Source organism: Corvus cornix, chromosome 3 (assembly GCF_000738735.6).
Source record: "Corvus cornix cornix isolate S_Up_H32 chromosome 3, ASM73873v5, whole genome shotgun sequence".
Classification (NCBI taxonomy): Eukaryota; Metazoa; Chordata; class Aves; order Passeriformes; family Corvidae; genus Corvus; species Corvus cornix.
The window spans coordinates 96,275,404-96,408,688 of record NC_047056.1 but is presented as its reverse complement, the minus strand read 5'-3'; the positions used below and the strand labels follow the sequence as shown (position 1 = coordinate 96,408,688).

The 133,285-nt window shown below is 37.3% G+C and overlaps 1 protein-coding gene and 2 long non-coding RNA genes across 4 annotated transcripts; all 3 read left to right on the top strand.

The window, feature by feature from the left end:
- The first annotated feature begins 12,374 nt into the window (after window positions 1–12,374).
- On the top strand, window positions 12,375–100,067 carry PXDN (peroxidasin). Of its 2 annotated transcripts, XM_039568807.1 has the most exons (23): window positions 12,375–12,715; window positions 41,928–41,999; window positions 43,672–43,743; window positions 50,219–50,290; window positions 57,715–57,786; window positions 58,361–58,432; window positions 58,908–59,077; window positions 60,407–60,524; window positions 62,588–62,757; window positions 63,675–63,947; window positions 65,195–65,311; window positions 66,566–66,724; window positions 69,733–69,845; window positions 70,808–70,964; window positions 74,429–74,537; window positions 74,977–75,134; window positions 79,571–81,074; window positions 81,906–82,040; window positions 84,349–84,557; window positions 92,722–92,842; window positions 95,334–95,466; window positions 96,366–96,479; window positions 97,125–100,067. In XM_039568807.1, exons 1-23 carry the CDS (start codon window positions 12,495–12,497, stop codon window positions 97,245–97,247), a joined length of 4,464 nt encoding a protein of 1,487 aa, XP_039424741.1. In that variant the 5' UTR covers window positions 12,375–12,494; the 3' UTR covers window positions 97,248–100,067. The 2 variants fall into 2 exon arrangements, with proteins under 2 accessions (XP_039424741.1, XP_039424742.1); XM_039568808.1 differs by lacking the exon at window positions 50,219–50,290.
- A 1,678-nt stretch (window positions 100,068–101,745) lies between these two features.
- LOC109143731 lies at window positions 101,746–108,127 on the top strand. The gene is made up of 3 exons (XR_002044066.3): window positions 101,746–101,791; window positions 103,380–103,734; window positions 106,521–108,127. It is a non-coding gene; the product is annotated as an uncharacterized LOC109143731 (long non-coding RNA).
- A 5,997-nt stretch (window positions 108,128–114,124) lies between these two features.
- Window positions 114,125–116,433, top strand: LOC109143732. Its single transcript, XR_002044067.3, has 3 exons — window positions 114,125–115,183; window positions 115,297–115,391; window positions 115,494–116,433. It is a non-coding gene; the product is annotated as an uncharacterized LOC109143732 (long non-coding RNA).
- Window positions 116,434–133,285: the final 16,852 nt, after the last annotated feature.

Below are 133,285 nucleotides of genomic sequence, written 5' to 3'. Positions count from 1 at the left end.
TCCTCTTAATTGCATTCCTTAGAGATCATCCTAAATGACCAAGACAGGAGCACCAATACAAACTCCAGACTGTCTCTCTGCCCCTAGCAAAGGCTGGTGTACTGCTGGGGGAATGGCAAATGTAGGGAGGGGCAAGGACACTTTGCACAGCAAAGTGCAGAACAGAAAGGCAGGAAAAGCCGTGCAGTCAACTACAGAGATCTCTGCAAGAAAGAGGAAGATAATCCGTGTGTATACACAGTGTTATACAAATGTTTTTGTAGGTAAGATGGGGAACATTTCAGAAAATCTGATCTTCTTCAGTATCACATGTAAAAAAAAATTATTCTTAATCATTCATATATGATCTATTTTCTTTATGACACTCTGATCATGTACAGCCATAGAAGCTTTTCTTATTAGAACTTGATACCGCCTACTGCGAGACTTTTTATGGGAAAAAAAACCCCAACAAAACCACAACACAACAGCAAAGCTTAAAAAAAGAATGAGAAACTGCAAGGGGTGAACAGATGAAAAAAGTGAACATTTTGGAGGATAGCTGTGTTTCTAATCTCAGATGACCAGTGGGCTGGTATGATGCAGAGTACATAAAAGCATCATGCTCTCTACATTAGTAGTCAGACGAGCAGTGAAGTAGTTGATGCCACTCCCTGCTTCTGTCTCCTGCCAACATTAGTATTTCTTCTGAGAAATCCTTTTGCCAAAGGATATGATCAAAGGATATACTCCTCTGGTCTCGTAAGACCATTTTTCCATTGTCCTGATCAACAGGCTGTGCTCTGTGCTTGTGGACTTAATCCTTCTTGAGCCTCCTGTGCCCAGTATCCCAAGCAATGTCTTCATAAATAACACTAGATCTCTTTGTTCCTATTGCCCAGAAATACTTTGCATGTTGCTACATCCTTGTATTACATTTTGCTTTTTCATGATCATTCACTGGCAGCTCTTAAACCTGTGACCAACTGCTACATTTTGATCAAGTTTTGGAATAGATCAAAAAAATGTCTATTATCTCCAAGCAATCTCTAACCTTGCCTTTCTATTTAGTCCATCATATCATCAAGTTCTTTATGTACAATATATCAATTCTGTGCTGATCAATCTTCTCATCTTTGGTCATTTCTGGTTTTGTTATTTAAAATCAGTAATGGGATTATGTGCCTCGGTAGTACCAAAAAGACAAAAACGATGGCAGAAACTGTATGCACAAGTAACTTTGAGCTCTGTCTTGTCACTACTATATAGAGAGTTTTACTTCCTCAAAAAGCAATGGGGACGATGTGGAATGGAGCATGTGCAATAAATTATTCATTAAACACTTTTTGTGGAGAAAACCAGACCTAAGTCTAGAGCAAGAGTTTTCATTACAGACACTTTTTTCAATGGATTGAAATTGATCTCTAAGCAGAATATTTAACCTAGTAGACTTGATTTTCTTAACTACCTCTCATGAATGATTAGGAATAATTTGGGGATTCTCCAGATTCACTGACTGTACATTGAAAATCACTCCTCTTGCAAATGCCTCCAAAAAGCATGATCAGCCAAACTGTCTGGGAAAGGATCAAAACAGAAAAAAAGAAGCTGCAGAACAAGTAAACAGGGTCAGTAAGAAGCAAAAGAAACAGCACAGTCAGACCGTCAAAAATGCAGGTATATAAAATGGAGCAAATAGCAAAAAAAAGATAGGAGCACTCATGATGGGATAAAGGACAGCTCTTTCAAGAAGGAAAAGGATGCGGGGTATGGTGGAGCTAGAGGATGCCAAAGGCATGCCACGTGGATGTTTTTCAGAAGTAATTTTGTTTTTCTGATATTCACCTATTGGCACTTGCACTTACTCCTTCTTTTTGCATATGCCCTGGACTCTGCCCTGTCCAAAGGTTTTGCTACTTTTGCTACATGATTCAGGCTGCTGCTGAGAGAAGCTTTAACCTTAAATCAGCTTTAGATGTGTCCTACTTTTGTGATCTGAAAATAAGAAACTCTCAACACTGAAAAGTCAAACTGCTTCACCGAAAAAATGCCGATATTCTGTCTCCTACTGCACACCAAACGTTAGGGCTGCACACACTGACATTGAGCACATGTCTGAGGAGGAACCAACTGTGCTGTGGGGGTGACTGGTGAAGTTTCTTTCTTCAGCCCTGAAACACTCTGTATGTTGCATGACCTGGATTTGTGGGGACCTGTTATTTTGCTCAAGAAGCCACTTTCCATATGATGCTTAAAGAAAGTGAGTATCCCCCTGAAGGACAGAACCTTGAGCCAGGTTATCTTCTTTGTCAGATCTTGTAGCCTCACATGAGGGTTTCCCTTGCTTCTGGGTCTTCTGGTGATGCTTGTCCTTCTATTCCCTCACCAGTAGCTCTGTTGGCACTGAGTGGTCCCAGAGGAAGCAATACCTGCAGCAGCTTCTGGGAGAGCAGCAGCTGCAGCAAAGACCTCACTGGGGTGGCAGCAGCACTAACTGCTTCAAACTATGATTTAGAGAACACTTACAGTTTAGATCCTTTTCTGTGGTAATTTGGTATGAAAATGAGAAATAAATTTATATCCAGCCATTACTCGTAATAGGAACAATACAAGAAGCAGTATGGTTTTTTCCATTTTTGTGGTGATTATGAGCTGGCTGTGGTTATTTTTAAATGGGTTTCTTACTTCATTAATATAAGTAAATGTGTTAAATTCAATGGTATCTGAGCAGTATGCAGCTAGAAAATAATGTGGCTTATAAAGAATGAGCTATTCACTCATCCTTATAACATATGGAATTGCTTTTATTCAGTTCTTCACTGACCATGGCTTATATAATGAGAGACCGGAAGTGTGCAAGTCATTACTGGATTTACGCATTAAGGAGATGTTAACAAAATGAAAACAGATTTTCAGACAGACATCATTTTCTGTATGGACCACGTCGTCCTCGCTTGAGACATTTTTCCTAAAGAGGTTATTCTCTGTATGCATGAAACTGAAGATGTAATTTTTTTCTTGTAACATCAACATGAAAGACTAATGTGTGCACATGTGCCTATAATCTTAAATTGTGGAGTGTCCCGCTTCACAAAATCCACAATCATGCCTTAGAGCCCTGAGACTCTGCCCAGAGGGATGCCCAAGATGTGTGTGCCACATTCATATTTAAGCACATCATTGTTAACACCTCCACCAACATGTTCAGGCCTAGACAGAAGTAAGGTCTTGCTCAGATATGAGTAATATCTACTCTTTATTACTAAAATACGTATTTCAGCTCTTCTGACTACACATGACATGATACCTATTTACCTCTCATGTCTGTGTACCCAGACATATATGTAGAGTTAATCTCTGATTAAAAATGCTGATACCCCAAAAGTTTATGTTTCCTAAGAAAAGATGGAGAGCCTTTCTATGCTATACTTCTTGGACCAAGAAGGAATTTTATCTTTATTTCACTAGCACTTTCAGTAAACTACAAAAAGAAAGGTTCACAGTAAAACCTAGTTTTGCTGCTCCTCCCAGGAAAATGGCATGGCAACAGTAATAGCAGCAAATTTAACCAATTCAAGCCTATTCAGGAGAAACTTATTTCTGTCAGGTGCCAGTTTCTCTGATTCTCACCTGCTTAGTTATATGGTCCTTTAAAAAAAAATTATCTTCTGAAATTCCCTTCCAGTTATTCCACTCTTTCTCATTTGCACCATCTGTGGTTATCAGAATACATGTGAGGACAATTTCTGAAAATTACTTAAGCTGAATTTCTATCCTAGGAGGAAGGTCTGGAATATACTGTCTAGAAGAATAATTAATTCCAGGAGAGAGAAATTTCTTTTTAAGAAATTGCATTTACTGTAGGACAGCTGATGCAAAATACTTAAAACTAAGAGCAGAATGTGGTATGTCTGAAAACAGATACTGCAGTATCAGCAGAACTGCTAAGTTTTTGTAGTCATAACTTTTGTGACTGTATACTTTTAAGCCATTTTGAGCTGACTGGCATGAAAAGGGAATCTTTCAGGGTAGGTGGGTAAATAAGCAAGAAATGATAGCAATATTCATGGCAAAGGTTGCACCTATCATTGGATGTGCTGACTCAGGTGAGGCTGCTAGCACTGCAACTATCACAGGAGGTGATCTCATTTGTAGATAGGGATCATGAAAACCATCCCATGGTGCATCTTGTCCACACATGATCAGCAGCTGTCTGAACAGAGATGATCAACACCTTGGGAAATCATTGTTCTCACATGCTTTGCTTTGAAAATCCTGGATAAACCTTGATTTTTCGAACTGCAATTTGAATTCACCCACTATTTCTTAAGGAATCTGTTACACAGTTAAATACTGATTAAATACTGTTAAATAAAACAATCCATAGGTTACAGGTAAAATAAAAATGGTAAATTTAGATAAAACATAGATAAAAGGTAAAATAAAAAAGGTAAAATAAAAAGGTAACGTATATATGCTACCTATAATACTATAAACTAACATATAGCAGCATATATACTCACAGTATATACTATAATACTCATCTATTAAATGACCTGTTTTAAATGTTCCAAGTGCTCTTCCTCCAAATCTCACTGCAGTCAAGAGAAAGTATGACTAAGGAGCAGGACTACAAAATGTGAGTGTGGCAAGGTCCTGAGCTGGCTTTGAGGAGAACCTGCCTAGGTATTCTCTTCCAAAAGAAGAGCAAAAATATTTTAAACAGAAAAAGACAGGTTTTAACAAAAGTAGGAGTTTTATTTTTTAAACACCTAGAAGAGAAATAAAAGGATTTTTCAGGTTTCTCATGAGCTCCTTACAAGCATGTCCTTACTTCCAAGCTAACCAACAGCTTTCTGAGTTATGCCCCTTGGTCCTAGGAGGCTCCTCAAACCCTTTCTGAGAAGTAACTCCAGCTGTCTTGCTCCAAGTCTCTCAAACACTAACTGCTCCAGGCCCCTGCGTTCACACAAAGGAGCAACCCTTGTGCTTCTGTGCCACAGGGTTCACCTTCCTTGGTATTTTTCAATAACACAAATTTATAACAGTCAAATAAAATGAACACCATGACTCAAAAACAGAAACGGAGCTAGGAATCACTCAAACACCTGCTGACGTTCTGTTTTTTAATCTAAGTCCTAAAACCTTTGTGCATTGAAGAGAAAGGGCAGGGAAAGCTTGAAGAAGAATGAAAAAAGGAAGCTTGAAATGGAGAAATAAGGGCTGTTTCCTTTTAATTCTGGTGCCTCTGAAAAAAGTTACAAATAAATGTTAGAAGTATGTTGTTCACATTGTCTGATAAAAAAGATAAAGAGAGAAAGGAACCAAAACAGCCAGATGTGTATTTTGTGGATGAGATGAGACAAACTGATGAGTGGAGGCCAGTGGAGCATGTACAGCAAGGATCCTGGAGAATATGATAACTGTCTGTGCAACTGAAGAGAATTGTACATTACATTGATTTACATGTAAAAAGTGCCCATATCACTGCAGGTTTTAGCAGTGGATTTTTTTCTCCACTTCTTTCTTTAGGACGCCCTGTTTTGCTTACTCTTATCTAAGTCTTGCATCTGAAATGGCTGTTTTGCTTTCTTGGCAGGTCACTATAAATTCAAGGGCCAATAGGAAAAGAGCATGGCTGCAAATATGATATTTTGGTCATGATACAATAACCTGAGTTAGAAATCAAGACTCCCAATTTCACTGATATTGTAACTCGTTGGCTCCCTGCGGCAAAGAACATTGTTTTATTTTGTTCTCTTTTTAGTACTTACTTGTCCGCATTCCCGTTCACAGGGTTGTCTACTCTCTAAAATTACTTAATTCTAGCCAGAGACTCTGTAAGGAACAACAGAACATCAAAGGTGACTAAAGGAGGAAAATCAAACAGCAATTAGTAAATCCGGGGAGCAATTAGAGGACATTGGAAGTGCCCTGAGGGAGAGAACAGGACTGAGCTGGCCCACCCCAGCTGAACAGTCCTATTGACTTTGATCAGCCTGGAAAGCCTGGTTGAATTAAGGAAGGTCTCTTGATAGCCTCAACCTCAGACAATCTAGCTGAACACACCCTCTTGCCTCTTGGTGTGCTTTGGTATTTGACCTGAAAGTTTGAGAAACTATGTCTTTCTGGTATATTATTTTTAAACACAAACATCCATCTGTAAAAATACATATTCTTCTAAGTGTCCTGTAAAGTATTGCATTCCTTCTGGTTTTCTAAAGACTTTTGTTAAACTACTACTCCAATCAAACTATGGTAAATTGATTTTGCTCCAGAAAAACTGTTGCATTTCACTGGAAGCTAAGGTCACAATGAATAGAGCAGACCATTCCTGTCCCAGATTGTGTCACGTTGGTGAAGTTGCTAATGATTCACCCTTCAGGCTTGTGAGGCTTCTTGCCCAAGCTGTTCACCCAGGCTCAGCTATTGTTAACAGTGAGGTGTCATTGCCAAAGGGCAAGTCAGGTGATGAAAAAAACAGATGATGGCTGGAGGGAATGTCTGAAGACCCCTTGGCCAGCCTCCTGCTGAGATAAGGACTATTGCCAGCAATCTCTCATAGCAGTCATGGCTTTGTCTAATCAAATCTTGAGAATGTCTCAGAAAGATGATTCCCAGCATTTCCATGTAACCTGTGCCAGTGCCACACTGCCATCCTAGTAAAAAATATTTTTACACAATATCTAACCTAAATTTCTCAAACTACAATTTACAACCATTACACCTCTATCACTGCTATTATATCATCTGCCACTGCAAAAAAATCACTTGCTTTATCAATGTTTGTACTTTCTCTTCCAAGTGTCACAGGTTGCTGTTGGATCACAACCTTAACTAAACTTCACCAGATGAAATAAGCGCCGATCCCTCAGTCTATGCTTACAGGTCATGCCTTCAGGGCCCTTGGGCATCTTGGTGTTCCTCTTTCTAGCTGTTTGTCATCCCCTTTGATCTGGTAAGGCAGAACAGGATGTGTCCTTCCAGGCAGGACCTCAAGTGCACCAGCTGTGGAGGAAAATATCTTCCCTTGATCTGCCGCCTATGTTTCTCCTGATGATGCTCATTCATTTAAAATTAAGAACAGAAAACAACTACGCTGCTCTGGAGAGTTGTTCACCACTGCCTCCAGGACCTTTCCTAGGATTTGGTATGCCCATGGCTAGGGCCTGGCCCTCCTGCCAGCCAGGAACAGGGCAGCCAGCCCACAGCATCAAACACATCCCTGGGGACTGGGATGAGCCACGGCTGGGTTAGGATTTTGACCTGTGGTCAGGCCCACAGGGGGAACCGGTGTCCAGCACAGCCCTGGGATGTCTGGGCAGGGCTGTGGGGATGGAGATGGGCTGAAGCCAGGCTGGAAAAGGCAGTTTGTTTAAAAGCAGGTCTGCTTGCCCTCCTAGGATCCCTGGGCTTCCTCACAGCAGCTCCTTCTGTCCAGGGTCCAGCTCTGCTCTTCCCAGACTGTCCCAGCACCCCAAGAGCCACGCCCCTGGGCTCAAGGTACCCAGGATCAACACAGTATCCAGATGGGAAGTGGGTACATTCATCTGTTTTCAGAGAGGGCATTTGGCTTTATTTATGATTGTAAAACATGTGGCTAGTGGCTTTGAGCCTCTGAGGCCTCCAGGCACAGCTGCAGAACAAATCATAGCCTGGAATCTCTTCGGGGTGAAGTATTTCCTCAGTGTAGTCAAGGGATTAAACTAATAGCACCCAATTTCCCGCTATGCTGACATTAAGGAAAATTGCTCTGTGGGAAACCAGGAGCTCATTGGTTCAAGTACATTTTCCTTTGGGGAAGTCTCTTCAGTGGAGTTTTCTTATTTTCTTTTATCATCACAGGCAAACCCTTCCACTGTATTTTGGCTGGCCATGTTTCTCTATATTTTAAGTGGCTTGCCAAAGCAGGGCTTAATATTATTTTTTTATTCAGTATTTTTCTTAGCATATAATTTAGAAAGCCAGAAGGATAAAAACAGGTTATCCTCTTGTGCTATCTACTTTTCAAGCCTGGCTTCACTAGCCAGTGCAGGTTGGTAAGTGTTTTACCTCTACTGTGTTACCTGTGAGAGTTGTGTGGAATCAAACCAAAGAAATTATGTCTAGTAGATCCTTATAGCACAGTCAGCAATAAACCAAGCTTATGGTTTATTTTCCTAAATAAAAGATAAGGGATAGGCAAGGTCCATTTCCTGCATGTAAAAACTGTCCCTTTGAAAGGGAGAACACATTAAAACACATTGGCAGAAAGAACAGAAATATGTGGCAAATGTAAGTTATACTGGATGATTTAAGATACAGAAAGCATCTTTCCTTGAACACATTCACTAGCACCAGGTAGTCTGGTTGAAGTGAAGATTCAAAGATAATTTGGAAAACAACCTTTTCCTTTTTTTTGTCAGTCACACAGATTTATTATTATAAAGAAACTAAGTGCTTGTTCAGGTGTCTGCAAGTCACCAGGCAAAGTTGCCCAGCACAAACCAGAGCTAGGCACACTCTTGTTCGAACTTGGAGGGAATATTTTTTGTAACTGAACCAGTGACGGAATAATTTCCTCCAGAATTTCATGTTATATTCAGGAAAGAAGAATAGCAGCTTTTAAAGATATCAAGAACATCACTATCCCAGCTGAGAGGAAGGATTTATGAGTATGTGGAGACAACATCCTCAATCTTCTTTGGTGTGCCAGCAGATATCATAAACCCTCGAATGCCCATGGTCAGAGAAGTTACATTGCCTCTGACAGATCTGGCTATGAAGATGCACAAGGTGTTTCAGTAACGATGTATCTGAGTATAGTCTAAGGTTTCTTGGATAGCTGAGAAATGTATGAACAAGCATTTATGAATTTTAATAATTGCATTTATCACACTTGCTGACATGCCATCCAGCTACCCCATGACATTCCCTTTGCATATATAATAGAAATAAAGGGTAAGATTATATGCTTTCAAAACCAGTTCAAGTTCTGTTTCTGCCTTTAAAAAATTAAAGATCACATGTGTTTAATCTTTAGATCCATGTGCTGGTATATTATAATGAAAACACTTTAGATACAAGTTTCTATGGTGCTTCATTAGCGATTTTGTCAATCTGGTCCTCTTAACTGTTATTGTTATTATTGACCAAAAAGTTCTAATTAATAAACTAGGCCATGTTTCAGTGTCTGCTAAGGACAATGCAAAGCATGTTCATTGTCAGGTATCTGAAGATATGTTGAAATGTCTCAAATTCCTGATTTTATATGAAAAGATAGAATGGAGATATAAACTAAACTGAAGAGGATTTGAGTATATTTCTTATGTAAGAAATATACTTATATATTTCTTATACCTGAATTTTTAGAAAAACAAAAGTATTAACTATTTGATCTTTTAAAAAGTTTTTTTAGTACATCAGCAAAGCAAAAGCTATAAAATTAAATTACTGGTATGGAATAAAACCAGCAAGTGGCAGTATTTGACAAAAATTTGAGAGGTAGATAGGAAACTTTTAGAAGCAAATGGAGATTTATGCTATATCTAACTATAAGGTGATCACTTCTGCTAGCATTCAGAAAGAAAGATATCTCATTTCCAGCATAATTTGTTTTGTTTTGTTTTGTTAGGTCAACTCTTCAACTAGAAAAATTGGAAACAGAAGACAAATTTCCCATGGATATTTATATGCAGGGTCAACAAAAATGACCCTGCACATTTTATAAAAATTCTTCTATGAAAACTGGCTGAGAATAGAAACATATATCAAAACCATTTGGAAGTTTTATTTATCAGAAACCTTCCCTGACACCAATTTAGAATAGCATGCAGTGAATATTAAAATCATACAATCATAGAATTGTTTAGGAAAAGACCTTTAAGATCATTGAGTCCAACCATAAGCATAATACCTCGTTCTTCTGGATTCCACAGAGCATGAAAAAAGTCTAACTTAAATGACTTATGAGGCATCGATAACATATTAACCAAGAGCCTGGAAGTTGCATGTAACAAAGTAAATAGCATGAATGATATAGCACATGTTACACGTAAATTGCCTAAGGACAGTGAGAATATCTATGCACTTTTATTCTCACTATCAGAATTATGTGTGTAATAACCCACAGGCTTCTGAGACATAGCACAATAGTCTATCAAGATCCCAAATGCTAAAATCTTTTCAGAACAACTTTAATTTCCTGTAGAAAACATAATTTTAACTATGTACTTTACTTCTGGGGAAAAAAAAAAAATCATCAGAAAGCACCAAAATTACCTGAAGTAAACTGTCATCGTATTTTCCTAAATGCTACAAATATCCCAATTTGGTGATATCTCTGTATTACTGTGTTTAATTATCGAACCTCAGATGTTCTGCTGCTTCCAGTACAGGCCCTGCAGGATGACAGATTTACAGCTGCCAAGATGCTCTAATGTGAGTGGCATTTCCGCAACAAAAACTTACTTGCGCCAGCATTTGCACTGTGTAGGTCAAAAGTGCCTGAGGTTTTGTAGACCAGGAAACAAATTTCATTTTCAGATTAAGACGTGCATATATCCCAGCACTGATTACAAATGCAGAGGAGGTGATACACATAGCAGCTGCTTGCTGAATTGACATTGAGGTGATGAACTTTTTAACCTGCTAATTCTGTAAATTGTCTTCTACTTCAGACTGGTATCCTCTGCTGTAAAGCAGCTGATGTGTATGTATATGAGTTTCTGAGCAACTTAGTATGTTGAAAGAGAAGACTAAGCCAAGCGCTGCAACAGTATTTAGAAATGCATCCAATTTAGAAGTGTATCTAACTGGTAAGAGTCTTACCTTACTGGTAAGGTCTCTGACCACCCTAGAAACTCAGTAATCATACTGATGGCATGTCAGTAAGCCTCCCTTATCTCCAGACACAGATTGAGCCCACAGGTTCCCAATTAACCGCTGGGGTGGTGAAGGATCTTTTAAAGGATTCAGGACTCATTAGAACACAAACCCCACTTCAATACTTCCATTAGCTAACTACTTTTTTAAGATATAAGCAGTCATGTGTTGCGTTAGAAAAGGAGGCAGAGTGACTCATGAAAAACATAGTCAAAGATAATGAATCAGCGTATTTTTGTTCTGGGCCTGTTACTGATTTCCAGCATCACAGCACACTTACAGGTTCTGATTTTCTGGATTTGACTTAATATTAAAAAAGAAAAAGAAGTGTCCGAAAGTCATGCCCAGACTCATGGGCTAAACCCAAGTTTTCACAGTGAGATTCAGAATAACAGAGTCACAGAATGGGTGAGGTTGGAAGGGACCACAATCAGTAATCTGGCCCAACCTCCCAGCTCAGGGAGGGTCGTTCTAGAGCACATGGAACAGGATTGCATCCAGACATTCTTGAATATCTCCATGAGGGAGATTCCACAACCTCTCTGGGCAATCTGTTTAATGAATTACTATAGTTAAGTTTTAGGCAAGAATGGCATCTACATTGTTCCTTGAAGAAAAAGGGATACAGGCAATGCTGCAGAAGTGCCATGGCTTATTTCTGGGGTGGAACTGGGGGTGCTGACATCCATAATTTGTAAGAGAATATGTTGTTGTTAGACATAATAGGTTAGTTGTGATCACTGTTATTGTCACTATGGAAATGATGTGCCAATGCTCACCTGGGATAGGCAAAGGGTTGGAGAAAAGGTATGGGTCTGCTTAGGACTGACATCACATAAGAATGACAAAGTATTTGGGATAATGTTAGAAATCTCAAAGGCAATCTAGCCAGTCTTTTGTTCTCAAGCAAGATTTGTTTTGAGGAAGTGTTAAGATCATGTGAACTGTGGCTGCAACCATTATTCTTCTAAGTGACATTTTGGTGGGTCCTCTTATACCTCCTTGCCTGTGCACTCACCTACCCAAAACTGCCACCAGAAAGTCATTCAGGGCAAATCTAACAGATTGTCCTGGCTCAGCAGTCAAAGTTGCAGCACTCACAGGGGACGGTCCAAGGGTCGTGTATGTGGGTTTTTCAAACCACGGCAGAAATGGAAATTGGCTTGTAGGACTTGCTTCTTCCCATAAAGGTTTCTCTTTCCCTGATCTTTTTTTCTTCATCTTTTCTCTTTGCTTTTTGTTCCCCCTTCCTCTCCTTACCCCTTCTTTCCCCTTCTCCACTCCCCTCGTTGCCCTCCTTCTCTCCTCTCCGGAGGTGCAAGCTGCCGTCCCGCTCAGGGAGTGCCTTCACCCTTTCCCTTGCGAGCACGGGGGAGCAGCAGCCCCGGGTGCGGGCGGACCCCCCGCCCCAGCCCGTGCCCGGCACTGCCCCGCGGTGCGTGCGCAGGGCGGCGCGGAGCCCCGCGCGGGGCGGGCGCCCATCCCTCCGCCGGCCGGGGCGGGCCCACCGCCGTCCCCTCCTCCAGCCCGCGCCGGGGACGAGATCGCCCCGCCGCCGACCCGAGCGGCAACCGCGGCCGGGAGCGGAGCGGGCGCGACGCGGATCTGCAGAAGCCCCTCTCCTCTTCCTCCTCGCCCCCCCGCCCGGCAGCATGGCCCGGCACGAAGCGGTGGCCGCCCCCAGCCTCTGCCTGCTGCTGCTGCTGCTCCGCAGTGGGGGGCTCTTTCCCCCCGCCGCCGCGCAGCCGCCGCCGCCGCCGCAGCGCGGGAGCGTGTGGTGCCCCAGCCGCTGCCTCTGCTTCCGCACCACGGTGCGCTGCATGCATCTGATGCTGGAGAGCGTCCCCGCCGTGTCCCCCCAGACCACCATCCTGTGAGTACCCGGCGGGGGCTGCCGCGGCGGCCCGGGGCAGGGAGGGGGGCGGAGGGAGGGAGGAAGGGAGGGCAGAGGAGAAGGCGGAGGAGGGGATGGATACCTGGGGTGAGAGGCACTGGGGTGGGTGGTGGCGGAGCCTCAGCTCTTTGTCTGCGGTCGGGGGAGGGGGCCGGACCCGCGGCGGTGGCTCTGCCCGAGGGGCCCGGGTGTCCCTGCACTGCTCCGGGGCTGCGCTCGCTGCCCCCGGCCCCGCTGCCCGCTCGGCCCCGCGGTCCGGCCATGCCCCTGCTCCTGGCCCGCTCTGGCGGCGCGGGGTCGGGGGGGGGCGGGTCGGAGCGGTGCCCCTGGTTCTGCGGAGCTCATAGAGGTGGATGTTCTGGTTAGCTTGCGGGCGTTTTGTCCCGGCTTAGTCGTCCCTAGAAGGATTTCAGTACTTCCTTAGTATCCTGCTTAAAAGCATTTTCAGTCGGCAGGGGGATCGACAGGGACATAGGTGGCACTTTTGCTCAATTCTTAGACATGTTGGGGATATACGAGCAAACCGGGACCCAGACCCTGGGCTTTCTGAAAACTAACTCGGCTCAAATTCCTGCAGAGACTTGTGAACATTAGTTAATAACCATTTTTTTTAGTTCAGGCACAAATGTGTCAGTTGAAGTGCCCGGCAGTTCCTCTGGTCGCTGTTTTGGGTGGGATTGCATTGGTGTAAAGTTCAGTATTCACAATGACTGATGTTTAGTTCACATTGATTTGACTGAAACAGTTACCTTTCCAGCCATATTTCCCTGCAATAAAGGCAAAGTTCCAAATGAACATCACACGCTATTTTGTTTCGTGGATTACTAAGAGGAACGGATTTGTTCCATTGACCTGCTTATATGTTACTTGGGCTCAGAAAGCTCTTGGCACCAGCCCTGCCCTTTCCTTGCACACACGCAGCCGTGGAAGCTGAGCAGAGCTCGGCCCTGGGAATTTTCTGCGGGGCCTCCTGTCATAAATTGTGACTTTGTCAGATATTTTCAAAAGGCTTCTATAAAGCCTTGGTCTGTTTCAGCTTCCAAGTATTATTTAATATGAAGAGTACAGTCATTTAACATTAACTGAGTCCCTCTTTGGCAAGAAGTGAAGGCTTTTGGCAGAATGGGATTAGTCCTGCAGTACTTGTAAACCTTTTAGGGAACAGTACAGGAAGTGGGTGGTTAATGTTTCTTACATTTGAAACAAAGTACATTTACAGAACACTTTTTGCCTTGGGATTACAGGAAACGATGTAAAGCTAGTTTTGTGAATCATCTTATATGTAAAAAAAAAAAAACCTTAGAGTGTGGAGTCAAGTCTTAATGGCTTGGTTTCATCTTAAAGGTAGAAGGGTCTGCAACAGCAGAAAGTATTAGATCAAACCTCTCCAGGGTGGAGCTCCCCTTACGGTGGGTATTTATAATGTTGCAGTGAGTCAGAGGAGAATGTGTGAACAATGTAAGCATTATACTCGTCTAACTCCACTAATATATCAAATTGTCTAGTATCCCAAATCTGAATTGTCATTCCGGTACAATGTAAGCTACCATGCTGCAGAAGTAATGCAGAAGAAGTTAAAAATATGTTTTGAGCTTGACAAAGAATGACCACTTTCAAAATATGCCTGCGGATGACCAGCATTCTTCAAAACCTAATGGTGAAAGGTCTTGTAATGATGGTCACTTGTCATCTAGTAATGGGTATTATCCTTTCTGGACAACTGACTGTGGATCTATTATAAATAAAATAGGTAGTAGTTACATCTGTAAATACTCAGTTACTCTTTCTGCTACAGCTTTGCTGAATGGCTGTGAATGGAAAGGAGCTGGGTCAGAAGGTTGTCAGGCAATAGGAATCTTTGGGACAAAGAACAATGGTACAATTTATTTAGTAATCAATAGTTTGACGGTACCAGACATAAATAGCTTACCTGTTTTATATAAATTGCCTACTTTTAGCTATAGGATGTACTTTCAGGATAACTATTACATATCTGAGGTACTCACTGAATTACCAGACAGTTTATCACTCATTTTTTTAACCTGCCTGCAATGTTGAACTGTAGTTCTACACTGCAGTGTTAAGCTTCACAGAGGTAGCCCATCACCCACAGACTGGTGGGCTTTCTATACGCAAGAACAGTTTGTTTTAAGCATGAAAGTAAGCAGTTATTTCATCTCTGGTTTGACTCTCACTGTCACTCTCTTTCAAGTGGAGTCTGTATATTAAATGTATTTTCTTTAGTAGTGGTGTTGATAGATAATTAAAAATAGTAAATTAATTTCAATCGAACACCTTCCCCTTTAAGCTACAAATTTAGGAAATCCTGCAAAGTGTATTGCTGATGGGTCCATTTTTACTGGCACTGGTAAATTCCACATTCTCATCTGTTTTATTTCTTACTTACAACATAGATTGACTGTGCAACATAATTTTGTAAGAAAGCATCACCACAAGTTTTTCCTCATTTATAAGTATTTTGCTGAGTACTGGTTCTGAAAAATGCCCCATTTTGGAAGCTGAGTTGACTTTGCTCTACTTCACATATAATTTGTTGCATGAATTAAAACAGCATGGGGCCCAGACCAATGGTGCAGCCAAGTGTTTTCTCCCACATATCAAAAATGTCTACTCAGGCTCTTTTGAAAACTGTACATAACATTACTAGTTGCTTACCTTGCCAGTGCTACTTCTGGCTGTACATTTTCTCACTCTCTCTTGCTTCTCCCACTTTCTGGCACTTCCCCCTTCCCTGCTGCAGTCTGGGATCCGTGGTGTTACAGTGGGGATACTGCAACACATGTATCAGACAACGAGGCCCATGGAAAAGAAATATATATGGACTGATTCTTGATAGATGTTTCAGAGATGTTTATTTCCCCAGCCGCATGGATGGCTGAGGATCTGCCGAGGAACTGCTCAATCACAGGACCCGGGGGTCCTTGCCCGCGCGGGGGAACACAAAACAACCAGTGGGGAACGAGGCTGACCAGGGGCAGGGAAACCCTGTGCCTCCCCCCCGGGCCCCTCTCCCAGGACCCCACGGCAGGGGAAGGGACCCCAACACTTCACCCATTTATTTTTAACAAAAAGAGATTTAAAACTTAACATTGAAAACAACTGGATAAACATGAGATAACAAGAAAAGCTTCAAAACAAAACTAGCCACCCTCCCGAGTCTTTAAATGTCCAAACAGATTCTCTGGAACATCTTAAGGCTGATAGAAGGGAGACAGGACTCTCTGAGCATGCTTTGTGGGGAAACTGAGGCAGGAGAGGGTTTCTTCCATTTATACCTGTTGGAACTCTAAACAACAATAGTTAATTTCTTCCCTCCCCCTCTTCATCCCCCACTCGGCATTGGAAAGGGATTTTTGGGGAAACAATTGGCAAAGGCATGGTTTTGTGAGGGAAACCATGGGTGAAAAAACGGATTGGGACTACACTGAGGGTAAGAGGATATAGAGTAAAAGGGAAAGGTGGGATTAGGAAATGGAGACTGTAGGGACTGTTTATAATGCAGATGTTGTCTAACATGACTACGATTTTTAGCATATATACTGCCTTGTACAGAAACACCATCAGACCCAGTGACCTCTGCTGCTTGCAACCCTTTTCTACCTTGCGCAATTTTGAGCTCTACTACTTCTCCATCTCCTAAACTTGGGATGCATTTTTCAGGGTTATTCTTTTTAATAGCAGTTCTGTGAATGAATATGTCTTCCTGGTTGTCACATCTTGTTATAAAACCATAATTTTGTTTAACATTATACCATTTTACTATTCCTAAAACCTTAGCTAGGATGATTTTCCTTTTTCCGAGTGGCTGCTGTTTTCTGTCTTGCTGCATTTTTGCTCTCTCTTTTTCTTTCGGTCACTCCCATGTTGGAACTGCCAGGGTTGTCAGTGCTGCTGGGGCCATCGGGGCTGCTCGCGCCTGCGCGCTCTTCCTGGGGTCACATCTGGGGCCACGTGGGCCGGGCCGGGCCACTCAGCTCCCTGTGCTCCGTCTCCTCTGCTCTCAGCTGCGCTGCCGCTGCCTGGGGCCGTGCCCACATATTGGCCAGGACCCCGAGCGACAACCCTCCTGTGCCCTGCTCCAGCGCACATCTCGGCTAGGTGCGGCTCCGCTTCGCCACCAGCCACCGCCCACGCGCCGCTCCTCTCACGGGGCTTGCTCCACCACGCCTGGTTCCACTGCCAACACTGCAGCTTGCGTCGCTCCGCCCGTGCATGGGAACTGCCTCGCTGCTGCTCGGAGAGCGCTTGGTCCACGTGGCCGAGGCTGCACAGTCCCCGAGGCAGGCTTCCCTTCGCCAGGACACAGCTGACATTGCTAAACAGTCTCGGTAATTAAATAATTTTCACGAAAATATTCTTCCATCAGCATATATTTTGACTCAGAAATTAACTGTGTCCAAACAGTCTTCCAAAAGTCTTTGGTAAGAATCAAATCCCAAGAAACATAGAAAAAGTTCTTAAACAACCATGAAAGGAAATGTTTCAGTTCCTTTTGAGCTTGAATTAAGCTAAAATTTACAAATCATTGTTCAAGAATCTTTTCAAGTTTAAGATAAATGTCCATATGCGGCTCTGAGAGCTAAGAGTCTTTCCATGATTCCTCCATAATTTAGAGATGGAACAGCAAAACAAAAACAAGATGAGAAATCCAGAGTTTCCTCACAAATCACAGTCGCTGTCCTTAGGGATCAGTGTCTTGCCAGCATTTCCCCACCATTTGTTACAGTGTGGATACTGCAACACGCGTATCAGACAACGAGGTCCGTGGAAAAGAAATATATATATGGACCAATTCTTGATAGATGTTTCAGAGATGTTTATTTCTCCAGCCGCATGGCTGAGGCTCTGCTCAGGAACCCCTCAGTCACGGAACCCGAGGGTCCTTGGCCACACAGGGAAACACAAACCAACCAATGGGGAATGAGGCTGACCAGGGGCAGGGAAACCCCGTGCCTCCCCCCAGGGCCCCTCTCCCAGGACCCCATGGCAGGGGGAAGGGACCCAACACCATGGTTTAGATTGCTTCTGCAGGGTGGATTCTGCCAATTTTGAAAGAGCTCGTAAGCATGTGGTCTCACCCAACGTGAGATTGTTACCTGGGTAATTTGTTGGATTAGGACCAATGTCCCAGTCCTGTGCTGACTTCCCTGAAAAATGGAGACCCATGTCCAAAGTGGTTTGAAAAGCTACTTCATGCCATAAGTACAATCATGGAAATTTCATTTCATTTCTGATGAAATATAGAGTGCTTGTATTCACAGAAATTGCTGAAACGTATTTATATTAAACCATTCAAACAGTTGAGGAATTTAAAATTCTGGGTATGCCCTCTTGCTGTCTCCTCTTCCCGTAATTGTATCCTGTCTTACATTTTTTAGGGGATTTCTGTGTTATACAGCAATTTCTTGTATGTGGTGTAGGTAATTCTGACAGGAGACCTCTGAATATTGATGTAATATGTTACTATTTGTATCTAAATGCAATCCAAATCCAAACCTGTCTACAGGACTAGTTACACATATTCAGACCAATACTGAAATTTGTTCGCAGTTTTTCTTGGCAGCACCTCATTGCTCTCTTCTTTCTTTCTAGCTGTACAAACAAAATTGTATTTACTGCATTTGTGTCTAACTGTCTGAAAAAGAAACTAATGTTCAGTTAATAGCAGAAAAGGTAAAAACTGACAAAAATATTTGTCATGAAAGAAAGGGGGACTTGATTTGCACTGAGAATGACATGCAAATTATTGAGGAGAAGAATTTATTTTTAAATAAGTCATTCTGTATTTGCTATGTGTGATTATTACTTTGGGTCGCCTGGATGTCTGCTATGAATATAACACCTTTTCAACATGCAAGTATAATTTTAAGTGATCAAACCTTAATAGGACTTCTTAAATTGCAGCCATTCCAGCTGAATAGCTCTTGAAGATAGGCTCTGAAATGAAGGGAACAGTCTGTGTTGCTCGTTACTGCTTTTGTTACATAATTCTAACATATTCTCAACATTGGATAGTTTAGGGTGTGTACTTTTTTATTTACTCATTTATCAATGTATTTCAATTTCTGGTTTGTAGTGTAAATGTCAGAGGGAAAGGGGGAAGTGTTAGTCATTTGATTTTATGGTGACTTTCTAGAGAGCTGAGTAAGAAGTACTTACATTTTTTTCATCTCTCCATAAGAACTTTTGGTGGAATCTAATGTACGTTCATAATGCCAGTGAAAACCATTATTGATGCTTCCCAAGAGCATCTGTCTTAATACAATTAAAAAACCCACAACACTAAATTACACAAATCACACATCTGTTTGGAGAATATGTGAATCACTAAAGAGGTAGGGGTAATGGAAATGTAATGACATTTTGCATTTCATTGTTGATTTGTGCTAACATTATACCTCTTAGCAGAGGCATTTAGGAAAATGAAATGGCTGATATGTATGGAGACTGTCAGTGCAGGAGTCTCTGGGCTGTCATAGCAGAAATCTTACTGCACACTGCAGATCTGCAGTGATCTGAAATGATGCATTTTCAGCCAGCAAACAGCCATCCCATTTTCATCTGAAAAATAAAAGGTCCTCGTGTCTGATTAGATCTTTGAAACCCTTTTAGAAAAATTCAAGTAGATTAAAATTAAGACAAAATAAAATAAATCCACCTCATCACTGTGAAGGGCAAAGGATTGCAGTCTCAAATGTGGACAGTGAGTAAACTTGATTGCTTCATGGGTGAACATCAATTTGCATGTAGGTATTAGTCAAGAAATATGACACCAGAAGATTTAATTCAAGATGCAGAGATTTGTACATACTTAATGTTAAAAAAAGAAGTACAGATATAAGATTTCTTTGAAGGGTTTGAAAATAACTTAATACTGACACAGATATTGACAGACTCCTGGCTGGGCAGCAAACTGCATTTGATGCCAGTGATGATTTGCTTGAATGACACAGAACAGTGGGTAAAGCACAAGATTATTTCAATAAAAATAATCTTATGTCTTCCTTTATAGAAATTTTATGAACAAGTGAAGAATTCAATTGGAGATTAAAACACCTATATTTACATCTCTATACACAGGAGTTTACAGCTGTATTTGGTTTGTGAACTTCCCTTCTAATGAGTAGCAACTCTGCCAGTACAGTTCATAGTGCCTGGAGCAGAACTCAGGTCACTCAAAAAGGGACACCTTTATTTGAAAAAATAATTTCTAGCCTCAGAATACCTTCCCCAAAAGGACCTAGGTCCCAACTGGGCCTGTGCCACAGCTGCTTGCCCTCAACAGATGTTTCAGATAGTCTAGGACATCTAACCACCAGCAGGCACCTGCTTGTCAGACAACTGAATTAAGTAGCTGATTGGGCAGTTTATTAATTTATTTGTTCCTTCTCCAGCATAAATGTGTTGACTAGTCTGTTGACAGTAAAAGGAGATTAAATGTCTGTATGTAGATGTTGGTATTTGTCCAAACCAAAGTTTAAAGTATTCTTCAGATGAGAATGCTTTTGTAGAATTTTCAACAGAAAGAAACTACTTGCAAAGAGTAGTCAAAGGAGTCATAAACAATTTAAAAAAATTAACTTTCAAAATACATAAATTGTTGCTAAAAGGAGAGTATTTTCTCTCTATTAAGCCCCATCCTGTGTTCCAACAAATAGAGTGGATACTGCAAAAGATACCAATTCTCCCCAGCAAAGCAGCTGTGGAGGATGTGGAGGATGTAAAGCCTGCTAAAGCCATTCCCAGGCAGTCTGGTTGTACTGCTGATGGAATGAGCCGGGACCAAGGCATAAGTTGTTAAGGAGACATTTGCAGAGCTTGCAGAATGTGTTTGGTTGTTAGCAGGGGGCAGAAGGGCACAGCACTGATAGTGTTTGACATTTACTGGGAGACGGGAGGCAAAGCTGCTGAGGGCTGCAACAGAAGGCCCAAACGAGCCTTCGCTTCGAGTCACCGGAGTCACTGGTGGGAAGATATTTTTGTCATCTCGGCAGTATGTTAGCCCTCATCAAATTCTTTGCTGAAGAATTGGGAAACATATGCAACAAAATCATACCCATCATTTCCTGCAAGGAGCTTACTGTACACTTAACACACTGTCATTGGAGGAATACATTGTCATATATTACAGTGAATAAATACAATTTCTGGTCTTCATCTTGTTTTACTAAGATGTATTTTTGAGCAGTAAATATTTAACATTTGAGTGTTAAAATGCTAAATATGTGTTTATTTACAGAAAGATACCATTAATAAGTAAACCCAAATATCTGTTTGACCTCATATCTGTTCTTTGAGGGTGACTGAAATGGCAGCTTGTGAACAAGTAGACAGTATAGAGCAGCATATAGTAGTTTATACCTATAATAATTTGCAGATATGGATTTTTGGGGCTAAAGATATTTCCGTATTTTACATAGATCTTGATGGATCACTCCTCCACAAATTGTTTAACCTCTTTTTTCAACTAATTTGGCTGTTAAGATACACTCATAACTTTCAGTGACAAGGAGTACTGCACAAACTACATGGTAGAAATTGCTCTGTTCTCTTTGAAGCCTGAAAGTGGTTAGCTTCACTTAGTGTCGCCCATTTCTTCTATTGGAAGAGACAGTGAGTACTTGATCCCTCTCTATCATTCCAATGCCAGCCATTATTTTATGATTTTTCATCCTAAGTTTCTCCATTCCTTTCTTTTTAAGGTTGGAGTCTTCTCAGTGAATGGTTGGTATTCTTAATCTCTCATCATCTGGACTGTTGCTTCCCCACTCTGCTATGTTTTGAGGTGAGGGAATCGTAACTTTGCCCAGTATTTGTATGGACAGATCTGGTATGAGGGCTAACTGGGCATTTATAGGTCAGCATTAGGATGGTGTCTGTTTTTATTTTCTGTTACTTTCCTAATAATTCCTAACATGATATTTCCTCCTCTTAGAGTGTTGTTTTTTTGTGGTTTTTTTTTTTTTATGGACCAATCAAGGGTAGCTTAAGATCCTGTCTGCAAGTAGTAATGATCACTTCTAGGCCTGCCATTTTATTTGTAAAGTTTGGTTTTCTACATATACATTATTTTGTATTAATACATGCATTAGGTCTGCATTTTAATTGACATTCATGGACTGTTGACAGATCTTTTTGTTGTTCTTCCTAGTCAGACTTTGTTAAAATAGATGAATATCATAAGCAAAACTTTGTTCATTCTGTGGTTCATCACTCTTCCATTTAGGAATAAACAGAACAATGCAGAACTCAGCACAGCTCTCTGTGAAACTCTACTGGTGACTTTTCCCAACTATGAAAATTCTCCATTTACTACAAATATATCTTCATATGCTCATCTGGACTGTGTGGAATATTTGCTTCACAGCTGTTTCAAAAGTTTCTCTTCCAATTCCCAAAGCTTTGGGAGTTTGGACTGTTGTCAGCACAAGTTTTTTGTTTGTTCTACTGAAATGTTTTAGAAAGCTATAAGGTTTATGCAGATCAGTGGATTGCTTGGTGGTGTTGTCTACATCCCCAGTTCAAACTCTCAGTTTTAAACATTTTTCTGTCTCTCTGATTCTGTTTAACAGAGAGCTTCTGTGCCTCTGCTGTTACTCAGCTTTCCCAAACAACAACATAATTAAAAAATTATGAGTTAAATGAATTTTCAGCATTACTTTGGGGAATTTAGGGGCATGAGGGACACTGAATAAGAAATTTTTGTATAGCAGAGACAAACACAGGATTACTCATTGGAAAGAGTAGGAAATGATGCTTGGACATGAGTAAATATATTCTTTCTCTCCTAATTCCCAAAGGCAGCTGGTGGAAAAAAAATAGGGAGATGCCTATCCTTACATCATCAGGAGGGTCTGGATCTGAAACACAGGGAGAGGACTGTCTCACCTAAAACTGTGGTAAACATGTGCCTAAGAGAAAAATATGATTAATAAATATTCTAACCTCCTCTGTTTTCTGAATAGCCCCTACTTCTCTCCCAGGTGAGGACAGTGCTCATTAGGAGATGACATGGGGATGTCATTAGCCAGCAGAAAACTTTGTCATTTAGGTATTATGACAAATGTTCGGCTTGTCGCTTGTACTTATGGATTGCCTTGCAAGTAAGCTAAATTTAAATTAAAAGGTTGAAAGTCTAGCAGAAAAGAAAACTAGGAAATACAGCCAGTAAAGAACAGATCTTGGCATGAAGATAGAAGGAGATGGCAGAAAGAAACCAACATAATAGAAGAAATCGATATTACTACTATGACATGAAAAAATAGCAGACAGCTATTCAGGAAATAAGAAAAGAAGAAGAGAAATAGTGCATTATGTTTAAAATTGCATTTTTTTTTTTTTTTTTAATTATGAAATGGCCTTTACAGGAATATTTTACTGTGTGTAATGGGTAAAATGAAAATGCTAGATTAATGTTTTGAGACTCCAATTCTATTTTTAACATCTGAAAAGCAAACTAAATTTTCATCCATCTTGATTCATATTTTAGTATGGTATTTTTTCAATTATTTCTTTTTGGACTCAAATTTCTGAGACTTTCAAATCTTACTGTAGTTTGTTTACAGTATTTTGTGTTCAAATATTTTGTACACTCTAGATCTCATCTTGCAGAACTTACTCATAGCTTTGTATACAAGAGTAATCCCCAGGCTTCTGATTTTTCCTGGACATGGACATTTGCTGAGTCTCTTTCCAGCAAGCCAAAGTGTTTACATCCTTATAGGATAAGACTTCACTTGCAAAAAAGATCCATTTATAAAGGTGATATTTAAAATCTGTATCACACAATCTAAACATTTATAGTTGCTTGTCTTTCTGGTGAAGTTTATGTATGAAAAGAAGTTAGTATTTTAAATACGTGTGTGTATGTGTGTGTCTGTGTATTTATATATACACATGCTGTACATAATCTGTGTGTGTATATATATATACAGTAAAAGGGAAACAACTGAGCTAAGTTGTCTTTATCATTTGTTCCATTTGGATTTGATTAAAAAAACCCCAAACCAAAACAAAAATAACTTTAAATGCTTTCTTATTGCAAATGTGGGCAGGGTTTCAAGACAATCCATAGAGATGGTGCAATGAGAGCTGATGGAGCTGGAACGGAATGACTCAAATATTTCCTTTTCCTTCCTTTGCTTATCAGGCTGCCAAATTTGATTTCTTTTTGGTATGGCATTATTACTGCTGCTAATAAGAGTCAAGTGATTCTTTTAAACAGAAAATTGTATGTCTATTACAAATAACAAAGACTCTCAAAATTTTGAGAAAGATACATGAAGGAGAGATTAACATGGTCTCTCAGCTTCATGTCTTTTTGTTTAATCTGTATTTAAAAAGATAAGCAAAAACTAGGACATTAAAGAGTTTGTGCAGTGCCTGGCAGGGTTTCTTGAAACCATGTGAAAGTTTGTAGAATGGAAAGTGTGAAGTTTTGTGCAATGTATGTCCTCTCTTAGTTTTTGTTCTGAGTTGTTTTTAAGTTTTACTAAGCAAAGCAATGAGCAAATGTTTTTAACTCCAAATTAATTTTACTGCCTGTGACATTTTTCCCTTTTTGTTGTGATCTGTTGTTCTTACTTTCAGATTTTTTATTCTCTTTCCAATTGCCACTCCCTGTATCTTTCGGAAATATTTTCTTTCAGCATTCTTTCCCCTTAAATCACTTATTGCAACAGACTGCTCATTGCCTGGCTGGTCTAAAAAAGGAAAAATATTACTTGGTACACAGCATTACCTTAACTAATGACTGGTTTTGGTAAGTAGGATGATGACTGCTAAGTGTCAAGTTCTTCGTGTTGTGTTAGCCAGACTAGATTTTAGCATTTTATTAGCCATATTGCTGATGGTTTCCTTTGTTGGAGAAAAAATACAGCATAAATAAGTCCTTTTGTGCTTGACTTATCTCTAGGCAGTGTGAGCATCGTGACTGGGGCAGCATGAAATTCAGTGCAGACTTCTCAAAACAGTTAAATTCAAAGGCTTATAGCCTCTGTCCAAGGTCCACCAAGCAAATACTTCACTTTTCCAGGATTTTGGTTGTCTACTTTGATATAGAATTTCATTATTTAGTGTCTTGTGGTGGCTTCTAGTTAATGGAAAATTATCATGATAATCAGATTAAATCAGTCACCAATACTCAAATCTTTGAAGTGTGTCTAAATTAATGCCTTGCAATGTTTTAAGGATGAGAAGCAAGAGCTTTTTTTCCCAGACTTTCCAAAATATTTTGAAAAATATGTGGGGCAAAGTGTGTTCTGGTGCACAGATAACTCTAGTGGGCTATTCAAAACTCAAATACAAATAAATGCCATGTTACATTGTCTGCTAAGATAAAGTAAAAAGCTAGAGCAGCAGTCTGATGGTGTTACATATGTATATAAAAGTACATGGCCTATCAAAGCAGGATGCCTTTTAAGGGATATTTTGTCAATCTTTGGGGTAATAGCTAATTTGGGTTCAAGAAAAGAGTTTTGGTTTGGTGGCGTTTTGATAAACTCTCCAAGAAATTTTTACAGACATAAACTGAATGAGAAAATTCAGATCTTTGACTTTGGTAAGGTTCTAAGTCTCCAGTAAAAAGGGCCTAGGCATTTGATTTAAAGTGCCAGTAAAAGGAGATACTTATATCAGGCAAAGAGAACTGCAGAGCTGCAACAGGGCTGTAAGAGCAGTGAGAGCAATTTGATTTTGTGAGTTGGTGGGTTGCTCTGGCCAGATTCAAGGCATTAACTTCCTGATTTAGTTTTATTGCTCTGGGAAATGCTTAAGTAAATGCAATAGCACCTATGTAGGGGGTAAAATCAATTAAAATATTTGCTAGTTAGACTTTTATGTATAGCTAAAGCATATTAATTTGTAGATTGAAGACTTAATTGTCAAGTGTGTAAATAATGGCTACCAGACATTTATTAAAGGTCTGTAAATACCTTTCTTAGTATGGTAAAATCTATACTTTATTGAAACCAATTTTTAAAACTGAAGATATTATTTTTTTTCTGACTTTTCTATCAATAATCTAAATCACTTGAAATTTCTAAAATGCTGATACATGTTGAAACATTTTTCTTGAGTCAGTAAACCACAGTTCTGAAAACTTAGCCAGAAAATCCTCTTATCCTCCATTGTGATATGAGTATTTTCTTAGATGTTTTATACAATGTCAACTTCGTGTACTTTCTGGAGTAGATGTTTTCTTTTTGATATCCTCTATTTTACTGCAACAGTTTGGATACATCTTGCATGGGAATAATTGAATATAAGATTTGGAAAGAAAAGATATATGTAAAAAGAGTCTGGAATCCAGTATTCATTAGAGATTTCCAACTGAACAGTAATTAATTGGCTGAAAGCAACGTTTATTAAAAAAAAAATAGCAACAAAACAAACCAGCATTCAGTGTCAATCTTTATACTGGTTATATCTGTATAAAAGATATATATCCATCAATAGGTATAAGATAGAATTGTGTTTTGAAGAAATTTCTAGGATTGCCAAACACCTCAGATAGTACAGGGGAAATTTTCTGGTTTTGATGAAGTTGCAATGCAAACAACAATTAAAACAGTTATAAGAGGTAGGCAAGTAATTTGTGTACAGCCACCACACTCAGGTCTATTATGTAGGCCAGTTTTATAACTCCATGGCACGTGTTTATAATCCCTTATTCATCAGAGAAAGAAGTAAGAACAAGCTGGTTTAGCACTCACCATTTAACAATATCAAGTTGAATTCAAACTAGTTTTGTCCTTTCAATATTGGTAAAATTTTGAATTCCCACTGTACATAGAACACAGATTCCTTGTATGAGAGTTTTTCATTATCTTTCATTTACTTTTTTTTCCCTCCAAATATCCACAAGGATTGCTTTGTAGTAGTGCTAGAATAGAGCAACTACCTGTCTCACATGTCAGACATTGTGACAGAATTTGTATCCTGTTTGGTTGGTTGGTTCTTTAAATAACTTTTATATACTTACTGGCTTTTGCAGGCTAACCTCACTTTAAAAATATCCTTATTTCTCTGAAAGAATATTTCATTTTTCAATCTTCTGGACAGTGTAAACAAAAAATTGCTTCTAAAAGAAGCTTGTGATTAGAGTGGGATTAATTTATTTAGTTTTTTTAACTTTGAAATTTGGAGATAGTTGGACATGGTGGTAGACCCATAAAATAAATTGGTTTTGCCATCTGGACCCACATGTAAGAAATTTCTGATAGCATCAGGATTTGTAAATCTTGTTGAATGCCTTTGCAGATTTAAAATTTGGCGTGTGTTTTGTTGTGTTTTTTTCTTGATTGGTGTCTCTTTCATTATATAAATCTGTTGGTTTTAACTGCATAGTGACAAAGCTTCGGTGGGTGGGAAATAAAATGTTCATTCAGCTCAGGCTTATCTTTAGCTGTATGGTTTGGACATGGGAAGGACTTGTCCCTCCAGAGACACGAGCAAGTGTACAATCTCTCAGGAGAGATTTCGGCCACAGGACTACTGTAGTAGCACAACATCTGACACCTGAGGAAATTTTACCAGTAGAAAGTTTTGCACTTAAGTGCTAAGTGCTGGGTTTGTGGCTCGAAGTCTTCAGCCTCTTCAGTTCTTGAAGTGTCTTAAGTATTTGTGGAAATCCCAGCCATGAATTGGCATTTGTATGCCTTTGGCTCAGAAGGGTATATTTGTACTTCTGACCACTCTTACAGCAATGATAGTTTAGCTGTGGGTCCAGAGGATTCCTTTTCAGTTGAACTTAAAATTTGGTGATTAATATTTCTGGGAAATAATTTTTTCACTGTCTTTTAAGCCAAATATATGACATATATGGCAGTGGTCTTAGTCAAGTGGAATTATACTAATTTATACATTTTCAAGACATGCAGATATGTGGTTTTGAGTAGTAGAAACAGTCTAAAAATCTTTTATTCAAAGCTGAAAATTAATTGGTAGATATATCTGCTTATTGAAACTTAAGATTTTAAAAAAATTTTTGGCTGAAAATACTAGTCAATATTTTTTATCTATTGAGATTGCATATTAAATGAAAATAGTAATGTATTTAAGTAGCTGGTCTATTTAGTATATTAATGCTAGTATATACCTACTTGTTTTGTTCCAATTTTCTTTTTTAGTTTACAAAACAGAGATACCCCTTTGCAACTAAAAAAAAAACCAACTCAGAAACACCCTGTGAGTGGTACTTGGCTTTCTTTTGGCTGCTGGGTGCTAGCAGTAGTTGCTCATTCCTGCCCGTGGTCTTCATCATTTCTCAAAGTTAGCCGAAAAATAGGCAAGGGAAGAACATTTGGTTTCACTCGGAATAATTTCCCTGGTTTGGTGGCCTGTGATATCTGAGAGAAGGTGGCCTGGGCGGATGGTAGGAGGAGGAGCTGGCTCCTGAGGAAACCTGCTAACCTGCCCCTGGGACCTCACCAAACAGGACCTGCCCTCAGAGAAAACCATAAAAATAAGCTGAATCTGTGATACAGCTTGAAGGGGCAGGTTTGGACACACAGAGAACTCTAAGTGCCCCTTCTTGAGAAAAAGCCCCCTTCCACTTTCCTTCCTTTCCAGGGATGCGAGTGCCACCAGCCCCTGCTCTGTGCTTCTGTGGGCTACTCTACCCACCTGCCAAAGCAAATGTCCTACCTCAGAAATGTCTGCAATTTGAACTTACACAAATTAATTTTTAATTAATGTCCCCTCTGTTGAGTCGTGATGCTAGGTATTTATTATGTGGATACTTTAAACCATCTGATATTCCTTAAAGGCAGGTTTGTACTTAATTTAATATTTTAGAGATAATTCTGGTATTTTCATTCTACTTTGGCAAGAGTAATCAAATGTTTGAACTTTTTTTTACATACACACAAGTATGAAAGCGTTGTTCTTTATGTTTGAACTGAGGAAAGACTTCTTGAGAATCCACGTTTGCTATTACATGTTACTGGGGCAGTAAGGCTGCTCTCCATGTGGCCCAAATAGTATTTATAGCTAGTTTGTATGGGGTAATAAAAGCAAGAATGTAAGTTGAAAAGTGTTCAAAATAGGAAAATCAGATTGAATTATAACTTTTAAAATGGCATTACACTGTCTGTGAAGACTGAATAAGGGTAGAATTATCTTTGATTTTTTTAGAAATGACCTTTTTTCCATTATGAACAACATGGAAGTGTGTAAAAACATTTTTCTGTCTACAGATGTTTCATACTTTTTTCTGGTATCTTCAGTATTTTGTCAATAGGACGGAATAATTACAGAGAGATTTAAAAGAGTGCTTTCTAATAGATTGTTGGCTTAATGCTGCCAGTATTAGAACTGCTAGGAAGAGGGTGCATGACAATGCAAAATAGATGTGATCTCCTGAGGCCACTGGAACTTAAAAATACTGACAAACACACAAGACTAGTAAGATTTACTTTGAAATTCAGATGCATCCATAATTTTCAGCAATCCAGTTTTCCAAGCTGTTTTTTAAGATGGCCAATCAATTTAATTTAGGTAGAGAAAGAAGAGAAGAAATGTGCAGGGGAAGAAGTTGTAGGCTAGTATTACTTAGTTCAGTTGTACTTTTGCAATGTGAGGTAAGACATGATGGGTATTGATTGAGTCAAGTTATGGAATATAATAAAAATGTATAAAGCTTTATGTTTATTATTAATCTTTTATTATTTTCTTGATGCATTCTGTAAGGTAACTTGTTCCCAAATGAGTAGTAGCTCCAAAACTGTGTTTTGTTTATAATTTTGATACTTGTGTGAGGATGGACATGACCTAAGAAGAAAAGGGAAGCAATAATCCGTTCCCAGACATTCCCTTCCCTGAATGTCATTCGGTTGGGTACTTTAAGGTTGAATGTCTTCTAGTAGCCACTTGCTTTGCTCTTCACAGGGAGAAAACAACTTCTCCCAAGAGACAGGAACGCCCAGTTGCCTGCCATGGGGCTGTCTGCGCTCATGAGGAGGGATAAATATCCGAGGAGTCCTAAGAGCCCTTGTTCCTCTGAGTTTGCTTTGCCAGGAGCAGGAGGAGCTGGAGGCAGAGTCGGAAAGTAGCTAACTTATCTGCTCTTGCAGCCTGTCATTAACCTCAGGAAGCAGAAAATTCCATTCCAAGAGCTGCAGCTTTTTCATTGAGGTGACCTGGGACTTTCTGTGAAGTGGAAGGAAGAGCTGTTGCTTTGTCTGAAACCAGGAATCCAGCCTGCAGCCAAGTCATAGAGCACCTGAATTTTTGTTGTTACTCTTTGTGCAAGCCAATAGCATTTCCATTTTCATAGTAAAATGTCCTCAGCATTCTACAAGAACAACTATCTATATAAATTCTAACAACTCCTCTAAGTCTGTTGGAACTTATCTCTGTATTGGAAACAAGTGGGAAGTACAAAACAGTTGGAAATATATTCCAACAAAATCTCCCTTATGTAGGGGGAAGAGTGACGCATAGATTTACAATGAATAAAGGCTTTTGAGTCAAATTTAGATGTTATTTTTAGATGCAGTAATTCCTTCAATTTTTCCACATCCTTTGGCTTGATGTTGATCCTGTATTGTGGAACTTCTTTTTGAATTGAAGGAGACAAAATGAGCATTCTTTAGTAAGGTCACTGGCATTTTAGATGCTGCATGTTATTTATTGGCATAATAAATATAATACAAGCTCACATGCACTGCATCAAGGAGGCTGCTTGCCCCAAGGAAAGAAGTCCTTAAACTGCAGTGGTGGGGAAACCACACTTTTTAGTTTACCTGTCCAGTTTGTTCCTTCATTCACAGCCCTCACTCTCACCCCTGTTTTCAGCTCTAGGGTCTTTGTTGCAGAAAGTTCAACCCCGCACGGATCCTTGCCCAGCATAAGGGGTACCCAGCTGGGTGCTCCTGTGGGAGAGGTGCTGATGTGTCAGAGTTAGAAGGAAGCTTAAGGCACTCTGGTAAAACACACGTGATTATTTTGTGTTGGTTTTCAATTATGAATATACACACTATTTGCATTCATTTTCCTGACAGTAAAGAGAGAAAAAACTAATCTGCTATAGAAAAAAATCAGACTAATAACAGAGTTGTAAGTATTTTTTCCTACCCACCCCTATTTGAAGTTTTATGATTGACTTATTTATTTTTAAATCTTTCAAGAACTGCTGCAAAAAAAAATTATGCATGAACTTCAGTGTTTGGACTATTTTAAGAAAAACGGTCAGTGTTATTCCTCACTTAAAGCTGTTTGTTTCTGCTGAGCAGAAACTGAAAAACATGCTCAAGCTGAAAGTTGGAAGTAGGATGAGACTATCCCATTTTCAACAGTGAATATAGTTAACTACGAGAATGACTAGGCAAGTAATTAGGTTTTGCTTGGTCTTGAATCACAGTTTCATATATTTCTCAAAGGCATGGCTCAGCTCTGACAGCAATAATTGCCTTAAGACAGGAATTTCTCTATTATTGTGTGACTTGTCTTGTGTGAGAGGTCAGGGATGATAATGTTTCTTTCTGGCTTTCAGTTCTTTCCTCTGAGAATATCGGTATTTCATGGATATAGAGTTTAGAATTAAGCATCCCTGTGAGACAGAGAAATGCAGAAACAGTATTTATTTTACAGAATGGTACATGGGAGGAACAAAAGACTAATTTATGACTGTAGCATAAAAGCAGAATTTCTGTGGGCTTTTCACAGTAGTAATTCACAGGACTGCTAACTTTAAAAGCAAACAAAACTAGTGCATTTGTTTCAGTGGTTCACACTAAGCCATAAACTCATCAGCTTCCTATTTTGATGTCTTCTTTAGCCTACTATAGAGGAGAAACTTAATGTTTTTATTCCAAAGTCCAGTTGAAACTGGATATTCTTAAATATTAAAAAGGAAACCAAGAAACAGTTGCATCTCCAACTGTCACTAATCCTCTAAAATATTTCAGTGTATCATAGCTCTATACACAGACTGTGCCAAACATTAGCTTGATCCAAGACCTTTACTATCACGGATTTGTGTTAGGACGGCACTCAGACACAACTGTTGTGCTCTGTTTTATTGGGCACCCCAAGGTTATTTCTGCAAAAAATAATCAGTAATGAAACATGTGGCTGTGCTGTCAACAGCCTTTTCACTGTTTGGTTGTAGCAATAGATCCCCCTGAGAGGAATAAAGACAGATTTTGCCTTTTCTTGGTATTTCTCAGACTGCAGAAACAGCAATTGCATCTCTTTGAATTCTATTCATGCTGTTAAAAGGAGCAGGGTTTGGTTGTGTGGGTTTGGTTTTGTTTGGTGGTTTTTTTTTTTTTTAAGATAGCATGGGAATTAGAAACCATTATAAAATAAAATTTCTAATTTCAAAATAATTTCTGTAGTGGATGGATTTTGGAAGACTCTGAAAGTGGATGAGACAAAGAGCCACAACCATGCCAGGATAAAATTTCCATGTATAATTTTTGACAATTAAGCCTACAGACTTAAAACTTTGGACCAGCAAATCCCACTTGAGTCCTTTCAATGGCACTTTTAATGGCTGGTTGGAAAATTGGCAACAAGGGCAGCAAAGGGATCTAAAGACTTAGTAAGACAACACTGTATTGCATTTCACTGAGTTAACATTTAAATGTTTTCCTTTCAACTGTAATGGGAAAATTATTGTTAGTTAAAACAAATCCTTAGCTCTTGGAGAAGGATATATCATAAGCTCTCCATTCACCAAAGCTGTAGCTGATAAAATAGAGTTTTTAAGACATGCAAGCATAAAGTTCCTGTCAACAAATCTTACATATTTGTGCAAATCAAATATTATTTTAATTAGATAATTGATAGCTCATCTACACTTCATTTATACTTTCTGAAGCATGGTTTTATGATCAAGGTGAGTACTGCCAAATGTTCTGCATCCTGTTCTACAGATTTCAATATTTTTGTGGTCCTACCATTTACTTTTGTTACTGAATTTACAGTATACTAAGTATTATTGACTACGATACCCCCTCACCATGTAAGAATGTTTTAATTTCTCATCTCAAAATGCAGTGGCTTTTTTTATGTGCTGCATGCTAATGTGCAGATAATAAAAATATTGCAATACAAATCAGAGAAAATAACATATTATATGTAATAATAAAACTCGAGAAGAATTAATCCAGAAAATGAATTGCCAAGAAAAAGGAGAATTATATAATTTTGTTTGCAAAAGAAGCTCTAGGGCTAAATCTGAAAAGGAGGCAAAAAGAAAATAATCTTGGTTCCTCTGGTATTCTAGCAAATGTTACGCTGCTAACAGAGAGGATTACTGTAAGTAGTGCTGTAGCTGCAAGTAGGGTTTGGTTTTACTTTTTTTAAGTGGTGGCTGTGTCTTTGTTTGTTCAACAAAGTGACACATTTTTTTACAGGGCAGTAGTTAAAGCAGCATTAAAGTGCCATTGACATCATCCAGTTACTCCACTGACTTGATTATATAACCTCTTTTGTGCAATTTTCATGCTCTGCTCTGTTTGAATGTTTTTACTATGCTGATGGCTGTTTTTCATTTCCTGCTGGGATGACCTTGAATAAAAAAAGAATAAGAATAAAGTAGACATAAGCAATGTAGTCTTGCTGGCATTTGCAGATCTTTTGTTCTGTATTGAGAAACATAGCAGTTTGGTGTTCAAGGTATAGGTTATTTCTGCTGGGTAGTAATTAATCTGCAATGGTTAGAAAAAATTTTGTCTTATTTTGTTCTTTTGGATTTAGCAATGGTAAAGTTATCCAGTTATAACAATTCCTACCTTATGAACACATTGGAAAAGTGCTAAACCCGTGATGGTAATTCTCTAACTTAAATTATTGGTTTAACCTATTAAATCTAATAGATCTACAAATCTAGTATTTATCTATTAAATCACTCCTGTCTTTTTTTTTTTTTAAAGAAAAATGAGATTATCTAGTTTGCACCTTTTTTCCAGATTCAGTATATATCATACAGCTGAAGGAATTTATATTTTTCCATTTTGTCACTTCTTGTTGCCAATCAGCGTTTCATAACTAGCCTTGCAGATGAATGAGTGCACTGTGTTTCACATAAACATCTTTTCCAGACTGTTTATATCTCTTAATATCAGAAAGTTATGACAATGAGAAATCCATAATTTTAAAGTAGCTTGCTGTCCTGGGGTGACTTTATGATGTGTATCCCTTATCGCTGCTCTATGCCCAGAAATTATTTCTGCCACTGCCTCCTTTTACTTTGTCAGATTAAAGTAATGAATATCATATTACCATACACTTTACAATCACTTATAGAGGAAAAGGTTTAGCTTTAAATAGTTTTCACTGGACCTTTTAAAAGCATCTACCTTTGCAGCAGAGGTTGTACATTTGAGAACCTGTCCATTTAAAAAATACTTAAGACAGTATTGTTCTTTCAGATCTTTCCATTTTGCTGCTGTGGTGATTTTGCTTAGCTGAGGAAATATCTCTAAATTTTAAGTTCATTCATGTCCTAAATCAATGCTGAAGTACTGGTTAACCCTTGAAACAAGGTAATGAGATACTTACCTTCACTGCTAATAAAAATCAGGATTTGGTTTCATCGGTAAATGCTTTAGTATTTTGCTTTTAAATGAAGACTGATAATAAAAGTCATCAATGCCTCAACATGACATTTGAAACAGTATATTACACAACTAAGTTGATTTCATCCAAATTGCCTTTGTCTAAAACTAACAGATACACAAATATTTTCAATTTAAAGTATGAAATTAGATGCTTTCAATATGACAGGCTAATAAAAATGCAGCTCTTCTAAACTTGAGTTTAAATACATTGTTCTAGTTTGCCAGTGGTAAATCTGATGCGTTTGCTTTATTCTGCATTGACAAATACTGGCTTTGGAGACACTCATAGGGTATGGGGGTTTTAAAAATTATTTTTGTTTCACTGACTCTCCTTTTCATGTAGTGTTTCTTAGCATGAATGTGTGAATGTGATTTTTAATCTATGATACCTGGGAGCAATATGCTGGTCAATATATTTGCCTAGAACAAATATAATAAGTGTAAGTGTAACTTGGTGTTTAGGTTGTTCTGTTTGCATCTAATGTTATTAAGCAAACTAAGAGGATATTTTCATTTTTGGACTAGAAAAACTTACATGCTGGAAGATTAACAAATTGTTAAAGGGATCTTCTAAAGTTGTGAAGTCCAGGTGATATGAAATAGTAGGTCTAACCAAAAAGTACTAAGTAAGACATAGTTTCATGTTGCAGAATTGGTTGGTGTTAGTAGAACTAATGAATGCTTGGTTAGACCAGCTGTGTGTCCTCCTCAGCCTCAACAATGAAAATAATAACAAATTTATTTAATGTGAGAAGGAAATAGGATCAAAAGCCTATTTTTGCATTTATCTTTTTCAATATCAGGAGAGGTGCAAACAGAAGATGAAATTGCACATTATGCTTAAAATCTTTCTTTTGCCTTTAGAATTTTCCTGTCAAGCATTTTTTAATAATAGGGAAAAAAGTGTCCAAAGCAAACTAAGTCATCTCCCTTACTTTAGTCTAAGATTTTGGGGCTATGTTGGTGATTCAAGCAGATGAAGTTAGAAGCTCTTTCCTTATACTACATTTTGTAAATTTGATTGTTACACCCAAGCAAATGAGCCTTAAATAAAATGAGTTACATTTTGCTTTCATTTCTGTCCTGTAGCTAGGAAGATGGAAATGGATAACCAAGAATCCTTGCAGTTGTGGTACTAGCTTTTAAATCTCTTTAACTGCCTCATTTCTGTGACACGCAGAGAGTTTTTTTGTGAATACCCTGACGTTATGCTTTGCATACATACAATATCTCTCAAGATAAATGTTTTTAATTACATCATCACTTAATACAGTGTTTCTATATCCATGTTTCAATTGGCTAATTATATGTGTGTATATATATAGAGAAAGATGACTATGGAAGAAGCAGTAGCATAACATTTTAAATTTTGGTTTTAATTTCTTTATTAAAGATCTTAATATCGTGTCATGATGATTTTTTTTTCTGACACAGATTAAAATTGAAAAAATGAAAGCCATTTTTAATATACTCTCTCTAGCAATGGAGGGATCTCGGGGACATCCTCCAAGCCCTAATAAGTCACAGGGTGTGCAGTCCTCAGGCAGAGATGAGAAGTACATGGCTGGGGTGGAGTAAGCAGAGGACAAGCCCTGGTGTCTTCCCTGCTGCTACTCCTGTAGTTCTTTATAAGGAATTTTCACATTTGCCCTGCTTAGGATGACACCTTTTGTAGTAGCTGCTAACTAGTGAATGCTTATTACCCGAGATCAATAGGCTATCATAGGAGTGATGACTGAGGGTGACCAGTTTTGGTGTTGAGTATCCACAATCTGATTCAAAGGTGGCTGCCTTTTGAGGCGCGTGATTAGAGCACATGGTATGTTCTTCACAACCCTACTTTAAATCCATTTGATTTAGAACAGTTAATGATTTTTCTGAATTTGATGAAGCAATAGAATCTTTAGAAGTCAAGCATATACAAAAAGGGATCTGAAATAATGTTATTAAAATACATGAATTCTAACCTTTTATGAAAGTAACTGAAATTAAAATTCTTACCTTTCACCCTGTATGCTGCTTTGCAATAATTAGAAAAAAAAAAAATAAAGGAAAACTGCACTTCAGGCATTTGATATAAAAAGTTAGAGTTACGTTTGTGCGTGGTTTGATCTAAGTAAAAACAATCCCTTCTCTCAAAGAGATTCCTGTATTTCAAACAGAGGCATGTGAAACTTCTTGAATGTATTTTTCTTGTAAATTGCTTGATGTTTAAGGTCAATGTTGTACTGTTTGCTGTGTACTGTGTGTGACTGTCATGTTATAAATATTTATTAAGGTCTTTAGTTATTCTAAAGTGTTATTTTGTGAACTTGAAATGAATTCATATGTCCTAATATTGCCATACCCCATCAGGATTTGTTAACAGAGAAACCCTATATTTCATTACTCCACACTGTCACTGCAAGCTTTAAAGAGGGTGTCTTGCTGTGCCAGGAGGTACCAAAGGAACATTGGATCTTATGGGACAGTAATGTTTTTTAATATTTATATATTTAAAAATTTTCACTGTTTAATTAGATAAAAATATTGTTACAAGTTAATTTTCAATGCTGAATTGGAAATAGTTAAGAATGTGCAGTCTAAGGAGGGGAGACAAATGGATGCAGTTAGTTCCAATAAAGAATTTATTAAGAACAGGATTTATTTTCATCCAGACAAAAAGTATCTGCAGCACATTTCTCATTTGCTTTGTGACAGAAAAGAAAACATATACAAATGCTGTATTTACTTATCTGCCATACATCTGGGTCTTACAGATCTTCATACAACCCTCTTCAGGCTCCTATGTGCTCTTCAGGCACATAGGAAGCCTGCAAAGCATGTGTGTGCACACCCTACTTGGCACATGTCCTGACCCATGGCTGTTTGTAGGGCTGTGGGACCACGGCCATTCCAAGGCACTGGAATGTGAATCTCAAGGGCATCCAATTGCTAAATTGACCGCCTGCTCGCTGGCACGTTCTTGGCCCACGCAGCCTCGCGCTCTGCCGAACATTTCCTGGTCATGCTCCATGGATTAGCACAGAGCAGAGCTCCTGAGTGGAGCCAGGAAAATAACCCTGAGAGTATTCAGGTTACTGGCTATCATGGGCACATTTTGTTTGTGTTATTCAGGCAAGATATAATGCTTCAAAGTGATGGGCTTAGCTTCTGTGGAAGCCTGTGTGGCTGAAGTGGATTTTTCAACTTGAATTATGTTGTCTAGCTGCAATTTTAAGAAATAAATATTTTCAGTTTGAAACACATAATAAAAGAGACAATCTGACATAGGAGTTAAATGTATTAGATCTTTATTTTTAAAACCAAATGCATGACATTTAGCTTTGGATTGTTATGCAAAAGTTGTTATATACCCTAAAATCCAATGCCATCATCACAGGTGTTTGCATTTCTTTAATTGGTTCTTTTAATGCCTGAGGTGGCCACCTAAAAACAGAGGCTAGACAAGAATAAGGGAATAAAGGTAGGTATTTATTTGAAGGGCCTTCAAGGTACGCCCTGGGGAGTTAAAACGCTACACTCAAGATGGACCCTGGGTCACAAGTTCTTCACACTTTTATGAGTTTGGTCTATTTGCATATCAGGATTAATTCTCCAATTACAACCCCAGTTAATGATGTAACTATCCTAAGTTTGCCCTCCTCTTCAGAGGCCTTAGTTTACATATTTTGGGGCCTGGGACAATCTAGGTGTCCTTGGAGAGCAAACCTATAGTGGCTTGTTATGTCTAACTAGCATAAGAGGACAGTAGCTAACAGGCAACAAGAAACTTCAGAGTTACACACTAGGCAGTACAGGATTTGAAAAATATAAAAGTTAAAACCTAAGGCATCAGTTTCATTTACTGTTTAGAGGTTAGGAGGGGGGAAAAATGACAGTCAACAACTGGGTGGCCTCCCTCATTCTGCTGTTTTAACCTCCTGGGGCACTCTGGCTGGTCAGTGGGAGTCAGGCTCGCTGAACCCCAAAGCACAGCATCCAGCCAGGATATGTCAGTTTGCAAGAGCAAAATGGGGAGCAATGAAAAAGGTGAAAGAGAAATGAATGGGCAGGAAACAGGCTTTTGTGAATGAAAATCATGTGGCATGGTTGGGCCGGAACTAGTGAGAAAAAAAGGGTCAAGAAACCTCATCATGCTGATTGATCGCACATTATTTTAGTAACACCAAATGCCTTTGAAGATCTGCTCCATACTGGGCTGCTTGTGCTACCCATACTCATTTTTCATTCTTAACACAGTCCTCATTCCTGCTCTCCAAGGGGATGTTTCTGGTTGCTGTTGGGCTTTTCCTCTGAGCTCTTCTGTTCCCTGAAATCATTCAGTTATCATTAGCTGGATATAGTGTCTGTATGCTACGGGGCATGACATTTCAAGCCTGAGAAATGGTGCTTCTGATTAGTGTGGAGTGTTTTGGGGGTTTTTTTCTATGACGGTATGACAATGGTGACTGAGGTTTTTTTTCTTTTTTTTCTTCTTGTACTGAGTCTGATTTCTGCCAATTCTGTTTGATGCAATCTTTCACTTCAATAACCAGTCTTGCGTATCTTTTCCCCTAGCAGTTGAACACGTGGTTTACAGAGATTTCCTCTATTGTTTATATGAATGGCCAATACCACACCCCTTAAACTAATGTATGCAATGTAAATTCTATTTCCTTTATCCACTTGTGTATTATCTTGTTGTATAGGGAGATTATGACAGTTTGACAGAGTTTCTTCTTTAGAAATCTACTGTAGCTATGATTTAACTTTTATCTTCTTTATTTGTGAGCCACTTGACTCTTAATTTTGGGGGATTTTGTGCTGAAAATTAATGAAAATACTTTGAATGAACATTGAGAAATGCTACTTCCTTTGAAGAAGAAAATCCTCTGAAAGAATGGACCAAAATCATAATATTGCACTTAAGTACGATTAACATTGGTTTTTTTTCCTCAAATTTTAATGAAATTGTAGTAGTAACTTTAAACAAAACATATATATTCTTTATAATTTTACTTACAGATACCAAGTGTACTGTGCTCTAGAGAAAACTTGTGTGCTGTGTTTTATTGCAGCTCCTTTTTCGCATACCTTTATGTAGAATGAAAATGAATGGGTAGAATTTCAAACTTGATATATTCTTTAGGTTTAACAGCTTCAGATGAGAAGGGCAATAGTGTTAGGAGTTGAAATAAATGCCACTATATATGGCATTATATGCGGCAATAGTAAAATAATATAAATTACTTTGTTTGGTGTTCCTAATCCCCAGTTATCCTCATGAGTTACTGCAGAGTGGATTGGACACATCAAAAGGGGGTTCGTTTTGTTGCTGACCCAGCAGGCTGGCTCCTTCCTTGTGTTCATGAAAGTTAAATTTTTATTTATTGTTTTTGTGTCACTGTAGGGAATAGGCTTGCTTTTCATATGGATGAATGCATATTATTTTATATCTAGAAAAGATTTTTTTAGGAGCTAGATATTGCTACTTGTAATGGTAGTTTGAGGCTTTTGAAAAATACTCAGTTTCCAATATTCCATTCATGAATATTGAATTTTTTGCACTTTTGACTATTTTTAGCAAAACTAAAATGCTGTTTTGGAACACAATAAACTTTCAGGTAATCTAGAAAAAGCTAGAAAAGTAAAGTGGTATGTCATGTCCAAGGATTCTTACAGAGGGATCTGCTGTATCTTCTTTCAGTGCAGGATATGACATTCCATGGTTGTTTAGAATATCTTGGGACCTGAGGTTCAGTGACTCAGAGGCAGCATCTCTTTCTCATCAGGGACATACATATATGTATGACACATGAAACATGTGAGTGATGAGCAAAACATAATGCTGTTAAGGTAGAACTAAAGAAGGTGCTTTTGTGAAGAACAAGTTAGCGCTCTGAAAATTTGTGCTTCTAAATCTGGAAATCTTCAATTCGCTGAGTGTTGAGTAAGGGGTCTGTCCAGCATGTCTACAGTCAGTTTAACTAATAATATAATCTAAATATAATTAGTTTAACTAATTAATAATCTAAATAAGAGATAGCAGTTTGCATTGCTCATTTATTCCAGTCACTGATCAAGTATTTCAGTGGAGTGTAATGCAAACAGAACCACATGTCTAATCCTTTCCTTGCAATGAACAGTAGGCAACGTCCTAAACCACTTATGTAGAAAAAGTCCTTCTGAGGCCATTATTCCAGAGCTGAATAAGCCCTGATGGGTGGATTCATGAGGAATGATGTTTAAGTATGCTCTTTATAAAAAGACTTCAGACAACTATACCTCTCATTAATACAGCCTCAGCCAGTTGGGTTGTATGGCATTAGGATGCAGCTGATGTTTTGTCTGCTTTTCTGTGTTTCCTTTGACCAAATACCAAATAGCAGAGGGACTTTTGTTAGCATATTACCTATTAAAATGCAGAGCATATTTATGTTTTGATTGAGACCAGGTTTGGTTCAAAGATTGCAGTTGTGACATGTTGATATCCTACTTTTTGAAAGCAATTGGTAAGTGTGTGTTCTAAGACATGTCATCACAGTCTTTCAGATTTTACTTACTTTCCATTTGCTTCCCTTCTTTTTGCTTACCAGACACTATAATGCCCCAGTGTCCTTGGTCTGTTGCTAGAGAAGAGGACATACCTGTCCTCTATTGCCCTGCATCTTTTCCCCTGGTGCTGTAGTCCCCATCTCACCTGGGTGCTCTCCCAGGAAACCTGTCCATTTTGATTATCAGGCAGAAAATTATTTCCTGTTTTTTTGGGATTCTTTTGCATGGGTTTATTGCTGGTTCTGACCAGTTGGTTAAACCAATTTTGAGCTGCTGTAATACAATAGCCAGACATGGAGCCAGGGGAGAACAGGAGGTGGTAGAGGTGAGACTGGCACAGCCATGGTGTTTCTCCACATCCCTGCTCCATTTTCCACCTTGCTCCCTGTCCCTGCTCTCGCTGTAACACTTAGCTTGAGAAAGTTTCCTTCCTCTTGGAGAAGTTCTCATTTAGCTATAAAGCTAATGGGAAACTGAAGATGGTAGAAACATAGAAAAACTAAGAGACAGTAAAATTAAATAAGGAAATGTCTAGCTTCAGGCAGCTGGGTTTACATGTTTTAAGAGCAAGATAACATAGGGCACTTAAGCCTCCTTACTCAGAACTAAAGAATTGAGTAGCTTAAAAGTCTTGAAACCTGTCTCTTCTTTTTCCTGAGTTTTTTCTGGTCCAAATGTTTCTGTATCTGTTTATTTATAATAAGCATTTTTTTTCTATGATATTCTTTACAAACAGCTTTTAAAATACAGAGACAATTCAATTTAGTGAAATACTCAACAACCCATTACAAGTTGCTTCACTGTGGAAGAGAATATACTTCATGACCACAGGTTTAACTTAGATACAGCCTTCTGCTGACCACTGAGGCTGGATTTGGTGAATCCTCTTCTTAAACTTGTCAAACTGTTTGGATTTGTCTTGCTTTGGTCAAAAGCTGTGATTTATGGACAGAGGCTGGTCAGTCATCACAAAAGACTTGTGCTTAGTTCAGTTTTTCATATGAAAAAATACAGCTTTTTAAATAACATGATTCTTGTTCTTTTTTTTTTTTTTTATTCCACAGAGACCTAAGATTTAATAGGATTAAAGAAATCCAGCCTGGAGAGTTTAGACGGCTTAAAAACCTGAACACACTGTAAGTTCTTTTCAACCTTGAGACCCTTTCCCTTTTGACTTAATATGATTAATTTGATAATGTGTCATATTTGCTCACTTTCCACAGGTAAGTAGTTTGAGCTCTAACATTTACACAGGTGAGAGAAGTGGGAGTGAGGACCAAAATATTTGAAAGCAAACCAGGTGTATGTCTATCAAAATAAGAAAGAAAATTATTTGCATACTAGTATTGTGTTACTATACTTTAATTGAATTTAGTGAAAAATGCAGACCATTACTGTATAATTTTTTTTTGACATCATACTATATTGCTTTGATGGACTATCACACAATAAACCACGGAGTTACAAAAAAGCTGTTCAAGGGCTCAGATGTGCAAATGTGTTACAGTTATAAAATATTTGACAAACTCTAATGTTTTGAACCTTCCTATTCTAATGTGCTTACCAGGACTGGCAGGAATCAGAAGGTTTTGTTCCTACTGAGCTGCTTTTCATGGAGGTCTTTGTTATAATATACGAATGTGAAGAAAAGTCTTTCAGAAAGAGCTTTTACAACCAATAATACAATTAGTATAAGTATTATCATTTTAACTTTGTATCTCCTCTATCATATCTTCAGGTATCACTTTTAAAACAAATACATGCATGTTTCTCTTCTTTAATGTATTAGCAGGCACAAGGAGGAATTAAGATAGAAAGTTATTTTGACTTTTAAATGTACATAACTTATGATTGCAAATGTGACTGTTTCCCAGAACACAAGTAGTGTATGAACTGAAATACAGTAGTGATATCAGTGAGCTTTGGATCACTATTTGTCTGCAGGCACATCACGACAAACATACTGACACATCCTGTACTCTATATTCACACCAGAAGAAATTATAGGACTTTCCCCCCAAAAGTATATTGTCCAAATCTGTGCTACCAAGATATTCTTACAAACTGTCCCTATTTCCAGTCTCCTTTGATCATACCTCTGTTTGCAGTTCATCCCCAGTTTTGAGTTACAATTTCTGCTAGATATCCAGCTCAAGTTTTAACTGTCCAAATCACTGATCTGATATCCACAAGTCCCAAATAAAAACAGGTTGCATTAAGTTTGAGCTCCCTTCTCTTTGTAAAACTAGTCTATGATGGATGAGTGGAAATCTGTGCATACAGACAGTTGTGTTCCTGTACGATGTAAAGGACTCAATACACAAGATATTGCTAAGAAACAGCTGGGAAAAAATCACTTTAATGCACCTGCTAGTGACAAATCTTTGTCAATATAATTTTTATCAGTTTCAAACTGATCTGTAGACTTGATGTGGAAGATTTCCCCCCCGCTCCCCCCCTTCATCTACATATCAGATACCTGCAAAAAACCACATTATTCCACTTCTGGGTGGGTTTTTTTTTTTTTTTTTGTTTGGGTTTGGCTTTTTGTTTATCTTTGTTTCTGTTTTTATACTATTTTTAAAAATATTTTTTCTTATTTTTTTAAAATTCTGTCTATTTTTTTCAGGTTTTCACCTTCAGGGTAGTGGTTGAGCAACTGTAAGCATATAACCTTTTTTTTCTCTAACAGTTACTCTTGGGAGAAAAGCATTTTCTATTTATTACTATATTGCACCTGCTTTTACACTTTTTTTCCCCTAGTGTTTCTTTATGTTAAAACAAATGGTTGTTTATTTCTTTTTGTAGGCTTCTAAACAACAATCAAATCAAAAGAATTCCTAGTGGGGCATTCGAAGATCTTGAAAATCTGAAATATCTGTAAGTTAAATGAGTGTCACGTTCTTCATCACTGTGTAACACCTTCTTCAGTGGGAAGTGAGATAGTGATTACTATCTGACTCACTATATCAGGAGATAAACTGCGCTGAAAATCTGTGAAATTAATTTATGGGGTGGGGGCAACTGTGTTTCTCTAAGTATTTGCTAATAAAAGACTGATATCTGTAGGCAATAAATTTTAAAGGAATTAGTAGTTGCTGTTTATTATATGCAACTTATAATTTAAAAAGGGATATATTGATAGGTGTAGAAACCACCTTTTCAATGGTTCAGTGAAATCTTCACACAGGTTCTTTTTGTGTTTTGGAAAGTGGTTTAAAAGTTGCTAGTCCAAGGGTTGTGTCTGCAGAAGCTTGTAACATACGTAAGCTTATTAGCTATCCCTCCATTTTTCACTGAGTTCATAAGTGAAAAATTCAGTCAAACTCAAAATACCAGAGCATGTATATGATTTGCTGTTAGTTCTAGGTCTTCAGTCATCCTGTATATTTTAAGCCTAACTTTTTCCATTTTTAACAAACATACCAAGAGTATGAATTATATGAGTAAACAAAAGGCATCAAAAGTGTTATTTTTGTCTGTATAATAGACTAAAGCTGCATAGTAAGTTGTCATGGTTTCTCAGCTCTAGTTTCTGGAGTTGACCTTATGGGGTGTCATTTAAAAAAGTTCCACTCCATTCTCTTGGAGTATTGACTGATGGTTGCCTGAATGACTGTACAGAAAAAAAAGGTCACATTGAGATTTCATTCCTTGGAAACAATTCAGAAGGTGAATTTTCCATGTAGTTTCCAAGTATGCAGCCTGAAGAGCTGTAAGGAGGTGGGAGAAGGGAGAAAATCATATATATTTGTGTAGACACATTACCTGTTTTTCCAAGTTGTGCTTGATTACATTTCCTGCTCTCATTTTTATGTGTATTGTCTTTCAGTAATGAAATTGTTTAACCTATACAAAATAGGAGGGAAAAGAATATTGAACAGACTGTTGCCAATGAATGATTAAAGTCCATGATAATTGTATTTGTTACAAGATATGCTTGTATGATGGTTCTGGTAGCATAGTACATAAGGTTTTACTAAGTGAGGTTTGCTAAACTTCTTTCCATAGTCAGCAACTGTACAAAGATTTTTCTTGATTCCTATTAGTTCTTTATTTTCACATGCTTGCTTTTGCCTAGCTGTAGTAAACCTGAAACAAAGCTCAACTACTCAGTGTGTTCAGTTCAATGACAGAGAGAAAAGAAATAACTGAACTCTGATGTTTTCATATATGTGTAGTAATGGTTGTCAGTATTGTTAAGAGGAAGATCTTTTTGCTTTCCTGTTGTTCTCTGGAAAATTTAATGTTCAGTGTAGTAATTTATTCAACTGCAGAGAGCTCTTTAAAACTATTGGGTTTTTGCAGAAATAAACTTTAAGGGTTTTTTTGCCTGTTTCAATGGCTGTGATAGAAATGTTTAAATTGTACAGCCTAAAGTTACAACATTTCTGGTACTGGTCAGGTTATCAATACAGAAGGCTTAAATGTAACAAATCAATACTGTTCAGCAGTGAAAGTTTCAGCTGAGTAACTGAATGCTAACTGTATTCTGTGAAATGAAGGGGACAAACCAGAACATTTCTTTCCAATAGGATCCACTAAAGTAGAAATTAAGGGGGAGAGAGTGTACAAAGTGAGAAATACTGCTCAGAATGTACTATTATAAAGTCAAATCATATGGAAAAATTGAGGTTGAGTATCATCTGGTCCTGTGGATATTTGCAAACCTAACTTGTATTGTCATGTTTCATAGAACTAGATCATTGATCCATCCTGTTACTTGTGTTCTTATGAGAACTTGTACTGGATTGCTTGTGCTTCTGAAAATGTATAATTTGCTGACTAATTTTAAAAATCCTGTCATTTCTCAGTGGCCCTGATTTAGCAAAATGTGAGTATATATAAATGTAAAATCTATAACAATTAGTTAACATGCCTATAAAAAATTAAGTAAAAATATTTGCAATTATATATTTATATATAAAATATATAAAGTATAACACAGCATATTTGGGGTTTTTTTAAAAGCCAGTCTCTGAGAGATAGATATTAAGATCCATTCCTGTATGACTGCTGAAGATCAGCTTTTTGCTTTTTCCAATTGAAAAATTTTTTCAGCAGGGTCTAAATCAAGATTTTCAAATGCTTCTTTGTACTATTCCTTACTGAAGTTGAATTTAGAGTTTTATGAGGAATATATGTTATCAGAATTAGCTATCTGAAGAACCCATTTTGACAAAGAATAAAGATATTTTCTCAATTTTCTGTGCATTAAAAATATTAATCACTGTTAAAGTTGGTCTTTACATCATAAAAGAAAATTGTATACATACAATTTTTTGACCATTTTTTAGGATTTTTTATTATCGTGTTCTTCATGTAATTGAAATTTTGACAATTATAAAAGCAGTTTTGTGTGATTTTCCTGTGCTGTTTGTGGTAATAATTTGGTTTTGTATTAATATACTAAAGGTTTAAATAAAGAAATGTAATCATTGTTATGCTGTGAAATTAAGACGGTACTGTTTTTCCTTTTTCTTTCTTCTTCTCTGCCTTTCTGTCCATCTGTCTTTATTTCCTATCCCGTAGTCTTGGCAATAAGGCTCTTTAGTATGCTTCCCAACCTTATAATATAGATGCAGGTAAATTTGTGGAAGCTTGGTAGGATAATCCTTCCTAAGCCTAAAAGTCAACAGTTTATTCTCCAAGAGAGAAGAGTTGGGAATTGAGGGTAGACACATTATTACCATTTCAACATGTAGAATATTAGAGGATTTGGAATCAGAAGTGGAAAAAATGAAGGTAAGGTAAAAAAGAAATAATCCAGGAGGAGATAAAGAAAAATATATAATATAGATTAACTATTAAAAAAACCCTTTCTAGATAAAGAGAAAAGGTATTAGACATTTACAGAGCAGTGAGCTAGAAGATAGCATGAAGGAAGTGAAAGAAATAGAATTGGGAATGAAATTAACTGTGTCAACAACTTTGCATGTTCACTTGGTATGAAATGGATAGATGAGGAAACAGACATGAAAGTATTGCCACAAGCATACTGTAAATGGTAATTAAGACTGTATGAAATGTATCAGTTCCAGAAATGCTAACAGGAAGCATGCAAGTTTTGTTTTGTGTCTGGTGAATGAAGTAATAGTGGTAGATGATGTGGTATAGGTTGGCCAAAATGCGGAGTTTCTGACCTCACCCTTTCAGAATGAGATTGTCACATTTCCTTCTGTGCCTTCTGCTGCTCTTGCTATCTTGGTCATGTTACTTTCTCCTCTGGGCACCTCCAGTGATTCTAGATCTCTTTTCTTTGCAATTCATGTTGCTGGTTCCACTGTCTCCTTCATGTTCCTAGGTAAACTTGTCTTTGGATGTTTATTTATGTGTGAGATTTAACTCTACAATGCCTGATACTGCTGTTACTTTTTGCCTGTTTTTCCCTCCAGTTCCAAACAAATATATTTGGATCTTACTTTCCTTGAATCACATGATTTTTAATTGGTACATTAAAAAAAGAAAAAAGGAAACCCACAATAATATCCTCATAGGGAATCTAGCAGGTTTTTTAATGAAAGCTACTTTTTTTCCCTAATTTTCTGATAACTGGTTACCTATTGGTTCATTTCCTAAGTATATGACCAGTACCTCTGATCTCTAGCAGCCTTGCTTGTGTTTCTGGAAAAAATGCTCTTTATAAAAAAAAAAAAACAACACTTCTAAAAATAGGTATTAGTAACTGTCCAGAAATAATTTAATGTCTTAATAGAATATATCCGTTTTTCATCTTAATCCACTGTTTATTCATCTTCTGATATTCAGTTTTGTAAGAGAGCTTTTAGGTAAATTAAATGACAAATTATTTTTTCCCTAATTGTACTAAATTTGTTTTCTGATGATGTAACTGAGATAAATTTTGAGAATGTTGATGTTAAAATTTAGCAGTATTTACAAAGTTTTACTTGTATAACATTGTATGTGCACTGTAACATTTTAGAGCGATGAATATTTTTTGTGAGTGGTACTTATTTGTGCTTTGTATTCTGTCATGTCTCTCTCCATTAGGCAAATATTTATATTTTTTTTTCTTTTACTATCCTCAGTGAAACAGCTACACAATTAAATGGAAGTTTGGTTAACACATTTGTCATAGGCCATGTAGCCCTGAGGTTGCTGGGGTTTCTCTGTGAAGGGAGGATATGGTGGACTGAGGTTGGTTGAGTTTCCTGCAGCTGAGGGTTTTCTGGTCAGAATGGAAAAAGCTCTGGTTTAAAGCTGAATCCCAAGTAAAGGCTCACTGCAGTGGCTTGGTAAGAGCACCTAAAGGCTGCTTCCCTTCCCTGCAGTATGGTGGTAAAAGCCTGCAATACTACAGTCACTATCCCAGTCTGATTCACCTCTGATTTTCACTCTCTGCCTTCTTTTGTCTGCAGAGAGTAAATACCAGTTATATGAATGATTGTGGTAAAACTTTTTTAAAAATCGGATGAATTCAGAGTTTTTGTATAAAATTATTGAAATGCCCACAGGAGATAATTAACTGAGGGTGGTTATCAAAACTGTCTAAGCCCACTTTGGTTCTCTGGTCTGACCAGAAGTTTAGTACTCAGAAATAAGAGGGATTTCCACACTGCCAAGTGGAATTAACTGTATTAAGAAAGATAAATAACATTTCAGCTGCTCAGTCCTTGAAATTTTCTAAGTAGTGAAAAGTTAAAATTCTCACAGGAAAGCAAGATAGGAATTTAATATCAAACAGAGAGGAATATTAAGGAGACATAACATTGTAATGACTGTGATCCTCAAATGAATTAGTAAATCTGAGTCAAAACAAATATTTTAATACTCATGAAATAATTTTTTTCAAATAGAATAAAAACCAATTCCACATATAAAATGTGTAATGAATTTATACTCACTGTTTCCAAATTATTTTTAAAGTTTTTACAGTAATTTCACAACAGTATTTTTTTTCTGGTTTTTGAGTATTTTAAAAATCTCACAAATTTTTACTTCCATGTTACCTGTTCTTGGAGGAACTCTGCTTTTTATTCAGATGCATATCTACATTAATAAAGCACACGGGAGTCTGTATATTAATGTGTTGGATTCTCAGCAAGCAGTGCATTGGAAAAGTTAATTTAGACTCAAAGGAAGGATACTACTCCTTACTGTTCCCCAGAGTTGTCATTAGTTGAACATTAAATACCTACAACCTCTTTCCTTGTTGGGGTCTATTGTGAAATGCTGCCCATTGTCACATCAGTGTAAAAACTTCCACCAGCTCCAGCAGAGCCAGTATTTTTTCTGTTGCATCAAAAGGAGTTTGCAATATTTCCAGTAAGTTACTGAAAACTGCAATAATAGAAAACCCAAAACCACTACTAATAAGATGCCTGCTAATGAAGTCATTTCTGGTACAAAGTCTCTTCATCCCCTTTTCATAGAAACCCATGCCTGATTAACTGAGTTTCAAATCATTTGTCAAATAATTGTGAAAAAGTTCTTAACTGCAAACCTGTTCCTATCCTAACACAAGAAGAGTGACTGACACTGAACCCCCCAAGTATTTTCATTTGCTGCCTCCATGCAGAAACTGTAGTCATCAGCTAAACTGTGATTTTTCTCCAATACCCCTCCCTAAACCATCCTTGCTGCTAAGAGCATGATGAACATGATCACATACACTGATCCTTCCTGATTTAGTTTCTTTCTATTCAAAAGGTGTAGACAACACACGTGATCATACTGATACTCTGCGTGTTTGTTCTGTTTATATTATAGAGTATCAATGGGGACCCCTAATGTCCACCTTCTACACAGTGATAGAACAAATACACAGTGCTGCTTTATGGATGCAATACCAATACTCTAACTTGTATTTTTTGGTAAATATTCAAAAGGTGACACAGACAGAGTTACAGAAATTTCTCACTGTTTGTTCTCCAAGTCCAGAAAAAGACTCACTCTATCATAATTTGAGTATTTGTACCAGTATTCAGACATTTTAAAGAAAACAAGAGGCCAGTGGCATCCCTGCTGTGTTCTGGTAAAGGCACTTCTAATGCAATTCTGTCCCACTGAGTTGAATTTAGTTTGACTTTTGGCAAACCAATCAAGAAAACAAGGGACAAAAGTCCAGTAAGTAATACCATGAGCACTGGGAAGCCCAGGACCATCTGAGTATTAGCCTCAGGGCCTTCAAGGCCTCAGACTTTTGTCTTTCCTAGTAGACATCGGGGATGAAATTTCAAGGACAGAATATTTTTATGTTTTTAGTTTTTGATTTGTATTTTTTTTTCTAATATGTAGTTGAAAAACTGTCTTCACATGTCAACTTAATTCTTCTTTTCCACCTTCATGTAGCTCTTGTTTGTGTACTAATATTACTGATTGTTTCTTGTTTCAGCTATTTGTACAAGAATGAAATCCAGTCAATTGACAGGCAAGCATTTAAAGGACTTGCCTCTCTAGAACAACTGTAAGTGCCTTTTCTCTTCTGTGCTGTCATCTCCATGGTTCCCCTGCAGAGGAAAAGTGCACGCCTTGATCCATACATCCTACCTGCATGCTCTGCATGTCTGCACTCCCTGGGCTGGGCAGAGAGCCCCGTAATCATTTGCATGTGAAAAAACCACAATTGATCTCTGTGTCAAATTCCTCATTTCTGTGTTTATCTTTTGTTTGTGATTTGCATTCCTGATGTCCCTATACATTGTTACATAGCTTTGACAAATGAGAATTATTGTGGGAAATGTCGAAAACTAATGTGTATTGCTTAGAGATAGATTCTGCTTTCATTTCTGTAGGTTTTTATAATATCACAATTCCTTTGACTGCAGTACTTTGTTTTATGCAGTGTAACTAAAGCTGAATTAGCGTCTTGAAGTTTAACCCAGTTTTGTTATACTTTGAAACAAGAATAGATTTTTTAATAAAAACCTTGCTATTATTTATATGTGTTAATCATTTCCATATATAGATGTTTAAAAAGTAAGGAAGTTCGTCATTTACAGTGTAGATGTTTCAGTAATGTCCTCCAGAAAGGTTGATTAAAATCAAACTTCTTTTCCTGTATAATGAAGAATAATTTCTACTGAAAAAGAATGAGGAATGCAGTCCTAAGCATGACAAAACCCAGTTGTATTGATTCCATTAAGTTCAACTATATTTTGTTTTATAATCACTATAGGAGAGACATTGAAGTGCTGGCATGAGTCCAGAGAGGGGCAGTGAAGCTGGTCAAGGGGCTGGAGCACAAATCCTGTGAGGAGCAGCTGAGGGAGCTGGTGTTGTTTAGTCTAGAGAAACAGAGGCTCAGTGGAGACCTTATTGCTCTCTGCCACTACCTGAAAGGAGGTGATAGTGAGCTGGGGAGTGGTCTCTTCTCCCAGGTAACAAGTGACAGGACAAGAGGAAATGGCCTCAAGTTGCACCTGGGGAGGTTTAGATTGAATATTAGGAAAAATTTGTTTATGGAAGGGGTGGTAAAGCATTGAAACAGGCTGCCCAGGGAAGCAGTGGAGTCACTCTTGCTGGAAGTGTTCAAGAAAGGACTGGACTTTGAAGTCATGGTTTAGTGATGAACATGATAGTGGTGCTAGGTTGATGGTTGAACTTGAAAATCCTAAACCTCTTTTCTAGCCTTAACAATTGTATGATTCTATGATCAGAAAGCATTGCTCTACATTCATTGTGGTAATGTTTAGAAAAAGGAAAAAACTGTCAATGTGTAGTTGTTTCAGGTTGACTACCAAATAACAGTAGTCAACCAATGAGTTTTGTAGTGTATAAATTGGGGGCTGAATATAAATTTTTAAACTCTTGAAAGGTATCAGTGTATTACAAGTTCTCTATATGTACCATTTTCCTTGTTGCTATAAACCTCTAATGGATATTAGTAGACATAGAGTATATATGAAATAAAATGACACTTCATATGGGTACAAAATCATGCATGCTCATTTTAGAGTGCAACAGATACCTTTTGAAGGAAGAGTTTATCTATAATATAGAAGTATCAATTATAAAATATATATAAATATGTAATTATTTTCCTTAACACCTTTCTCTTCCTCTTCCTTTTACTCTAGAAATTATTACTGCACCATACTACACCAACTGGTAGGGCTTATTTGCATGCTAATAGCAATATTTAATTTCTGTGTAGAGTTTCAAGTACTGAGGCCCATTTATTGAATTACTGATGTTTCCAAAGTAATGTTCTTCCTCATGCCACAAGCCTTATATAGTGCAAGTGGCAACGTTTGTCCTTTTTTCTTTTGTTCTTTTTTCCTGTTGATCTCTGTTATGACTGAAAAACATAAATCACTTTGAAATATTAACGCCTTCTGGGTGCACTTTTCCACTATGTGGCAGTTAAGCCTCTCTGCCTATGGAGATATCACACTGTATCAGCTTAAGCTCGAACTTCTGAGACATCAACATTATTCAGTATGAAATTAAATTTCAAACTCAGGGTTTGAGTCTGATCTCTAGCTGGGAAGTATGGAAATGGAGCCTGGGACAGTCACTGCTCATTGCCTGCCCATGTGTCATGGCAGCACCTGGAGCTCCTGGGGGGTGGAGGGCAGGTACATCCCCACTGCCTGCAGCAGAGCTCACTGCTTTCTAGAGCTCTTCTTCTTCTCTCCTAAACAGAGAGCTTGCCAGGAGGGAAAATGGGAGCACATGAAGCCAGTGGCAGGCACAGAAATCAATTTAATGAAGAGTACTCTTTGAGATTTTTAGTTTGTAAGGGATTTGGCATGTATGCATCTTTAGCATAAAAATATGTTCTGATTCTACAGGGTCTGTTTAATCACACTATCTTTGGAGAAAAACTGCTGAAAAGACAAGAGTTACTCTTGGCAAACAAGTTCCCAAGTGTCCTGATTTCAGTTTTAAACGGTATTGCCTGCTAAGTCGATGTTTCTGCATTTGGGGTCTCTGTGGCCTCAAGTTATCAAACACATTTTGCTACTGGTTGTGTTAGCCAAATGCTCTTCTCAATGTTCAGCAGAGTTCTCAGAAGTAGACTACATTTCAAGGAAAGACTTGTTTCATAGCAATTTCTTCTACTCCAGTGAAGCAGAATTCAACTGATAGTTGCTTTTTTAAAACATACCTAAAAAGTAAAGCAAACACATTTCTGGTGATTGTTGTTGTTTTAAAAAAACTAAATGTAGTTAGATTTAGGAGGCCTGTTGCATGTATAAGGGACGAAAACCCCCAAGTATTTACTGAAGCTGGCAGGTTCCTCCTTAAACCTCTGCAGCAGAATTCTTAGCTGCTGATGTAGTCAAAATAGCTTTTCCTTTGGAAATTTCTGCCAAGGGAATAAGATCTTTGAATCAGATCTTGAAACCCGTTTGTGCTAGGGTAAATTCTGAAGAAAAACCGGCAGTTTTAGATACTTGAACACATTGAGCCATACATATTTTATCAGCTAACTTTTCACCTGTGGTTGACATGAAGGGACAGAGTCAGCTGATGAAAAGTAGCCGCTTAGTACCAGTTTAGACACTGTTAAATCTGCAAGACATATGTTTGGGTCTGGCAAAGGCAGCAGAAAGCTGCAGGAAACTTACATTTTTTCAGAGCAGCAGCCGGAAGGCAGGCAGAACACCCGAAAGGCAAGGAAGGCTGCCTCTGTATGCTTGGGCTTAGACAACTGCTCTGTGCCTTCTGTGTGCCTGTGCTTGACAACTGAATCCCACCTGAAATGTCGCAAATACCCTGCCTGGGAGGTCATGAGTTTGAATCCTAAGATCTAACTCTAAATGGAGTCCATTTCCAGATGTGTATTGCTTTTCTTCCAAATATCTGGCATATTTTTGAGATCTCAGCTTATGAGTTGTATGTATCAGGGACAAAAAGTGTACTCCCCAGTATTTAAGTAGTGGGATCCCCAAACACTAATGGAATTATTAAATCTGTTTACCTATTCCTAGTTATGCATTTTCTTTTAACTTTCATATTAACATACTAATTTTGCTCTTTATAAGCTGTTATTAGTTATGATGTAGCTTAAGAACATATACACATATTTAGGGGGAATTAATAGACAAAAAGCATTAACTAACATATAGTGATGCAGTTTGTTATATTAAGTTTATTTCCCTCAATTCAATTTTCAGTATTTTTGAAATGTTGCTATTTTTTGTCTTATTTTATACTACAAGTCCCTGATTTTTGCATAACTGTATGTCAGCAGTTATGCACATGTAAGACAGTGGAGTCTGTGTAAAGTTGCTGTTAAACTATCTATGAGAAGGAATAATGAAAGAGAATTAATTAATAAACAAACAAACCCAAAAGGTATGATGGGGCCTTGAGAAGTATATCCTTATTATTCTACAATAAGATCAGCTAGGGACAACAAACTGGAAACAGATACTCATCTAGCCTTATTTTAAAAGTCCTCAGAGAGTATTCCATAATCTCCTTAAGTATCCTGCTCCAACATTTTATATCATTACCACAACATACATTTAAATCTTTTTCCTTGTGGTTTAAAGCTGCTACTTCTTGTCCCTGAGCAGGGAAAGCTCTGATAAATGTGAAAAATATATGTTTGTTCATTCTCTTTCAAATAACCCAAATGGCAAACATGCTGTTTGAATATTCAGAACATAGATATTGCTCTGTTAACGGGTTAGTAAGTACTTCCCCAAAGATGTGATGATACTATTAGAAAAAGAACGGTTGGCATATATGATAAAAGTCCTCCCCCACAAAAAATACAAATCTACATAAAATACAATACTAAATTTAGTGCTGTGAAAAATGCCACTGGGACTGAATTGTACTGTAAATTTTTGTCCTACAAGATTAATAATAAGAAAGAAAATCCATACCATGCTTATTTGATAAAATCTTTATTTTCCTCTTGGTGTGTTTCATTTGGACTTGTTTCCCCTATAAGTATTTCCTTTCCTTCTGTTTAATTCTTTATAGTGAGTTTAGAATTAAAACAGAAAGACACGTTGGTATTTAAAAATCACTCTTGCATGCTTTTTCTTTCAATTTTCATTCTGAAAGTCTTTTTAATATCTAATTTATTACATGATACTACTATTTTTAGAGCGTTCTTTACTCTGAACATAAAAGATGCCTATAAAGATATGCCGGTGTGAGATTATTTCCTGAATATGATTACCTTTAAAGTGAATTTTAAATTCAAGAAATTATCATATTAATTAAAATATTAAAATATACTTTTACATAACATTAATATGCTACATAGAAGAAAATAATAGAAGTGATAAACCCAAGTGATAAAACAGGATTAAAGTGTAGGTCATAATGCCAAGAATTTTTTATTCTCTTTATTATAGACTTAGAATACAATCTGGTGTCTGCATCTATTTATTTTGAATTACACTTGGTAATTATTTTGGCCAGATATTTAACACCTTGTTCTATTCATAAATTGCATGATAAGTTGCTCAGGATTTTTTAGGTCATAATTTAAGACCTGAAAAACCCAACTAGCTTGTGTAGCCCAACTGCTATGAAGCAGTTAAGAGTATTTTTCAGCTGGATTTCATGATTTGATTTTTTGAGCTAAACAGCGTAATATCTTATGAGGTAAAGTTAACTGTTACAATGTTCTTCAGCATCTGAATTATTGTATTTGTATCTGTGATGATGTGCGCTGTAAACAAGGCAAGGTTTATAACAGAGATATTTTTAAAATTTGTTTGGAAAAACAAGATGAGTTTTCAGGCACATAAAGTATTCATTACATCTGCAATTTTAATAGTCTTGAGTACTAAACAGCCATTTTGGGCTGCTGCTTTGAGTTTAGCTATGTATACACTACTTAAACCATCTGAGAGAGGTGTTCTTTTTCTCTCTTTCTAACTTTACCTCTGATTCGTGGCCCTGAAGAAGGGGTTGTGTGCCTCAATGTGTCTGCTTTTACCAATATTATTTGTTGTTCTAAGAGGTGCCTACAAATCTTGCCTTGTCAATGCCAAAGAAGTACAAGAGATTGATATATTGGGAATATAAAGAGATGTGTTTGCAAGGTGCTCATGAAGCATAAAATTGCAAGTAGAATTAAGTATGTTGAAAAGGAAAAAATCACTGCTGCCTGCAAAAGAAGTAGCGTATGTAATTTTTTTGCAAAATGAAAGCTGCTTCAGAAATAACAAACCGTATAGTTGTGCCTGGTTTTTCCCTTTGTCCTTTTGCATTGCAGTTATCCCCACCTTGCCTTGCCCCCTCCCAAATGCTGCTGATGCTGGAAGGTGGACGAGCAGAGCCCTGGCTCTTGGCAAGCTGTGCCTACCCACCTCATGGCTGGGCCATGCCTAGTCTTTGTCCTGGCAGTCCTTCCTCACTGAGGTCTCTCTTCTCTCTGCTGGCAAATCTAATGAACCGTGCAGGAAATATCTGCCTTTGCGATCTCTCATTTTAATTTAGAAGAAATTACCCTGTATTTTCAAAGAGGAGACAAAAACTGGCAGTCACAGCATGGTGATGCAGTTCTTGATTCCTTATGCTAACAAGACCATACTCTATGCTTGATATACTCTGTGGCCATGCGTGGCATTGGCAGTAGGCAGACTTGACACTCTGATGTGCTTGATCACTCCTGCACTGATTTATTGGCTTTTTCTGTGGTCCCCATTCACTGCTCCCTGGCATCGCTCGCTGGCTCGCGCTCGGCCTGGGAGGCTGCCAGGCACGTGCCTGCCTTCCCTCTGCGCGCGCCTTCCAGGGCTCCCTGCAAGGCCGTGGCCAGAATCGCCGCTGCTTCCCTCTCTCCTCTCTGCGCAGCCGCCGTTTGGCTCAGCACAGACGAATTCCTGTGACCTTGCCCTTTTTATGATGAGGGATTGATTTTTCAGGAGATACTGAGCTCTGAGTTGTTCTCACTGTTTTCAAATGACGGGCTTTTTCGTTCTTCAGACCACAGTGATTTCTGTATATGCACATTCTCCAGAGGTTCCTGAGTTTGTCAGAGGTCAGATAGGAAACCTACGGAGTTTTGAATACATTGGATATAACCAGGATCCAAAGTCTATAAATAATTTTCACACTTCCTTGTGCCAGTGTTATGTATTACATCTTGTTTCCTCATCTGCAAGGTTAAGGAGTATCTCCACAAAATAGTCGCTGCTGGAATGATCCTGCCTTTGCAGTCCATTTTCACAACAGTTACAGATTAATAGTCTGGCTAATTGTCTTGTTACGCTAACTTTCTCAGTTTTACAGGATTAAAAGCTGTGTAAATTTATTGTTGTGTAATACTGATAGCTTACATAAGCATCAACAGAGCATCAAACAGCGCCAGTTGCTGGGAAGCCCTTTGTCTAAAGTAAAATTAGTCAAACTTGGGTTTATACTACAAATATGGTTTTGAGAGCATTCACAGCTTTAAATGCCAGTGTTCATGGACTAGAGAAGGTTACTTCTCAGCATCTTTTGAAATTTTCACTCACTGAAATGAAAACATTTTTCCACAAAAAATGTTATTCTACTGGAAACTGTAAATGTTTGCTAAATAACCTGTAACATTTTTCTTATAAAAAATAATAATTTTCTCCTTTCAATAAATTTTTTCAAGCATGCATACAATGAACAGTAGACTTGGCAAAATAGTGTTCAAAGTATTATCTCCAAAATCTCCAAAGCAATGTTTGGGTTTTTTTGCTTATATATGTACACACACACACACACGCAATGTAGTGATCTGCAAACCCTTCTTTGTTTGTCATGTCTTTTATTTCTCAGATTCAAGTGTGAGATTCAGATGGTAACAGAAAAAAGCTGCTACATCACTATGGCCATTTAGATCTGTAAACAGTATGGAAACAATAAATTCTTTAAAATATTTCACCTTCATTAAGAAAATTGTTTCAGTATTTTTCTTTTTGTTTAACATATTTTCAGGTACCTGCACTTTAATCAGATAGAAACGTTGGAACCTGAATCCTTTACTCATCTTCCAAAACTTGAAAGGCTGTAAGTTTGTTTTTCTTGGGGTAAGATTCAGAAGGCAGCTTGCTTCCTTGTTTGAATTAAATCAAGCATTTGAAACTAAAAAATAATATTTTTATCATTGCCATAGATTGTTTTTAATCCAGTTTTTTTGCTGTAACTACTACATAGTCTTTCCAAGAGCACTTTGGTGAAGCTGACCTTAGAGGCATGCAGAAGTGAGCATTGCCTGTGGTATATTTTTCTTTTGCAAAACTATTTCCCAAAGATCTGTGATTCATGTTTGGCTAAAATAAATGTTATGAATGAAGAACTAGACAATTTATTTAGTATCCTTTTTTTTAATTTCTCATTTGAATGTTTATGAACTCCCTTCCTTGTGGTTACTTACGGCTTCTTTTTCCCCACATGGACATACCCAAGTACACCCTGGAGGCCACTTAAAAATTGCAGACAATGAGTTGCTGAACAGGTTCAATTTTTTTTTCTTAAATTTTCTTTGATTACTTTCTCTTGAAAACTGTCCAGAAGAATGTAAATGAAATGAGTGCATCACAAAATCTGAATTATTACATGCATATTTCTGTGTTTTTAACAGGTTTTTGCATAACAACAGAATAGCTCATTTGATTCCTGGAACATTTAGTCACTTAGAATCTATGAAAAGACTGTAAGTAAATTGAATTATTATTGAACTAATGAAATCTTAAATAACCCAATTAGACTGTATCTCCTCTTGCAATATTTATCTTCCTTCCAAATGCCTTTTATGGTGTAATTGTTTTAAATATTAAATATATTTTTTTTCAACTGTACTCCAGTTGTTTATGTGCATAGATTGAGAACATTGTTTCATATCTATTTTCTTTAGTTACTGACTAAAGTTTATTTCCTATATTGGGATTATTTGTAATCATTGTTTTATAGACTAAATAATATATATGGATTGTTCTTTGTGTGGTAAAAATAATACACATAATTACACACCAGAATACCTATAGGCAAGTTAGCATCACCAGTATGGCATGTTGGCTATTGTCTGTGTTCACAGATAGAGGTGTTGCTCCATTTACAGAACCGTGCTGTTCCTAGCAGAGTGGTTGAGGCTTACTAACAGAGCTGTGGCTGCTCCTTGTTTTGTGCAGGCGTTTGGATTCCAACGCTCTTCACTGTGACTGTGAAATCCTGTGGCTGGCGGAGCTGCTCAAGACGTACGCGGAGTCGGGTAATGCTCAAGCAGCAGCTACCTGTGAGTATCCACGGAGGATCCAGGGGAGATCAGTGGCCACGATAACACCAGAAGAACTGAACTGTGGTGAGTTTGCCACTTCCTGATTTCTTCTTTAATGGGTTGCATGTACCTAAACTGTATATTTTTGGAGGGCTAGAATTTATTGTTCTATTTGAAAACACTGACCGCCTCTGGTTAATATTGGTTATTTCCAGAAATCTCTCTGTGTTCCTTCTCTGTTTTTGTGTGCTTCTGACAGAATTGATTGCTTTTACCCTTCAGCCTGTCTTTAAAGAAACAAATAGTAACCGTTTGAAATTTCCCCTTGAAGAATTAAAGGTGATTATCCTGAAGGAGTTTATTTTTCCCTTTTATATTTCAGTTCTGATCATAACAGGATTGTCAGCTAGAATCTATGGTGTTGCATTAATATTATTTGGTGTCCTTTATTCCCTTCTATACAAGGGAAAGAAAAGAAAGAAGCTTCACTGAATTGCTCCTGATGACACAGTTCTTGCCTTTAAAATATTTGTTGCTGTTGTAGGAATCGGGGTTGGGCCACTGAATTATTTTTTTACTCAGTAATAATTACAAGGAGTGCCCTACACAGGCACTGAAATCCTCTGTCACTGAGGATTAATGCACAAGCACCTTGGTAATCTTTATGTTTGCCTGTATTCCTTCACCCTCGGGGTGCAAAAGCTTGGCCCCACGAGCACCCCGGGTCTTGGCCCAGCACCACTTGTGTTCTGAAATCAAAATGTAGATTTCTCATCAAGCTATGGGCATTTGACTGTCCTCCTGCATAAGGAAGCCAAGGTATAAAATAAGTAAATTTTCCTTTTGGTTATGTGTTGGATATAACTCTGATCACGAGAACTATGACCACAAGCATCTACAAGGTTCTTGAGAAAGATGGTACAAAGGGAATTTGGTGCAAGAATAATGCACATGGCATCCTAGAAGCTCTTTGCATATCTAAGGAGCCTGAATATGGAAGCTGCAGGAAGTAAGCTGTACAAATTATTCTGTGAGGCAAGTTATGCACCGATACTTATCTAGAGGAAGTTATTTTAAATGGCACTTGTACTTGCTGCTTTAAAGTTTTTCCTTCATAGGCAATTTGAGTCTCTGTCCAAATAAATAAAACAGCCACTTTAGAACCTGATACAAATTTGTGCAATCTATTTCTAGTCTGCTAAAAGGTCCTAAGGAACAATGAAGGAGGTCAGAAATCCCACAGTCACTTTTGCACAGGGAAAAGTGCACTTAATCCTAAGCATATTCATATTTTAAGTCAAAACATTTGTGAAAAAATATTTTTTACAAAATGTATGGTAATATTTTTATTTACCAGTTTTTAGTAGTTTTAAAATAAGTAAGAGTTCTTTGTACATTTTATTGTTGATATAGAGAGGCCAAGAATTACATCAGAGCCTCAGGATGTGGACGTTACCTCAGGGAATACAGTGTACTTCACTTGCAGGGCTGAAGGCAATCCTAAACCAGAAATTATATGGCTTCGAAACAAGTAAGTATAAAAGAGGAAGAGAGAAACTTGATGTAAGTACATTTGCCTGTGTGTGTGTGCATTTTGGGTGCATGTCCATGTGCTGTATATGCTAATATATGAAATAGTTACAGAAAAAACATGCTATAATTAAAATAAGCATATGAAGTAATAATGGCCCATATCTTTTTTATTAGTAATTCTAAACACTTAAGAGCTGCTAACTAGAAAATAGTATTACTCTAACACTGTTTGTAAGATGTTCAGCTGCAGTATACCTGCAAAGCTGCTCACACCTGTAATACTAAATCATTTTTATGTAAGTACCAGGCAATCCACTGTGGACATGTTGCATGTACAGTCTGTGGATTACTTAGCATTTTCATATGTTTTGGGGCAGAGCAAAAGCTACTTTTTTTTAAGGACTCCAGCTGGATAGAATTAAAGTTTCAGAGAATGACGTTCTGGAGCCCTAGCTTCTCAGAGGCCACTTCCCTCCAATGTGTAGCTCTGTCCCAGGAGAAGAGAGACATCAGTTTCCAGTCTCCTCAAACTGGTACATGGAGGGCAGGCAAGTCCTTATATCGTAAGATTGTAGTGTAATTCAGGTTGGAGGATGTCTCCATTGCAGCCTTCTGCTCAAAGCAGGATTATACCAGGTTGCTTTATCCAGATAGGTCTTAAAAGCCTCTAAGGATGGAGATAGAACAAGTTGTCTGGGCAACCTGCTACATATCTTTTCCTCACCACTTAGAACATGGGGAAGGTTCTATAAAGGATGACTATCTTTCAACAGCCCAGGGCCAGCCTGCTCCAGAGTGGCTGCTCAGGCTGTGCCCAGAGCCTGGGTCCCTCCAGCAGCACTGGGCACAGCACAGCTGAACCAGCCTTGTGTCTGCACATCTCCCCCTTAAACTGGTGTGAACTTACAATGGACACATGAACTGTGAGTTTGCCATCAGCAAATCAGACTTTGGCTTAATAATGTTCTTATACAAATGGAGAACCTGACCTGGAACATAAATTCCCTTACAGTTTATATAAAGCATTTTAGTTTGTTAGTTGCTGATAAAATGGCATGGTGTAGAGTCCTGGTTCTGTATCTTCCTGCTGATGTCAGTGAGAATCCCATGTGCAGCAAAGGTACAGCATTTATGCAGTATGTCAAGAACATGAACTTGAATGGTATAATTATTTCATTAAAATTTTCTCTGGCTCATGTACTTTTTATAATACACAAAGAAAACTTATTCAGAATACACATGAGTTTTAAGAAGAAATTTGAGCTTGGGGTGAGGGATTATTGACTCTGGCTTGTTTTCTGGCGGCATGAATGAGAGCAAAGCTGTTTGCAAAGTAGTTGAATATGGCAAGATTTCAGTCAAAAGCCATAAGCCTGATGAGGAGTATGTTGAATAGATCAGTAGGCTGGGTTTTGTACATAGGAGGTGTGATCTCGTCCCTCCTCTGTGCTTTCTTCATCATGTAGTGAGGGGTGGACTGAGAAACAGTTCCTTTAATAAAACCCCTTAAGACTTAGTTAACGTCACAGAAACTCATCCATGACGTAGCCTGAAGACATGATCTTAACTTATATTTTAAACCAGTACAAATTAGAATCAGGTTCATTAGTGCTCCTAATCCAGGCAGAGGTTGGCATAAAGATGATTTTATAGCAACTAACCTCTCTCGTAGTAGAAAGTATCTTGAATGTTGAACTTGCATGACATACTTCCAGTGGAAAAAGTTTAAATCGTTTTGCCAACTAGAACAGCCTTTTAAAGATCAAGTATGTGTATTTTGTTCACTTTTTTCCCTGTAAGCTTTTCCTCATAAAATTGTTTTCACTTTTCTTTTTGAAGATGTAATGCATGCATAAGCAAAATTGTGTCATGTTTTGTTTTTCCTCTTCTTCTCTTTAGGAGAAAATTTAAACTTCTATTATTTTATAACAAAGTAAAACTCTTTTTTTCCCCCTGCAAGTTATTTTGGGTAATTTGTTTATTTTCCTGGGTTTTATTTTTTGGCAGTTTTCTGTACTTGTGATTTAAAGGTTTAACTCTAGCAGATCCTTTTCTTCTCAGTAATGAGCTCAGTATGAAAGAAGATTCCCGTCTAAACTTGCTAGATGATGGCACATTGATGATTCAGAATACTCAAGAAACAGACCAAGGCATTTACCAGTGCATGGCAAAAAACGTGGCTGGAGAAGTGAAAACTCAGGAAGTTACTCTTAGATACTTTGAGTCACCAGGTAAAGAACGTTAAGTCTGAATTTTGCATTCAGATGGAGAGTTGTTTTCATAATAAGATTGTTTAAAATTAAAATACTTGGGTGCTTGACATGTAGATTTGTTGGGCTTGAGCATCTTAAGAACTAGATCATGAAGCTTTAACATCCCTAGAACAAAAATGCAACTCAGCTGGTTAATTAATGTTTATTGTAGATCCAATTTTGGTAGTTGTATTGTAGGCTTTAGAAGGGTTAGGAAAAGAGATTGTTACATTGCAACATTTCTCAATGCAATAATGTTCTCTCTGGATACCTGAAAACCACAAGCTGCTGAACAGGCCACTCTTGGAAGCTTCGGCACACTCTGTGCAGCCATCCTTGCTCAAGAACCTTTTAGCTCTGTCTAGGCAAGGCCTCATGTTTGCAAGGACTAAATTCTCGTCCAGGACTATAATGTTTTTAAAACACAGACTTTGCTGTGAGAACATTTTGTTTTGACACACAGCCTCAGGTAAACTTAAAATGTCACTGCAAATTACTCATGTACTTGAGAAAAGTTACTTAAAATGTCACTTAATCAGTTTTGGCTGTTGTGCGCTTACAGCAATTTTTAGCCTGTTTGTTTTCTGGGTCTCAATATCCATGCCTCTGAAGAGACCTTTATAAAGATCAGTGTAGGAGAGCAAAAAGTTTGAAAATTATTTTAATGAGAGTTGAGAAAAAACATCAGTGCAATTATGAGCTTTTGTTTTTATCTACTGACGTCTGCAGTTAGATTAGACTTAAAGCAACGCAGAGTTTTCACCGAGAACATGGTGGAACATGCTGGAACACAGCTATTAAAACCCCCCTAGGTGTCCCCAGTTATAGACTATATTTGCCTAAATTAGAGCTGTGCAAGCTAAAAGCTGCATTTAGGCATTGCTGTTTTCTCACAGCCCGGCCAAGTTTTGTGATTCACCCACAAAATACCGAAGTGCTGGTTGGAGAGAGTGTTACCTTGGAGTGCAGTGCAACTGGGCATCCTCAGCCACGAATTACCTGGACCAAAGGCGACAGAACCCCTCTACCAAACGACCCTCGAGTCACAATAACTCCATCAGGAGGACTTTATATACAAAATGTCAAGCAGGAGGACAGTGGCGAGTACACCTGTTTTGCAACTAACAGCGTAGATAACATCCATGCGACTGCCTACATCATAGTCCAAGGTAAATAATGTTAGGCTAGGAGCCACATATTACTTGGTATTGTGTGGGTTTGTCTTTTCTTCTGAGTTTTAATTGTACTGTTGTAGTCCATAGGGATGTTGCTATACATTTCACACAGAGTAAGATATTATATACTATTTCCCTGAAAATTTTCATTGATTATTGTCAGAAGTTTGATTTTTTCAAATGTTCATTTCCTATGTTTTGTTTGCATGGAGGAACAAACAAGCAGTGTCAAATTTTTGAATGATTAAATATTTTCTGTAACAGGCAGCAATGCTAGAGATTAGAATTTGTGCCTGGAGAACTAGAAATGGAGTTTTGAATACAGATCTGTGCTACTTTTCTTTTGTAGATACTTCAGTGAATATGGAAGCATTTTCTGCTGAGTGTGATAGAAATTATCATTCTGCCTGCACAGGCATCAGCACAGCTTTTCTGCAAAGCAAAAGTCAAAGTATTCGAAGTTGTGATAGCAATAATTTTGGTATTACATGTCACTAGTGTGATTATAAAGTGTTTGAGAACATCTATCAAAAGTCTCCTGTATATATAAATAATATTTTTTGCAAACACTTTCATGCTGGAACTTTTATTTCCAAAATACTTTGAGTAACCTTCAAATTTTAGTTTGCTTCTGTTCTCATGATAAAGTCCTTAGTCGGCAAACTGTCAAGACTTCAAATGCCTTGTTAATGAGTTCTACAGCTGTACAAAGCAACTTGTCTGTGTGGTTCATTCATTTATTATTTACCAATTGATAGTTGTGTTTTGAGAGCTGAACAAATCACTTTTCACATTGGTATTGCACAGTGTTGCTGCAGAATCTGGACCACACTCCACTCATTGCATTCATGGAAGAAAACAAGCAGCTCAGGAAGGTTTTGATTACATTACATTTTCTTCACAATTTAGCTGGGAAGTTCTGAGCCAAAGAGAAGAAAGTATTTTTAATCCAGCGAACACTCTAGTTTGATTCTACAAGTCTTACCTTTTATTTTGGATCTGTGACAGTAGATCCCATGTCTTCACTGACATCAGGGCCAGGTTTTGAGGGAGATGTTCCTTTTGCACAAGTGGCTGCCCTAACTCTCTTCTCTTTAGGAGTCACAATATAAAAGAATTCCATTAGCATCTCTCTTCCCACCAGTATGAACTATTTCAACTTACACAGGAAATAGTATGTAATTTAGTCATGCATTTTTCAGTTGGTTTTTTTTTAAACAGCTTTATTTTCTCTTTGGTAGCTCTACCTCAGTTTACTGTCACTCCACAAGACAAAACAGTGATTGAGGGACAAACTGTTGACTTTCCTTGTGAAGCAAAAGGTTACCCCCAGCCTGTTATTGCCTGGACTAAAGGAGGTAAGTGTGTTCCATTCTTACTTTTAAACTATTAGGATAGTTTAGCAGGCATATTGGAATCACTCCTTTATTAAAAAGAACCACATGTATTTGTTTAGATTCTTCAGTCTCTGAAGGGAACGGTTCATTTTCTGCTTTAGCTGAGAAAGGCAAGGTGTCCCACAGAAGCCAGCTGCCCACACATTTTTCATTATTAAGTAAAAAAGAGTCACTAAAATATATGTGTCCATAATAGATTCCCAATAATAAATGTTTAAGAAATATGAGGCAAATTACATGTAGCAATATGTATCACTGCTGTTGTACTGCAGAAGAAATGGAGATGGCTGTCATTAACTGGAGGTCTGAAATAAGGTGGGATGTGCTCTCTTCAGAAACCAGAACAGTCCAGCCTGTAACTGGCACCAGTGTGCCAGCATCACTGTCACTTAATGCACATTGACAGACAAAACAGGGTGCACTCTGCTGACTGTTTTATCAAGTTTTGGCTCTAAAGGCATTAAGCCAAATCCAGCAGGAAGAAATACTGTAGTGGATGTTTTATCAGTAAGCAAAATTTCTGGTTGATTCAAGTGAAATAGCTCTAGCAGGCAGAACAACTCTTAGGAAATTCTAAACCATGGTACATAAAGCAGATTCTTAACAAACTGTTGATAATTTTGATGCTGATAATGTCCCTGTTTCTCCCTCTACTTAGACTACTCCAGTCAAATGAAATGTCCAGAAAGGGAGGATAGGGTACACACACTGATGTGCCTTCATTTTTCTTATATTCCATTAATTTCAGGGCCATGTGTATTTTTCTGTGGATTCTCTAGGCCTAGGCACATGAGATGAATTGTGTCTTACACACATGGAAATAATATGTAATTAACAGTAACACATGTTGGTGTTTTTATGCCTTCTCATTTGGATGCTTTAGCATGCTCCTTAAATGAAAATACTTATTTCTACTACAAACAGAGAAAATATCAGGATTATGATTGTGTGCATATGTATAATTTGTTTTCTTTTCATGTTTATCTCCTTAGAAGTGAAGGTTTCAAACTTTTTTTCTAGGTTTTTTTCTGGGTTTTTTTAATGGTCTTTTTATGGGGTTTGTTTGTTTGGTTTGGGTTTTCTTTGTTTTTTTTTTTAAGAAACTTTAATTTTTTCCAGTGTTTTATCGAAGTTAAAACTTCCTGGTTTTCCCTTTTTCTGACACAAATGGACTTTGTTGCTGTAAAGAGCAAATGATGCTGTTGTGTGTTTCAGGAGGCCAGTTGTCTGTTGACAGAAGACACTTAGTTCTATCCTCTGGAACCCTGAGGATTTCCAGGGTTGCTCTGCATGACCAGGGACAGTATGAATGCCAAGCTGTCAACATTATTGGATCTCAGCGAATCGTTGTATACCTGACTGTACAGCCTAGAGGTATGTTCTCCATGTACAGCTGCTGGGAAGAAAAAATAAAAAGAAGTATTTAAGCTTACACTAAAATGCACGGTACCATGTGTGCTTGTTTCCATGCCTTTTTAGATCCTGGGTGGTTTCCAATAAATAACATGTCTGGATACTTACCAGTATTTGTACAGGGTATCATTCCTTTAGAACAGTCTTCTGGGAAGGAGGTTTATCTGATATAGTGGTTTTTTTGGTAAGAAGTGGAGGTTTGCTTTGAGGATGACAGTATTCCTATGCTTGGGAAAATATTTTATTTTGTGAAAAGTCTAGTTCCAATAAGGCTCTATGCTGTTAGTTAAATAGTGTTATTAACATAATGTTTTATGTCCAAAGACAGAACACTTTATTTTACAGAAGCAGAATGAACTTCTCAAAGAAAAGTCATTCCTTATACTGAAAAAAACTGGCAAAAAAAAAGTCCTAAAAAACCAACCCAAAACTCATTTTTTTATGGTTTTCTTCAATTAAATCTAAGTAAGGTACTTCTAGGATAAATTATAATCATATGAACATTCATAATTTATTTAAGTACTTGGATGTTTAACTGAATTCAAGGAGATAAAACGTAATTCAAAGCATTTCTTTTTACTGACCTAATTTTAAAATGTATATTAGTGAAAAAGGCTCAAATGAGCTTAGAAGTTTGTCAGAAAAAAAATTCTATTGATTTTTTTCTTAGTTAAGAGTAGTATTAGGAGACTGATTTGTCAAAGTTAAGATGATTTTTTTTAACCTATATAAAATGTTTATTAAAATTATATAAAACAAGTATCAGTTTAAAAAAAGTTTTATAGCTTTCCAGCTGTGTTAAATTTTACTGGACCTGAGTAAAGTTTAATAAAATATTTTTTTTTGCAACTCAGGTTACAAAATTCAGTCATCAAAAGATAGTAAATACAAGATTGAAGGCTGAATATGCAGCCTTAATTTGGAGGTCTCCACAGATTATTTGCAATGCTGTTTTCAATTGTGCAAGATGAGAAATTTTTTTCTTCTGGGCTTCTAACAAAAGGACTGTTCATCTGAGGAATGTCTAGTCATTGGTCACTGTGGTTAAATCAGTGTTAATGAATACAGATGGATGGTCCAGGTCTGTTTGCTGGCATGATGCAGCTCACATCCACAGACCCAGACTCTCTTACCTCCCAGTGCTGGACAGCTGCCTCTGGATGCCTTGTTTGAACTGGTTTCTGGTCCTTGACAGCCATTTGTGTATTAGCAGTAGGGCCAGATTTGGTTTGTCTACAGTGGAGCCAAATACTTCTCTGTAAAAGCACAGCCCTCCCACTCTCCCACTCCCAGCTGAATATCAGTATCATGACATCAATAACATATCACTATATGTTCCAGCAGAAATAGAATTCTTGATGTCGTCATAATCTTGTATGTGCTTTTCATGATGATGTCTGAATGTCAGTCATTAATCTGGATTTGAAGAAAATAAGAGTTTAAAAATACATTAATTTTATTCACATTGGATTTAGGTAACAGTGCACTCTGTCCTTAGAACTGAAGGTGATTTTTTGATGTTTTAAGGGTTGAGGCTCATAGGTGTCACAAAGGTAGGAGCTCTGTTGAGACTCAGTGCCTCAGCAAGTCAGGCTAAGAGACTCAGTTGAATGAGTTGTAGAAGGTTTTTCTTTTTTCATCTAAGAAATTGCAGTTTTTGCTACTTAAAAAAATTAAAACTTAAAAAAAGTGACAGAAGTTAATGCAATATTCATTCTAATGACTTTGTACAGATTCAGCTATTAACAGATTTTTTTTCAGAGCTCTAAATTAATGGAACTTAAGTGGTTTTGACAACTAGTAGCCTATTATGTTAGAAGTTAAGAGTACTTTAAAATCACCCTGAAGCAGACATCAGGAATAAGGTCATAGAATTGTTAAGGACCTTTAAGATCATCAAGTCCTACTGTCAACGTAGCACTACTGCCATGTTCACCATTAACCCATGTCTTTAAGTGTCATATCCACACATTTTTTGAACACTTACAGGGATGGTGACTCTACCACTTCCCTGGACTTCCGTTCCAGTGCTTGACAACCCTTTCTATGCAAAAATATTTCCTTATATCTAATCTAGACCTCCTCTGGTGCAACTTAAGGGCATTTCCTCTTGTCCTGTCACTTGTTACCAGCCCTTCTCTGGACACGCTCCAGCATCTCAATGTCTTTTATGTAGTGAGGGGTCCAGAAATGGACACAGGACTTGAGGGGTGGCCTCACCAGTGCTGAGTACAGGGGGACGATCCCTGCCCTGGTCCTGCTGGCCACACTATTGCTGATACAGGCCAGGATGCCATTGGGATTCTTGGCCAGCTGGGCTCACTGCTGGCTCATGTTCAGCTGCTGTCACCAGCATCCCCAGGGCCTTTTCCAGCAGGCAGCTTTCCAGCCACTCTGCCCCCAGCTTGTAGCACTGCAGGGGGTTGTTGTGATCCCAGGACTCCTGGCTCTTGGCCTTGTTGAACCTCATACAATTGGCCTCAGCCCATCTATTCAGCCTGTCCAGCTCCCTCTGCAGAGCCTTTCTACTCACCAGCAGATCAACATTCCCACCCAACGTGGTGTTGTCTGTGAACTTGCTTAGGGTGCACTTGATCCCCTCATCCAGGTTATCGATGAAAATGTTAAACAGGGCTGGCCCCAATACAGAGCCCTGGGGAATACTGCTTGTGACAGGCCACCAGCTGGGTATAACTCCATTCACTACCATCTCTGGACCTGACCATCTAGCCAGTTTTTTATCCAGCAAAGAATATACATCCACACCATGGGAAGCTAGTTTCCTCAAGGAGAAAGGAATTTAATCTCTAAAACAAAGTTATAAGCAAATAGAAACGTGCAGATAGACTCATATAATCGATTAAGAAGCGTTCAGTAACTGATAAAAACAGAGTGCTGACCTGTTTTTTGATAGTCTTTTGCACAAGTTGTATTTCATACTTCATCAGTGTATCATTTGGCTTTTTTAGTGACTCCTGTATTTGCCAGTGTTCCCAGTGACATGACAGTGGAGGTTGGCACAAATGTTCAGATCCCATGCAGTGCTCAAGGAGAGCCAGAGCCAGTCATTACATGGAATAAGGTACTACATATTCCGTCATTACAGAAAGGCAGTGGCCTTTCCATCTCTTCATAATGAACTATTGAAAGTGCACATTGTCAATTTGTTGCTTCCTGTGGTGTCTGAAAACATTACCTGAAGTTCAATCAGTGAGTATTTAATATGGAGCGTGTATATAGATACTAAACCTGAATTTTATATAGATAAATATACATATGTAGTTATACAAATTATTATGCAGACCAGCTAAAATTCATAATGTATGCCTTAAAAGGTCTGTGTATTTAGTGACAGGTCTGTGTGAATATCCTACTAATATTCACGCTGTTAAAGATATTATAGGTATAAAACAATAAGAAATGCTGTATTGGAGCCACTTTTCACTGTTAGGTTGAGACCAACCCGGACAGACTTTGTTAACTTTCTGGTAACCTCTTTGATTTCAATTGGTGTAGTAATAGCTATATCAAACTATAGAGTATTAGCAGAGTTACCAATGAATTAATGAGTTGCTAATATTGATATTAATTTTTTCTGATTATATGCTTCTGTTCAACTAATGAATATTAGAAATGTACTTTAATGAACTTTAAATAGCTTCTAAATGCATAGCACATGAAGAACTGATACACATAGAGCTCTTGAGATCTATTTCAATTGGTTAGTTTTGAGAAAAATAGAATACTTATGTTCTCAAGAGGTGCTATCTTATTTTTGGGTCATAGATTTTATGTGGTGAAAGCCTATTAAAATACTTTGATTTATAAGAATGAGTAATTTTAGAAGTAAAGAAATAACACTGTACAATTTAGCAGTACCTGTGATTTTTCTATGTAAGCTTATCTAAATCTATCTGACTGTGAACTTGGCATACAAAATAGAAATGTAACATGTAAACTAAAAACAGAAGAGAAAAAGATGACAAAAATTCATGCATGAAAACAAGTGTGTTTTGAATAAGTGAACTTTGGGCTTTCCTGCAGGATGGAGTACAGGTAACTGAGAGTGGAAAATTTCATGTTAGTCCAGAGGGATTCCTCACCATTCGCGATGTTGGAACAGCCGATGAAGGTCGCTATGAATGTGTTGCCCGCAATACCATAGGCTACTCCTCTGTCAGTATGGTGCTTAGTGTAAATGGTAAGATACATGATTGGCAGGTATGAGTTAAGTTATTAGTTTTGTTCCAATTGCCTAATCTGTAAGATGAAAAAAAGTTGTCAAAATACTAAACTAGTTATTTTATTCATATTTTTATTTTTCTCCCATGATTGTTTCTTTCTTTTTTTTTTCCCTATATAAGATGGTAATGTCATAATAGCAATATCTCTAGGAGTTAAGCTCCAAAACCAACTATGATTTGGGCTCAAGTTAATCTTTCAACTCTCTTCTTGAGATATTATTTAGAGCTATTAGAATTTGCTAGTCAAATATCCAGTCTACTTTTTAGGGATAACTTGACAAAAAACTTTTCGGGCATCTTCAAAGGGACACTTATAGCACTTTGTTGAAAATTAGGCTGCAACTATTGCAAAACAGTTCAGGAAAGTCATACAGACCTTAAGAAGCTAAAAGAGAAAACAGAAAGAAAAGGAGAATATTTCATCTTGTCCTAATTATTTGAAAGTAATAATGGCAAATAATAGTTATCAACTATTACTATGTAATAAGTGGCAATAAAGCAGCAAAAGAGGCTAAGGAAATAACTTTGCTACGAAGATTGACCATAGTGCTTTTCTGACTTACTGACTAAAACTGTTGATTTTTCAGTTTAATTTTGATGGAAAATAAAAGAAAACTGTATGATTTCTGTCTCTCACTAGGGAATATAAGATGATATTTTTGTATCTTTGAAAAATTAGTATACAACAGTGATTCCTTCAGTATTTTGAAGACTAGTGTGAAGATTTCTTCAATATATTGGATATTGTTTCCCAGTGTTACTTGGGATGTTCTGTATTTTGTTTACTAAATTGATAAAGACATATCAGTGATTTTTCTAATGTATTGTTTGCCATGGTATCAATCACATGGTATCAATAAAACTGTGATGTTACCTGCCTTAGGTTGCTTTTAGTAGACTATTAATCTATACTTTCTTCAATGAAAAATATTTCTTTAATCTGTAAAGATTATTCAGGAGAAAAATTGAAAGGCTAGGAATCATTCAGTAATAAGTTTCCATCTACATGTATGAAGTCAGTAAAGGAAAGAAAGTCCATGCAAATCAGTCAGTCTGACTACTCTGGAGATGCATAGCAAAAAAAAGTTTTTGTTTAGGAAAGATTAGCTAGTTCTCAAGTCACTAAGAGCCCCGAAAAATGTAATCATGAGTTGAAAAAAAACCCAGTGGAAATGAGTTTCATTCACTTAGTACAGGTGTAAATTGATCATTCTCATCTGCTGAAATCAGCAAACTACAATACTTGCTGATTTGCAGTAATTAATTGTAATGTGGTTAATTTCTTCTAAACTGTAGCATAAATAAACCTAAAATTAAAACTACACTTAATTAATCTGCAGTCCATCTGAAACTGTGAATGAAATTTCTCCTTCAAACTAGTGGGATATGAGATGCTGTTTTGCTACTCCTGCTTTAAAAACTGAAGCTCTCAGAGGAACAAGGAGGACAAGTGGACAGATTATAAGTATTGGTTAATTGCTGTGTGGATAGTATTTGTAATGCCATAGCCAGAAATGCCTAAAAATTTGCATGTCAACATTTGTTTTAAACAAGGCAATGTTTTATGAATGTTTCTAAACCAAAACCCTTTCCTAAGATTGAGACCGAGTAAAGGCCAGTGTATAGAAACTGGGGACAGGTTTTGCTGTCTGTGTTGGATAATATTTTAAAGATGCTTTTCTTTAGTAATTTTCTTCTGTCCTTTTCTGTTGTTTTGTAAAAGTCATTCCCCTTCCCTGCCCAAATCAAAAAAAAGTATTGTGGGAGACTCTTACAAGGAGCTCTAACTTCTAATATTTATCAGTCTAAAAAAAGAACTGCTAGCACTAAATAGTCTAAACAACAATCAAGTACTGTATAGTTAACATCTGACCAAGGTTTATAATTCAGCCCATGTATACCATTAATCAGAAAGATAGCCCTGCAAGTAAACACCAAGTTTACATTTAATGTAGACAGCACTAAGGAAGGTAACCAGTCACCGGATTTTTGCAGACTGCAATTTTGCACTCTTCAAGTCATTCAAGGCACACAAACATTCTGCAACAACTAAAATGTAAAATTTAAACCTGTAAATGACATTTCTTCCTAAAATAAGTAGCTTATCTGATAGTGTTTCTGTATGGTTGCTATTGAAAATGAAGCTGTCAGTCAAGGACAGTTGGTAATCAGGAGAGATTAGGGACTATTGCCCTCAGGCACTGTGGAAAGGGTCAGCTCATTTTGGATGCTGGGAATATATTGCCAAAAGCCTGAGACTGTCCTCAGGGCACAGAAAGGGGCTCCATCTACAGCTATAGAGTTCCAGGGACTGTTTTATTTGACGGCATAGATGGTTACGTTTGATTAAGTGGGTCTAGACTATGAAAGTCATGTAGACACAATTTAAGCTGCCACTTAGGAAGGAATAATAAAAAGTTGCCTAGGAAAAAAAAAAGTCATGAAAAGCTTGTACACAACAGTTTTTATGTCAGATGATTTTGTACATCTGCTGATTTTATTCCAGTATATTTGCTTTGGACTTTCTCCCTACTTTACCCTTCTTCCTGTGTGACTTTTCCAATCTAAACACACTCTGGAAATTGTTAGCTGTTGCCCCCAGATCCGGTAATTCTTAATTCAGACTGAAAGAAAGGTTATTAGTCCTAGATACGTTTTACAAACATCCAGCTGCAACTGAGCACTGCATAAAAAGGCCTGTGCTTTATTGAGTTTTCAGTGCAATGCACAGTTGTTAAATAGTGTTTAAGTATGTGATTTTTAATCTAGTTTAAAAAGATAATTTTAAAGTAGGAAACAAAGAAGTGATCTAAATCTAAAAAATATTTACTGCCCTTTTAAGTTAATCTATGTGGCTTATTATACTAAGATCAGGAGAAGAACAATGGTAATTTATGTTCATTCAATTATGTAAATTATGTTCATTATGTACCACTTGCAGCATATTCCTGTAAGCCCTTTAAATTCTTACATTGAAATCAAACGAGAAATCTGCTTTGACTTCAGTGGATATAGGTCAGGCTCTTGATACCAACACCTGAAACCTCATAATACACACACCAGAAAAAAACCCTTAATGATAATAATAATTCACTTTTTTTTTATCATTTACACTTGAAATTGTAGGTCTAATTAATGGACAGCTAAACACTGTATGCACTTTATCTTGGTTTTGAGTCATAAGCTTGATGACTTTTAAGCTTAGGTTAACTTCTGTTTTAAATGAATTTTGTTCTACTTTAATGTGCCTTGCTAGAATTCCAAAATGGTTAAGAATTTTATATTTGGATGAACTAATGCTTAAAGAACAAGGGTTTACTTTGTAGAACTGAAATGATGTCGTGTCTAGACTCTATTTTATGGAAGTATCTTTTTGCGTGTGGCCATTTAGGCAATAACATGTGAATTCCTTTTTCTCCAGTTCCTAATGTCAGCCGAAATGGAGATCCTTTTGTACAAACATCAATTGTGGAAGCAATTGCAACTGTAGACAGAGCAATAAATTCAACACGTACACATCTGTTTGACAGGTATCTCCTTTTTTTTTTTTTGCATTGAGAAGTCAGAATTAATTTTGTATATACTAGAAGTACTGGGAGATTTATTAAACAAGAAACCATTTTATTACTTAAAAGACATTGTTAGTGTCTGGTTGGTTCTGAAAATACTAACAGTTTAACATGTAAGGATTCCTACTGTTTATACACTCCTGCTGAGATCTCTATTCACTGCAGCAGTTCTTCCGCTGAGATAATGTGTATTAAACTGCTACTAAATATTTAATTACTACTAAATATTTCATTTTTTATTATTTTATTGAATTTTTTTCTTCTTGGTTTGCCTTCCGTTTTGAGATGAGTAACCAAGGTATGTACTAATCACATTGCTGAACATTTACATGATTTATGTAGTATTGTTGTTTTGTAACTCCTGTGTACACTTACTATTTTTTTCCAAATTATCTATCAGTCGTCCTCGTTCTCCAAATGATTTGCTAGCCTTATTTCGATACCCAAGGGACCCATACACTGTTGAGCAAGCAAGAGCTGGGGAAATATTTGAAAGGACATTACAGCTTATTCAAGATCATGTACAAGATGGTCTAATGGTTGACCTGAATGGAACAAGTCAGTATTCTTTCCTTATTTTTCTGTTTTGACATGTATTTACCTTTTTAAGTCATTATACTTCAGGAGACATTAATTTTTTAAGGCTTGGTCCCAACTGCAGAACGATTACACTGAAATCAGTGAAGTATTTGACTTTGCAAAACTTTACCAAATTCCGTCCTTGGTTTGCACATTGTTCTGTATTATAACTCTGAGCTCTCCAAGTGGAGTGTTTTTCTCATGTTGGCATATTAGGAAAAAGTTCAGATTCAAATTCTTCTGCTGGTCAAAATCACTATAATGGAAGTGCATAACACATCCTGTTTGTTAATTCCCTGTGTGTTAATTTATTAGGACCATTGTCTCATAGCAGAACAGACTTTTCTGTTGTGTGTTAAAAATAAGCAGTGTTTTGTTTCTGTTTCTTTAAGAAAAAACATTTAATATCAGCATGCCATGGCAAGGAGGAAAGATGACATAACAAGAAGGATTTATATACCTTACAACCCAAGGTCTCTGCATGTACCACAATAGTATTCAGAGAATTATTTGATGCTTTATAAATGTGTGTCAGACTAAGCTAATTACTTTGTTTAACATTGACCTGATGTAATGAGAAATACAGTTCTTGTTGCTTTTTATAACTAGCAAAAAAAGGTGTGAGGTTTAATTTCTGCCTTTTAGGTATTGCATTCCAATCAAACCCATGAAGTCCAGCTGGAGTACATACAGCTAATGTGTGTAGATATATGCGTGGATAGGCTTTAAACATAGGACTGAAGCATTTGGAAATAATAATAGCGTTTTAGGAGAGCTTTGGAGACTTGAGACATAGCCAAGAACTACATTGACAATCTAGAGGAAATACTTTCACTCATTATATTCTTTTTGATGTTTATAATTGAGTATTTATTGTAACTTCTGAAAACTATAACTCTGACCATGAACTAGCAAGTATTTATAAGACAAAAGACGGCAAGCTTTTGTGAAGTACTGTCACATTTGCTAGTAAAAGAAGCTTGTTACTCATTATTAGAGCTGAGTAGATAATTTGTGATGAATTGTTTACCACAAATACTTACTCAAAATTCTTTGAAGGCTGATGTTTTATAAGAGCAACCCAGTTTCATTTGGTTCTCTGATTAGATGCATATGCAAGAATATTGAATATATATGCTATGAATATATAATACTAGCAATAGATAAAATATGATGGGTGAGAACTGGTTGGCTGCTTTTTGCTAGGATTCATAATACTGAAACACCTAAAGTTTCCCAAAAACTGGCATTAAACCCTATGGATACTAGTTAATAAACACAAAATCAGGCAACTTTCTGTGATACTAGAAATTATGTTTGCAACCAGAGCTTGCTTTTCAGACCTACAGAATCCAAAGAAACCTAGCTTTTAGGGAAACTTGAATAGTAAAATAAATCTGTTTTCATTTAAATTGCCCAATATTCTGATTTTTAATAGTAATTTTTGTCCTTATTTCATGTTATTTTGGAATGTAGACCCAATGAAAGGTGTTATATAGCACTTTTGCACTGGAAACAGTTGAGAAATATGACAATTTCTCAGTCAGAGACTTTTTGTCTCTTGTTTTGTAAAACCTTTGAATATCCCAAGGAAAGACTATGGGGCCACATTCTCCTCTGCCATGCCAGACTGTATAACAAGGGGAATGGCCACAAGTTGATGCTTTGAAGGTTCAGATTAGATGTTAGGAAGCAGTTTCTCACCAGAAGGCCAGTGCAGCACTCGAACAACTAATCCAGAAAGGTGGAGGAGTCTCAGGCTTTGAAGGTTTTCAAGCTCACTAGATCAGGTATACAGCTATCTAGTGCTGGAAACAGCTCCACTTCAAGCAGGAGCTTGGTCTGGATAAGAAGTCCCTTATAATCAGTATTTCTGTGACTCTATGAAACAACTTCCTTGCACTTTGAAAAAGGTAATATGTGAATTGAGCTAGCTAACTTCTAAGCACTGGAAATGCTCAGCACCCAGCCATTTAGAGAGCAGAGGCAAAGTTAGCGCCTACAATGTGAGGGGTAATTAAGGAGTAGCAACTAGCATCAGAAAGCCAAAATCTAATCCATAATGAGATATTACACCCCACTTGAAATTCTAAAGAGAGACCCTGAGCCTTTTATTTTAAATTAGTACTGAAGGTCATTCCACCCAAAAGATTCACTGTTGAGTTTTGCTCACAACTTGATTTCAGAAATGGGGGTGGCAACCAGGATAACCACAAATGTTTATTTGAATGAATAATGGTCATAAGCAAAGAACTCCATAATGAATGAAGATCATTTAAACAGTAGTGTTATTATAAAGAAGTTTTCTGGGTGTAGTTCTAGAATTAAACTGGTAGCCAGGATATTTTAATATGCTATCAATAATATCCTCAAAGAGTCTATTTTACTGCATTACCAAGTGGTGCTTACAGGTTTTGCTCTGTGGTTTGTTTTTCTTTTTCCTAGTATGAAATATTCCATCAAAAATTTTCTGTATGTCTACATAAGCATGTTAGCTTTGCCTAATGCAAGCACTAAGTCTCTGATATCTTTGCTTTGACTTGTAAACCATGTGGAGTACTCATAGCCTGAGGCTGAGAAAACAGCTTCCCTGGCTGAGCATAAGTCATGACCCAGCTGGGCAACTGTGAGCAACCCAGTTCCTTTCAAGGCAAAGATAATGCTGGGCTTTAGGTAGTTTGTTTGCAATTGCCCTGCATTGTGGAAATTGGCAGAGAGCCAGTTGTGCCTAGCACACATTTATGTGTTGAATTTAGATGAAGACTCTTGTCTTTGCAGGCACACTGGGAGCTCAGGATTAAAAGTAACATTCCCAACTGTCCGCAATGAACTGGTACCAACCTGTTGCAGAACTGCTTTCAGTTCTTATTCTTGTGTGTTTGCCATCATTCTGGGAACCCCTCAAGCCTGTGGGAACACAGTACCACTCTACACTCGCTCATTTCCTTTTTTCCTTTTGCCTTTATACTGCTTGTTTGGTTTTATCCCTGACAGCAAGCTTTCCAGGTCAAGATCCGTGATGGTGCATGATGGTTTCTAGTTAGCTAAACGTACATCTATGCTGCCAAATACTCCACCTCCTGGACCTTTTTCCTGGATCCTGGAACCTCATTCATCCACACTCTATCTGTTAGTCGTTCACGGTGTGCCTTCCGCTTTGGATCAGCAGCTCCTATTTGAAGTTTTCCCCACTTACTGTGCTTTGGTGTGATTTGTGATATGGTCTTGAACAATGTGAATTCTTTTCAACGTAAATGAAAAATTGGGTCTAGGCCCACATTCAGTCCAGGAGTACAAAGTAAAGATTTTCTGAAGGAAACCTACTCCTGGATAGAGTAGGCATGTCTTACTCAGCAACAAAAATTTCACTTTACTGACACATTTCTGTTGGTCTACACAAGTTGATATTGTAGATGTAGCCAGAATTTTTTCCCCTTGAAATTAAATCCAAATATTACTAAGTAAAAATCACTTTTACAGTGATTCCTAATAGGCAGCAAGGACAAGGCCCAGGCTGACTCTTCTGCTATTTGCAGTCAGTCACCCAACACTGTACTGGGAGGCCTTATTGTCTTCAGTCCTTCCACACACCATCATACCGCAGCAGAGATCATGCAGTTTGAGGATCTAAAAACATAATTCTAATGAGTTACAGTATATTTTTTGTACGTATTATTTTTCTATGAACTGAGAAAAAAACGCAGGAAAATGGTAAGTATGTTTTAGTCCCAGAGGTGAATGGTGTGGATTGCAGAGGAAATCTGTGCCAAATGCTACACAAACACTACTTTTCTATATAAACTTGTCCAGGGTAATGTGAATATGAATTACTCCACAACATTTGTCCTTGAGATCATTCCACGTTTGGCTCTATTGCCAGTGGTTATTTTCTTTTTTCACTGTTTTTTTTCTTTTTTCTTAAAAATTGCAACTTTCACTGTAATAAATAAAGCAAAACAAAATAGTAATGTTAGTAAATGAGCAAGTCTCAAAAGTTAAAGTCTTGATGTCCATTTCAGTGTTACGGACATTTTTAAAAATGTTTTTACTAACGTGAGGAAAATGTTCTATTTGTCTCAATATGAGGCTTTTATTTCTGAAAATATCTCTGCTTTCCTAAGTGACCAAATAAGTAATGAGCTCCTTTTGTGATCATTTGGTAAAAGTTGCATTTGAATTGGCATTTTAGAAAGTTTCCTCCTGACCTAGTGGTGGTAAAGTTGTTCAAATGACCTAATGCTCAAATATACATATATGATTATTACTTTTCTTTTCTAAAAATAGGGATGTTTAATCTGGTGGGAAGTGTAAAATAAAATGAAAAATAAAATAGCAGTTCTAATACATTTGTGATCTGTGGGGGGACCATGAGTATAAATTCTCTGATTGTTCTCTTTCTCTCTTTTCTGTTTCAGGTTATCACTATAATGACCTTGTATCCCCACAGTACTTGAATCTGATAGCCAATCTCTCAGGCTGTACAGCCCATCGACGAGTGAACAACTGCTCAGACATGTGCTTCCACCAGAAGTACAGGACACATGATGGAACATGCAACAACCTTCAGCATCCCATGTGGGGCGCTTCTCTGACAGCTTTTGAACGTCTGTTAAAGTCAGTGTATGAAAATGGATTTAATTTGCCTCGGGGAATTGAACCCAGAAGACTCTCTAATGGCTACGCACTTCCAATGCCTCGCTTGGTTTCAACTACTCTGATCGGGACAGAAACCGTAACTCCTGATGACCAGTACACTCACATGCTCATGCAGTGGGGTCAGTTTCTTGACCATGACCTTGACCTCACCGTGGCTGCGCTAAGTGAGGCCAGGTTTTCAGATGGTCAACATTGCAGTTCTGTTTGTACAAATGATCCTCCATGCTTTTCAATCATGATACCACCAAATGATCCCAGAGTTCGAAATGGTGCACGCTGCATGTTTTTCGTACGCTCCAGTCCAGTTTGTGGAAGCGGCATGACATCTCTCCTGATGAATTCTGTGTACCCACGAGAACAGATCAACCAGCTGACTTCATACATCGATGCCTCCAATGTGTACGGCAGTTCGGACCATGAAGCACTAGAAATCAGAGATTTGGCGAGTCAAAGGGGTCTTCTGAGGCAGGGCATTGTACAGAGATCTGGCAAGCCCCTTCTTCCATTTGCCACTGGCCCACCAACAGAATGTATGAGAGATGAAAATGAGAGCCCAATACCCTGCTTTTTAGCTGGTGATCAGCGCTCTAACGAGCAGCTGGGTCTTACCAGCATCCACACACTGTGGTTTAGAGAACACAACAGAATTGCCACAGAGCTACTGAAACTCAATCCACACTGGGACGGTGACACAATATATCATGAAACACGCAAAATTGTTGGTGCAGAAATGCAACACATAACATTTAGCCACTGGCTCCCTAAGATCTTTGGAGAGGTAGGCATGAAGATGCTTGGCGAATATAAGGGTTATGATCCCAGTGTTAATTCTGGCATAACTAATGAGTTTGCAACTGCCGCTTTTAGGTTTGGTCACACACTCATTAATCCTTTTCTGTATCGACTGGATGAAAACTTTGAACCTATTCCACAAGGCCATCTACCTCTTCATAAGGCATTCTTCTCTCCATTTCGGATTGTAAATGAAGGAGGCATTGATCCGCTTCTAAGGGGATTTTTTGGTGTTGCTGGTAAGATGCGTGTCCCGTCACAATTACTCAATACAGAATTAACAGAAAGACTCTTCTCCATGGCACGTACTGTGGCTTTAGATCTGGCAGCTATGAATATTCAGAGAGGCAGAGATCATGGAATTCCTCCCTACCATGATTTTAGAGTTTACTGTAATCTTTCTTCAGCTCAGACTTTTGAAGATCTGAAAAATGAAATTAAGAATCCTGATATCAGGGAGAAACTTAGCAGGTGAGCCTGAGGTGAAGAAAAAGTCAATTATCTAAATGTGCATGCAAAAACCACAGCTAAATGTCTTATCTAGAAAAGGATACTTGCTAAGAAAGACTTAAAGGGATATTTTAGGAAACTTCCATCAGTAACACAAAATAGATGTTAACAATTTCCATGTGCAGATAATTTCTCTACTTCTACATCTCTGTGAACAGTAAGTTAATATATACTGTATATGTTAATGAAATTATTAATTTGAAATGCCTAGTTTTGTAAATGCTGTTAAATATGAGTGCTGTTTCAGTGTAAGGTCATATTAAATGCCAACTTCATGCAAATATTTAGATGTTCAGTTCCATTAATTCTGTACAGTGAAACAAACGTCAATATCGTCCACTGTACTTTCATGTGGACATCCTTAACTACCAGTAATCAGTTCTTCTTTAGAGATTCAGTGTTTGAAATTAGGTCTACATCTACCTGCCATCCCTAGCTTATCTGCCCAAAATCAAGGACAGAGAATTAGTCACAGCAACAGTAATGGAAAAAGTGTGTACAGAGGGACAGGAAAGAAAAGCTATAAAAAGGAAACAATTCCAAGAAATCAGAAGAAAGCTTCTAGGAGAAAAAAACTTGCAGGGTAGACATGCAGATCCACATGGTGTATACAACCTGCATTGCAGGATTTCTTGTGTATACACCCACAGCTTGTTCACAAAAGATGTAGCGCTGTCACTGCATTTTCTCCTGGGAGGTATTTGTATCTCTTGCTCTTAGCTGCACCATGTACTGATTATTTTGTAAGTATAAAATATTTGTTATTCAGTGTTTGTGTTTTTCAATTTATAGGTTGTATGGCTCCCCACTGAACATAGACCTATTTCCTGCTCTAATGGTGGAAGACTTAGTTCCAGGGAGTCGACTGGGGCCAACTTTGATGTGTCTGTTAAGCACACAGTTCAGGCGTATTCGGGATGGAGACAGGTACATTAAAATAGCATGGAAATCAAAATGAATTTTAAATTAAGGATGCTTAATCACAGTTGCAATGTCATGTTTTCAAAAAGACCTCCATTTTATGTTCAATACACATTTAAAACATTGTTAGAAGCCATGATTCTTTATTATATGGTGAATGTCATACTGACCCCCAAAAACATAACAGCCAACACTTGCTGAGTTTCCTTCTGCCAGATATTCAAGTCACTTACCTTTTTGAAAAGTGCATGATACTTCTCTTGTTGTTATTTAATTATTTTATTGGCAAAGAAATTGTCGTTGTTACTTAAGCATAGGTTGGAATAGTATCACTCGGTATATTTAGCCCCTATGCATGCTACAACACAATCCATGTGTGCACCAAAAAAGTGTTAAAAGCAAACAGGTTAATCCAAAGAACACAATTTGATAATTGTTTTTAAATTATTTTATATGCACATTGTAAGCAATTTCTCATTTTCAGTTTTTAGAGTACCTGAAAGAAGACAATAATCATTTCTCTTGTCACAGCAGCCAGATCTCCTTTGCACACTTTCAGCGCACTTGTTCAGCATCTGAAAATCAAGGTTTCCCTCATTTTAACATAATTTGTGGCCTAGAATCCTGTTCTTTTTATGGCATGAGAGTACAAAGACTTAGGCTGATTAATTTCATCCTAATGAAAGAAAAACAGAGGAAGAATTAGGAAATTAGATTTGATTCACTTTATTTAATGTTATTTTCTTGAATTAAGTTATATAAAGGTTTTTTTATTTTTGTAGTCAATAACCCAAACCTTTTTGTATGCTTTTTGAAAGAACCCCCAAACTTTTTTACATAAAATATGTTTAAAAATTAATCTGTGAAGCATACAACTCTAGTGCCTGAAGGCAGAGAGAGTAAAAGGAGAAGAAATATATGCAGTATGAGCCCCAACTTACTGGTGACAAGTACCTATTTGTGTCACAACAATCTATACTGCTCTTTGTTTGTATCTGTTTGCATTTTTTCAGCAGAAGCACTTTTTCCTGTTTTGTTTTGGTTTTGTTTTTTTTTATTTTCTGAAACAACATTTAGAAACTATAGGCAAACATTGAATATTTAGGAAATGGGATTCAGCTGTCCAAGAAACACAAATATTTGGAAGCAACATGCCACCAAATAGTAAAATATTATTAGGCATTATGAAAGCAACTCTCACTTTTTTGAAAAGCCTTTTCAGTGGGCAGAGGATCAAAGCTTGTAACACCATGCCAAGCAAATGTGTCTGTGCATGAAAAAGGAGTGATATTTGAAGGGAGCCTAACTTCATGTCAAGATGGAAATTTGAGAATCTGATTCTAGTACTTGGACATTCACTGGCCACTGTCCAATACTTTATGAAAATGATACACTAAATAGGTAAAATTAAATTTGTTGACCATTCTTCTAAGGTTACTCTAAGACTGGTTTTGATTTCTCATAAAGTTTAAAGAGCCTCCTATTTTTTTGTTTTGTTTTGTTTTGTTTAAAATATGTGGGGAAAAATATCAGTATTGATACAGCTTTGGGAGACAGAAGCAATGTCACAGTGAGCAGTTCTTATGTGTTAGAATGGTGTAAAATGTTTTCAAATTCTGGACAGTAACTTAAGAAATTTTCTTTTCCATGTGAAGCTTGCTTTTCATAGTAATGTATTATTTATATTTTCTATTAATAACAGAATTTTAGCCCTTTATGTATGACAAATGAACTGTTTGAAACCATAGTGTTTCCTTCTTGAATATAATAGATTAACTGAGCATGTATTAGAAAGTCCCTGAATCAGTATAGTCATAAAAATAGTTTAACAGAAAAAAAAATCATTAGTAAATTACATCATCTCACTTATCTTGATAGTAAACTGGGTAGAGATTAACCATTCTTCTAATCTCAGCAATTCCATCAAAATATTTTCATAACCACCGGAAAGTTGCCTACAGAAAGAAATCATGGTCGTTTAAGTTTCTTTGTTAAAAGATCCCTTAACTTGGTAGTCTGGTGCCATTTTACATGTCCAGAGATGCCCAAGACATTGAAATGAGACTAGAAGAGAAATCAAAGAATTTCTTGAAGATTTCATCCTTTTCAGAGTGTGAGCATGACACCACCTAATGCTGAAGTAACACCAGGAACTTATATTTTTGCATTTGGATCAGTCTCTTGATACAATGCAAAATTGAGAACAGGATTTATGAGATAATTCATTTCATTCTGAACACAGTGTTGAAATATCTTTGAGAAACTGCCTCTTGTTTTTTTCACTAGCAAACTTGTCTTTTCTGTGAGATTACAGGTTATGGTATGAAAACCCGGGTGTGTTCACACCTGCTCAGCTCACTCAGATCAAGCAGACATCTCTTGCCAGAGTTTTATGTGACAATGGTGACAACATAACCAGGGTACAACATGATGTCTTTAAGGTGGCTGAATTCCCACATGGATATAGTAGCTGTGAAGATATTCCTAAATTGGACCTCAGGATGTGGCAAGATTGCTGTGAAGGTCTGTACAGAGGTGGATTTGGGGGCAATGAGGTGTGTGCAGTTTGTTAAGCGTCTATTTTATTTTAAGAAGATATTTTACTGTATTTTGGGTTTTGGGTTTTGTTAAGATGTTACAAATTCTAATCTGAAGCATAGCCCCTGTTAAGTGGGAAATCATTCCATATTTTATATTAAATAAACACTGTAAAAAATAGCATAGATTTGAGCATTGCATGTTGTAGATAATTGTTTACTTGTTTTCTTTCTTCTGTGGATAAATATTCTTGTTCATTGTCATCTCCTTCAAAAGTTAGGAGCATGGGGTAATTTTTTTTCCTGAGAAATAAGCTATTTTTCTCCTGAAATAGGATTTACTTAGCTGCATGAAGCACAGGACACTGCTTGGTGGCCTGTATGTTGGCTTCTGTCTCACAGATTTTCTGTGTGGCCTCTCTTCAGCCGTCATCACATCAGAATTCACTGCAGCTGTAACATAGTTAGAATCCATTCCCAAGAGAATCTTCTGGATCATGCAGAATGATTTTCAGTAGCATCAACAACAAAATGCTTCAGAGAACATCACAATGACCTCTCCTTATTGAGATCTCCCTGACAATGTTGTTACCATTTTCTTTGGACAAAATTCAATGACATGCCCAGGCTGTAAAAGTATACTCAGAAATGTTGGGAACTTTTCTCTTGAGCTCTGACTATTGAGAAATTGCTGTCAAACAAATTACTAGTATGAAAAGCCTTGCTCTTATTTGAGAGGATAATGGTAGTATTGGTTGATAATTTTTAGAATCTTAATATTTCCCTGATATATTTCAATACTAACATGTTGTAGATTTGCTGATGAAAGGTATCCAGATCTGTGTTCTTCATCTTTTCTACTGCTGATTCTCTTGAGTTTACTACTGCTGAGTAGGCTATTTAATATTCTGTTAAAAGATATGCATGAATAAAGAACTGGTGGATTGCATTTTTGAGAGAAGTCACAATCTTCCACTAGTGTCTTGGCTATTTAACTCTTATGGTAAGATGTAATTGTCCACGATGACAAAGTTCTTTTGTGATATGGCTCAGAATTTAAAGCAGGAGGTAAAAGTTAAACTGATGGAAGATATCTCTTCAGTCTGCTACAGATACGGTAAATACTGAGGAAGGATTTTAAGTGCTGTGATCGTACCGTGAGAACACACTCTGATATCATTAGCAATTAAAAAAGTAGACAGAGATTTACTATTCAAAGTTACTGCATAACTTAGCTTTTAAACTGATTACTTAATTGTCTTGTCCAGTAAACAAGTCTAAAAAAAAATCACTCTCTAAGAAAATTCTTTCTTGGAAGACTCTGTTCAAAATGTCAGTTATCTGTGTGAGACTAGCAGAAATAAATACTTTAAATTTCAATAGGATCTTGTACAATATCACCCATATACAAAATCTTTCAGGCCTTACTCTAATTTTTACAGCTTTGTGGGGTTTTTTGTAGGTTATTTGGGTTTTTTTAAACGTTTACCAGTTTTGCCATTCCCAAATTAATGATAATAGCTTATAAAAAGCTAGATATGATTGACACATTGTAATTTTAATACAAAGTCTTCCAGAATCCCTTAAAAAATTCTCTGACATATGCCAGAAACATTGTGAGAAAATCAATTATTACTCTTTAAATGCTTTACCATAAATAAAGCACATTCTGCCAGTTCAAGATAACTTCACTTTGCTGTGGTTCATGAAGCTTGACAGACAGTTTCACAAATGCATTTTTTATATTGATTTGAAATAATAGTAAGGCTGTTCTGAGAAATTACGTGTTGATTCTTGAAATGTTATGTTATCACCTGGTCCTTTTAGAATAGATGTTATCTTTGGAAAGTCTTTAGTATTCTTGTGTTCAACAACCCAGCTTGTATTTTCATTCAAGAAAGTTGCTACCAGAGAGTACCACTGGATGCAGTACAGTTAGACAACTGCCAAGCAAAAGAAAGGGTAAATAATTACCAGCTAAAAAAAAAAAAAGCCTATCTCTATCCCCTTTATCCCCTTTTTCTGAACTCCTGAAGCCTTGCAGGGGTTAATGAAGAAAAAGCGAAGTACGCATGGCTTGAACTGCTTTCTTGCATGGATGAACGACTGTGACGTTTTCTGTGGGAATTCAGTTTAAGCAACTGATGTAAAAAATTTCTTTCCTTCTGTGGCCACCACTCCTCTGAGGTGGGGGCATACACTCAGGAACAGCATTTACTTTGAGTTGAATACATTGTGAGGGTTTTTTTATTTGAATTTGTTACTGGTTATTATTTAAAAGAAAAAACCCTTCTCCATGTTCAAAATGCTTCTAATGATTTTATAATTAAAATTATCCTGAGTTAAAATTTCGAGTACAGAATACTGCTCTCTGTACTTTATGTATGTTTCGTAAGTTACCCATGTGTTCAGCTGTTTCAGCCCAGTTAAAAACACGTCTGGTTTTGTTGTCCTTCCTGTTTTGTTAAAAGTCAAAATACTTTTCCATATGAACAATAGAAAAATTTCTTAGTTACAAAAATCTGCCTTGTAGATGTTTTGAGTAAAGCAAGTATTTACTTCTTACAAAGCAAAGCATTATTCCTCTTTATAATAACAAAACCAGGTTAACTTTAAATTCAGTTGGCAAATCATACAACAGAATTACTAGTTTATGATGGCAAAAAGTAGGAGTTTCACTGAAGTACACAACTTTTCTTCTGCTTTCCTTCACTTTCTACCTTTCTTTGTCTTGTCAGAGATGATGGGTTATTGCTGGATTTGCTGCAGCTCTTTATTTGGTCAAAGAGCACTCAAGCTTCACATTTTCCAAACAAGACACTTTTGGTGCTTTATTTCAGGCTTTCTACTGCAAAAAATGTATCTTGAATTTGTTTTTTTTAAGTAATCAGTGTACGCTTTCATGATTACTCAAATGTAAGTCTTTGAAAGTTTCACACTTCTTGGTTTTGTTTTGGTTTGGAGGTTTTTCTTGTAAGTTGAATGTCAAAACCCATGAGGTTTTCACATGGACCCAGGAGGACAATAGACAGTGACCTTGGAGGAAGTGATTCAGATAAGATACAAATCATCCTAATAAGTGTAAAATTATTTAGGAAGATTTCTTTTAACTGTTTCTCAGTTAGCAAACAGCATATCTCCTCTGTCAGATATTGTTCTGTTTGTTTGTTTGTTTAATTCAGGAATACAACCTTATACAAATTATGATCAGACATATTTAAATCCCACTGAATTTCATTAGAAGAGTTAAGACATGTTCTTAATCTGAATGCTTTTATACATGGTCTTTCAGTAGACTGGATCTGTATTTATGAACTCCTGTATTTTAAGACCAGAGGAATGATTATGCTGTCTATTGCTTCTCTGCTGACAACATTAATCTCCTATTAGGCACTTCTCATTATGCCCTTTAATCTTCAATGAAAATACTAAACAGCACTGGGCTGTGGAATACAGCAGAAATAACATTTTAAAATGTTAGCAGAACTTTTTGTGTGAGACTGGAAGTTCTTTTTTGACAAAGGAAATTGTTCACCAAGAACAATTTCAAAGTACTCAAAATACCAAAATGATGTGATTTATGCCTGAAAAGGTTTCCTCTTTACACATAACTTGTTTGCTTTGGTCAGGTCATATATTTTTGCTTTCTACATTCAAATGTATCTTTTTACATCTAAATTTACATTTAAAGACGGTGGCTGTTAGCTTAATAACAATTCAGTCTACACCAGGCTACTAAAATAAAGTTCCAGGGTCTATAATTTTAAGGATTGCATCCTTTTTATCTTTGAATGGAAGTACATTTAATATAGCCCAGTGTTTTTGCATGATTAAAAATTTTACTGAGACAATCAATATTTTTATTTGTATTTCATCCAAACCAAAAAAATGTTATCTTTCTCAGGTATCTGTGATCCATGAAATACAATTCTACATTCATAAACATAAAATAAAGAGACTTAATGTATGACATTGCTTTGTCTTTGCCACCCGGAGTTTCATGCCAGTAGTTGCCATCCCTGGTGAAAAGCAACAGGGAAACAATCGGCTTCAATCATTTTGTTTAAATTCAAACTTCTGAATGAGTTGCCAGATCTCTCAAAGTCCCACTGCTGGCAATAAAGAGATATCTCTAGAGGACAGTCAGGCTGCAATCTTGACTTATGTAAGTGTTCATTGACTGTAAAATTTACATGGGTAGGAAATCCTCCTAATTGAAGTATCTCAGTGTTTTCTACAAGTCAAGGCAGCTGGAGGATTTACTTCTTTCCTGTGTACTTTGCTGCTTTTCTAAGACATTGTTCACTCCACAGTCTAGTGGGCAGAAGAGTTCTTAGGGTCTTTATTTTAAAAATTTCCATGGATTTTCAGTCTGTCTGAAATTACTTTTTCTTATTGATTTATATTCCAAAAGCTGCATGTTTTTGATTTTCAAAATCCTCCAACTAGTCCTATTTAATTTTTCCACTGGAGGGGTTGGATTTGCTTTGGTTTGGTGTCAAGAACCTAATGTTTCTCCTGAATCTACTTGCAGACCATCCAAGACCTATTCAGATCACAAAAGTATGATATGTTTTTAATGTCCTTTGTCTATCATTAGCTATATATTAACAAATTGGACATTTGCTTTCCCAACAACATCTGAACCTTCTCATTCTGACAGCAGACAGATCTTGAAGCTCAATCTGTGAGCTTTGAGATCAACTACAGGAAACACCTTTATTCTTAAAATTCCCCAGTATATCAGCTGGCAGATGACAGTCTGGGTTGTTACTTCATCTTCTACCTTCTATACCTTTTTCTTTTCAGATGTTTAAGTAATCTTTATACAAAATATATCTGTTCTGATCTGAGCAGATTACTGTTGGATTTTAGACCACCACATTACATTTTTGGTGCTGTTTAATTTATCTTTTGTTAGAAAGTCTTATTCAATAGAACAAATGAATAGATGCAGTGCAACCTGAAGGGTTGTGGCCCATTTTGGCAATAAGAAAACCAGCTATTTTGAGTTAGGGCTTCATTTTGTGTGAACATTTTCCTATGTTGTGCAATTTTTAAGTAGCAGCTTTGTGAAAACATCTACTCAAAAATATCTTTTTACATTAGATATTTTCAGTGTTTCTCCACCCTTTTACTGCTCCCACTGGCATGTCTACAAGTTCTTAATACCAATGCTTACAGTAAGAGCAACCTAATTCACTACAATAGATCTCAGAGAATCAAACTAGTATCAAATAGATATATGTGCTTTGCTTCACATTTCCTCAGTCTTTCAAGTTATTTTAATCTACCATTAGATTAATTCTCCATGGCCTTTTGGCCACTCACTTTTGAGGAGTGATTCATAGAGAACTAAGAGTGCTCAATAATTCTCTGTCAGATATTTTATTATCCAATTTACATTATAGTTGCATTTTTAAAACCTTGTGAGAAACAGGGGATTTTCAGAAGATATGGACATGGCTTCCATATACAAATGGAAATACCAATTTCTTTATGGAAAGGGTTGTTGTACATTGGAACAGGCTGCCCAGGGAGGTGGAGTCATCATCCCTGGAAATGTTCAAGAAATGGCTGGATGTGGCACTTAGTGCCATGATCTAGTTGACAAGGTGGTGCTTGGTCAAAGGTTGAATCTGATGATATCAGGGGTCTTTTCCAACATAAAAGATTCTGTGATGCTGCAGGATTTTGTATATGGATCAGCTTGACACTTGCAGTGTAACAATAGCTAACTTCTGGAAGAAAAACTGTCCATAGAGAAAAAGAATTCTTAGGTTGCTTTCAAACATTCACTTTTCTGCAGAAAATTAATTGGAATGGGTATAGTTAATTTTGGGACACTTCAGTTAGGCTGAAAAAAAGCAGAATTTCAGGCTAATTTTTCTTATTTACTGCTACTGGTAAAGTATTCTTCATTAAAAATAATTTAAAAAAAAAAGAGACAAGAAATTTCTTGATTTAGATTTAGGCTTTCTGGAAGCTAAAGCATTTTGTCCTGCACCTCTCAGCCGTGACATTCCTCCCTGTTGTACCTGAAACAGAAACCAAGAACAAGAGCTGTTAATTTGGCAAGTTGACACATTTGAGTTTTAAAAAAAACACAGGAAGTCAGATCTGTGTACTTACAGCTGTCACTGGACATATGGTTCTCATATTTACCAGTCTAAGGTGATGAAACCTTCCCAAGATTTCAGACCTTTGTTTCTAAGAAACAGCCTAGGAATAAAAAAAACAATGGGCCATTGTGTTATTGTACCAAAAAACCCCCTCTATTATGCAAGATGACCACAGCAGTTATTGAACAAAGGAGGATTGCAGAAACCTTTCACATATTGCTTCCAAGAGAAACTAGAGGTTTTGTGACACTCAGGAAAACTTTAAGCAACACATTGCTTTAAGAGAAAAATTCCTCTGACCAAAATTAGTTCTTTCTTCAGGAACCCTTCAGTGTGATATTTTTTCTCACCATACTAAATATAGAAGTGTCTAAGGGTGTTCAAAAATGCCTTCATGCCGAGCTTCTTACAGACACATTGATCTGTTCCCATCTGAGAGTTCACTTTCTGAATGGACAGCAAGGAGATTATGTGGGAAGCAGCGGGACACACGTGAAAAATGAACAATATGCTGGCAGTAAATGCCACATAATTCTTTGGTGGGTGCTCTTATTATAGGAGGAAAGTAATACATTTATTAAAGAATGGGACAAACCACAAGGAAAGAAAAGGGAAGGGGAATTGTGGATAACTTGTGTTTGAGAATGATCTGTAGATATTGTTTTTGATCTCAGAAATTTTTTTCGGTCAGTCATCCTTTTCTTTTTCTGTGTCCTAAATGATATTAAGCCATTAAGCCAAACTTAAGTCTTTCCTAACAGGGAAATTGTGATATTGTAATTTAAGTAAAAGTCCAACACAATTAAAAGTAGTCCAAGATACCTAATTTCATGTAATCAGAGCAACCTTACATTTGTTTCTCTAGTTGCTCATTTCAGCATTGTTTATAGACTTGAAACTTTTGCAGCAATTTTTGTTGATACTTCAATCTAAAGATACTTCAATCTAAAGATACTTCAATCTAAATTCCAGAAAAACACTTTATAAATGTTATTGACTTCCTGATTTAATTTGTTTTGGTGAAAATTAAGAGAAACATTATGGAAAATGACTCCTTCCTGTGTTCAGTTGCTTTCATGGCTCATTCTGTTAATACCAGACTTAGGTGAGAAATGTGTGGCATCCTGTATTTAGGCTTTCCCTTCTGTTTTAGCAGGCTCTGCTTCTAGCAGTTGATCATGCAGCTTGTTCCTGCTTCATCTTAGCCCATTATAACTTTTAGCTTTAAAGCTTCTGTGAAGAGAAATGACAGAACTTCTATTTTCTCATTGTCTCCTGTATCAAGTACTGTTTGTAGTTTTATTTTGTTTTCATTTTCTTCTTTAAATGGGACTCTGTCCAAATGCTCACTATGTTTGGAAGGCTAAATAAAGTGAACTGGAAGAAAGACATACTTCGTCCTGTCAAGATGTCCTCTTAGGATCTTAGGAGAAGATTTTTGTTTTAGGTCAGTCTCAGGCTTGAGATTTTTACTCTGTGGTGGAAAGAGTTTTAGTGTCTGGTGATACTTTCAAATTCCTCAGATTTGGAAATAGGACTTGTCAACCTATAAAGCATGTCTGCAAATTTGGAATTTAATTAAAAATTCTCTTTCAGATGCCAAAAATAACAAATAATAATGCCTGGAATAGATGAGGAACCCACAGAGTGGTTTTTCTGTCTTTGTTTTTCTTCATACGTGGTTGCCCCTTTTGAAAAGGAGAAAATAATTAAAAGCCAAGAGAGTGAAAATTTCAGAAGTGGAAAGAATAGTTAAAGTAGGACTATATAGGTTTGTTAAAATAGTATTTATTCCTTTGTTTCATACTAAAAAGCTGGTCTGCAGGTAATCACATTCTCTGCATCTAATTTCCTTAAATGTTCTATCACTGAGACATATTCATCTGCCAATGAATTGAATGAACCAATTCCAGAGGGATCAGACTGAATGTATGACTTGCCTTTAAATTCAGAAAACACTGCAAAATCATATTAATATTGTAACTGCTGAAATATACTGTCTAGGTGTAATATCTTGTCCATTTTCAGACTGTAGAACCAGAGGACAGTTTAATGCATTTTCATATCACTTTCGGGGGAGACGTTCTCTTGACTACAGCTTTCAGGAGGACAAGCCCCTGAAGAAAATGAAAACGGCCAAAACAGTAAGGTGAGAATTTTTTTTTAAGAATTATAAAAAAAATTTGCTTTCAAAATGGAATGGAACTGAATGATTTTTTTGTAAGCACATACCACTTTTTTTCCAGTGTCTGCTTTCTCAAGTTTATGATTGATGTATTTTATTCTGACACTTCTACATATCTACAAAAATAAACCACTTTTTTCAAGCTCAAATTCGTTTAAAACTCTTTGTGAGTAGTATAAGTATAGTACTTTTGTTCTTCCTGCAGTTTTCGTGAAAAAAAAAAAAACATTAATGAAGCGTAATTTGGGGATTTGAAATGCCACATTCCTACAGTGCCTGCAGTAACTAAATTAATCTAAATTATTTCTATTTCCTTTTCTATAGCTCCTTTTCGGAGCTTCTAGATTCTCCTGTAGAAATAGGAGGATACCAAGTGTTGATTTCACTTGCATAAAAATTTGTGGTAATGGTAAGGATTACTTCTGGTACCAAAATACTCAGAGCAGGAATGGAGAACAGCAGTACTAATAATATTGTTTATAACAACCTAATCCTCAAAATACAGCAAGGAAGTAAATCACAGTTTCAGTCACAAATTGTCAGCTGCACAGGGTCCCTGCCCTTTCCAGGGAATGAAAACTTATGTATGAATTAGTGACATGAAACGAGTTCTGCTCAGAGCATTTCTTGATGAACAAATTTGAGACATTTGAATTATAGCTCTTTCTATTTAGCATGCATTATTTTAACAAATAAAACTCTCTGTTTGAGTGATGATGATGACGAAGTACGGTCTACCCACTCCAGCAAGGAAAGCATCTAGACAGATACATAAAGAGCTAAATGTATTTCAGCAATTTCAAATACTCTGGATGGTATCTTCTACAGTACCTGAAGAAACACCATGATTATATTTCACTTATTTGAGAGGAATCTGTCCTGAAATGAAAGATCCTTTACGTGTTTAGGATTTTAGACAAGAGAAGACAGCAGCTAAGTATAAGCTGGTTTATAGATAATATGAAAAGGTAGGTTCCTTTCAGGTAATCCTTGAAGAAGGACGTTTTGTCTGTCTTTGCAAGTGAACTGCTAGAAAAATTTACAGAACAGCAATTCACTTTTTAAGGATGCTAGTCCCATAGTTCTAAAACTGTAAAAGGTGTTAAATAAAAATGAAAACAAGAAAAAAATAAATGCTTACATCTAAGGACAAGCTTGTTTGACTGTGTTTCAGAAATTACTGTGTTTCAGTCCAATTACTAATTAGGAATACAAAATAGTAGATGTACAATACTTCATTTGTAGCATAAAGCTAAAACAACTTCAGTCATTGAATGTTCCCATCAGCTCTCATGCTCAGTGTTCTATTTAAATTGCATTTGTGGTGAGAAGGGTTTTTTCCTCCTTTTTTTTTTAGCTTCTGATTTTCAATAACTTGAACAGGTGGGGAAGATTAAATCTTTTGTTATACAATAGCAGCTGCTTTACTAGAACTTGAGCATGTTACGTTGTTTAGAGTTCTTTTTCTCTAATTTAGATGAAAAACTATGGGAAACAGTAGCTTGAACCCCTGCCAGTAAGTGCTGTTTTAATTTATGCAGAAAGATTATAAATCCTGAGCCCTGATATATGAGAATTTTTTGCCAGTTCATTCTTTGGGTATCCCTTAGCACTGGAGATGACATGTTAACAAAATAGTAATGCCTGGAATTATTAATGGATTCAAGGATCTGCAAAATAGTAATGGATTCAAGGATCTTAATGTAATAAGTGACTTAAAAATTATTGTTGTCTATGCTTTTGAATGCATGTTTTTTCAAGTGGTGCCAGATAATATATTGTTAGTTATGGACAGTTCCTTTTGTTACTCTTCCTCATCAACAGATTGAATTGATTAACACAATTTAGTGTTATATATCTGTTATGAGATGTCAACTAGAAAGTACTGCAGACAAAAGACTTTAGCTTTTGTGTATTATAAGCAGTATTGATGTCAAATGTTAGTAAAAAATATGCATATCTAGAAGTACTTCTCATTTATTTATGAAACCAAACTTTCTCCTTCTTGAAGTCATATTTCTTAAAATACATGTTCTGCCAACAAGCCTGTAGAGGAAGAATATGGTTCAGAATGTGAAATGTGAATTTCATATCAGAAGGAACACTTTTTAAGACTCTTTCCTTTTAGTCTGCTTTCATATTGGAGGCTTAGGGATGAATTTAAGGTGATGCTCTATAGTGTCACTGGTGACAACTTTGTGTGTAGCCCTGCATGAAATACATAATTTTCTAAGTATAAGAAATTCTCTGTTGCTAGTGATATTCACAGTAATCTAGAGCTCACCTGTCCTGAGTCTGTCTTCAGCACCAGCTGGTCTTGTGTGCTGCTGTGGTTCATACCGTTCCTACGTTTGTTGGTTACTCTTTTTTTACACTTTTGTTAAGTGTCCTAGACTATCTAGCCAAATAAAAATGAGTTAGATGAATATCCTGACTTGGCATTCATTTGTTTTAGTTCTGTGAAACAGAGTAAATATTTTCGTAATGCCACATCAGCATCTAATGAAAACAGAAATGTACCCGCAGTGAATGACTTCAAAGAATTTGTTTTGGAAATGCAAAAAACTATTTCAAGCCTCAGAAATCAGGTAAGATACTATCATGAACTAATTCTAGTCTATCAAGTCTAATTGTAGATTTAATTAATAATGTTTTCCTAACATCTTACATTTTTAATATTTAGACATCCCCTGCAGACAAAACCTACCACATAATATCTCAAACAAAAACCAACATAGAACATTGTGTGTTATTATTCTTGATTTCTGTGTTCTTTTGAAATCATACTGAAATATTCTACAGCTGGACCCACTTGACTTTTGAACCTGAAGCCTTGTGTAACCATTGTATACTAAACACAGAATTAATCCTTCTCTAAAAATTTGTGTGTTGTTTTAATAAAATCTTTTTTACCATTTGAAACTTATGCAATCTGTGTAAAGCAATGATTAAAATGTAGACTTCATAAGAAGTAATATGCCAGACTACAGCTGTAAACATAGGTAAAATCTAGATCACTTAGAGAAGACTTCACAATGTTTGCAGGTAAACTCTATTCAGCCATAGTGGAATCCCATTTTTAAAATGTACACTATACAGAAGTTAATAAAAAATTCAAGTAAATATTTTAAATTAAGGTGTTTAAAAGAAATTTTAAAACTCACCTCCTTTCCAAAACATTTTTGACAGTTTAAATTTGGTTTTCTGTATATGAAACATGTAGGTTTTTAATCTTTGTATGCTCTAGGTGAATATTCCAATGGTAGGAAAGATGTATTTTCTGTTAGCTTTCTTTTGAAAGACTATCTCCATATGTTTTACCTGATTTTAATCTTTTAGCATTATAAAAACTAAGTAGTGAGAAGAAAAACCCAAACAAGTATAACAAGGATTATATAGCATGTAGCATAAGGGAAAAGACAGAATACTTTACACAAATAAAAACCTTTCTTTGATTCAGTTACTTTACTTTTTTAAATGTTTTCAGATAAAAAAACTTGAATCACGCCTCAGTAATTCTGATTGCACTGATGAAGAGGGTAAATCATATTCCAGCAATGAAACCTGGAAAAGGGACCCTTGTACTTTGTGTGAATGCAAAGTAAGTATGTGGAAATTCACTTTGAGATAGAAATTATAATTCTGTTTCTAAGCCAGCAGTTCCAGTTTTGTGCCTGCTAATTTCTGGGTAATACTTGCAAATTTCTTTTTATGGATCTTCAGTTATTTTGTACAGAAAATTATATTATTCAGATATTCCGGCCCTGGACATTGTTTTTCAATCCAGCCATTATCTATTTTTATTATATTTCTATTTTCATTTATGTAAAGCTATACGGGTGAAATTAACTGCAAAGCGAGACGCTTAATGAAGAAGTCAAAAAAAATGCATAAAAATCAATAAAAGTTCATCTGACTTAGTGCTAGACTGTAATTTTCTTCTATCAGAGAGAAAATTTTTAAAAGGTAGTAGAAAAAGTATGTTAGTGCTTGGTACCCCAGTCTCACCTGAATGTTAGACAAAAGCATATGTGCTGCTTTATCAAAAAGATGTGGTAATACAGAGAGTGCCTTAACCTTCTCAAAGTAAGTTGATATTGAAACAAACTATGTGGGGTTATAGTATTAGTCAGGTTCTTACAGAGAATGAATGAGAATATGTTCTGCAATAACATAAAAAATGTATTTCTTGTTTGGAATATGTAGCTAAGTATGTTTTTGTTCTGTTATTTTTTTCCTGGCACAGGTTGGTCAGATTACCTGTTTTGTAGAATCATGCCCGCCAGCTGACTGCGAAGCACCTGTGAAGGGAAAAGGAGATTGCTGTCCAGTCTGCTTACAACAAAATACTAATAAAAAGAAGCCATAAGTCTCCTTTTTAAGAATTTAGGGTGCATACTCCTCAAATCATATCAGTGCCTGCTGATGGCAAAAACAGGTAACTACAGTCCTAACAACAGCAAGAAACCAAGATTTACAATATTCTAATGGTGCTGTAACAGTATAACATAATGTATCATTTTATTTTCTGCCCATGAAGGTAAATCACAATGCAAAACTTAACGAAAGGGAAATTAGCAAACAGGTCAAAGTTAATTGTGTGTTATACTTCTCAGGTTAGAGAAACTCAAACTGGTGCTACTTTAAAAGAACACTGTCAGGTAGTTTTAGGTACCCAAAATGACTGGGTTTAGGATTTACTCTGAAATAAACACTTTGTTTCCTGTCTTTACTTAGCAACATTAAAAGTTTACCATCCCTTTCTAGTACCAGTCTGTGTTGATACTTCGCTCTTTGCTGTTATTTAGTAAAATGCCAGGAAAAGGAAAACACAAGGTCACTGTGCCTGTAGCAATGTCACAGCAGGCCAGTTTCTGCAAACATCAATGCATGGAAATTCTGTTAAATCACACTATCACTGCTGGGTCTGAACCAGCGCTGAAATAAACAAAGCTACTTGACGCCTTTCAACATCCTTTCCTTAATTCAAGGAGCAAAATAAATCAAAATTTTCAAAGCAAAAAAAGCTAGAATTAGTAAGGAAATATAAATAACTGTAATTGGAAGAAAGAAAAACAACTGAATGTGTATTATAGATGTAATTGACAGTGTTCCTCATTCTAGGGAAACATGCATGACAGAGTAGCATTTGATCTTAAAAATTAACATAATCCTTTTTGTCAAAACATACGTAATTACTTGACAACATTTTTTTGTTTGTTTGTTTCATTTATTTTAAATCTTTGTAACATAACCATCCAGGTCAGTTTTAAAGCATGCTTCTCTTGATCTCAGATCAGCTCTTGTAATTGTATGGCCCTGTTTTGAAAATGTGAAAAGATGTCACATGCCATTTTGTATACAAAGATTCCTACTGATTCATTGTACATATCGCCAATAGACATATGTTCCTGATTATATTGTGGCACTGTTGAAAAAAAGAAAAATCAAAATCAAGCAGCATGATTAATTGTGGATTGACTACTTTTTCTGATAAGGTATTTGATTTTTATTTTTTTTTTTCAGTTTCATCTAATGAATATATATTTTTACCTCAATATTTTTGTCATTCATGTTAAAAATGGTCTGCCAGTGGACTTCATCTCCCATTTAAATGTTGAACATTATAGAATATATGTCTACACTAGCATTTCAAAGTTACGTACTTTTTAGAATGCAAACTGCATATTTTTGACCAGGAATTATATTGAGTGAAGGACAACTATCATACCTCATTTTACAGCTTTTTTTTGTGTTAATTCAGAATTGATTGTTTCCCTGAATACTTAATTTGCTAGAGGTTATTGCTCTGTCCTTTAGTCCTAAATCAGGACTAGCTAGAACCAGAGCTAGTTGCATAATTCACTGACTTCTGAGTTTAAGCATTCAAAATCAAGGGACAGAGATTGGGGTATCAAATAAATCTGCACAAAATTAAATCTTCATATGTTAAATATTTCAGATTATGCAAACAGACTGAGTACTTAATTATTGCATGGTAGAACAAATACCTATCTAATAACTAACCTAGCACAGCAATATGAAATCCACTATCATATTTTGGCACATAATTTCTCTACTAACATTAATAATTTCTAATTTGATAAACTATTACCATGACACACATTCAAACTTTTGTGTAACTTTAAAGCTTACTACAGAAACTTTGTTTCATGCTATGGTGGAAGCAATATGTACATGTGAGTGCTGTGTTAAAGGTGTGTGGTACACATGGAATTGCAATTTATATTTTTGAGAATATTTTAATTGATTTTATATACAATGTTTTATGTAATATTCTTTGTTAATACTTCTAGAAATTGTGTGTGGCGAGCATGTTTGAGTATCATATGGTTCCTGAAAATTGTCATTCTTGTATTTCTTTGATACTCTGGTATTTTGTTGACTTTTGTTGAGAGTCCAAACCACATGTCTCGTCCTGTAATTCCAACTCAGATGGAACTCCCATTGACCTATAGCAGAAATTCCTCAAAGAGGAAGGGTTGCAGAGCTAAACCAAATGTAACTTAACTGTCCAAACAGTTAAATAAGGCAGTAGTGCATCCAACTGGTTACTACTTGCATTCTTCCTTTTCAATTTTGCTTTAAATAAACTTTCTCAAGATTTCCGCTTATAGGAGAAGAGAGTTTCCATTTATACATTGTAAAATAGTACCTTATATCTGATTGTTCCTTTTCTCCAGCCTCCAGAGTAAAGTGGGAGGTTTTCTTCGTTGTTCACTGTTTATTCATATGGTAAATAAAATGGGCTTAGGAGTCTGGATATGCTTAAACAAGTGTAACAAGTGTAATATTGAGTTATTTTCCACCATCCATCTGCTTATAAATCAGGAAAACCAGGTCTTTATCCACAGTCTAAAATGTAATCAGTCATGGATTATACTAGTTCAGTTTTATTGCAGTGTCTCTAGAATCAATGTTGATTTTAACATTTCTGAAACAGTGGCCAATGGCTAGATGACCATTTCCTCAGTATCCATTGTGAGAATATTGCTGTAATATGATGCAAATTGTACATATTTATTTTCTTTTTTTAATGTTACCTAAAACAAAGTCATTGTTGTTGTTATTTTAACCAGTAAATTTACCAAAGAGCTGTTTGCACTGTATAATGAATGCTTTTCAGTTAAAATAAAATGGGCCACATTTCCAAGTAAATTTCAAGTGATTTCTTCTTGTAAGTGTATTTTTTAGATTATTTGCTGAAGTTCCAAAAAATAGGCTTTGATAAATTGCTAGATACTAATACTGTCCTGACCAGCTGTTGCATTATGATGTACCTAATCAGGAGATTGTACTGAGTCATGAAAAGGCAAGACTGTTGTTTAATAGCATATTTTAAAGCAGACATACTAAGAATATCAGACTGTTGTTTTGCAATTGTCCTGGCTGCTTAGTTCATCGAACCATATACTCAGCTGAGTTAGAAGGCACCCACAAGGATCACTGAGCCTAATTCCTGGCCCTGCATTCCCAAGAGTCACACCATGTGCCCAAGGGCATTGTCCAAACACTTCTTGAACTCTGTCAGGCTCCCTGGGGAGCCTGTTCCAGTGCCCAGCCACCCTCTGGGTGAAGAACCTTTTTCTGATACCCATCTTAAACCTCCCTGACTCAGCTTCATGCCATTTCCTCGAGTCCTGTCTTTCATTACGTAGTTCCTTTACTTTTCTTTTTTTCCCCACTTACCCTGCTATGACATGGCAAGGAAGCCTCTGCACCTCCAGCATACTTCTCCTTTTCTTTTGGGCCTGATGTATTTGCCATCCAGCTGGCAGTGTTATGAATGGTCATTCATGGGGCTTAAGCATTACAGCCTGCTAACAGATGGAGCACAGTACAGATCAGATATGTCTTAAGTAACAAGAAGATCTGGCTAGCTGTGTTTAGCTGAAAAGCTCTGAATTGAGTATCTATTTAGATTCAGAAATAGAACAGCAATTCCTGCAAGAAAGGAATAAACTTAATTGTTGCATTCGGTAAAGACGTTTGTGTCTTTCTGATGCCTCCCTCAGTGATACAATTTTACATTCTCACAAGTCGTGCTGAGTTGCCAAAACAAATCTCATTATCTACTTATATTTTTATGAGATGCTGTAAGTGGTTAATCTGATGTGCAGCCATTCCAAGAATTGAAATGGCAAAGTGCTTCATGTCTCTTTTCGTAGAGATAAGCATGAAAAAGGTGTGCAGAGGGGGAAAATAAAGTAATTAGGAATTGTACAGAGAAAAGGAAATAAACTGTTGCTTTGTTTTGGCAGGTAGAAAAAAGGAAAGATTTTGCCAAGGCCTCTGAATTTTTTCAGGCAGATGGAAAAATTCACTAGGAATATATGAACAGATTAATTATACCAAAGCAACACATATACTAGACTGCAATAGAGAGTCCTGAGGCACTGGGAAGCAATTTCACCATTTATTGAGCTGGCTACTAGTGATAGTAAGGCATGCTTTTAGTCCCCTACCTCCACTCCGAGGAATTGCCTCTCTTGCAATGAAGATCTTTGTTTTAAATTTTTTTTTCTCCTGTCCTGCCTGCTTTCACAGCTAAGGGACTTAAATATTAACCCAGGACTGAAGGTTATTGGAGCAAATCATCAGCCTGACCCAGAATGGCAGGTCCTGTCTGGTGAACAAGGACAAGAGAGGCCTGAATGAAATGCTTCAGAGGAGGACTCAGAGTCAGCCAGTTAAAAACATTGCCCAAAGGGGTACTGGGGAAATACTGGGGTTCCTGGGCTTGGGTGACAGATTTGGCACTGTTAGTTATGGATTTCAGTAACACAGTTTTCACACTTCCATGGAACTCTGCTGGGAGACACCAAACTGAGAGCTTGCTCTTTCCTAGGTCACCCTTTTTGTAGAAAGCCATCTTCTTGCTACACCTGAGAGGTAAGTGTGACAACTTTCATGTATAGAGAGCAATTCCAGCTGCTGACGGAATACTCAAGCTGTTTTAATCAATGATTTTCTCTACCTCTGGGTGAAAATCAGTTGTTTAGCAATCTATGTTTTTATTTAAAAGCTCAAATGCTGTCATGGAAAAGGTTTTTTTTTTAAATTAGGCTTTGTGGAAATAGCTCTCTTGAAGGTATTGCAGCAGACTGGAGACATTGTAGAAGTGTAATAAATGTTTCCTTCAATCTGAAATGTCTTGGCATGAATGCATACAGACTTACATGTTGCCAAGCTATTCTCTTATATTGAGAGTATATAATTTTGCTGTGAGATTACTTTGGTTTTCTTTCATATCAACAATCAATTCAGGCAATAACAAACAATAGGTGCCTTGCAGTCAGAAAAGGACAGCTTGTTTCTGCTACAGGCAAATGTTAATGTAGATTTTAAAACCTTCATCTTATGTTCTTTTTTTTTTTTTCTGTGGTGGAATGCTATTGTTACCCCAAATCCTACCTCACAAGCAGCTAGTATTTTTTATTTGATCTGCTGACATATATCAGAAAACATCACCTTACATTTTTGAGTTCAAGGATTTTGCACATTGGAGGTGGTAAAAAGGGGCATAGCTCCTACCTTTTGCTTTAGATTATCAGACTTTTAAAGCGCCAAGAAGCCACTGTTGCCTTGTCTAAAAAACTCAATTCGTCCAGAGTTTCTTACATGAAAACACTATCTTGTGTTTGAATAGTGACTTAAAAAGACTTCCTGTCTTGATGAAAATTTTTAAAATGTTTTGCACCACCATAATTTAAAGTGTAATAGGAGGTTACTTACTCTCACAAAAAAAATTCAGCCTGCAATAGTTTTGTATTCTGCTACTGAACTGCTCGTCCCAACCCATAGTTTCACTTTTAAAATAGCTCAGCCTTCTTTTTTTTTAATTTGAAAACTACAAGGTTTAGATGGGTGCCATTTGCAGTTTAAGATTAACTAAAGGACACCAAGTATTCATGTTCAGCCAGATCTTAGAGATGCTTTTAGCTATTTTATAGGCCTGAATTTTTTTATCAGGAGTCACATTCTTTATTCCTCCATGAATGATTTTGCATTTAATTATGTTACTCTAAGCAGATAAATAGTCTAGAAAGTAAGCCAGATTTATCAGTAATTGTTTTAATTTTCTTTATAGGAAGTAATTTAGTTAAGCTTTCAAGTTATTTAATCTGGTATAGATGTCCTGATGCAGCTACAGGTGAATCCATCTTGTAGATTCTTTGTAGCAATTATTAGCCAAGTATGACTGACCACACTTGAGAGAATAAGAAACTAAGGAAAAACAAATGAAGGCTGAGCTGCTGCTTCCCTTCTGTGGTGAGAAGATGTTCACAAACAAAAAAAAGCTGGTGATGGTCTCTGGCTTTTTTATTCCCCATATCTGCTGCTGTTTGCTTCACTCTTGATGCACTATTTAAAGGTACAAGACAGAGGCTTTGATAGAAAGTTAGGATTGACATTGTAGTAACACATAGTGGAGGTTGTGTGTTCCTAGTGATAATCTTGTCTCCCCTTTCCCTTTCAGCTTCCCTGTATTGCAGACCTTAGTTCTGTCTCCAATTTAAATTAGATTAAAACAAGAATAGCCCACACTTATGAAAGAGCAGAAAAATATGGCTGGGGAAACTGTTTATATTAGAAGTTTAAAGAGTTTGGGCTACATGAAGCTATAGCTGTGGTCAGGAATTTTGCATATTTTAGTGCTGGATTTGCACCACTGGAAAATAAAATGCCTTGGCCTGCAGAACAGCCATGGTTGGCAGATGTGAGAACTTCCCACTGCCTCTGAACTCCACCACAGCTCTGGAAAATTACTCAGACACAGATGAAGACCTGAGTTCATTCAAGCCTCGGTGTCTCTGTTGAGACTAACACTGCAAGTAAGTACCAGTCTTGGTGGGTTTTGTGGCATCACTTGTTTACAAGCTATTAGAAAGGAGTATGTCTCCGTTCTGTGCTGAATTACTGGTTATGATTTTTCTTCTCCACTAGAAACACTGCAAACCATCTCACCTGTCTTATAGAAGCATTCACATTAGCAGTATTTAACTATGGCCATCTTAAAATCCATAATATTTATTATTTTGAATATTAGAATATTTATGTATAGAAAAGTTGCTTAAATGGTATTTTTAAAATTAATTACTACTTTAAATAGTAAATATAAAAGGGACAGAACCAAAGAAAATGGAAACGCCACAACAATGACACAGTTATTTTGTAAACCAAATCTTGACTAGTTGACTGCTTATTACTAAATACAAACTAGACTGTTAATCCCAGACTTTCATGGAAAATGTTACAGTATTACTTTCACAGGTGCTTGCAAAGTAAACAAGATTCTAGTACTAAGTCTGGTCTGAAGAAAGCTGATGCCAGTGACTGTGCCAGCTCATTTCAGCTGTTTTAAAATCATCACATTAATTTTCCTATGGGATTATAGAAAAATATTTAAGTACTTACAATTTAAGTTCTTAATAAGGTATGGTCTTAGGGAAGCAGTTTCTAGAAATCTTCCCTAATAAGATTGCCAGGGATAATATGTGACTACAATTTAAAGACAAGATTTCACTAAATGAATTCCTTTTACAGGACACCAATAAAAAGCTTGGTGATATTATCCTAGAAAATATTTTTAAATTTTGTTTTCTAGGTAGTTTTTTTTACACAAGGTCCATCCTTGTGAGTGCTAGCTACAAAGGAAATTGGAATCCATGTAAAAACTAACTTTTGTGATTTAGGCCAGATATCAGGAAATCCTTCACTCTTCAGAGGATACTTTAACTCTCCCAGCAGATTCAGAGAATTCTTCTAGACAGCTTGCCAGACTGTCAGGATGATGGCTGCTATCTCGTATCTCAGCACATTCGGGTCTTCAGTGAAGATTCCCAAAGCTTGTTACATCAGTCTTGGCACAGCACACCAAGGAAGTATGCACAGGACCATGACTTACATGAATACTTTTCTCTCTTGGGCCCTGAATAAAACCTCTGGCAATCAGAGATTGCCTTCCCTTTTGTCTTGTAAACTTGAGAGCCAATTAGTTAAAATATCTATAGAGAATACATGAATTTCCAGCTGTAGGCAGGAAGGAAATGTCCACTGAAAATGGTATTCCTTTATTACATGTATTTTCTTTTAATTATGAAATATATTAATATGAGTTAAAATCTTCTGTGACTGTAGTGATTATGTGTATTTATTTCTAAGTATGTGTATGTGTATTTATTTCTATGTGTATTTATTTCTAATATATTGCATATAATTTCTTATGCCTATCTAGTGACCTCTATAGTCCACATGACTCTCTATTGCATGACACTGGTGACCCTGTACCTAAGCAAATGATCCAAAATCCTCGCTAAAGTGTTCTGTCAAAGGGGATGGATGTAAGAGAAAACCAGCATTTATGATCCCTTGGGGACTGGTTTCCTAAGGGAGTTGACAGACCTTTTGCCAAACAACCATCGTGAAGTGTCCAAACATGGCAACAATTCACAATTATTTTGAAAGAAAGGTTTGGAAAAATGGAAGGAAGGGATTTTTTGAGGTGGTTTAAATAGAATGCAATTTTGGGAGGAGAAAAATGGCCATTGAACATTGAGCTACCCTATTCAATTCCTCAGAGTGTGGAATAATCCCTGAAGCAACCTGAAGACATTAATTTGTCCAGTCCATGGTAAAATTTACCCAAAAGTGAGTTCAGGATGCACAAAAATAAATATATATTAAATCGTTCATTTTCAAGAGTTGCAGCGTATCTAAGTGCATCATACCTGCTTTATGTAAATGCTGATTCACTCCTCATCATCTAGAAAGTCCTGTTCTTTGTGAAAAGAATACCACCATGTAAGAACTACCCGCAGTATTTAAAGCAGGTGGGTTTAGGTAATAAGTTGCAATTACTGTGTATAAATTGTATACTCCTTTGCTAATGATTTTATCATGACAGGATGTCATGGTTTCGCCCCATCCAGCAACCAAGCCCCACTCAGCCTCTTACTCACTCCCCCTCCAGGGGGTTCAGGGAGAGGGTCAGAAGGGTAAAAGCTACAAAAAAAGCTAGAAAACTTATGTGTTGAGATAAAGACAGTTTAATAGGGAAAGCAAAGCAAAACAAAGAATGAATTCACTGGTTCCCAACGTCAGGCAGGTGTTCTGCCATCTCCAGGAGGGCAGGGCCCCATCGCACACAACGATGACTTGAGAAGACAAACGTTCCCTCTTCTTCCTTCCTCCCCCCACTCGATATACTGAGCATGATGTTGTATGGTTTCGAATATCCCTCTGGTCAGTCTGGATCACCTGTCCTGGCTGTGTCTCCTCCCAACCTCCTGTTCAGCCCCAGCCTCCTCACCAGTGTGGCATCATGGAAAGCAGAAAAGGCTCTGGCTCTGTGTAAGCCCTGCTCAGCAATAACCAAAACATCTCTATATTATCAACCCTGTGTTCAGCACAGATCCAGAACACAGCCCCATACCACCTACCGGGAAGAAAATTAACTCTACTTCAGCCAAAACCAGCACATAGTATTATCCTGATTAGGAGTCTTGTTCCTAGTATCTGATATTAATAGTTATTTTTTACGTATTTATCCATATATTCATTGCTTTTCATTAACTGGAGTTTCTATTTTCTATTACCATTCTGTTTCTCTGACCTGAAGGCAACAGAGACCTGAGAAGTGGAAATGAACTGTTTGGGAGTACTCTACAGTCTGCACAATATATCCTTTTTTTAAAAAATGTGTTTTATATACATGATTGAATTAAAATAAAATGTTTTTTAAAAAGTAAATGTCAGAGGTAGAATTAGTTGCCCAAACTAGAATAAGAAAGGAAGAAAATGGTTTTCAGCTCTACCAGTCAAGCTGTGAGTTAGCCTAATCAGTTAAATGGAATTTAGGAGGAGGTTTTCCTCTTAAACACATTGGAGAGGAGACTTGGCTAATGGAGATGCTCACCCTCCTGTCTCCAGAGTTGTTGGATTCTACATTGATACTATTTGACATCTTGATCATAAAAAATATTCTGGATCAAGGTAGACAGAGGGAAAAACATTTAACTATTGTGTGGCTAGATTTGGAACAATTGATTGAAGGCAGGATGGTCTTGAAGATAAGAAACAGGTTGGTTTTGTTCTTGAGTTAGCTTTTGGCATGCTCAGGCATTAATTATGCTCTCAATATTTAAGTCCCCCATCTGTGAGAAAGACATAATAATGGAGGCCTCTTAAAGACTTTGAAAATCTCCAAAGCTCACTGGTGGCCTGTTGTGTCTCATAGAAAGCTTACTGTTGTTCCTTCTTGTGTGTTATTTCCTTTCCCTCTTTGTTTTTCATTTTGGTGATCTTTGCCTTTATTTTGAGTAAGAGTTTGGTTGATCAAAGGAAGACAAATCTACCATATACAACACCTCCATGAACTTTAACCAGAAGTGGAAGCTGACTCTTAGATGATCTGATTATGACAGAAGTTTTCCAGGGCTGGGAGTGGCTGATAATGGCCTTGCAGGGCCTGTCATTTCCTACCAGCTGCTCTGTAGTGGAGATTTAGAGTTCCCTGTCCTTTCTTCCTTCCTCTCATGTAGATGGAGTTAGGCATGTGAAGAATTAGTGAGATCATACTTGTGCATATTTAATTCCTGTCAGCCTAGGCCCTTAAAAATAAATCCTCAAATCACTTGAACATCAGATTACCCATCTGAAACTAAACAGAAGGAAAAATGCCAGTTAATATAGTTTGAAAGCAATTATAGAACATCCCAGAATTTCACTGAACCCCAGGGAACTAGAAATCATCATCAGACAAGGCACAGACAAGCATATTGTCTCTGCTAGCAGATAGAAATAAGTTTTCATCAGTTTAATTTTCTGAGATGTTGGATGAGTCTTAAATTCCACCTTCCATTAGAATTTCTGATCTTCTCAGACAATCTTCATCCTAAATTCATCTGAAAATGTTGTCTTCACATCCTGTTGGCATCTTTCCTTTCCTTAAATTTTCCCAGGCAAACATGGAATCAGACAAGATGTGCTTCTACTTTCTCAAAACACTACAGCTTCTGCAGCCATGCAGTGTTCAATCGTCCTCAACAACAAGTTTGTTTCTTCCAAGTTCTTTGTCAAGACTTCTCGATAAAGTTGTAGAGATACCCCTTTCATAAAGGTATCTAATGAAGGATGAGAGGTGGGCTAATTTCACAGCTGAATTCAAATTCTTCTGACTGAAGATAGGTATATCTTTTTAGCATGAATTATATTTTCATTCCCTTCCTCCAAAAGAAGGAAGCTTTAATTCCATTTAAGAATTTCAACTAGAGATTTCCCTGTAAAAAGTTGTGCATAGGTAGAATCAAGCAAAGTATTTCTTAGATATACCATTACTATCTGTCTTCGAATTCCTTATCTAGTTTGCATGGATGTTTTTACTAAAAGATTTATATGATAATCACCAGTGATCTTGTTACCCTGTGGCAAATTTTCTGAGTGAGCATTAACTGCTTGATTTCCTAACATAAAAAGTAAATTTGTATTTATATATACTCCCAGTAGGAAGAACAACCATTTGTAGTTATCTAGATGCTGTTGACAGAATTTACTGTCTACAATGGTAGACACACAATCAACATAGTATTTTTCCAGTGAGTAGAAATCTGTCTGAAGATAGCTACTTTTTGAGAATTACCACTAAAATTATGGTCAGAGGAAGACATGATATTGGATATTAATATAATGCACCATGACAGTTAAGAAACTAAAAATGGGCTATATGATAAAAGAATATGCTTAACTGTGAACAACCCACACTAACCCAAAGGGACATTTTCTTTTATGTAAGTGGGAAAAGGCATGCTAGTGCTAATTCTCAGCTACTTGATAATACTTAATTTAAAAATCTACTGAGACTTTTAATTTTTTTAGTGCTTTGACAGTAATTTGATGGCTTCTAAAGTGGCAGAGGAGTGATGCAGCAATGCAGTTTTGCATATGTAGCTCATTATGCTTGAGAGGCTGAGAACTAGGCGGTGTCTAATATTAAATGTTCATGGAAGGAAGACAGAGAAAATTCACGGACTTGAGAACAAATTTATCCACAGGCTAGGCTCTTCTGCATGCAAGAACACTTGATTGTAGGCCAGGGCAGTGATGCAGACATGCAGCTGACTCCAAGGGATCAGACTGATGAAGCTCTGTATGACAGTAAATGAAACAATGCCAGGCTTCATACCTGCAAACGGGAGTTTTTGTTAGAAAGAACCGGCACATTCCCATCTCACTTTCTAGCTAGCACTTTCCAAAACGTTAGCACAAACAGGCCAATCAGTTTTAAAGAGTGGCAATTTTTAGATATCTAAAAACCAATGGACTAGATAATGCCTGGGATAACTGGCAATTACATGAGCTGCTTGAAGACTACAGCTCTATGTAATTTCTACATTAGCTGACAATCCCTGTTTGGATCTAGCCCTGCTGTCACTTCTCTGATGCACCCTTCAGTTTGCCTTCTCTACTGCATTGCCACCTTGGTTGCTTGCTCTTTACCCCCTCCTTGTATCCTTAACTGCTCATCTTAATCCTTCTACTCCCATTAGATTTTCATCCAAGTTTGCTCGTCTCACTCCCACTTTGTATCCACATTGGGCTTAGCTGGAAAAATCAAGCATGTCTGCACCAGCAGAGCAATTTTGAGTCTAACATAGGTAGACATTGCCTGTAAACCTAATGTCTGGATTATATCCATGATGTAAGGATGACAAATGGCTTATTAAATAATAAACTCTATAAATGCATTATCATTTCAATGAAATGTTCCAAAACATTTCTGAAAAGTCAGTAAAAAGTGAACTGTAGTGCAATTCTCTGCTGAGCTTCACAGACAGGCCTAATTCTAGGTCCATGTAAGATGCTGAAAAAACTAGTTGGCGCATGATATCATCACCAGACGCTATAGCCATCACCAGAGATATAACTTGATGTATTTCTTGTGGTTAGAGGGCCACAGTATTCCCCTTTGTGTGAAAGCAGTGATACATCTGTTAGGAATTGCACTAGGCCTTTGGGATTTTCAAATGCAGCTATGCAGTTCTGCAGATGTAGCTCATTGTAAATTGTTAGATAATGAAGATTTAGATTTTGGGGGTGGTGAAGGGAGAAGAATGTATTCCATATTTCATTTTCTTAGTATTATAACTAAATGTCCTTATATTCTAGCTCACTTAGCAGAGGAGAAGCTTGGAAAAGAAACATTTTATTTGGTTTATTTTTTTTCAAGAAGTGCCAACTTCTCTCTTTACACAGCACTTTGCCATATAAATGTCGTAATTTATATTTCAAAGATGAGATGAACTTACTGTGGTAAAGAGTTGGTCTTATGCAATGGCCAGCACATAAGACCAATGCAGGAATTTTGTTAGTGATGCATAAATATTTGTTACAAAATCGTATTTTAATCATTGCCATTCAATCTCTGAAATGCGGAGACAAAAGATAACCAGCTATACTTGGTATTCTCTTGGCAATAGATGCAGATTGTTTTCTTCGAAATTTTAGAGTTCCAACAAAGTGGAAGAAATAATTTCAATGAAATATATAGATCTGAAACCTAGTTTGGAAATTCCAGTGTGTATGTTTTGCAGCTGAGCTGTAGAATGTAAAGGAGAAGTATAATCAGGATTGTAAAGCCCGCAAACACAGCTGGCCAGAGAGTTCTCTCTTTTAGGATACTATCTACCCAAACATTACTTTTAGGCCAGCAGTTTAGGATGTCTGGTGAGACAACTGGTCTTTGCATGTGCTGCTGAAATGTGTTTATCTTAGACAAAACCTCTTGTCTCCGACAAGTGTTTTTTGCTGTATATGCTATGTCCTCCCTATTCCCAGCAGTAGTTAAGAAACACCTTACTTCATTTACCTAACACTGATGACTTTTCAGGATAATGTGTGAAAATAATTCAGGCAAAACCTTGTATATCTGAATGTGGGAAAACTCTGGTCAGCCTGTGAGGACGTTTTAAAACGCTTTTTTTAAAGTAAAAAGTTTCTCCTTGACCACCTGAGAAATCCTGGCTACTAAAGCTTATAAAGTTGCATTAAAGGCTTATCTCTCCTGTCAATATCTGGGTTCTGTAGACTGGTCTGTAACAGCCCATGGCCTCTGCATACAGGAAGATTCTTTATGCACTGCCTTTAAGAACCAGTGGCTACATAATAGAAGCTCCATCTTGAGCCAACTTGGGAATTTCTTGTTATGGATGCTACCACCTCTGAGGCCATGAGATCATACATGAGCAGAGGAGCAGACGGAGCCTTGCAGCTTAGCAGGGTCTCCTCGGATGTTCCTGATCCCTGCCTGAGGCTTTGCTCCAGCTACAAAGTCACTGTTGGTAGATGACGTCCATCCATTCAGTCTGCTCCAAAACCCAGGGCTGTGCACACAAAGTTCCTCTTTTCAGCCTAAAGACAGGCAGAAGCCTATCTCTCAAAGAAGTGAAAGGGGATTACAAAGGATTTTGCCACATTTCATTATATTGAGGTGAAGCAAAAGAGGATTTCAGCAAATGTTATGGCTGGTGGTATTTGTATATAGGAAATAGTTTGCCAGTTAATTTCAAGGGCATTTGCAACAAGCTGAACATTCCTCAGTCTGGAGAAAAGTCCATTCTTTGGTCTGCCATTTGACCTTGGCCACTTTTTCTTTTTTTAAAGATCTTTTGCTCTCAAAAGTGTAAACTTCAAGTGTGTATTTTCCCCAGTAAAAGAATTTAAGAACTTAAACCAAACCTTATTAATTTTTTCTAACTCCTGCTAAAACTGCCCTAGTTTACACTGAATTGCATACAGGTTTGAGGTCTTCTCTCTTAGTTTTCAGGTTTAGAGGACAGGTCTGAAAAGTACATTCACAAATCCTTAATGCAGCCCCAAACCAGAACACTAGGCAAGCTACTCTGTGTTGATTTTAAGCCTTGCAAGCGTCCTGACATTTTTATGTCCTTGACAGAAAGCAGCAATTATATGTTTACTATTTGTTTTGCAGCTGAAAAAAATCAGAAATATTTTCCCTTTTATTAACCAGACCAGTTTGTGGACACCAGGGAGTCCTTGTAAACCAGCTTTTTTCAATATTTTACTTTCTTCCAGGTGGCTGAGGAAAATAATGCATCTGTTCCAAATCTCAGCAGACCCACACATTACAGATGTTACCGGAGCCCTAAAACAAACATGTTGTGTAAGGCTGGAAATGTTTCAAGAGGTTCCACAATTATGGATTCATATGACATTCACTTGAGAAACATAACAACTTGGAAGAAATTTTCTTTCTAAACTAGCTAGCTTCACTGTCGTGCTCCGGGTTTGAGGTGCTGGATGGTGAGGAGCCGTGACCTTCCGAAAATGTCTCCAAGGCGAAGACGCTCAGCAAGACCACCATACACACACACGCATACACGCACACACACACAGATAGCTCCTTAAACTGGGTCGATGACAAAGAGGCAGGAAGGGTCTTCATATGGGGTTCCACAGGAGCAGTTTATTGCAGCCACATGCGTGAACGCTTTGAGGGATGAAGACAAAGAACATTGGAGGGTCCAGGTTTAAATATGGGAGCGGATCAAGCCTCAGAGACCAATGATCTGAGGGCACAGGGGTGGTACAAAGGCAGGACTAGGGAATGAGAGCCAATGGGGACACTCTGGGGGAGTGGAGATGGGGCAAGGGCCAATGGGGGGAACTTGGAGTGAAGAACCTTCTAGGGCATGGGACATATAAGGTAACAAAGGGCAGGGAGGCCAACGGGCCTACCGGGGAAGCAGAACTGGGGTGCATTAACATAGCAAAGCAGAGCATCCGGGGGAAAGCCTCTTTTGTCACCCTAACTTGGGGAGGAATCTTTGGTACTAGACTAGGAATTTTTGGGACCGTCCCACCAGTGGACTCTCCCTGTCCCTGGTACCACAGGCCCACCGGCCTCTACACTGCACCTACATTTTCCTCGGTGTGTGCAAAGGGGTAAGAAGGCAGTGAGATAGAGAGATGGGTTGAACAGTGTCCTGTACTGAGCCAAAAAGGGACAGAGGATATTCCTGGCAGCCCAAGGTCTATGTCAGGGGTAATAAGTTACCAGTCCCAGGTTTTACTTTTCTCTGGTGGTTTGAGCTGTAGTACCCATTGACTTAAATTAACAGTTGTTGGAGTGAAAGCTTCTCTGGACTCAGGCCCAGAGGAAAGCCAAAGCACAGGGGTTGAATTAAAACCTTTGGATAAGCTGAGATACATGAAGTCACACCAAAGTGAAATAGAAATAATGGATTTTTAACTTTTAGTAGAAATATATGCTAAGTGCCTTAAACATTAAAAAGCTGCAGCAGAGACCTTAAACACAGTTCTTACTGCAGCAGTGTTACCTTTTCACAGAATTCTTTACTTTAGACAAAATATAGATAGAACTGTACTGTTCACATTTTTTAGATAGAGTGTTCACATGAACAATAAGAGCTGATAGAAACTGTATTTGCAAATCTGTGTAATACCTATGTAGCACTTGTGTAAGACTTACAACTGTTAGAATTAGACCAAGATAGGTTAAGAAAAGGAAAACTAGAATCACGTGTTAATCTTATTGGTCAATTAACAAATATAATCCACACTTCTGTAAAGAAATAAATATATCGCGGAAACTATAATTAGAAGAAGAAGCTGTTTTTTGCCTGCTGTTTGCTGTTGCTGCTTGGCTTTATCATGTAACCCCCTTGAACTCTGCCTTCAAGAAAGCTATGAGACTATGAAGTAAAGAACTTAGCAGAACAGCAGCCTCCTCTGCTCTTCTACCCTGGCCCAAGAAGGAATGGTATCCCATCAAAAGCTCAACAAACAGTGATACATGAGGAGAGAGCAACTTCTCAATAACTCAGAGTAGATCCCTTCTCCCAGAATTAATTCCTTTGCTTACTTTATTGAAGCTATTTGTACATTGTTTCATCAGGAAAATCCTCCTTGTGACACACTTCACTGTTTCAACGAGTTTCTGGAAAATCATTACGACCCCATGTATATTTTAGCTTGTTTCTACCTGGCACATAGCCAATACCATTTATGTTTTCTGTGACAAGGCATTTTGCAAAAAGTTTTTTTAAAATACTTTTAAACAATATTTTTATCCGCATTTAAACAGCAATAAGTGTTCACCATAACAATTCTGGGCCATTTTATGGTAACATCATTTTCATGCATTAGTTTTTCTTGATTGTTCATCTTTATAGATGGCAAAGTTAAAGCATTTTTATCTCTTCAGCAGTGTCTATACTTTTAACTGCCTTGCTGTTATTTTGAGACATAATACAGTAAAAATAACTGTGCAAAAATTAGTGTTGCATTAACTTAGTATTATTTTTAAATGTCACCCTTTGTAAAAGACCCAGAAAAATACCATTGCTTATCAATATAATTTTTAAAAACCTGGGTTTAAGTATTCTAAATAATACCTTTCTGAGCATGGGGAAAATTTATCTGTGAGGGATAGGACCTGAGGGAAATGCAAGATGCAAGAAAAAAACAGAGAAAACGGGAAAAAAGCCACAAACAACAGAGATTTTACTCTGTAGAAAGGTTTACGTTGTTGATATAACCAAGGCATTTTTATGACTTCTTTTTAAAGGTGACTGCCCTAAATTATTTTAAGTCCCATAGCTTGAACTGATGTCAGCCTGTCTCTATTTAGACTGCTGCTTGTTTTTTGACTTATGCAAGTTTCCAATTTCTGCTTTATTGTAACCTCTTTTCATCTTTTTGTATTTATTTTTCTTTATTTATAGTGTTCATTAATTGCCCTCCTATTTTTGGCCAAGAAATGTGTGGCAGGGAAGAGCAATGATCTTCAGTCTGCCTTTGTACAACTTCCCTAAGGCTCTCCCTCAGCACATGCAGGACTGAAAAACAGCTCTTCACTTGGATACCTGAGTTGGATGCCCAGCCCAGGATGTTATCAATATTTGCAGTCCTCACATTGACTGACAGTGAGGTCTGTTAATCCAAAGATCTTGTTCTTTCTCTTCTTTTGTCATGCTCTACCAACAGTTTGGTGGATGATAAAATCCAGTGTGACTGGAGAAAAACCACAACTTTGTAAACCCAGAACTTTTTCACTATGTGATTAATGATGCACTCGTGTGATTGAAGTGGCACTATTCTTTTCCCCAGGACTCTGCAGACCTAGGCACTTTCACTGATTTTTTTAAGGTACACTGACTGACCTCATACTGTTAGGGATGTTTGAAGCATATGCCTAAGAGCAGCAAAAGATGTGTCTTGACAAAGGGGACAGGATATAAAAAGGTGAGTGCAAATGTTCTTGCTTTGCAGTTTTGTCCAACCTGGATCTTGCATCCATCTTCTTCCTGCTGCTGCTAACACCATCTCATCACTTTTCTGACCCTTATGTTCTCCAGGGAGAGAGAAGGGGTGTTGGAAAGTAAATAAATGCAGTAAAAAAGCATGAGGGATTTGGGCTCCCTGCATCAGGAGAAGACAGACAACAATAATGGTAAAAATTTCTGCCTCATAAGATATAAGAGATGAAAAATATCATTTCTAGATTTGTAAAGTGAATTGGTACATACTATCAATATGCTGATTTCTTTACCAGATGGACATGCATGAATTTGAGGATTACAGGGACCTGTGAGTATGATTTGTCTTTTATTAGCCACTAACGATAATTACTACAGTGAAGACCAGTAATGCATGATGTATATTGAGACTGCTGTATTAACTGTATTGTGCTTATGGTTCACTGAAAGGTCATGTTTTGGATGGACCAGACCTAGTGCAGATGTACACTTCAGCTCTGAGAGGTCAGTCCGTGCATCACATCCAGTGGGCTCCATGTGTCCTAGAACTCTGTCCAGATCATTCCACATACGGTGGAATTCCAATTTAACCATATGGAATTCCAAAAATGAGCAAATGTACACATATTTCTGCATAGGAGGTGCCATGCAAAAACTGCCAAGAAAACAGTTTCCCTTACCTAGGGCAGGAGGAGGAGATCGTGCTTCCCCTCTGGTCTCAGAAGCTTTGGTGGTTCAGTTACATTTATTGCTAAAATTCTGGAAGCAATGTGCAGGAATGAAAAATACGTTTTTCTCTATGTAGTACACTAAATGTGTTGAATTTTTTCTTCTTCCTTTTCAAGTAATGGGAGAGAGAGATTTCAAAACACAATGCCTGCTGAGAATGATGAGGCGAAGAATTTCTAAATTTGCATTTAGAGACATTGTTTCCTAGGTCAGAGACACAACATAAAGGGTCCCTTTCAGAGGCAGTCATGTCTCTGGCGTGCCGCCCAAGAGAACTCTTCAAGCTTTAGAGTGAGATGAAAGAAAATATTTTAAGCAACCATTTGGTAGAAAACACTGTTTGGCTACTTTGAGCATTGTGGGATGTTCTGTTAGTGATTTAGACAATGACTAAAATCAGTCATGGCTATGAGCTGTTCGCTGTTACAGTTTTTAACACAGTTGTATTCTAGTGACATTTTTATATATTTTGGTGCATAGATACGTTTTTAGAAAGTGTATTTTACATACATTATTTTAAATGTTTGGTACAAATTTGATGTTCAAAAGTTAAATCATGTTATGAACTTCAATTACTCTGCCAGGTGTTCATCTTCCCCAGCTAGTTCCTCCAATTCTCTGCTGCAAATTCATGCTCCAGATTCTCTTCCTTTCTCTCGTGTTCCTCAGGACTGTTTCCTTCCTGCTCTCTGAGATCTCTATAGCAAAAACAAGATTACGTATCTTCAGTATACCAAGCCAATCTCTTATATATTCAACATTATGAACAATTAATATTTTTCTCTATGAAAATTTGCATAAGATTATGCTGCGACAAGAAACTCAGCTTAGTGAGTTCTGGTGGGAACGCTACAGATATCTTATGCTCGTGGTAATAGGTACTTCTGCCCTGGAGTAAGGAAATCCTACTTATGCCTGGCAGTGGCTTGGATGCTTCTCTAAAGATGACTGATGTTGGGTGCTGAGCAAAATGAGCTGTGGGACTTTGTTCAGAGGATATCCAATTAGAAACCCTGAAAGAGGAGAGATTCGTCTATGGAAGCCTTGGCAGTAGCAAGGAAATAATAATTACAGGCTGAAAATTACCTCTGCACCTCAAGCCTGATCATAAAACCACAGAACCTCGTGCCAGCTCTTTATTTTTCATCCTCTTTGTGATACTTGGATCTTTGTTTGCATACTTGAAGTTATAATGACAGTGTACATTACTTCTGGGAGGCTGCAGAGATCATGCCCTTTCCTTGCTCTAGTCAGAAAGGGTCTGTTTTTCTCATAGGATTTCTTTTCCACTTGTCCTCAGAGCAACTGATTGTTCTTTTGGTTACCATAGGGACTAGAAAGACATTCAGTGTATTCATACACAACATTTTTACAGGCTGACTTAAGCCTGCACAATTCCAGTAGCACGACACTATGCTATCTTTATTTATGTAAGACTTTATCTCCTCTCTTAAGGAAATTAACATTATGAACTCTGGACAAGCTCACAAGAAACAACAAGTAGCACTAGTCATCTCATTAGCTCATTTTTTTTCCATTTCTTCATTCTGTTTTTTAAAAGAAACTTAAAATAAAAACGGGGGGGGGGGGGAAGTCAATTAAAATTGACTTTTTTAACCCTTTTAAAACATCTGTGTCCAAAAGCAGAGATTTCTCTTAAGCCAACAGAATTATAACTACTTTTGTCTTACTCTCTTAGACCTAAATGACGTACAGATGTAATCGAGACTAGAGAAAGTTAACACAAAGGCCATTTCATTTGTGTTGTGGGAGTAATAGAACAAGAATCCTTCCATGTTATTATTCATTAGATCAAAGCTGCATTATGCAGGAATGTTGTATTTATGTTCTAAACTTGGATTTCCCTCAACAAAGGGCTTTAGGCCCAAGCTTTGGTGATTAAATTAAATACTGAGAGTTGATTAAGCACTTCAATGAAAAAAAATTCAAAAATACTTGAACCATGGTTCACATTTATTTCTGCCCTATTTTACTAAAAAAATGTAGGTTTTTTAAGAAGTACCCTGGTGGAATATTGTCCTGTTTATTTTTTCAGTGCACCTAATCATTTACATGTCAAGTGATTTTGGATGTTTTGGATGTGCTAGAGCAGAGACTTTAAACTGTCCTCTGCTTGGCTTGCAAAATTTCAGGGATCTAAAACCACTCAGTTTAGAGATCCTTGCCCTATCTTTAAAACAGTGCCCTCTTTAAGTGGAAGCTTGTAAAATTGTTCTGTGGCTGAACCAGTAAAACCTCTATTCCTAACACTGGGATATTTTCTTAAATGTTTTCCTTACGTTTACTGGGCTTTGGCATTGTAATAAATAGTATCCTTATTCTTTTTGGAAATAAAGGGAAATTGAAAAAGCTCTGGAAAGTTCCAGTTCAAATTTGCCCCTTTCTCTTACATGAACAACTATGTCTCAAACCAGACATTCTCAAAAGATGACCTTCCCTGGGCTTTCTTTGTAAAGCTGACCCTGTTTTACTTCTACTGTGAAGGCACTTAAAGGCTGTTTGTCAGATGGTCTGGCCAAGAGAGAAGAAATAAGGCTTCATTTCTGGGCATGGGTCAAAAAACTACAGTAGACCCAGCAGACAGAAAATTTCCCCTAAGAAAGAAACATTTTCTTAGAGCCACATGCAAAAGACATATGGCTGTCTAAAATGCACTGAACATCGAGCTTTCCCCATGCCATCTCCAGGTTAATGAATTTAACTCTGCCCTGCAAAGATATGCTATACCCCAGCTACCATAGCCCTTCCTACTTCTCTTCTCCATTTTAATCTTACATTATCATTTGCCCCTGGACTGGAATATGCAGCAAATGTTTGTGTGAAAAACACTCAGCAGCAACCAAGTTGTGTGCTTAATCTGATACAGCCTCACATCCCTGACTCCTGTGAGCTGTTCATGCTATGAGGTTACGTGAGAATTCATGCATACTTGGATGTGATGGGCTTCTAAAAATAGCGAACTCCAATGTACATGCACACTGACAGCAGAAATGCCAGACATTCCTTGCTGCTCCAGGCTTTTCTACTGAATGTGTGTGCATACGAAACCAGTTTGAGGAATGAAACCACTTCCCATTAAGGCAGCACTCTAAGAATTGATTTAGCAGTTTCATTACTAATTGTCCATAGATTTTTTGTTTCAAATAATTGGCAGCTGTAGCCCAAAGTACTGTAGGTCTCCTCCTACCCTTGGCTATTCTGTCAATTTGACTAACTGTGAAAAAATCAAAGGGAGGGCTGCAGTCAAAGGAAATTTGTTATTGAAACAAAAGTGGTTCTGCTTCCCTGCCAGACTTTCCATGGACAAAAGGGTATTTGTTTTCCCCTTGGTACCCACTGTGGCATGGCTTTCATTAGAAAGTTAGCGGGCCAAGGTTACAGCTGTACAGGATTGCCAGCCAGCTTTTGCAGCCAAACGGTCTAAAGCAATCCATGAGAGCACAGCTGTCTCATAGTACAATGAGGTGAGGAGCACATGATGAATAGCGAAGTCTGTGTCTGTAGGGGAAGTGGGGAAGGAGAACGGATCACCAAGGATATTGCAGAATGCAAGTAATACAAATTATTCAGAGCGTTTGCTGTCAGTGAAATGAGTTATGTATCTGTTAGTGCCTGAAAGAACAGATGGATTGAAACTAGTATGTCACATCCAGCTCATCTAATCTCTGGCCAAGAAGGGCAGGGAAACATTTGGATTCCCAGCTTCAACATTATTCCTTTGCTTATGGTTTCCAGTAAAATCCCAAAGCTGGAAGAGCCTGTTTCCCATTTGAGATACAGCCAAGATTCTCAAAAAACAATTCTCAGGAGATTTCATGAGATTTTTTTCCAAAACCACATAAGTATTAGGGAAGATTTTGGCATGGTTGGTTCTGCCATTGATGCCATGAAGATTTTTGCCTTTTCTTTTATACTCCTGTTATACCTTTTTACAACTTCTTGTATTCTAGTGCTTTTGCCTACAGTTCTTGGACTTGTTTGTCAAGCTAAGAGACTAAAAACATTTTAGAAGCTTCGTAGCTAGGGATCAGTGTGCCCCAGACCCCCAAGGTCCTCTCCAGAACATATTCTGTAAACTAAGATAGAACCATCCAGGGGAAGGTTCCTTGGGGAGGGGGGCTCACTTGAGCCTCTCATTGGGGAGTCTTTGATAGATATGCTAATTAGTAAAACCTATAATGTTATACCCAATGTTGGGGGGGAAAAGAAGACAGACACAGAGACACAGAGATAGACTCGGCGGGGTGCATCTCGATGCATATGACCTGGACGTGTACACCTAAGGATCCTTAAAAATAAATACCAAGGTAAAATCCCTTTTCCCCTTCTAACCGTGTATGCCTCTTAAGACCAGGAAAAGGCATCAGTTGCTGGCGACCACTAAGGGACCCTAAAGACCTTGAAACTTGCAGTCTTGGGTTGGAACACATCGCTCTTTGCCCCTCTCTTTGCTGGCAAATTACAGAGGGGCCGGAGCAACAATCTAAGACTGTGACCAGGACTTTAGGACCCAGCACGGAAAGGCAGAAGCACGGAAAGAGGTGAGTGAAAAGGCATCAGTCCCATCTGGGGTGCCAGCAACTGATGCCTTTTCCTGGTCTTAAAATCAAGAAGCATACATACTGAGTCTATCTGTCTCTCTTCCTCCCCCCCATCATTGGGTATAACATTATAGGTTTTACTAATTAGCATATCTATCAAAGACTCCCCAATGAGAGGCTCAAGTGAGCCCCCCTCCCCAAGGAACCTTCCCCTGGATGGTTCTATCTTAGTTTACAGAATATGTTCTGGAGAGGACCTTGGGGTCTGGGGCACACTGATCCCTAGCGACGAAGCTTCTAAAATGTTTAGTCTCTTAGCTTGACAAACAAGTCCAAGAATGTAGGCAAAAAGCACTAGGAATACAGAAGTTGTAAAAAGGTATAACAGGAGTATAAAAGAAAAGGCAAAAATCTTCATGGCATCACCATCAACCCAAGATGTAATTTTGGTAAACTTAAACTCCAAGCATAAGTCAAGACTAAAAATCTTTCTTTCAGCCCATATTTACTAGAAAATATATTATACATTTTTCTGTTGGTAGAAATGTCTATATTTGAATTCAATAGTAGTGAACAAATAATTGTATTTATTGAATTTAATCCATCTTCCTTTGGACTTTAAAGTGCTGTGTAGCATCAATTATTTTTAAGTACAGCTACTCTTAAAATAAGTCCAATGTGTGTTAAATCAAGAATATGTAATTTTTTTTATTCCTTTGAAACCTTCCAGAGCCATTTGAGAACTGATAGACCTTGGTAATCCTGCCTGGCCTTCCACAGCCCTGCCTGTAGGGCCAGGACACCATTTAAGCTTGGCCACAGCCTCTCTGTCCCTGCCCAAACTGTTATGTGTCTGTTGCTATTTTCATCTTTTTTTGCCATTGATGGGATCCTTGGCATCAGTTGTGGACCTGGATCTGGGGCTGTTGACAGACCCTGCTACCAGCCCAAGCTTCTGCCCTCTTTGCTCAGCCCTGTAGGACTGTACCTGCTTGGTGAGGGCATGACTTGCCCTGGATCACCTTCACCCTCATTGCCCTCAGGCAGCAGCTGGCCCTTGCTAATCCCTGGCATCAGGTTTTAATCGATGGATTTCTTTCCCTTTCCCTTTCCCTTTCCCTTTCCCTTTCCCTTTCCCTTTCCCTTTCCCTTTCCCTTTCCCTTTCCCTTTCCCTTTCCCTTTTCTCCTCCCCCTGCCCCTCCCCTCCCCTTCCCTCCCTTCCCCTTCCCTTCCCTTTTCCTTTCCCTTCCCTTCCCCTTTCCCTTTCCCTTTCCCTTTCCCTTTCCCTTTCCCTTTCCTTTTCTCCTCCCCCTGCCCCTCCCCTCCCTTCCCCTTCCCCTCCCTTCCCCTTCCCTTCCCTTTTCCTTTTCCTTTCCCTTCCGTTCCTCCCCCCTCCCCCTCCCCCTCCCCCTCCCCTCCCCTCCCCTTCCTCTTCCCTTCTCCTTCCCTTCCCTTTCCTTTTCCATTTTTTTGTGCACAACCCCACAGCACTACTTAACTCTCAGCTGATAGTTACATTTGGATTCTGCCTTTAAAGAAACAGAAATATGTCAAACTTCATCACAAAATGATTTGTGTAGCTTGCCTCTGACTCAGCTCTTGATGTGGTGTAAACACTCTTTGTACAAACACAAGCTGATGCACAGTATAAGGAAAAAAAGCTACAAGATTGGACAGTCCTCAGTCTTTGGCAGTAGCTCCATATTTCCTGAGAGCTTTGTGCTGCCAAAAGCCTAGCTCATGAGGGTGAGCTAAGCAGTAGTGATGGCTGAACTGGCTGCATGGACCTTGCTCCTGATACACATGCATGGGAGAAATAAATCATAGTGGCCAAAAGATTAAGTCATGCCAAGTTTTCTTCTCTCAGCCCTATGGATTGCCCAGTCCTAATTCCTTCAACATTTATGGCCCACGTTTTTAAGACCTTCAGTCATTTCTGTTGCTTGTCTGGACTGACCCACATTCTTCTTGATCTGCACTGCCCAAAAATGGACATGGTGCTCCCCCTGAGGTCGTGCTACTGACAAGTTACGTCACGTGTTTTGAGAAAAAAACTATTGTTTATCTCTCTGAGTATGGTATGTTCCGCTTTTTTGTAGCAGCCTAACACGGAATCATTTTCATGACTCACTGTATTTTAGAGACCCCTTTCTATAGTACCAAAGATCATAATTATTCAGCCTGTCATTATACAGCTGATCGCTCCTATGTACAGAACTTGACATTCATTTCTGATGAATTGCATTGTATTCTTTCCCAGACAATATCTCTAATATTGCTCAATGATTCTGTTGAAAGCCTATTTTTAGAACCACTTTTGTTAGCAGAAGGTGGCTAAAGCCACTGTCACTGATGCCAGATTATCACAGGTAATGTTTGCAGTGCCAGTTCTGTCACTCCACTTTAGAGTAGCCCAGACACTGATGGCACAAAAGACACCTCCACTTAGATGCTTGGGGGCATTAGATACTTAGATGCATCTACAGGCATTTGAAGCACTGAAACTTCCACTACAGACAGTGAAAATATGGTTCAGTGTGACTTACGAATATTTGAGGATTATTTACTTAATCAGCAATCAGTACAGTGATTCCTGAGTGTCATTTGAAATGCCCCAGCCTAGCTCAGACATCTGCAGCAGAATGACAGAGGTCATACAGGAACTTGGGAACACCTGGGCCCTACTGGATGGCAGCAGGGTGTCAAAAAGGAGATCCTTTCAGAAGTACCTGAATGGCTGGATCCCTCTCATAGGTGGAATCAACCCCTACACAAATAATATAGGTTAATCTCCAAAGGTCACTTCCAGCTCTTAGTATTCTGTGATTTTGTGAGGGTCAGTGAAAGGAGGCAACGGCCACAAGCTACAGCAAGAGCAGCTCCAGCTGGATATGGAGATAAACATTTCATTGTGACATTGGTTAAGCACTGGAGAAGAAAGGCTATGGGGATCTTCATTCTTGAAACAGTAGAAGCTCAACTTTACAGGGCCCTGAACACCCTGACCTGGCTAGGTAGCTGGCCCTGAGACAGGGCTTCGACTAGACAGCCTCCAGAGGTATCTACCAACCAAAGTTTTTTTATTCTAAACAGCATGCAATGTTACTGTAATTTCTTTACTATTGCATTCACACCACGTTTAATTAGGCAATAAAGAGACAGAAGAAAAAGGAGAAGGATAGGAAGTAATTGAAGCTATTGGGTTTCTTTAATTAAGAAAAAACCAAAAGTCCATGGCAACAGCGGCTATTTAGTTAATTCAGCACCCTTAATTAAAATTAATAGCATTTTTTTATCAAGCCTCTTTATCAAGTTTATGGTGTATTTATATCTGACATGACACTTCATTACTGTCAGGCATGACCTGAGAAACTTGACAGATGGAGAAAGAACAGCAGTTCACTGGCAGAACTGGAAACAAAATGTGCTCTTCCCGTGTTCAAAGCTTTAGGCAATTTTGCCTGTTTCCTGTTGGGAGAGCTCTTTTTTAAACCGCTGTTTTAATGGATAGTCAAAACTAAGTGAGTGTTGTGCATGTTCACACTTGGACAAAACATGGCTGGCTTGCTAGGTCATGTTAGAGAGCACTTCACCAGCAAGGATCTTTGCTGATGTAACTTCTAATTTATTTGTCTTAGATGACATTAATGTAATCTGAAGCCTCATGTTCCAGTGAATTCCTGAACAAAGTAAAGGGAAGTCACACACTGAGTCTGTTTTTTCTCCCAAGATCCCAGAATAAAATAGAAATGGGAAGAAATAGCCACCATAGGAGAAAGCTCTTCTGTTCCAGCTGTTCTATTATGAGCCCCTGAACATTCTGTCTCCCGTTGAGCTACTCCTTTTCCTGTCTTGTTTTCTCCAGCCTGACAGCTAATTTACTGGCTCCCTATTAAATTCTGCCTTCCTTCAGACTTTCTTCACTGCCTGTTTTATAACATTGCTATCCTTTATGCATTCATTTTTGGGTCATGGTGGTGTGGACTCCTGGCAGGTCATTGTAATTAGTCACATGCATGAGTCCAATCTGCTTTGCCTCTCTGAGGAAAACATACAGTGGGATTCCAGTTTTCCTCGAAAATTTTACTGTTTGAACATTGGTGTATTCTCAGTAAGTTTTGACAGGACAGGATATTTTACTTTTTGACTCTACTTTTTCATTTGGCAGTCAGACAGAGAAATCCAGAAGTCAGGCACTATTGCTTTACTTGCAAAGTTTGTGCAGTTTATCTGGATTTATTTTTTCCCCTGTTGGCTGAATGGATTTCTTATAATTGAGTTTCTGACTTGGATGCATAAACCTATTTGTTTCCCATCTTTTTTCGATATGCATTCATTTGCACAGGCATACCTGACAAAAGATGATAATAAACCATGGGCATGACACTGGCAAATTCACTATATTAGGACTGTGAGTAATTGTGGGAAATGTTTGCGAAGAATGCTACTAATGGTGAAAACAATAAAAGATGTTAATTATTGTCAGAGAACTATGTGTGGTTTTCTGTCCAGCAGTGGTTGGAAGCAGATGTTTCAGCTTGGTGTAACAGACAGCTGCCTATGGGGAAGTTCTTGCTCCTTCAGCAGTTGGAAGCTGGTTCATACCTAAAACCTGAGGACTTATATATCAAAGAAAAGTTCTGTGACTATTTTCTATCCCCTGGATAATTTTACTGTTCATAAAAAGGTCCAATACATTGGAAAACAGCTAAGCTTTTTGGCTTCAGTAATGTCATGTTTGAATCTTGTAAAATGTGTTCACTCTTCACAACCCATAAAACATATGGGAATCTCTCTTAACTAAAATCCTGCAGAAATGAAACAGAACTGAACACAGTGTTTAGAGAAGATAGAAATTCTGCTAAAATTGTGAGCTGGAATGGAAGGAAGATCTGAATTTTTCAGTTTAGCAGACAGTAAATGAATAGCATTGGAGCAAACATAATGTTAAGCAGAAGTAGTAACATAAGTCTCCAAAGGAAATAACTTGTTTTAATCCCCATATCCAACTTTGTCTTATATCATTAATAGCTGCAAATGATGATCCAGGGTAATAGAAGACTGTAGGTGTGTTAAGATGACTACTTCTTGGAAAACTGGAAAAAGTATGCACTGTGGATAATGTAGATCTTATTTTTTCTAACAACAGTGATCATACAACCCTAGAACCAGTTAATGAGCACAGACTCCACTAATCACACACAGAAAAATCTAGGCATTTGTGGAGGAAAACAGAAAAGAAAAACAGCTGATAAAATACAGTACTTTGCTGAAGACTGCTTCAGATATGGAACTGTGCTAATTCTGGATGAGATCCATGTTACCTAAAACATCTATAGAAATAAATTAAACAGTGCTATAAAGATCCAGTTTACAGTTTGGATGAAGCCTTCCTGCTTCAGCAGGGTAAAACCATTTATTATTAATGACACAAACTGGTTGCCTCAGTGCCGAAAGCAGTTCCTGGGCATTTTTAATTGTGTACTATAGCTGTAGTCCTAAGGTCCCTTCCTTCCCAAGTAAGAATTTGAATGCCTAAAATCATCTGTGTTTCAGACAGGAATCTTAAGTCTTAACTTCAAGATGTCCTAAAATTCTGGGCATCAATATTAACTCGGCATATTCTAACATAGCTTGGGAGTTTCCAAGAACCTTTTACAGATATTTTCCACTCCATTCATCTGCAGAGGGGCTGGTCTTACTTCTGGCTTACTTCTATGCTCAGCATTTTGCCTTCAAAAGAGAATGAAGGCAAGAAGCTTCCATCCAGCTACTCCATATTTGTGTGCTTAAAGATTTCTCTTTTGAACAAAATTGAGACAAGAATTAAAATTTCTTCTTTGCTGCTGAAATTCTGTAATCATGAATCTGTTAGGTCAAAGAAAAAAAAGCTCAGTGAATACTTGGTCTTATCAAGAAAAAGCCAGGGATAGGCTGCATTCTTGTTCTGTGAACTTTTAAAGGCAAACGTAGACTTCTAAATTACCCAGGGCCTGAAGAGGGAGGTGGGCTTGATTTATGCCACTGGAGCTGCAGAAGGTGCTTCTGCTGGGCAGAATGGCTGTCTCTTTTCTCGTTTACAGAGGTGTGTCCATCCTCTAAACCGGGAAATCAGGCACCAATTTTAGACAGTCATAGATCATGTTCACAAAGATTATACTTTAAATGTTATTCAGGTAAGTTGCCGTGAGTTCTTTAAATGCTTATTTCATAGCTATGAAATGTGAGACTTCATCTGGAAAAAGTGCTGCCTAGACCGTTCTAAGCTTGAAAGACAACATACAAAACTAAAGGTTCCAAGGTTTTTTCATACTGTCCTTTATAAAGCTGCTAGATTTTTCTTGCAGTGCTGAGAACTTAAAAATCCAGGTGGAAAAAAAAAAAAAAAGCAGACATTAAAAAGACTGAGAAAGATTCAAGACCTACTCTGACCTAAACGTATTTATTTTTACAAGGGACATGTTATACCAAATAAAACTGTCTACAGGAAACTTATATTATCAGGATCACAATATGAAAAATGGACAGAAAACTGGGGTTTATAGTACAAGGGTAATTAAGCCCAAATTGCAGCTTGAAAATAGTCAGCTAAAGTGACTTTGCTCTGGGAACAGTTAAAACACGTGGCCAAAAATGTGAAAGGACATTAATTGGCTAAGAATCTGAGACATTAATTTTGAATGTGTCTTTACTTGATCTGACACAAAAGGCTACATATTTAAAAGGCAACTATGCACCTGGGACTATCCTCTGGCACTGAGGCCAAGGGGCAGAGAAGAGAATCCATTATCATCTTAGACACCAAAGCAGGTGGTACATCCTTTGCGATCAGTTCCTGGACTGCATTAACATTCAGGCCATACCTGGAAATTGTTTGATAGAGCACTTGCTGACCCAGGAACAATGGTGCCAGAGAATGTTCTAAGGGTTTAACATATTCAAGTTCCAGTGCCCAGGAATGTTCCCTGGCAGTGCTTGATTTGTTAACACAGAAGTAGCCAAAACCTTTTTGTTTTAGACACTTAAAATGACACTTGAGACACCACTAGCAGAAGATGATCTCTATAGAAAATTAAAGTACTCACAGGAGAAAAATAACACAAAGGGATTGAGAAGGTGGTGGATGAGGCGATATGAAAGGTGCAGTTAAAAATATAATTTTTTATTGGATATATCACTGAAAAAATCAATATGATTAATCTTACTTGATTTTAAAATTCCAAGACAAACAATGGCACTATGTTTTTAGAACTGTCATTCTGATGGTATTATGCCTGTCCATTCTGAAGCATTACTGTGATTCCTTCCACGTACAATCAATATTCACCATCTTCTTTTGCATCTTCTCTATCATTTTATGGATGTACCATTGCCATAGAATAATAGACCTATGCAACTTTAATCCTAATGTACTGAAGTGTTCTTTCTCATTGTCCTTATTCTTGTTGTGTTTTAATGTTTTATATTCTTTTCCTTCCCATTTTCCAACTTCTAATTTATGTTTCTTTAGTATTCGTTTTTTGAATTTTCAAGATATCACTCTAGTTTTATAGCTCTCTTGTTATTTTGTTTACTGTTTTTTGGGTTGGTTTGGTTGGTTATAGGCTTATTACCTTTTGGACATGAAGCAAAATATCCATAGTTAATTTCTAATTGACATATGATTTTTCTGCTTAAATTCTTTCTGCCAGGTGACTTGGCTCATAATTCTTTTCAGTTCTGGGAAATATCTCCTTTCAAAGCACTAATTATGTATATTACTGCTTTGGACTTTATTGTATTTAATGTAGCAAGAGTGATCAAACTGAATTTTTGTACTTGAACTGTCATTAATTTTTGCTTATACAACAAATATATCTTTATCTCTCACAATGGGATTTCAATTTCTTGCATATCATTCATATAGAATAAGAGAATTACTATATAATGCATGCTGAAATTTCAAGGGTGTTTAAGTACTGTCAGTATCACATTCTTGTACTCCATACTGCTTTCACCCTGTAAGAGATTTCCTTAATCATTGGGCTGTTGTTTGCATGGCTGCTCATTCTGCTCTATAGAATGGATCAAAGATTTTCAAAAACACAACAAACAGTATTCTATCTTGTTGTCTATCTTCTACAGCGCTGATCCTTAAAACTTTAGGATTATTTTTGGTCTAAATAGTTTCCCAGACAATGATTTCCATATCAATTATATAATACTGATCTTAAGGTTCTAATAATTGATTAGATCAATTTCATTGAGCGAATGATTTCATTTCATACCCAAGATACTTATTCCAAATTCAGGTAGGGAAGAATACAGGATCTAGATCACAGCTGATGTTCTACTTGCCATAAGAATGAATTTGGAAACATAATTTCTTATTTTGAGGTTGTATACTGTGAGAAGTTGAGTAAGTCTGTTGAATTGTTTGTGTTTCCTTATTATATGGTGTAGAGCTCAGCTACACTTCTATAATTTTTCATTTGCCTTTTTAATTTTAATTTTCCTACTTCCTGATCTTTTATTTATAAGCACTGTTGTTAAGTGCTATTGATGTGAAAATATCCACATATTTTTTTTCTGTTTTGTCATCTATGTTCTAAAAGATGTGTGAAAACAGAGACGAAGGGAGTTATTTTTTTACCTATAAGTTATAGCTGACAACACAAAGGAATATGAATGAAAGCTCATGTGCAATCTGATATTTACAATTTTTTTGAAAGCATGTTGCAGTAAGTAAGAAGAAGATGAGTCTTCACATGTGCATTGTCCATCACCATAATAATTATTACCTAAGGTCAGATAAAATGGATGTTCTCTGATCTGGGGTAGTGATCACAGGCTATATGACATTTGAAACTACTTCTAAGAAAGAAATTAAAACCTTATCTGGAGAATTTCTCTGCCAAATGAGGGCAAGTAAAATAAGTTTTCAGAAAGCTCTATCACTCAAGCTAAAAGAGAAAAAATTGCATGTCATTCCTTGGGTGAGGAAACAAGGGTTGTGTAGAAAAAAAGAAATAGGTACTCTTGTTTCTGTAAGCTCAGTGGAGCAATCCTCAAGACTCTTTCTATTTTAATTGCATTTTTATCTTGATTAAAAATGGTACTGTCCGCAGTTTTGGTTACTTTTTAAAATTCTTTTCCTAGAGGACCAGCAGGATTGCTGCTTGTACAGTTTAAGTATCAGATCCTACTCTCTAAATACCAAGATGCTGAAAGAATTTAAAAGTCACAGGTGTTTCTGATGAAATATAGCTTTCAGGAAGAGAATATCATAAGCAATCCAGTTTGGAAGTGTTCCATATACAGGAACAGGAATGGTGTGTGCCAGAAAACATTGCTGGAGGAATTTTATTTAGATATTTAGAAAAATCAGAGAAACCACCCAAATGAAACTATAAACTAATAATTGTGAGCTATATTCATAGCCAAACCAGGAGAAATTAAGCTAATAGATTTGTTCTTTTAATGTATAAAGCTGGCTGTGCCCTGGAAAGCCTCAAACTGCGGTCTATAATTGTCTCCCTAATGACTGCTGAATTGCTAGCTCCCATTCACATATTAATTCTTTGCAAATGTTTTTTGGTGCAAAGACTCAGGATGTTAAGTCTTGAAAAAGGGCTCAGGCTTCAAAGCACAGTTTGTCTTTCCCTCTCACATATATGCCAACAAGAGGTTTTTTTATATACTAAACAGTGGGAAATACCTTTCTTACTGTGAGATTTACTGCTCCTTACAAGTATCTGACAGTTAACCTTGGCGGTCATTTTATTGCAAGAGGATGCAAGAAAAATTTCTGAAAGGTCTGGGGCTCTGTTCATCTGGCAGCTGAAGGATTCCAGCAAAGCCTTGCTTGGCCTCAGTCTGAGAGTATGCAAGCTTTAATTGTCCACGTGAATACCTTAAACCAAAACGAGCCTGATTGTTGAGGGGCATTTCCCAGTATATCTGCCTGAGAGGATATATGTTGGAGAGTTTATCTGCTCCTGTAACTATTTCACAACATTTTAGTTGCCAAAATCTATTGTACTCATTTGCATTCATTGAGTAATTAATTACACTGTATGGCTATTAATGCATATCAGGCACTTTTCCCTATTCATTATTTTTCTCAAAATTCTAAATCATATAATGTAACAGTATGATTTCCTGTTGATTCCTGGTATAATTTGGAATGATTTGCAAAAACTTTACAGACTGATGCACACTGATATTATTGGGAGTATTTCCTTTCCAAAATAAGCTGAAAATCACACATTCTGGTGAATATAACGTTTTCAAGAAATATTTTTGAAACTTTTTTAAGGACATACAAACCAATCTCAAAGCTGTGAGAATTATAATGTGTGGCAATAAGCTGCTTAATATCATAAGTATGCAAAAGGAGTCACCCAATGATAATCACACAGAAATCAATGTTTTAAAGTTTTTTCTCATCAGGAATTTTAATGTCCTAACTTTTTTTCCTTTTCATTTAGTAAGTCACTTATTTTACCATCATTTATCAGGAACTTTATACAGATAAGCTTACTATGGTGCTATCGTGTTGTTGTCCAGCCATGAATGCTGTTGCATTCACAAACATTTGTGGCCAAGGAAACATTTCTCCAGGAATAGTCCATCCCAAGTCAAGAGGAGGTCTCTACACCTTGTATAGGTAAAATGCTATTTTGTGAAGAGTAGCAGCTGTGTCAGCTCTGTGCGCAGGAGCAACATAAGTAGGAGTAACACTTGGAGGATCCCCACATAAAGCTCCACAATTCCGTTTAATGTGAACTTTAGCATAAGCCTCATTGGATGCCAGGTGGTTTTGCTTGTGCAAACATCTGCCTTCAGGAATGTTCCACTTGTGTGAAGCGGTGGCTTTCCCATCTCTGTGCTGTATCAGATCCAATGACAGGAGAATAAGCTAAAAAATCCATTTCTGTGTTCTTGGACATGAGGACTGGAGAACCAAAGAGCATTGTAACCGGGTTCTTGCATCAATATTTGCAGTGAGGTGAAGTTTGTACCAGCTGAAGAGCCAAACCATGTATTTTAAATATTGGGTTTCTGCTACTTTTTGTGACTTTAGGTTTTGAAATGCATTCTCTATATGCAGGTCTAGCAGAGATAACATTAAGGAATTAAGAAGGATAAAGGGCTATATTACTTGTAAGAATTGCTTCCCAAGACAGACTTTTAATCTTGGCAGAGAATCACAGGTTTGGTTCAGGAGAAAAGCAGAAATCAGCCTGACAGTGGGCCAATCCTAACTGGACAATTCTGACTATTCCTACCCTTGGCATTTTTGCACAGTTACATGTCTATTACATTAGTTATAAATCAACATGTGAATACAGTAAATAGCTAATTAGAAAAAAACCTGTAATCTGTGAAAAGAATAGTTTTATGTCTTCCCCCTCATACTGAAGAAAATGCATTTAAGAGCAGTTGTCTCATAAAATCAGGGAGGAGAATCTATATAAAAATCATTCATAAGTGTAGTATATGAAGTCAAATTAAGAACTGGGGAAACTGTAAAACCAGCAACAGAGATTTGCTGATAATTTAATGACTTAAAGGACCATGAAACAAAGATTTCTGCATATTTTCTGATTCTTGACCATGTGCTATATTTCTTCTTACCTGTTTGATTTCCAAAATTTTTAGTTGAATCACTGCAACTGGGATTTTAAAATTAAGAAATTCTAGAGATGAAGGGAGCACACTATTTACATTAACAAAATTACACTGGTGTATTTGCAATAACAACATGTTCCTTCTTAAATTGGATGGTGGCAAATGTCTTAGAAATATCAGAAGACAAACTGTGTGAAGCACCTACTTTCTCTGGCATTATACTGATTACATGATGATTTTTTGCCTTTTCTTTTATATACCTTTTATATACCCTTTTATATAGCTTTTATGTATCCTCAGTGCTTTTAGCATGCATACTTGTAATTCCTTAAACCCAGTAATTTAGCATAGTCCTAATAATCCATTAAGCCAGGAGACCCAATGTCCTGGAGGCCTCGCAGTTGGAGGCCAGGAAGCCCCACGCTATCCTGGGAAACCAAGGTCCTTTCTAGAACGCATCCTGTAAGATAGGCCCATCCAGGGGGGAATTCCTTGGAATGGGGGGATATCACACTATTCATTTAAGCTTCTCATTGGGGAATCTTTGATAGATATGCTAATCTGCAAGGTCTATAAATTATATACACGATCTATTGTGTGGGTGCATTTCGGCGCATTCCACCTGGATGAAGTGGTGCATCTTAAGGATCCTTAAATAAATACCGAGGTAAAACCCCCTTTTTTCCTTAACTGTGTCTGGCTCTTAATTTTAAGACCAGGGAAAGGCAACAATACAATGTTTTTATAATGGATTAAAAGCTAAAATATTTTGGGATCAGCTTTAGATGTGTTAAATTCAAATCAGAAAGAATCTCACTGAAATGATACATAGATGTAATTAGTAACAATCCCTTGAATTTAGGATTATGCTAATCTGAAAAGTATTTTCTTTAATGTCTAATTGCTAAAATAGAGTTTACACCTATTGAAATGGGCTTGCATTTCTTCTGGTCTACAGAGTAATAATTTCGTGGACTTTTTTTTTTTAGTAAAAGATTTGCATGGAGAATATTTTTCAAATCTATTCTGAATATTTGCTGCCAGACTGGCTTGGTTCCAAAAGTTTTTCAAATAAATGTTTTTAGGTGTTGCCAGAATTAATTCTGAATTCTTCTGTTAGTAATATAGATTCAGTGTAAAGAAAACCATCAAAAGTTTTAACACATTGCCTCTTGTATACCTT

Bases quoted from the DNA above. Each gene is read 5' to 3' on its own strand.
- PXDN (XM_039568807.1), top strand. From the start codon at position 12,495: ATGGCCCGGCACGAAGCGGTGGCCGCCCCCAGCCTCTGCCTGCTGCTG. The intron at 65,312-66,565 runs GTAAGTGTGTTC...TGTGTGTTTCAG, and splicing joins TATTGCCTGGACTAAAGGAG to GAGGCCAGTTGTCTGTTGAC. The intron at 69,846-70,807 runs GTACTACATATT...GCTTTCCTGCAG, and splicing joins CAGTCATTACATGGAATAAG to GATGGAGTACAGGTAACTGA.